The sequence below is a fragment of the Gopherus evgoodei genome, chromosome 13 (genome assembly GCF_007399415.2).
Source record: "Gopherus evgoodei ecotype Sinaloan lineage chromosome 13, rGopEvg1_v1.p, whole genome shotgun sequence".
NCBI classification, from domain to species: domain Eukaryota; kingdom Metazoa; phylum Chordata; order Testudines; family Testudinidae; genus Gopherus; species Gopherus evgoodei.
In genome coordinates this window covers 22,721,591-22,840,172 of record NC_044334.1, presented here as the reverse complement: position 1 = coordinate 22,840,172, position 118,582 = coordinate 22,721,591, and the positions used below count along the sequence as shown (strand labels likewise).

General features: G+C 44.9%; 2 protein-coding genes, 1 non-coding gene and 2 pseudogenes across 3 annotated transcripts; 3 read left to right on the top strand and 2 right to left on the bottom strand.

The window, feature by feature from the left end:
- Positions 1 to 1,736: 1,736 nt before the first annotated feature.
- Positions 1,737 to 62,886, bottom strand: GCN1 (GCN1 activator of EIF2AK4). The gene is made up of 58 exons (XM_030582609.1): positions 62,869 to 62,886; positions 59,282 to 59,384; positions 56,861 to 56,924; positions 56,078 to 56,209; positions 54,309 to 54,417; positions 53,466 to 53,564; positions 53,243 to 53,377; positions 52,666 to 52,734; positions 52,470 to 52,578; positions 51,964 to 52,038; positions 51,198 to 51,326; positions 50,920 to 50,970; positions 50,353 to 50,451; positions 49,554 to 49,727; positions 48,078 to 48,230; positions 47,057 to 47,149; positions 45,098 to 45,173; positions 44,761 to 44,920; positions 43,534 to 43,723; positions 43,282 to 43,406; positions 42,774 to 42,952; positions 42,506 to 42,599; positions 39,376 to 39,489; positions 38,912 to 39,110; positions 37,920 to 38,075; positions 33,877 to 34,055; positions 32,363 to 32,443; positions 31,670 to 31,813; positions 28,858 to 28,985; positions 28,484 to 28,673; positions 28,082 to 28,152; positions 26,232 to 26,397; positions 24,864 to 25,058; positions 24,149 to 24,395; positions 23,309 to 23,430; positions 22,878 to 22,992; positions 22,103 to 22,282; positions 21,472 to 21,692; positions 20,677 to 20,745; positions 20,310 to 20,448; positions 19,993 to 20,189; positions 19,482 to 19,624; positions 18,551 to 18,668; positions 18,194 to 18,409; positions 17,371 to 17,535; positions 16,746 to 16,907; positions 16,166 to 16,258; positions 15,787 to 15,930; positions 14,506 to 14,775; positions 14,103 to 14,216; positions 13,390 to 13,620; positions 12,805 to 12,998; positions 12,152 to 12,266; positions 10,736 to 10,832; positions 9,672 to 9,820; positions 8,846 to 8,953; positions 6,198 to 6,416; positions 1,737 to 2,441 (listed from the first exon to the last, which is right to left on the bottom strand). The coding sequence occupies exons 1-58, from the start codon at positions 62,884 to 62,886 to the stop codon at positions 2,316 to 2,318; spliced, it is 8,013 nt and encodes a 2,670-aa protein (XP_030438469.1). The 3' UTR covers positions 1,737 to 2,315.
- Positions 62,887 to 64,640: 1,754 nt separating this feature from the next.
- On the bottom strand, positions 64,641 to 70,975 carry RPLP0 (ribosomal protein lateral stalk subunit P0). The gene is made up of 8 exons (XM_030582975.1): positions 70,885 to 70,975; positions 70,227 to 70,332; positions 68,211 to 68,386; positions 68,029 to 68,116; positions 67,566 to 67,712; positions 66,520 to 66,705; positions 65,728 to 65,868; positions 64,641 to 64,875 (listed from the first exon to the last, which is right to left on the bottom strand). The coding sequence occupies exons 2-8, from the start codon at positions 70,278 to 70,280 to the stop codon at positions 64,714 to 64,716; spliced, it is 954 nt and encodes a 317-aa protein (XP_030438835.1). The 5' UTR covers positions 70,281 to 70,332; positions 70,885 to 70,975; the 3' UTR covers positions 64,641 to 64,713.
- Positions 70,976 to 72,038: 1,063 nt separating this feature from the next.
- On the top strand, positions 72,039 to 72,251 carry LOC115661234 (annotated as a pseudogene).
- Positions 72,252 to 74,465: 2,214 nt separating this feature from the next.
- Positions 74,466 to 74,656, top strand: LOC115661230. Its single transcript, XR_004003041.1, has one exon. It is a non-coding gene; the product is annotated as a U2 spliceosomal RNA (small nuclear RNA).
- Positions 74,657 to 89,151: 14,495 nt separating this feature from the next.
- On the top strand, positions 89,152 to 89,328 carry LOC115661241 (annotated as a pseudogene).
- Positions 89,329 to 118,582: the final 29,254 nt, after the last annotated feature.

Sequence of the window (118,582 nt, the reverse complement as noted above, 5' to 3'; positions counted from 1 at the left end):
CCATACAAGGTGAAAAGTATGTGTAGTGGCTTTAAAATTTAATATTTAATTCAGCCAATAAAAATTGTATCCCTTAATTTACAAGCTACAACTTAATGAGAATATTCATAGCTTCATTGACCATGTCCAACTTTTACTCACATGGCAAAAGTAATTTTTAAATTGTAAGTATAATTTTCTTTTAGTTGTTTTTGCAAGTGGAGACTAACTTATAAATCATGGAGAGGACATGGTTTGTGTGTAGGACCAGTGCCCTCAATTACTGAATGATCCAACAACCCTTCTTAAGGGAATCTGCTACATTCTCCTCTCTTTTCTGCCTCTCTGCTATGATATAGGTACACTTTCAGAACATCCACTGTTTGTCTGCTGTTTTGTACCTTTTGGATGATATTAACTTTTTTAAGTCTGTTTCAGTGCATGACATCTTCTAACAAAATACAACTCTGCATAACAGGGTGAAATTCACTCTAAAGCAGTGAGCCTGCAAAAGACCTTATCACTTAGGCCCTTCACAGCACTAGGGTGAATTTCACCCTTTTACGACTATGTTAATGTTTAGTCATGTCCATTAATTTCTGTTCATTCGAGAAACACACTATTCACCAACTTTTACCAAAACAAAGTAGAAACATGATATAGAACAAAGTCACCGTAGCTGAGTCAGATAATTAAATTACATAGCACACATCTCATATTATGGACACTTGAGGGGAAGGTAAGATCATTTTGTCAGATTTTGAAGCAATACAATCTTGAACAGAAAAACCCAACCCTCCAAAAAGGCCACCCTAGAGGATATTTCTTTCTATTTGAGTATCTGGTTTTAATTCCTGATTTTCAGTATTGGTATGGTCCAGATCATCCAGCCCTTTCCTACTTACTCCCATCATCATGGCAGCTACAGGAGATCAGTATTAATAACCCCATGGGATTACTCCAGATTGTACGCTCGGATAACTTCAATGTATGGGACTAAACACACTTCTCCCTTCATCCTGACTGGGCTCCAGGAGGAGTCAAAGCAGTCTCTTTTCATATTTAAAAAAAAATTCTTAGTGCTCTGCATTTCTTAGGCTTCACCATTTTTTTAATCTGATAAAATAGATATGGTTTAACTATCTTAGAGAACACAAAAATCTCACTTTATCTTCAAAAAAATACCTCAGCTTCCTGCTACCACAGCTTTCTGATGTCTGTCTGTATATAGGGCCAACATTATTGGTGAACTATAAAACCTTGAAGTGGTCTTGCCAGATAAATAACTCTGAGATCAACAGAGCTCAATGACCAGAAAAATTACCCAAAAAACCCCAATCTTGTTAAGACTAGTATTGATCTTAATTCAGTACCAAGTGTTAGAGGTCACAAAAGTGGAGGCCTGTTATGTTCAACAGTTGGGCAACTGAAGATGGTATGTTCAAGATGCCACTGACCAACAGAATTGTGGGAGTTGGGGAATGTAGTTATTGAGTTGGAATCAATACTTGTCAGGTTTTTTTTTTATTGTGTTAGTCTTGCCTTGGCTGAAAGCCCCTCAGCTTGTTTCAACATTGGAAAGGTCTTTCATTCATTGCTAAGTTATGTACACACAAAAATGAGTACTCCAAATATCTCTTGAAAAAATGGATCAAAAAGTAAACATCATAGGAAAGCTTTCCCCATATACCTGGCATAAGATAGCTCTACAGTCAGACAATATACTTTTGTAGAAAGAAAAGCTTTCATCATCAGGATTAAATTCAAAGCCTTTATTAAACGTTCCATCTTCAAACAATCTGCATTTAATCCCCCTTTTGCATTTGAAATTTCTAAGGCTATTTTAAATAATAGTTTTACAGGGATTTTCAGTCTTCAGAACCATCACAAGCCGCAAGTTAGTACACAAAAACATTACGTTTTAACTTCCACAGATTTCTATTTCCTCTGCACAAGATCTGTGGAAAAGACCAGTGTTAGCTCCTTTCCTGGAGTTTTTACACATTTCTGAGAAGGAAACGGGTTTCACGCACAGGCTGGATGCTCAAGACACACCTCACAATCAGCTACAATTAACTGATACTGACTGGTATGCCTGTCTCTTGCGCATTCAGTTTCAAAAAGGGGACCAAATTTTCAATTTTTAGTGAATGTAGGTCTAATTAAGGCTATTCTGGTATATTTTTGATATTAAAATACTCTCTGGGAGCCCTTTTCATAAGCCCCCATCAGAATTAATATATTTTCAAAAATGAAAACATTTAACATTGTTTTTTGAGTTGAAATGCTGATGCAGCCGTTGGTTCAGTGTTTTCTTTTCTTCGGGATCTTAAATATCACGTCAATATAGTGTCATCGATCTGTTCAACAGAATCAGCCTGGCTGGCCAGCTTCTTCAGAGATCTCCTGCAGCTCTCATTCAGCAGCTCCAGACTGGCAGTATCTAGGATCTTGGAGACAGACTGTGGAAAGAGGAAGAAGATAATACCAATAAAAACATTCACTCCTAATGCTAAATTAGCTCTTATCTATTTTACTCTATGCCAAAAAAAGCATTAAAAAATTCAGTATCTTACAGGGTATGTGTCAGAACATAAAGAGAAACACTGGCTAAATTTATACCCAGATTTACAGCTGTATTGAAGAAAACTCTTGAAATTCTTCTCCCAAACAGATCTAATGAATAAAATTCAGTTATGAGTAAAACATAAAAATCTTGCTTTTCATACATAACTGATCTGTCTAGCTTCTTGCATTCAAGATTCTACCTCTTTATAATTAAACAGGTGTGCATTTTAAATTTTTTTATTTTTAGGACTAGAGTTCAGAATTTAACAATATCCTTGGTATGGAGAGCAAGATTCAGGGTTACAGACTAAATAAAACCTGTTCTGGAAATACTCAGCATTGCCAAAAATTCTTTTGGTTACGTCTAATAGGAACAGATGAGAATACCACTGGACACAAAGTCCTTTGGAATTGTATGTTGTGTAATTTAAAGAAAGAACAAAAACGTGCTCTGAGAAACTACAGGCCCCTTAATTTGACCTCAATAGTATGCAAGGTCTTAGAACAAATCTTGAAAGAGAAACTAGTTAAGGGCATACAGGTACATGGAAATTGGGATAAAATACAACATGGTTTTACAAAAGGTAGATCGTGCCAGACTACCCTGATCTCTTTCTTTGATAAGATAACCATTTTTCTAGACAAAGGAAATACAGATCTAATCTATCTGGATTTCAGTAAGATATCTGATACAGTTCCACATGAAAAATTATTAGTTAAATTGGAGAAGATGGGGTTTAAAAAATAATTAAAAGATAGGTAAGGAACTGGTTAAAGAGAAGACTACAGTGGGTCATACTGAAAGGTGAATTGTCAGACTGGAGGGAGGTTACTAATGGAGATTCTCAGGGATCAGTCTTGGGACCAATCTTATTTCCCATTTTCATTAATGACATTGGCACAAAAAGTGGGAGTCTACTAACAAATTTGCAGATGACAAAACGTTGGGCTGTATTGTCAATACAGAGGATGACTGGAATATTATATACAAAGATTTGGATGACTTTGAAAACTGGAGTATGAGAAATAGGATTAAATTTAATAGTGCAAAGTTATGCATTTAGGGGCCAACAACAAGAATTTTTGCTATAAACTGGAATGCATTGGAAGTGACAGAGGAGGGGGAAGACCTGAGTGTATTGGTTGATCAAAGGATGACTATGTGCTGCCAATGTGATGCAGCCATGAAAAAGGCTAATGCAGTCCTAGGATGCATCAGACGTATTTCCAGGAAGTATCATAATTGGACAAAGGTACTGGTGAGACCTCATCTGAAATACTATGTGCAATTCTGTTCTCCCATGTTTAAGAAAGATGGGAAAAGAAGGGTTGAACAACAAGAGCAGCAACCATAGCACATGATGTGACAGTTGAGAAAACAATAGAGAAACTGAAATAAAACTAAAAGTTATTACACTTTTTTGTTTTGATTCTATCAGGTGGCAACAGTTTGTGTCAAGGACAAGATTTTCTTGACCCGTGTGAATAGGAGCTAATGCACAGGCTTGGAATCCATGGTGTTTTGTTTTTTTGTTAGTAAACATGTTATAGATTGTTAATATATAAATTACATATGAGCTTCCCAGATCAGGGTCAAGGACCCATTTGATTTGACCACATAGCTTGTCCTTTTGACCCTGGTCTTGTTCTCAAATATTAGCTAGTTCTTCAGGGCAACTGATTAACTTGGAGGTCTGAGATTCCTCCACCTACACCTACAAGGAATTCAAACTAGAACAGGTGCAGAGAAGGGCTATTAGTAAGATCAGAGGAAAGGAGAACTTAGCTAACAAGAGGAGACTTAAGGAGCTGGGCCTGTTTAGCTTAACCAAAGGAAGGCTGAGGGGAGGCTCTCTATATCTACAGCAGAGGGATAAACACCAGGGAGGTAGAGGAGTTATTTAAGTTAAGTGCCAATGTTGATGCAAGAACAAATGGATATAAACTGGCAACCAACAATTTAGGCTAGAAATCAGACCAAGTTTCTAACCATCAGAGGAGTGAAGTTTTGGAACAGCCTTCCAAGGCGAGAAGGGATCGCTCAGTGGTTTGAGCATTGGCCTGCTAAACCCAGGGTTGTGAGTTCAATCCCTGAGGGGGGCCATTTGGGGATTGGCCCTGCTTTGAGCAGGAGGTTGGACTAGATGATCTCCTGAGGTTCCTTCCAACACAAATAATCTATGATCAAAGGGACCAAAAAACTCTAATTTGTTTCAAGACTGAGCTTGGTAAGTTTATGGAGGGGATGGTATGATGAAAGTGTCTACAATGGTACATGGTCCGGTCCATCTGTGACTGCTAGAAGCAAATTCCTCAATTGCCAGAGATGGGATGCTAGATGGGGAGGGCTCTGAGTTACTACAGACAATTGTTTCCCAGGTGTCTTTCGCCCATATGCTCCGATCATCATATTTGGGGTCAGGAAGGAATTTTCTCCCAGGTCATACTGGCAGAGACTCTAGGTGTTTTTCGCCTTCCTCTGCAGCATTGGACACAGGTCACTGGCTGGTTTGAATTAGAGTAAATGGTGGATTCTCTGTAACTTGAAATCTTTAAATCAACATTTGAGAACTTCAGTAACTCAGCCAGAGATTATGGGGGTCTATTACAGGAGTGGGTGGGTGAGGTTCTGTGGCCTGTGATGTGCAGGAGTTCAGACTAGATTAGAGGTCCTCAAAGTGTGGGGCATGCCTCCCCTAGCGGAGCATGGACGACCGTCCAGGGGGCCTGACAGGGCCTGGGGCGGGGAGGGAGCACCACCTAGCCACTCCTCACCCTCAGCTCTGCTCTGGTCCCACCCCCAGCTATGGCTCCATTCCTGGCCCCACACCAGCCCCCAGTCTCGGCCACAGCTCCGCTCCAGCCCCAGCCTCAATCCTCTTACCTGTCTGCATCCCCCCACTCCCTGCCCCCAGCTGTGGCCCAGCTCCTGGCCTCTCGATGTGTGTGTGTGTGTGTGTGTGTGTGTGGGAGGGTGACCCTCAAAAGTTTGGGGACCACTGGACTAAATTATGATGATGATCTCTTCTGGCCTTAAAGTCTATGAATTTTAAACAAGAAAAACACACAAAGGAAAATTCTTACACTCTTACAAGCACATCAAAGCATTTCAGCTGGTTCCACAAATTCAGACATAAGCACAAAATAAAAATAGCTTAGAGGTGGAAAAGAATTCTGGACATCGACATGCAAAGGAGTATTTTATCCACCCTACAACAGCCCATAGTGCAACTACTACAGAAATATGTTCATACACTGAGGACCCTTATTATAAGTAACAGCATGGCAGAGGCTCATAGCGTTCCGCAGATATGGCTATTAATTGTTGGCTACAGAGGGGGAGTTAGTTTGATGCATTTTAGTAATACATATTACTGCATTGTAACCATGTATACCCAAGATAGCCAAGTGGAGAAATACGGACGTTTGTATGAGAATATTGATCTAGGATGAAGAATTAGATGCTAACCCACAAAACAGCCCCCATTCCGTCCCCCTGACCCCATCATTTGTAATATTTTATACTGCAAGATACTCACTTATATATTCAAAGATAAAAGGCTCCACCCACAACAATATTTAAGGTTACTCGTATGCAAGACAACATGATATGGCCTTCCACTAGGTAGCAAAGGATTTCTTGTTCATACCTGAAGCACTTCTTCGCCCTCTCTCATCTTCAGGAGGTTAACTATGGCTTGGTCACTGCAGGCCCTCACACTGGTATTTTTGTCTTTTGTATTGTCCAGAAGTGCTTTGAGAATTGGTTTAATTGTCTGCGGATCCATAGAGGGGAGGTGGTTTTTATTTGCCCACCAGATCATCTTTTCTGCAATTAACTTGATGTCACTGGATGGATTCTGGAGACACTGAATGAGACACAAAGACATCCTTAATTTCAGATACAGCACAGGCAAATTTTCAGAGTGCTAATTTACCTTTTTGATAGGGACACTAAACTAAAGAATACAAGCACTGATAGAACTGCAGATGCTCCTCATTCTCACCACAGTATATTTCTATCAACTAGTTTAAGCAAACTGTTAAATGAGAATAAGTCAGGATTGTAACTTGACAATAATACACCTTTTTAAAAGAAAAGCTTTGCAGCTTGCCGTTGTCTGCAGGTCACATGGTTTCCCTGCAGCTATTTCAGGAAACAACAATGACCACTAGCACAGCAACAGTTGAGAGTTTTACTGTTTCCATTAAATGTCCTCTTTTTGGTCATTTTCATTTTCCAATAAAAGTCTGGGACAGGCTGAAACCTGACATGTCAGAGCAGTGGCTATGGGACACCTTTGCCTTTTTTTAATGAGTTTTACAACCTTTAATATGAACTTGGCCCTTCTGTTCTTTTTAACCTTAACCCATTTATGATTTACTGTGCACCACACTGCTTTTATCACAATATTCATGTGTATTAACAGCACATTTATGCCATGGTACACTGTAATATGTCATACAAATTAAATGTAAGGGCTACAAATGTTGGATGTCTAGTACTTTCTGATATGCTTTCACATAACAGGAGGTGCTTTGAAGCCACTTTGCTCTGTACCATGTGTAGGGTCCTACCAAATTCACGGCCATGAAAAACATGTCATGGACCGTGAAATCTGGTCTTCCCCTGAGAAATCTGGTCTTGTGTGCTTTTACCCTATACTATACAGATTTCACAGGAGAGACCAGCATTGCTCAAATTGGGGGTCCCGACCCAAAAGAGTTGCAGGGGGGAGTGTCACAAGGTTATTTTAGGTGGGTTGTGGTATTACCACCCTTACTTCTGCGCTGCCGTCAGGGCTGGGTGGCCGGAGAGCAGTGGCTGTTGGCCGGGCGTCCAGCTCTGAAGGTGGTGCCCTGCCAGCAGCAGTGCAGAAGTAAGGGTAATAGTACAGCAACCCTACTACAATAACCTTGCAACCCCCTGACAACTCTTTCTTGGATCAGGACCACTACAATTACAACACCATGAAATTTCAGATTTAAATAGGGTGATTGGATAGCTCAGTGGTTTGAGCATTGGCCTGCTAAACCCAGGGTTGTGAGTTCAATCCTTGAGGTGGTCATTTAGGGATCTGGGGCAAAAATCTGTCTGGGGATTGGTCCTGCTTTCAGCGGGGGATTGGACTAGATGATCTCCTAAGGTCCCCTCCAGCCCTGATAGTCTATGATTCTATGAAATCATGAAACTTATGATTTTTAATATTCTATGACCATGAAATTGACCAAAATAGACCGGGCAATTGGTAGGGCCCTAATCATGTGCTTCAATGTTTTTAAATTAAAAGAAAAAAATAAACCCTGAAAACAAAAGTAAATGCTTTTATTGCCAATTAAAGGTGACTGGCAAAGAAAACAATTGGCCTTGTGTCTTTTTTTCATTTTTTGCTTCTTTATGTTGTATGAAGAAGTCCTGAGAGGTTTTTTTTCCCAATGAAAAAGGGGCAAGAGGGCTTCTACTTGGTTTTCACATTAGAAAGTCAGCTCCTGTTTATCCTGCTAAAAAGGTGACACGTTAAGAAACTGAAACCAGAGTAACAGAGTGAAAGGGATTTTTAGACTTTTTAAAACTCCGGTTTGCTTGAGTTTTTTTGTTAGTATTTATTTAACTTCAGTGACTAACATTGCAGAGAAAATATATCTTAGTTAGCATCCCAGCCTCTCTAATAAGAATTAGGCGAGAGCTGCAAAACATGGGAAGTGCTGCAGCAAAACCAGGAAAGGAGAGAATTGACATTCTGAATATTTTCAAGGTTTAAAAAAAAAAAAAAAGGCAGAAATATTTAAAGGGGGGAGCACTTTCAAGTCTTCCTCATACAGCAAGAAGCAGCAAAAAATTATAAAAGCTCAATTTTTTTTTTACTTACTCCTTTATAAGCCACTGTTATTGCAACATGTATATTATGTACCTGCTATCTATCTGCACTAGTAAAAGCCTAACCAGGTAGGCTAAGGTTTGAATGTAAAGTCTCTTTCTTTTTTGTGATGTTAACTGTACCTGAACATACAAAGGCTTCTAAAAACTAAAAATATCAAAAAAAAATTTGTTTGTACTTTGTTGCAGACAAATCTAGATGCTCAAGCACCCCAGGGTTCATAGATTCAAAATACAAGATGTCCAAGTTTACTGCTTTCACTTTCTGTTACAACTAGTACTAAGATTTTATTGACCAAGCCATCAACTGGCCAATGACCCTTTGCAGCTTACCCAAATACAGGCCACATTCCGTTGGTAAAGGTCATTGTAGAGTAGTTCAGGTAGCACAAAACTTAAATGGCACATTCCTGGGCTCACCTTAATAAAGAGGCTGGCGAGTTTGGGAGGCAGATTTCCTCCTTCTGTTTCTATGTGGTATTTCATAAGAAAGCCCATTCCTCTGATACCACTAGCCGCAATGGGGATCTGCAGCACAAAGAGAACCAGGGCACTTTTGTTGTTATTGTAATTATTACAGTAGTATGTAGAGGCCTCAGTGTGCCAGGTACTGTACATGCACAGAGTAAGAGAGGGTCCCTGCCTTGACAAGGTTACAATCTAACAGACAAGACAGATAAACGAAAAAGGGGAAACAGAGGCACAGAGATGTCAAATGACTTGCCCAAGGTCACACAGTAGGTCAGTAGAAAAGCAGTAACGCTAGCCCTAACTTGAGCACTTTTATCATAGGAGAATCAGACAGTGGTGTGTTCATGCTGAAAACTGTTTCAGCAATGTAAAAAACTTTCACTAAAGTTCGTTCAGTGGAAAGAGGAATGAGCTTGTATTCGAAGTACTTTCCAAACATGCTCTGGGCTCAGCACATAAACAAACTGCAGAATTTAAACAATCAGGAACGCTTTCTCTCTCTCTCTCTCTCTCTCTCTCTCTCTCTCTCACTCACTCTCACACACACACACACACACACACACACACACAGCGGAAATCAGATGAGAGTCAGAATAATCACAGAGCTCAAGTGCAGAACTGTCTCTCTGTTCATGGTACATTCTTCAGGAGTGTGCTTCAGGGTTGTCCCAGTTTTACTGGGTAGCACTGTGAGTCTGCAAAGCTTTAAACTGTTTACAGTGCAACAGACAGAGCTCTTGGGAAATGCTCTGGATGGCCTTCAGATAGTGCTTACCCTGTCTGCTGTGGCGTTGCTCAGGATCCTCTCCTGAACGCTGTTATAGTATTTGGGGGCACACAGTCTGCTGGGAGCTACCTTTATAGCCACAGACAGTGCAAGGCTCTGTCCATGCCTCACCATCCAATCAATCCCAGAGACATCCGCTGCAAGAGGGAGAGAGCAATATTGAGCCTTGCTACCGAGTATACCTGATATAAATGAGTTTTGTCAGGGTGATGTTCATCTCTGTCTGTCTTCATAAAAACAAACAAACACTTCAGTATTGCCTTGCTTTGAGAGCTGGATGCAAACTAACATTAAACCCAACACCTCTATCATGTGACACCCATTTTGCAGCTAGGGGAACGAACAAAGAAATTATTTATTTTAAGGCTACAAAATGAGTCTGTGGCATAGCTGGGATTAAATTTAGCAGTTCCTGGTTCCCAGCCCCATGCTCACCCCATTGCCTCTGACAATCTCAATCAAGTATTATTCTCTGACACGTAACAATTTAAAAATGTGAAGGATCTTGTCATCATGAGTGAAGCTACGTCTCTTCAATGAAATAAACACATTTGCCAGCAACTCATAGATTCATAGCAACCAATCACTAGATTCCCATTTTAACTCCACAGAGTGGAATGCTATAGTAACGCCCCCAAACCACTAACCGTTCCTGGAGAATTAACATTTTTTTTCCAGAAACCAGGACAATGGAGTTAATTTGCCAAGAGCAGTTAGAAGTCTTATGGCATTAGTAGTCCATGATCTTTCAGTGTTACAGCCAACGACACAAAAAATGGCGGCTGTTTCAAAACTTTCCATAAAAACCTATGTTCACAATACACAGGTTTCTAACCTTTTTGGTCTGCTGCATCAGAAGAATGTGCAATAGAGGCCCTAGAATAGAGGCTCAACATTAAGAATCTAGAACACAAGTCAGGAAAGCCTCTGGGACCAGTGGCTGAAAGTGCTATTCTATAGTTCTCAGGGTCTTCTCCACAGTTGAAGATTTCATAATTAATAAAATGTCCTGTTTATTTCAGAACACATTTATAACTCTCTGCTAGACATACCCAGTAAGTGTTGCTGCAGAACGGTGCTGAGCTCCTCTTCTGACAGAAATGCACACAGCTCTGCTAGACAGCCAGCTGATGCCATGCGGGTAGCATCCTAAAAAGGAAAGGAGGGGGAGAGAGGCAAAAATTAGAAGAGTTTGATACACAGAGACAATTTCCATTGAGAAGGCCAAGTGACAAAAGAAGCTCTGAAACAAAAACACAAAGGAAAATGAAGATTTCACAACCAGCTCCCCACATTTGTTGATTTCAGTCAACTCTAAGTTTTCCTGTATACTGCAGTAGAATTCAAAATAAAGCTCACAGCCAAAATGGCCAGCTCAGGGCAGAGTATAGCACTACAGTACTGACTTGACGTAAGCATTGAGTTATACACATGGAAAACACATTTGCTTTCACCTTTGTGATTTAAGAGGGCCTTTTGTGGACATGGAAAGGTCAAATTCTTGATTTACAGGCTGGGAAATGAAGAAGTGGTGCCTGCTGTCCGCCTGCAAAATACCCTCTTGCTAGTGAAGATGGCCTGCTTCAAAACTTTTAGCACCAGTTGTTACTTTAGCTTGCCAAAATGATGATCTCGCCATTGCAGTTCTCCACACATTGAATGGATTGGTCCTGCTTTGAGCAGGGGATTGGACTAGATGACCTCCTGAGGTCCCTTCCAACCCTGATAGTCTATGATATTTACATTGCAGTGAGAATTTTTCCATCTCTGACATGCCAGCAACCTGTGTTTTACAGATGTAGAATAAGGGGGCAGTCACGACAGAATGTGAATTTTGATCTTGGGTGCAACACTATGTTGGTTCCAGAGTCAGTGTGGCAAACTGACATATGCAGAACATGCCTCTTTAAAACTGGATAATTTCTTTGTCAGGGAGAATGTAACCCCTCCAAAAAAAAAAGAAAAGAAAAGAAAAAGGGAAATGTATTACCACATTGAGGTTATCTATACTGACTGAAATGTTAGGACTTCACATATGCTTTTACAGGGCAGCTGGTATACTTCCTACTTTCGGCTGATGGTAAGCGAATAGTTTTTAGCTGCCTCAACAAATATGTTGAGGAGGAATGGAAGGTCAAACACACAAAGAAGCCAAGGAAACACTAATTTCACAAAATTTAAGAGTTACAATAGATTGACCAGGGAAGTATTTTATTCTTAGATAAAATTTGCTTCTCAATCAACACACTGTAAGGTGTTGAAGTGATTTCAGTTTTACAGATTAAATTCAGTTTAGTGATCAATGCATAGCTTCAGCCTGCTTTTATACTAGCTCTCTTTCCAGTGTATTATTAGTAACTCCTCCAGGAAGTTATTTTAGGAAACAATTCTGTTAGAAAGCTCAGAGTTTAAATTTAAAAACAAACAGTGTGCATAAGATATCCCCCACAGGCCCTTTGCAGCAATACCTCATCATGTCCCAGCATTCCTAGAAGCACTGTGGCGATGGTCTTCCTAATGGTTGCGTCCACTTTAGCACCAGCTCCTTGTGTTACAAATCGCAGAGCTTGCAGCATGGTGTCTCTGGAGTGAACAACCACAAGTTACAATTAAAGACTGCAGTTTTCCCCAAACAGAATGTCAACGAATTACGAAGAGTTGGCTGCCAACAATAGATTCACATACACAATGATTAGCACAAAGGTGGGTGTGCCTATATTTGAAGGCTATGGAGCGTCTCTAATGGCAGGAAACCATCAGCACCAACAAATGCCTGCATTGGTTCACATCTGATTGTCATTCTTACTGCTGGGAAGAGTCTTTGACCATTCACAAAGAGGGAAAACCTTCTCCAGTAGGAGGCTCATTTCTTAGGGAGCTGGATATTTTACTGGTAGGTGGACTTATTCTTGGAACTAGGAAAAAATACCAAGTCCATATGGACTGAAACAAATGCTAACTAGGAAACAAACTATTGGAGTCTTTCATAGCATTTATATAACCTTGGCTTCTGCTCTTCAGTCAACTAATTTCTGATGTTAATTGTTTTAAAAAAGCTAAACTTGCCTTTCTTCCCACTACTGCCAAGTAGTTCATGCCCTGCTCATTTTCCACAGCTTACCTGATGCTAGAATCCCCAGTGGAACGGATTCCATTCAACAGCTCAGTAAAAAGAGGATCCACTTTACTATGGATGGCAATCAATTTACCAAGCGCATCAGCAGCCTTAAGGCGGACAGCACGGTTTGAATCTTGCAGCGCTTTGGTGAAGGTGGTCTGTAGCTGAGGCAGGAATGGTTTCAGGGCAATCCCAACCTGTACAGGCAGAGATTTAGGTGGTGGGTGGGAATCACATATACTCAAATGTGAAACAAAAACTAGAAAGGAAAGATATGAAAAAGTGTGGTGTCTTCTAACAGTACTTAGATATAATGATAAAATCAGCACTTGCCCATCCAGATAAAGAATCTCCCCAACACACAACTGAAAAATGGGAAAACCATGCAAGGACTGAATTCAGTTGTCCGCAAGCAGAGAAGTAAGCACTGAAGGTTTCACACCCATGACATGAGTATTCTTTGTAACTAAACACGGTACACAAAAGCCCAGTGCAACTTGGTTACGCAGAGAAGGTTAACAGATCTGGGGAGTTCAGACTTGACAAAAAGAGAAAACTAAGAAGTTTACCAGTGATTTGGAATCTTACCTTGGCCAACAGAAGGCTTAATGTTTCAAGCAAAGCCACCTTGACATTCCAACTGAAACGATCTCCCAAGATCCGAATAAGTGGTCCAGTAATGCTCACGACAGAGGGTTTCAGGGCTTCAGCAGAGGTCAGTTTAATAACTAGTCCTAAGGCCTTTGCAGCTTCCTCTTTCTGCTCTGGGTTACCAGTTAGAACTCCCTCCCGCAGCACCGGAAGAATAGAAGTCACTCCCTGTCACAGGAATCAAACAAGAAAACTAGAACCAAGAATGCAGACAACACCTAACCTACTTTCCCCACACTTCCCATTGGAAGTGCACGCTTGGAAATATCTTATCAACTTCCTACTGATCTTCATTTCCCTTAGAAGTACTTTTGCGCAGTTATGCCTCACTAAACTGCTTGCTGCTTAGTAAGTTTTAATTCTGAAAGATTTGGCAAAGAAGTCCAGTTTCACACTTTCACCAAAAAGACAACTAATACGTCTCATGTGCATTATAGAGTTGTCAAATATTTATTTACAAGAGAAACCCAAACTGGGGTATAAAGTAACAGCAGTAACCTAAAGAAAAAGTCTCTACACCTAAAAGTTTGGAATACCCCAGTAATACAATATTCTGATAGCTACAAAAATCACATTAACCAGGTTACTGGAAAGACACAACAGTGTTATTGTGGTAAATCCCAGCCCCACACTACACACTTATCGTTTACCTTCTTTGGAATACAGAATCCTGGCACGTGTTCTCCTTTGGCCTCATTCCCTACCATACGAATATCCCTGTGCAGATCCTCAATGAGGGCAAGCTGGTTCCCAGCATCTAATTTCTGCAGGAGTGACAGAAAGGGCAAAGACTGTGTAACAGCATTAATCACCACAATTATTGGATTCCTCTCATGTTTACCAAGAGATAAGCCACTGCTATTTATTCCCAATCTCTCTGAATGTCTGGCATTTCACCCATACTACTACTAGTCTAGTGCAGTCCTTAAAATACCACAATCTTTGCAAAGACCTCATTTCCAGTGAAAATCAAGTGTTTTCTTGTAGCAGTATTTGACCAAGTCCATTCCCTCCCAGTCTGTATTGCTGCAACAACCCTGTCCCATATCTCACCTTGGTGATGGAATTGAGAGCATCCCAGCTTTCATTCAGAACCACAGGATTGGTATCATTAAAAAGTCTGATCAAGCCTGAGACCAAGTTCCTGAGATACGCAGTGCAGTCTGCTTTTGATCTGGAGCAATAAATGTTTAGAATGACAGCTGCTGCCTGCCTCATTCCCACCTCAGGGCTGCGAGTGGCTTCTAATAGATCTTCAATGATAATTCTCTGCCCAACATCATCTTCCACAGACAGGATTACAGCCTGGCAGTTAGCCATTTCCTAAAAAGTCAGAATGAACTTTATGTTAACTTTCAACCAGAATAAAAGTCACAGGTCTCAAGGCCTTACTTAATGCTATTGCCTGACAGACCATTATCCTCCAGGATAAACTGTACAATTATTAATTACCGTTCATGGAAATCAGTCACATCACCTACAGGTCTTCTGTTCTTGTCATTCATCTAGAGCCCACATCAATTTCTTATTGGTTGGTAACTAATATTAACAGCAGTTCCATGGTCTGTGTCACCATAGGGACTGTCAGCTATGGACCACTTCAGATAGTTCCATGGAATCTCTAGGCTAGGAGGCAAAGATCATCTAACAGATATCTAAGGGCATGTTTACTACTACAATCTAGTCTAGATGTGATAAATCAATCCCCAAGCGCTCTCCCATCAACTCCTGTACTCCACCGCTGAGAGAGGCGCAGGCAGAGTCAACGGGGGAGCGGCAGCAGTCGACTCACTGCAGTGAAGACACCACGGTGAGTAGGTCTAAGTATGTTGATTTCAGCTACATTATTCATGTAGCTGAAGTTGCGTAACTTAGATCATTTCCCCCCTCCCCAGTGTAGACCAGGCCTAAGAATGGACAATGAATCCATCACTTTAATTTCTAGTTACACGGGGCTAAACAGACAGACAAAAACAATCAACGCTTGGGGACTTTGCATATTATATATTTTTGAAATCACAAGAAGCAGTGTAGAAACAGAACCACACTCACAGTAAGAACTGTAAGAAAATATATGTAGTTTTAGTCTCTCATCTAATGTCCCAGTTTTCTAATGCCTCAAACAGATCTCGTTAATTGGGAACATTTAGATTCAGGTAGTCTAAATTTCCCAACTCCTGATATACCACCAGCAAAAAGATCCTTGCATCCAGGGGCTAATGGATTGAACTAAAACATACCATCAATATATCTAAAACCCCTGAAACATTGTTTATAACTGAACTTAAAATACTAGTCTTCCTTACTTACCAAAAAATGAACTGCGCCACTTACCAGGTGCTCATCAGCCGTGCCCAGCTTCTCTTTCAGTGCAGACATCATAGCAGGTAGTATTACACCCAGATGCCGTGTCAGAGCATCGCCCGCCACAGATGAGAGGAATGCTAGCACTCTGGTGTTTACAGGAGGAGAAATTAGCTAAAGGAAATAGGAGAAGCAATAGTATTTTACTCCAGAAAGATTTTTCAGAAGGCATCCCACATAATACAATTCTTAAACATAGGTATATCATAATCCAAATTACAATGAGTGCTTCTGGCAAGTAATCTGTGCAGAGTTTGAAATTTTGCTCCCAATTTTTGAATATCAGTGCAGACAATATTTGAAGCAAGAGGAAATAAAACACTCTACAAATAGTTGTTCCAAAACATACCTTTGGCACCAAGTAAGGCAGCACCACACGGCTCTTAACAGCCATAACTTGCTTAAGACCGTCCAGAGCAAAGTCAGATGTCTCTTCAGTGTCCTACAAAGGGAGTACAGGGAGTTAGCCACCTTACCTACAAGATTGTCTCTGCCACAGCAACCCAGACCTTGTTTCAAGTGTGAATTTTGGGATAATCATACAACCAGCACCTATATAAGTCCTTCTACCTGGGGCTCTCAAAGCCTTTTTCACACACTGAATCAAGCCTCCCTACCAGGTTGGGAAGAATCTCCATAGTGAGGCACACAGATTAAGCGACTTCCCAAAGGACAGTGGAGACATGTAGCAGAGCCAGATTACCCAGATGTTCCAACTCTTAGTCCTGTACGTTAGCTACGAGACCATTCCCTTCACCTCTTGCAGAGGAGATGAATCCAGGGAAGAAATGAAATCATTAGACTTGTGACCCTCCCCTAAAGACTAGCATTACAGACCAACTCCTCCTTCAGCCTGTATCGAGAATCTCAAGACTTGTCCTACAGTAAGATTTTTTAAAAGGGTGTTGGGTCACGTCTGAAACGCTTACCAGCTGCTTCAACAAAAATGGCAGGATGTCTTCGAGAGCCTGGTATCCGATTGTTGAGTGCAGCTGTTCAAATGTTTTGGCTGCAGCCTCTCGGACTTCTTCCAGAGGATCGCACAGAGCTTTTCTCACTGTAGGAACTAGGGACTCTGAGAAGAACAGCACCTATGAGATATACAGATACAATTACAGGACATCAGTCCATGGCAGCTGGAACATAGCCACACCTGAACACAGCAGCTGGGAAGTCAGGACTTACACAACAGAAAAAAAAATTCTCTTTACTTGAAATTAATTAATGGAAAATTTAGACGGATTAATTTGTGTGAAAATCTATAACATCCACAATAAGAGAGATTAATTTAAAAAGTTTTCAACTCTTATGCCTCATAACCTGAAGACATTGCGCTGTTTTAAGACTGCCAGTTGCAGACAAATACACACACACACAGACAAAATTTTATCTGGACAGCAGTTCCAGCTAGTTACAAGTCCTGAAATTCAGTTCCTTTTATGGCAGTTCATAAAGCAAGTTTTCTGCATTTTCATCTTTTAACTGCAAGGCACGTATTTTATAATATCACATGGGCTAAGAAGTTTTAAATTTCCCCTCTGGAATTTAACTTACTGCATCCCTGCTAGTAGACTTCATGATCTCACTCAAACCAATGCAGACACCTTGCCTTTCATCACTCTTCTCTGACTTCAAACCCTCTTCCAGGATAGGGATGATTTCTGGAAGGATCTTCTCTCCCAACTTTCGAACAAGATCCCCCAGCGTCCGTGCTGCAACCTGTCCCCAACAATCATACAACAGGGTCACTCCGAACAGTTATCACAAGCAACTAGTTAGAACGTGTCAACCCCAACTGAACTGGAACATTCCATTCTAACTAGTAAGAGATCTAAGGCAGTTAGCATTATGTACCTCAGTCCATCAGAGTGTTTCAGATGAATACAGACGGCATCAAGATACGGCATACATGCTACGTATACATTCATTAAATACAGTCCATACTGCCACTCTAGACAGTATAACCATGTGCATATTTTCACTTCCTTTTAAACTTTTAACAGTACAAACATCTGAAACCCAACACTTACATTTCTTAGTCGCATGAAACTTAATGGCTGAGGTGATTTTTTTTTAAAATCTGTTTGTTGTACTCTTATAAGCCATATTTTATCCATAAGCAAGTGTTCATAGCAGAGTTAATGATCAGTGGAGATGGGTACACAGTTATGAAAAGGGAGGTTTAAAAAAATGTTTATTTCACTGTAGCTGCTCTGAATAAACAGGGATTGTGTAGAGAAGACACACGTGTGTTTAATAAGATTAGGTTAGTGGCAGCTTTGGGGCGGCTTATATAAAGAGTAACCACATTCATCAAACACCAGTTATGAACAGAGTAACCTTTGTTAACAGAGTACCACCCGTGCAGAACCCTTACCGTTCTCTTGTCTGCACAAGTACTGGCCAAGAACCCCAACAGAAGACTAAAGAGGGTTGGCAAAATTTCACGCAGTGTGCGAGGTGTGTTTGAGACCACAATTTTCCAGACGTGCAAGGATGCCTGACGAACTACGAGCTGGGTGTCTGATCGGCCCATGTACAGACCTGCCAGAACTCTGTTCCGTCGTTCCACACCAAGAGCACTAATAATGGCCTGAAATAAATAAAAGGAAACTAGTGAAGCCAACGCTGCACTTTTCACCACATGGAACTTAGAAGAGATACTGCCATCATAAAGGTCACCCCATAGGTTCTCCTCACAAATGGGAACACAGCAACAGACAACAGCATTTACCTTGTTTGACTGGGCTGTTCCAAAGTTGTCATCCTCTGAGGCAGTTTCTGTTGTCATTTTTCCAGTGACTCCTGAGATATGGAACAGAAGATCCCCAAGGAGCTGAACTGAGCTAAACCTGACAAAGGGAGTAAGATCGGTGTTACATGCAGAGAAAAAGAAAACAAGGGGTACCTGTCCGAACTGACTGTTATCCTAGACTTTACCGTGGGAGCAAATGGTGAGGCACAGAACCAGGTCAATGTGAACTGTCAATCTGAGTGAGAAAGAGCACTATAAAGATGATGGGATGGAGAGAATCCAAACTAAAACAGAGATTAGAGAGCCTCTGTATTAGGGCAGCAAAATGGCAAATAAGCCGTGACCTGAACTATAAAGAGGAGCAAAAGAGCCTGTGGGTAAAATCATCTGCACACTGTCTATGTCCACTGGCTTCTGTGTTGATATGAATACACACTTGGGATGCCATATGACTGCACTTATCAGTAGCCATTTTACAGAACTAATTTTTAGACATCATTATTGGCTATGACCAGGGTTCTTTCCACTTCATGTTTCCACATGAGGGGGAATGCTTGTTGAGACAGCACTTTGAAAAAAGAAATGCAGTATGCGTATGTGAGTGCTAAATATTACCAGAGAAACTGCTGTGGAAAAGCATTTTAAAATTGTAACTTGGCTAAGTGATCCAGTAGGAGTGTTTTGCACTATCACCTGGGAGAAACTGCATGTTCCATATTCCACTCCATATTCTGAGTCAGAGAGTACTACTACAAAGACACCACACTTAGTCCACATGGAGAAGGGAGAGCCTCTTGTTTCAAATCAGCTCCTACACTTCCATGAAGAGCAACACTGAGAGGCTCTAAAGCCACCCAATCTTCCACTGATGGAAGGATGTTTACTGCAGGGTTAAAAACTTATTCCCTACCTTATTCTCCAAAGGTCATCAAAGAGGCCTTGCTCAAGCTGAGGCAGGAGAAGAGCAATTGCAGTTTCTGCATACATGCTGATGATTCTCTGTCCAGCACGAAGGGCAGTGTCTCGCACAAATTCATTCTCATCTGCCAGAGCCTAGACCAAGAAACAAATCACAATAAAGTGTGGTTTTCAAAGTGGAGGAAAACACCAAACAGATGGCACTTGATTTCCACACAGTGAGACAGTGCATTCCTCCCCTTCATCCATTAAAAGAATGCGTTACAGAGCAGTGAATGCCCAGTGGAGACCTCTTCCCGTTTCCCACAATCTCCAAAGTCAAGGATTTACTAAGAGCCACACGTAAAACCCAGCAAACAATGCTACCAAGGACCTTGAAAGAGCAAGGAATAGAATCCGCTATGGAAAATGCCATGCAAATATCAATTACTTTATTAGGCATTTAGAAATACCTGAGAACTTTCCTTTCCTATGACATGAATTTCCTGTCATCTGTTTCCTACCTTAAGGATGCATGGTATGATTGGCCCAACATAGGGGGTGAACTTGTCTCCAAAGGTGATGGGCAGGTAGTTGAACATCATGATATAACCATCCCGGACATGGGGTGCGATGTCCACTTTGCTGGCTGTCGCTACAATTTCTGGCATAAGTTTCTCCAGCTTTTCTACCCCCAACCCTGCCATGACTTCAGCCAGACCTGAAAAACAACACTTGATTTCAGAACTGGTATACATACAATGACGACACACGCAAACACTACTATTTCGTCCAAGCTAAGGAACTCCCAACACCATTGCTCAGCTCCTGTTATACTTACCTTGCGCTGCACCAGATCGATCCACTGAACTCTGCTCATATGTCAGCGTCTCCATCAGCCATGGCAGCAAATCCTCAAAGCACGACTCCCCCATGCCCTTCACCATGGCTCCTAATGCCTTCGCAGATACTGTACGCACCTAACCGGCAAGAGAGAAAAGTGCAGAGTTGCAAAATATCCAGTAATAATGAAAGTCATCAAGACAGAGCGATATGGAGGTCTTAATTCCCCTCCCTGATCACTTTTCACAGCTTCTCTCACTATTCTAACCACAAACTAGTTTGTGGAAAGATTAGGATTAATCCTAATTTATCAGGCAGAAAGACTCTTCACACTTGAGTAGAACTGTAGTTTTACCAAGACTTACCTCAGGCACGGGGTCCAATAGAGAGGTTTTTAGTCCAGGGGTCACACTGGGTAGGTAAGGAGACAGATCCTGAAACAAAAAGCCCAGTGTTTAAGTGCTGGGTTCAAAAAGAAAACTGAGCCATCAAAATCTCATCTTTGTCTGGTAACAGTTAGATACAGTTGTACCCTGTGAGCTTAACACACTGCCTCCACAGCACTGATAATACACAAATTGACTCAGTTTTCTCGTGTGGTCCCTTCAGAGCACTATCACAGTAGGCAGGTCATTCAAAACCCTTTCATGCTGATTCATAAATTAAATTTTTGTTTCCTAAATTAAATCCAGCCCTCTTCCACTCAATGCAAGGTTTAATTTTAGAGAGTAACTAGCAATCAAGGAATCAAACACCGATCTTAACTCTACATTATTTCAACTTTTCCTTCTGTGAACCAACACTGAAAATCTCTGTTCATTCAGAAGTAGTGGATTTATGGAGGCATCTCTCTTAGAGCACTGATATTTACCTATTCTTCTACAAGACTTGTTTGGGGAATGTATATGTCACCAGAGTTATACAGTAAATCAAAGGAGAAAGTTTTTATGCTGATGGTCTCAACTATGCTAGGATTTTCATTATCTTTGCAGAAGTCACTTGCTCACATAACATCCATGTTTAGTTAGTGGAACTGCTCAGAGTTCTCTTATTACCCTTACCAAGAACAAAAACCCAGATCAATAAAATATTCCTAGTCTCTTGCTCTGTTACTCTATTTCGCCTCTCCACAGTAAGTGAAGATCTCCCCAGCACTATACCTTCTGATCAGTCAGGGAGTACATGTTTCCAATGATCTGTGCAGCCATTTTCCTGGTGTCTGTGGAACGATCTTGAAAGGCTCTCTGAACAATGGGCATAATGAGGGCCAGAGACGGCGCATCAATGAAATGGACAAACTTGGTATCCAGCAGGGTCTGCAGGCACTCCTGGGTCTTCCTGGATGGGTCAGTGAGTGCATCCAACAGTACTGGAGCAATTGCTACATATTTCAAAATGGGAGAGAAAAATGCTATATTTGTATATGGAACAGACAAGTGAAACAGCTTCAGCCACAGCTGGTGTCCTCGCGCCCACCCAAAGAAGTGCTAATCCTTCTAAAGAATGACAAAGTGAGAAATGGCAAAGGAAGCCCTATTGACATTAGCTGAGAAGGTTCAGAGAACATTTAGAAAGCATAAAAACAGACACTTGTGTTGCAGTTTTCAGGTTATACCTTTCTAAAAATGGATTTTGTTTCAAGTTTATATGATTCAATGTGAACATAAACTAAAAGCGTCCTGCTCTAGGACATGGTTATGAACCAGGGTCTCATATCAGGATGCATCGAGCAGTCAAACAACAGATACAAACACACACACACACACACAAAAACAGGCACAGGGTTCTTACCCAGGATCTCCGGATTCCTGATAACAGAGCCAATTTGCCTAAGAGCCTGCTGTCCTGCCTTTTGCACTTTTACATGGGAGTCTGTGAGCACTTCAGTGAGCTTTGGCACAATATTTGGCAGGCAGGAAGAGAGCTGTTTTGGGGCACAGTATGCCATAGCCCCCAGCAACTCCACGGACCCTGAACACAGAGTAAGAGAAAATTAATGCAACGGAAGAGACTGGCAATGGCAGTGTTCAACTCAAACTCAGCCCTGCACAGAGCAATAGTCCAGAAAACGCACACATTGCTGATTTCAGAGTAGCAGCCGTGTTGGTCTGTATCCGCAAAAAGAACAGGAGTACTTGTGGCACCTTAGAGACTAACAAATTTATTTCAGCATGAGTTTTCGTGAGTTACAGCTCACTTCTTCGGATGCATATGCTGAAATAAATTTGTTAGTCTCTAAGGTGCCACAAGTACTCCTGTTCTTTTTACACATTGCTGAGGTTTTTAAATAATGGGAAGTTTTAAAAAGGGGCGGCAGAGCAAGATTCCTGCTCTTCAGCTACCTCTATAGCTGCAAAGAGAATGTTTCTTAGAATCCAGTCACAAGAAAATGCTGCTTAAATATGTTCTGAGACAGATGATAAATGAAGCATTCATTTCAAAAGCTACGTGCTCCACTGTAGCAGAACCAAGAGAACAAGATCTCACAGCGTTCACTGGGATGAAAGAATAAATCAGTGAACTCCAAGCTCCTCTGAACTATAGGAGAGTCAAACCCAATCCGTACCAGCTTTGGTTCTCCAAGACTCCTCCTCAAGTGCCGCCAGAAGTGATGGTAGCACCAGCTTCACGCCATGAGCGCTGAGGTTGCTCATCACTGCCTTGGCACAGTCGTCCGCAGCCTCGGAGGAGGAAAGAGGACATTTATAATCTGCCTCACTGCTGGTTTCTCCCGCTTCTTTAAAGAGCCAGTGGGAATATGGCCCTGGGGTAAAACAGTGTGGATGTCCAACAGTATAGCTAGTTAAAAGACAGCCCCAACCTAGAGTTAATGCCCAGTGGAATACGATGCTATTGGTTATCAACAAAATCAAGTTCTACTAGCCTGTGGTTTGTACAAGGGTTCGGTTTTTTTTTTAATTTAAATAGTTATTCAGAATAAGAATAGTTTTTGCTACCACCTCTCACATTCCTCGTTCTCAGAAACCTTTTACTCACCTCTCGCACATACTGGTTTCCATCTCCAAAACAAAGCAGCAAATGGGGCAACACATGAACCACATAGGGCTCAAAGAGCTTCCCAAGCATAGTGCAGAGCATCTCAAAGGCAAACAGAGCCCCTAGAAAAAGACAGGATAATCAGGAAATAATACACCACTCTAGATGGGGTCAGAAGTGAAGATCAGATTTGCCTGAGGAGCTAAGAGGTAATTTTTTGTGGGAAACTCAGATCCAGAAACCTGCTGGGCATCTCATTCTCCCTCCTTAAACCAGAGGGGAGTATTGTGTCAGGGACTTTTGCTCCCCAAAGATGGTGCAGAGGCTGATAGCATTAAAAATGAAGCTTGGTAGCCTTCTGAGTCCCAGTGAAAGTTAGGATCAGAGTGAAGGAAACTGAAATAAGGATGGAAAACATACAGCAGCAAATGCAACAAAGAGGTTTTAAAAACCCATTGCCACCTCTGGACCAGCTTACACTCCTATCCTTACCGCCCTGAGTGAAGAAAGAGCCTCCCTAGCAACACCCTTATCTGAGATGAAAGCGAGGACATATTCCAGAGACTAAGACCCCTTCCTCTACTCCATTGTGAGGTGGGTTTTTTTGTTTGTTTTAAAATATACTGTACAAGAGAAATCAAGCTTTCAGGAGACCCACATTCTCCACTTTAACAGTATCAATCGACGGGAAAAAAGTAACCAGATACAGGATTTCCTATGCAAGTCAGTCAGTCCCAAGTAAATGGAGGAACTACAGGTATCAGTATGTCTGGTACAAGTGTCAGCAGATCAAACATAGAAAACTTCAAAAAGCTGGAGAGGAGAGGGTCTGCCACTCACCTTCTCGCCGGCGAAAGTTCTTCTTATCCTGAATGGCATCAGTCAGTGTGGTCATCATCTTCTGCTGTTTGAGAGAGAGGATGCCAAGGCCTTTCACCAACCCTGCCAGTCCATACGCTGCACCTTTGCGCTCAGCATACTTATCGGATTCTAAAAGCAGCTGCATTAGCTTTTGTATCATTCCTCCTGCATCGTCTTTAATTGCAGGCACAAGAGGTGGTAAACAGCTTGCAACAGACTCCTGGACCTATGGAAAAACAAGGTGTATGTCATTAACACTATAACCTGTCCCCACCACTCACCTTGCTGATCCACTGGTACGTGTCCCCCACGACAGGTTTCTGCCTTCTCATGTTACTGAATCTGAACCAATGTTTGACTTCAGAGTGTAACTGCTTAGACTCATGGTTTTCAACCTTTTCTCATTTTTGGATCCCTAAAACATCTCAAATGGAGGTGTGGGCCTCTTTGGAAATCTCAGACATAGTCTGCAGACCCTCAGGGGTCCATGGAGCACAGGCTGAAAGCCACTGGCTTAGAGAATACACATTCCCTTTATACACTCTAATGCCACTGCTCTGTAACTCACTACTCCTGCTGTGCCTGGAGCACATATTTCCAAGCACAGGGATGACAGCAAGTGATGAAATCTCTGAAAGTATTAGAGAATTAACCTGCTTCTGCTTGGCTCCTGAGAACTTCTGAAAGGAGGTACCTGTTGGGATGGAGTAGAAAGGGCTGCTATCAGTTTGGCAACAATTGGTTTCACTTTAGGGTCACTCTTGTCTAGATGTTTTGCCAGGGAGCCCATCAGAATGACCACGCTCTGTCTGACGGCATCGTAGTTGGCATCATTTGGAGCATTTTTCAGGAATTCTTCAAACACCGGCAAGAGCGAGTTAACATTGTCCTGAAAAACAAAATGTAGAAAATGTCACCTGCTACTAAAGTCCACTCTCAGAGCAAGGTTTTCTCTGCTCAGTGAGACCTTGTTATCCTTATCAGAGGCTAAAACTATGCAATTGTGAGAGTCTCAATTTACAGTTCATTTTCCATACAGAGATAGTCTCATACACTGCAGCATTTAGGACCATGTGGTATCCTACAGGCTATGGCTATTTCCTGTGAAAGAGCAGTTAGTTCTTAAATATTAACAAAAAAAAATAATAGATACACAAACCTGCCAGCCCAGTGATCTGATGCAAATGGTGGGCATTACCATGTGGGAGAGCTGCTTTGGATTTCAGCACCCATTCTCTTGTTCCCTGAATTAATAGGAGCTGGGAGCGAAAGAGGAAAGTGCACCTCATATTGCTCAACTGGCGACTAGGAGCACTAGCTAGTGGTGACAATACTCAAGTTCTTTTTGACTACAGGAACGGAGTGATTACAAAGAGACTGCATGAAGCCTGGATGACAGAGTTCCAACTCTCCCCTCCAAAATCCATCCAGGGCGCAGTGCTTTGGGTTTGACAACTCATCTTTTCTTGATAGAGCCATACACCAGCTACATGTGAAATACCATATATTTTTACTATACTAAACATGCATTTTCTTTAATTTTCGGGTTTTTATATTGATTCATTTTTAAAATGCCAAAGGGTCTAAGGTTTGTATGCAAGGCCTCCTACATTATATATATAGGCTGTTATATATACAGTTCTCAGATGACGGCATCATGAGATTAAAGTTATACACGTGACATCTTGTCAGACACAGGCAGCCTCTGATGATGCTCACTGCTACATCTTCACAGCAGTTACTATTACCTACCTTTGTTTAACAGTATAGTCCAATTCTGCTTTTATTGCACCAGTTTTACACCATTTCAATTCCAGTCACTTCAACTAAATTACTCCTGATTTACCATAGTGTAAGTGAGAGGAGAATCTTAGGCTGTTAGTCTGTACTGGTCACTACTGTAATGTATTTTAAAGTGTTTGAGAAAGGAATTTTTATTAGATGAAGGTTTTCAACAGTTACTTTGTACCAATGGCTTTACCTAATCTAGAGGCTTCAACACAGTATCCAAGTCCCACTCATGTTTATTCCCACCTTTAAGGAAAAGAGAATTTGAGCTTACCTTGCCATGGGTATTGAGTGTAGAAAGTGCTGCATCTAGCATGCACTTCCGGACCTCAGTATTCCGGTCATTAAGGGCATCAGGTACAAAGAACTGAAAAAGGGGCTTCACCTGAGAACTATCCAGGTACTGAGAGAGTTTGTTCAAGGCCAAGGCTATGCCACATCTGTATAAAAAAAAAAAAAGTATTACGTATGAATTGGGCTTCCATGATTCAGATTGGTGACTTTCCTAAGCACTTGTTTTTTGCAGCTATCACGCCTCCAATTCCAACGGTTAACAGAGAGAACGTCATGGAACCGTAACTTTTCAGACAGTTCAGCAGCTGTGCCAATTTTCCCAAAGTGATGATCCCAGAGCAGCAACCACCATTTCACTTTCAGCTCTCTGCTGCAAGTTCCCAAAGGAACAATAATCTGGCATTCATACAGCAACTTTCATCTGAAGGATCTCAAGCGCTTTACACAAACCCAAACACAAGGATCACTTCATCTACCACTGACACGCAGTAGCCATATAACAGTGCATATAAGCACTGAAGAACAGATTTGTTTAAAAGAAGCAGTGACCAATACGCTGTCCAATTAAAACCACAGAAAGCATTTAAGTAGGCAGAATGCAATTATCCAAGTTGGAATTTGTCCAGTTCACTGAGGCTAGCAGTGCTATTCTTGACACATATGATTGAGCATGGAACAGAGAATCTGTTGACATAAACCACAAACGAGCCATTTTGACTGGAAAAGATTCTGTTCTTATGAGACTGACAGGGATAAATTTGTGAAGATCAACAGCTTGATGCATGGGCGGCAGGTATCACAGGCTGAGGAAGGCTGTGCCTTCCCAAAAAAGCCAGGTGTGGCTTTGCCCATGTCCCACCCCCAGGCCCCCTCCTACTCCCTGATCTTCCCAGTTCCTCTGTGCAGCGGCCCCAGCTCAGGTTGGTGCTCCAGGGCTGGGGCCGCTAGCCTGAGCCAGGGGTCAGTGGCGGGGGTGGGAGGCTCTGGGCTGCGGCTGGACCTCAGCTGGAAGGGGCAGAGCGGGTGGCTAGCCTCCCCCAGCCAGCAATCCACATGCTACCTATGGTCTGATGGATCTGGAAATGTTCCAGAAGAATATGCAAAGCTTTATTGGTCTGCACCGGTGGCCCCCAACATGATGCCCACCGGGGCATTTATGTGCGCCCGCCTACTGCCCAGCAGGGGACCTGCCGGGGACAGAGAACTCAGGCTATGGGCGCAGTGTTCTCTGTTCCTGGCAGGTGCGGGGCCTGCCTAGTTCCCAGCAGAGGAGAGAAGCTACAGCCCTACACCTGCCAGGGACAGAGAACGCTGGGGCTGCAGGAGCTGGTGTTCTTGGTCTCCTGCAGGTGCAGGGCCCACCTAGCGCCCAGCAGAGAAGAGAATCTGGCGCCCCGCGTCTACTAGGGACAGAGTACTCCAGGGCTGTGGGCACCAGTGTTTTCTGTCCTCGCGGCTTTTCTCCGGCTTTTCTCTGGATTCATATATTATGTAATATTAAATATGTTTTTTTGTATTATTTAATGTACCAATACAAAATAAGCCTTGAAAAATTGTTGGCGCCCGCCACGCTCTTCTGAAAACATGAATGTGCTACTGGTCATAAAAAGGTTGGGGACCACTGGTCTGCACAATGTGCTCTGAGAGGGACAAGTGTCCCATAATAGGGAAGACCACAAAATTACCAGTTGGTACGAATGCAGTTTACTCTTCAGATACTTCCCTGGACCATACACTGCCCTCTCACCTACAATAACATGAGCAAAATCCTGAAGCATCTCATTTAAGAAGCACTGGAAGTGAAGAGCAGGATTTGAAGAGTGACAGTACCTTGCTTCCCACTGGTCAGGTGGAGACTCAGATATCACCCGTCCCAGAGCATCCAAAACTGGAGGTGGCCTCTGTGAGTGGGGAAATGGATACATTTAATCAACATCCATTTCCAAGGAGAGAGAGAGAGAGACACACACACACACACACACACACACAAAGCATCAAGGGAAAAAAACAAAGCTAATAGCAGAAGTTTATTAGCAGCTTGGTCTAGTTTCCTCTCTGTAGCCTACAGAATTTAGAGCCATGATCCCTCTCACATCTGCAATGCCACATTCAACAAAAAATATGACAGTGCCAACAGAAGAATGTGCTAAGTGCACAGATTGAGTAAGAAAAGGACATAACACTCAGCATGTGTGGTTTGTGCCTGTAACTCACACAACAGCAGCTACTTACATAGAGCTTCTCCTGGTAAATCTCCATAAGTTTACTCATGACTTCAGCTGCTTGGTTTCGATACTGCTCTACAGCTTTGGAAAGAGCCTCAGCACCAGCTTGACGCACTGCTTCCTCGTAGTAGATAATATCTTTGATCAGCAGGGAACAGAGATCAGGCTGCAACTCCAGACCCATAGATTCCCATAGCCTGCAAGTAACACAAAGAGGTGATTGATCATTCTTCAGACAACCAGAGATCCCACTAAACCAGATAGATCTAAAGTTGCACCATTTTGGGAGGCAAGACCTACACAAATCCTCTGTGTAAGACCCATGTGGGAAGGCAAATAAGTATCACTGTTACAATCTATTAAACAGAGGACAGTTCTCACCTCTCTGCCAGTTTTCTAATCTCATCTTCCACATCAAACTTTACCACCCAGAGCCGGCGCAGCAGATTCAATCCATTTTTTTCATCACTGTCAGGTGTTGGTAGCACCATCTGCAGCTCCATTAGTCCCTGAATGAAATGACAGGCCATTCAGTGCAAATGTCTGGTCTCTATAGCCATCCTTAGCAGAGGTGACCTTAAATCATAATACAGGAAATCTTACATGTAAAGGAAAACTAGGGACTGATTAAATTAACTTTCTACTGAAGAACGTCTTGACACGTCTTTCATTTTGCCAAAAGCTGCTGCAAATTGCACAAAATGAGTGCCAGAGACAGGGTAATAGATAGGCAAAGGGGCTAGCGGGTGGGAACCTATTTCAATTTTACTGTGTGTGCCATCTCACAGCCATGCAAAGAGACTAACACTTGATTAAAGAACCATTTCAGCACTCACACAAAAGAAGTGTTGCATTCACCTTTCTGAAGAACACATTTTGTAATTTAACAGGGAAGCTATATTGCCATCCAGTTGCTCAATAATCACCAGTAAAATAGTAACTGAGGACTAAGGAGGAGGGGATAGGAGAACATAAAAGAAATGTAATTAGGTACAGCAGCCAAGCAATAGTGCTCAGCTGCTTAGAAGTCCAGGCCTAGCTAATTGCCTAGATCAGGAGCCCAATAAAAGACAGAAATCACACCTACATTGAATGGGACAATATACAGTCATTTGCAATTGTTGCCATGGTGAGAAATACCATAAAAGGGGAAAGAATTATCCGAGTAATGCTTTGAACACTTGGAGGAAGCCGCTTGCCTGAACTTGTTTTTCCACAATAGAGCATCAAGAAGGAAGAGTTCTAGTAGGCATCTAGGCACTGGACAGGACCCCAGGGCTGGGGACAACTCTTATACTATGCTAGGAGGAAATTTATTCTTCAAAGTAAGTCCATGTCAGGATTCAAGGGGAATTCAAGCACCAAGGCAACTAGACTGTTTCTTCCTTCAGAACACTTGTGCTTCTCGAGCTGGATAATGAAACACCAGCATAACATAAACTACACCAAAAAGCTTCATTAAAACAATGTTAGGATTGCAAAGTCAAGCACTCCAAAGTTCAGAAGTGGCAGAATTAAGACTGTGTGCGCAATCGGAGACATACACTTTGCCAGCGAGTTTCACAGATACTTGCTGACAACAAAGAAATATCAAAAACTCAGGAATACTGAGTTACATTTCAAGTTCTGGAGAGGAGTTTTCTCTAGTGCAGCAGTTCTCAAAAAGGGTCGTGACCCCAAAGTGGGTCATGACCCCATTTTAATGGGGTTGCCAGGGCTGGCATTAGACTTGCTGGGGCCCGAGGGCTTCAGCCCTGGGTGATGGGTCTCAGGTTACAGGCCCCCAGCCTGAAGCTGAAGCCTTTGGACTTCGGCTTTGGCCGCTCAGCCTGGGACAGCAGCGCTCAAGCTTCAGTCCTCCCTCCTGGAGTCATGCAGAAATTTTTGTGTCAGAAAGGGACTGCAGTGGAACCAAGTTTCAGAATCCCTGCTCTAGTGACTACAGACCCTTTTGCCCTTTTCATCCTCAAGACTGACCCTGACTCTTTCTGCCCCTCCCTCATCCCAGTCCAAGTCTTCTCTTCCCTCCAAATCCCAGTCTTCCCCCAATCCTGGCTCCTCATTCCAAATTTCCCACTGTCATCTAATCTCAGCCATCTCTTCTCCCAGAGCCTGACTTCTTGACTGACGAATCCCAGTATCCACCCATTCTTTGCACCAGTTCCCAGACCCAGTCCTCTCCCCACTCCTCATGCTCTTCGCCCCAATCTACTCCCTCTGTACCCTTTGCACCCCACACCCAGTCCAGCTCTTGTCCTTTCTGCATTTGAGTCAGGAAGCCTCCTCCGTGCTGCCCAGATGCCAGCAGAGAGAACACTGAGAGCACAAAAGTCTCTCTGCTCTCAGTTCCTGTGTCTGGTGCACAGTGATGAGCAGCAATTGCAGGGAAAGGCTGCTCAGCTCCTGCAGCCCAGAGATGCAGCATGCCCCGTGCAAACAAACTCTTCAGAAAACTAGCTGCCAAAATGCTAACTAGTCTCTACTGAGCATGTGCAAACAGTTTTTTTCAAGGCTTAGAACTTGGTCAAAATTTGGACAGGTTTTATTGGTGTTTTTTTTTAAATGGGAACAGTAAGAGAGACATCCCTGACACTAGAGGGAACCCCTTACTGTCAAATTTCGAGTCCTTGCTCCAAAGCATGGAGGTGCTTGAGCTTCTCAGCAAGTCAGTAGTAAGAATTTTTAACTTGGACAAAACAACTTCTTGTCCCCTTATCCCATTCTCAGAAATGTCTGACCCATTTTTGCTGAAACTTTCTAAAAACATTCAGTCTCAGGCAGACAAGGGAGATTTCAAAGTTTGGCAAAGTTATAAGCAACCAGAAATAAAGTCTTGCAATGTGAAGCATCAGGCAACCTTTACTATTGGCAGAGCTATCAGCTCCTCCTATAATTATTAAGGGCAATCAGAATGTTCAAGTGTTACACAGATGTATAGGGAAGGAGACAGAGATACGCCAAAACTGCTATTTGAACCACAAACCCAGTGCAGACCCTTTAATGCAGTTAAGAACATTGTGACTGTCCATAGTTGGAACACTTAGTAGTCACTGTCTTCTCCTACAGAGCTTAGCCCAGAGACCTGCTTAACAAACGATGGGAACTATCCCAGTCAGGAGGTTGGTACCCTGCACAAAGGACTTAGAGAGCCCCGAGTTTAAGTGGGAAGTCAGAACAAATGTTTCACACCTACCCTGAGAGCTGCATCTCGAACATTCATGCATGGAGACTGCAGGGCCTGGAGTAACACATCAATCTCCTCCTGTTCTGCATAGGCACAGCCATCCTCTCCACTGCTGCTGGCGCACAGAGCTGTCAGTGTATTGGAAGCCAGAACCTGAAATACGATTACAAAGCATTAGAGATCATATTGCTTGCCTTCTGTTCCATTGCACTTATAAATAAAATATAGGTGGATATGACTACATTGCAACAAAGGAGAAAATCTAACAGCCAGTCCAGTGGCAGTGCAACATGCAGCCAGGAAGAGACCTGGTGATTTGTTTTCTAGCTGGGAAAGGCCTTTCTGCCTCTCCTTCCCATCAGCATCCTGGTCAATACAGAATGAGCAGTGTAGCTGGACTCTGAAGGGAGCCACTTCTACACTTCTTTGCTGGAGGGACAAGGACCACCATACAAGGCCTTAGAGAGGAAATAAAAAGGGACAAACTCAGGGGAAAATGGGGAAAGAACTAGTTGGTCCAACAGAGGAAGAACCAAGGCTTGTTATCCTCAGATACTGGCACCATATAAAACAACTGGTGGTACATGAGCATATGTGAACAACCAGCCTCAGAGATTTAGAATTGATGAATATATTTCTTAGGTTCCGCTGCTGATGCAGCTTAGGCTGGGTCTATACTGCTAGATCAAGTGGACAACTCACCTGTAACCATGGAGAACCTGTTCCAATCACCCTGGTCAGCAACAGCAGCATATCTGTGCGAGGCAGTAACTCAGGGCCATTCTAGGAAGGGGGAGAAAAAAATAACATCTTGCCACTCTAATTTGTTCAAATGTAACCCCAAAAGCTAACAGACAGAGAAAATCCAGTGCTAGCAAGTTAGCTGGGCCGGAAGGAAACCCACTCCAATGCCAGCTGCACTATTCCTACACCAGTGAGAAAAAGACCTTGAATCATTACATCTGACACACAGTAGGAATTTGCTTTATCCATTCCAGAATTTAACACTCCTAGGGATTATTTCAAACTAATCCATACACAAAATAGCTAGCTGGCAGATGCTGGGATAGTGACCTTAGCTAGGCAATTCAGTACCAAGAGGATAGGCACCTTCAAAATATCTACGACAGAGACACTGAGGGGCTTCTGAAGGGAAAGTAATGTGACTAAGGTATTTGCAAGTAGTGATGGTTAGGTCCTCTACCATCAAATGAGCAAAGTATATGAACAAGGAGAAATCAGATTATTTGTGTAGCACCAAATTTGTGCTCAAGTCTACCACATAAAGCCTAAGAAGCTGTGAAAAAGAAACAGATACTCCCTATAAACCCTCATCAACTTGGCAGCTTGTGAATTCTGTCAGAGCAACAAGTCTCAGACTGACTGTCTAAGAACAGGGGATACAGAGCAAGTCAGCAGCAGGGAGCTAGGGAAACTGTTTCACCAATACTCAAGACACAAGATGGGCAAGGGAGTATCTTTTACAGGACCAACTTCTGTTGGCGGGGGGGGGAGGAGGGAGGGAGAGAGAGAGCAGCTTTCGAGCTACACAGAGCTCTTCTTCAGATCTGGGAAAGGCACTCAGAGTATCACAGCTAAATACTGATAGATATGTGCTAACTCAGCGATTGGCAACTTTTCAGAAGTGGTGGGCTGAGTCTTCATCTATTCACTCTAATTTAAGGTTTCACGTGCCAGTAATACATTTTAACGTTTTTAGAAGGTCTCTTTGTAGAAGTCTATAATATATAACTAAACTATTGTTGTATGTAAAGTAAATAAGGTTTTTAAAATTTAAAATGAAGCTTCTTAAACATTAAATTAAAATGCAGAGCCCCCCGGACTGGTGGCCAGGACCCGGGCAGTGTGAGTGCCACTGAAAATCAAGTCGCGTGCCACCTTCAGCAACCCTGTGCCTACCCCTGTGCTAACTACTTAAATTACCTCACCCACCTTGTCCCCCCTCTACTATCCTGGGACTGACACAACAACTGCATACAATCACTGATATTTTCACATACAATAAATAACAAGCTCTGCTGAAGGAACAACTTAGTAGCAGCACAGAACTCTTCATCCCAGGGTTTCTCGCTGAAGTTATCAGTGCTCCCATTAACCACTCCTTGTCAACTCTCTAATCTTTAATGCCATTATCTTCACGGTGATCTCTTCACATTCCTCCAGTTCCTAGGCCTGGGGAATGGATGAACACTGACCTCATCCACCAGTGACGTTTGGCCACTTGCTGATCTCAGCTGAGCATGGACTGTAAGAATCTGCAGGATCTTGACCATGAGTGCCTCTTTCTCTTCACTATCATTGGGCGTCTCAGTCAGCACTGTCTTTAAGAGAGGAAAGACTAAGGAAAATGCTGGGGCTGATAACGATGCCGTGCCTGCAATGGGGAGAGAGAGAGAAAGAAGAAATCCTGTGAACACAGTGGAGTCTCTTGGGCCGTCATTTACTCTGTAGGTATGTAAAAGAATAATTTATTATTCTTTAACTTTATATTGTGGTATCGCCTAAGGCCCACAACCGGGCGGGGCCCCATTGTGCTAGGCACTGTACAAACACATACAATAAAAGCTCCAAAGAGCTTACAGCCTAAGAGAGACAAGATGTAACAAGTGGACTTGGGCGACAGGGTAAGCAACGTAGCAAGGTGTGCACAATTCTTAGCTATTCTAAAGCAGCGATCACAGCTCACCACTTGCCTAACCACTGTCACACTGCAGTTTCACTTCAACAGCAGTGGCATTCAGGCCCCAGAATTGGGCCAGTCTGAGATACCTGCTCTCAGTGCCGGTGCATTTTATATTAGTGTGCTAGGCTTTTAATTAAGTGACATTAGGAGCTCAAATGAGTCAGACGCTTAGGACAGTGCAGAAAAAGCACAAAGAGGAAGAGGAATCACTGAAATTCAGAGGCAAAAAGTCGAAAAACAGATGAAATACTGAGCTCAGCATCAATAGCTATACTGCTTTTAGACAGTACCCAGCATCCTAGCCAGACCATCCCCTCAAAGCCGTCACATGGATTCCAGGGGACAAGACTCCTTTAACTCTGGTTTGAGGCTCAACAACAAATAAAGCATTCTGAACTCCAGTTCTTTGGCAGCTGGGTCTTTTTCTCTCATAGTGAATCAGCTTTAGAACAGTGTGAAACACACACTCCTCACAGCCAGTCCAAAAGAGTGAGGTATTAGAAAATAAAGCGTTAGAAAGGCTAGCAAAATAAATAACCCTAATCCCCAGTTTCAGGCTATACTGTCAGGTGTTACTTACTGCAGGGTATAGCACGAATATAGTCACTGGTTAGGTATAGATCAGTATTCATAAGAATCCTCCCATAGGACCATAGTTACAGACCTTTTCCAAATATTTCTAAAAATAGACTGTCATAAACATACAGCTAAGGATAGCATTAAACCCCTTCTTTACCTGTAAAGGGTTAAGAAGCTCAGATAATCTGATTGGCACCTGACCAAAAAGGACCAATAAGAGGAGAAGATACTTTCAAATCTGTGGGAGAAGGTTTTTGTTTGGGCTGTTGCTGTTCTCTCCAGAGACAAAGAGAGAGATCAAGCAAGTAATCCAGCTCCTACTGAATGATACATCTAAGAGTACAGAAATAGTAAGTAATAGCAAGGAAATGCATTAGAGTATCTTTTGTTTTAGCTTGTGAATTTTCCCAGTGCTAAGAGGGAGGTTTATCCCTGTTTTTTTGTAACTTTGAAGTTTTGCCTAGGGGGAAATCCTCAGTGTTTTAAGTCTTATTATCCTGTAAAATTACCTTTCACCCTGATTTTACAGAGGTGCTTTTTTTTTTTCTTTATAATAAGGTTCTGTTTTTTAATAATCTGACTGTTTTTTAGTGTCCTAAAAACCCAAATGTCTGGTCTGTGCTCACCGTGTTTACCTATCTGGTTGGTAGATTATTCTCAAGCCTCCCCAGGAAAGGGGGTGAAGGGACTTGGGGGAATATTTTGGGGAAACAGGAACTCCAAGTGGTCTTTTTCCTGAATCTTTGTCTAACTCAGTGGTGGCAGCAGTACTCATCCAAGGACAAGGAAGGATTTGTGCCTTGGGGAAGTTTTTAACCTAAGCTGGTAGAAATAAGCTTAGAGGGTATTTCATGCGGGTCCCCACATCTGTACCCCAGAGTTCAGAGCAGGGAGGAAACCCTGACATAGATAGCGGTTAGAGAGTGTGAATACCCAGAAGAAACGTTTGCCTTCTACCTGCTCTATCAGTGAATGCAGATTTTAATTTCAAACGGAAGAATGAAGAGCTCTGCAGATACAGCACTGCAGTGTTACAGCCAGTTTCTCTCACGAAGGACACACAAGCTGTCAGAGCATTTCAAGGAAGAATTATTAATGACCCTTTTTCCTTGCGAAGCTGCTAATCATTTAATACTACAACAAAAGGAGCATGGATGACAAAGCCACAGCTGTGGAATTTGCTCCTTCTAGCAACCCTCCAGAGCCAAAATATGGTAACTTTTGGGCATATCTCATCATGGGTCAAGCATTGGCTTGACTGTGGCTTTAAGGGGAGGTTCTTGATCTCTTCACAGTTAGAAGGAAGAGGCTTTATCAGGGAGGAGAGCTATTTTGCATTCATTGCAAACAACAATTACTGTATTTAAGTATGTAAAAATATGCCCAGATGCTTCAGAAACAGATGATTACATCAAATTTTGAAGGGGTAATTTCACAGTAAACCAAGGAATTAATCTTAATTTACAAAATTAAAAATATTTTAGATATTAAGAGACATTAAGCACTGCAGCATTTAAAAATCTTCAATCTAATGGAAAAAGAAGTTAAATACAATTTTCAAACAGAAAAGCTGGGAAAGCATTTATCAATGCAACAGAATTTGCACAACAATCTACTAATGAACAAGTACTCAGACATTCGTTCAAATAACTGCTGAGTGGGAAGAAAAATGCATATCGTGGTTATAACCAGCAATGGCCGCTTTCAGGAAAGAAGCTTTAAAATGGATTGAAACATTAATGAGACAGTACAATTGAAAGAGATGATATATTGCAGAGCCACCATATCACTGAGATGTTAAACAATGTATTGAAATGGAAAGCATCATGATCAATTGCTTACTAAACTGTAAAGAATAAGTGTACTGCAACCACAGAAAAGCTGACCGTGGTGGGTGGAGGACTACAGCACTGTGGTACAAGGTTTTTAAAAATATTAATAAAGCCGTATCCTAGATTTCCTCTAAAGAACTGTAAGGTTGTATCCCAAGGTATTATAGTGATCATAATGGGACAGGAATAGAAAGGTTAAGCTAGATGGTGAACAACCTAGAAGCCAGGATGAACCACAGCTCACATGGCAAGCAAGCTGGGGCAACTCACGCCCTCATATCATGAACACTCATTTTTTTTCCTCTTTTCGCTTAGTCTAATATTTGCCTCGCTTAGTCAACACTTCTGTTAGCAGTGCTGAATACTAAGAATTATTCTTTGTTTGCACATGTCACGGAGTGTGGGGGGGGTCCGGTCCTGCACCCCTCTTCCTGGGACCCACAGTGACTCTCAGCCAGCCAGTAAAACAGAAGGTTTATTGGACAACAGGAATGCAGGTTACAGCAGAGCTTGCAGGCACAGTCAGGACCCCTCCAATCGAGTCCTTCTGGAGTTTCAGGGTGCCTGGGTCCAGCATAGGATCCCCTGAATTCCCCTCATCCAGCCCAAAACCGAAACTGAACTGCTCCTCCTCCAACGGGCTGATTCCTTTGTCCAGCTTCCCAGGCCAAGGTGCTAACCACCTCCCCCCTATGTAGCTCAGGTTACAGGCTTAAAGATCCCGTCCCTCACCTAAAGATATCCCTGGCTCTCCCATCCCCCATGCACACAGCCCCTACTCCATCACAGTACACATTTATGAACCATGCTTACAGACTCCTCTGCAGGATGTGGGCCTTAGTATGAACTCTGGGGTAGCATTATTTGTTCGTATTATGGATTTTTGGTTTTAGTTTTTCTTCTTTAAAAAACACAAAGGAATAATTGATAGCAATTTTATATATGCACTTATTGTACCTGTGACAACATGTGTTACGGCTATTACTGCAACCAGAAAAATCTTAGAAAGTAAGACTGGGGGTTTTGGTAAGTAGAGGAGCTTTTCAATCTAATTTGGGGAAAATAAACGTGAAGTTTTAGCTCACAAAAAGCTGTACAAATATCTAAAAAAAATAACCTGAAAAACCCCTCTAGCATCTCTCACCTGGCTCTCCCTTGCCAGTCCTGCTGGGGATGGTGTGTGCATGCAACAAGCCAACAACTCTGTTAATGGCAGTAGACAACTCTTCCTGGCACCAAGATTCATCTAATTCACACGCTGGTTTCATCAGGCGTAAGGTCACATGACTCACTAAAGTACCTAAATATAAAAAAACAGTCTTTGAGAGGACTAAATACAAACAATAAAAGTCATTCCCAGAGGTAAAACATAAATCCCCAAACATTATCAACCAGTGGCGTTGGAGTAATTTTTATAGTGGGTGTGCTGAAAGCCACTGAACAAAGTTGTAAGCCCTGCATATGATGGAAACCACTTCCAGCCAGGGGGTGCTGCCGCACCCCTGTTACCAAACTTCTAGAGAGAAGGAATTGCTACCCACAGAGCTAAGGTCTCTCACACCAGCTGGACGAGAGTAGAGGGAACAGAGTACAAGCTCTCCAGCTTATATGAGATGTTTCCATCTGTGTGCATTTCAATCAGATTTCAGGTTACGCCAAGAAGATTTAGTTTAATTCTCTGCTCAGAAATGAGCTGCGAGAGCCATCAGGAAATTCAAGAAAAGAAGCCTTGTGCATTCAAAGTTTCTCTCAGAGTTCTCCACATAAGGGCCATAGGTCAGTTGTTATCGCCACCTGATGGCCTGCTATGAGTTGCTAGTTACTGACCATTTCCACATCCAATGAACAAACATCAAGTTTGACATTAGCTGGTACCCTGCTTGGCAAGCTCAACAAGGTAGCCAAGGACTGAACGATGAATGCGTGCGGACAAAGAACTACCCATTCCAGGACAGACTGAGACACATCTATTCTATTGCTAAAACAAAGCAGTGTTTAGAGCCATCTAGCTAACATGTTTCACACACTCTATATTCACTTTAAAATTCCAGAAGAAACATTTACAATCCCATGTAACAGAAGCACTCTCTGAACAGGAAATCTTTATACAACACACAACAAATTGCAGACACTAACCAAAAGTCTTCAGTCGAGGAGGCATGACACAGGAAGCTAAGGAAAGGAAAGCAGTTTTAATTCTGGGAGCAGCCAATGGGGATTTTAACAGTGGCAAGAAGGAGCCTATGAGAACCGGGATGTACTGGGTTAAACCAAGAGGGTTTCTCTTTAGAACAGCATCCAGGAGTCCTAGAGCTGCTTCCAGTTCGCCATCAAGCTGCAAGAGAAATCATTGCAATCGTTACTCCAAAGACTATCTACAAATCAAGGAAGAGGTTTAATCTTTTGTCTCTGATGAAAAAGTGCAAATGGATTATTGTCGATTGTTCTTACATTTTCATTAACTTTTAATTTAAATGATTTGTTCATATCAGTTTGCAGAGGTGACAAAAGTGTGTTGAGTCAAAAGTATCAGAATACCACCCCCTGTCCCCACCCTAGAGCTAGCAGAGGTCCAATTTTAGGCAAATTCAGTAACTTGCCTCCTTCAGCTGCTTTCTGATTTGAGATTCCTTCTCTAGCTGTGCATGCAGCAACTCCTTCTGTTTAGTAGTCAGCTGCACCTCCTCCTTTATTCCTTTCTTCTTCTTCATTTCCTGTAGGAGAGAGTTACTGACATTATTTGGGGACTATCACCCCCATCCTCTCCACACAGGCTGTGGAGCGGGAGGGAAGGAGGTGGAGACAAAGAGAAAATGCAATCAGCTCAAAATTAGCTACTCATAAGGCAACATCAAAACACTGCTCCAAAGACATACAACTCCTACTCTAAGGGCTGGTCTACACTTGAAAATTAGATCAACCCAGCTTCCTCACTCAGGGGTGTGAAAGCTCCACATCCCTAATCCTAACATAATTAAACTGTCCTAAATCCCCAGTGGACAACGCTAGATTAGCGGAAGAATTCTTCCACTGACCTAGCTACCGACTCTCGGGGAGGTGGATTACCTACACCGATGGGAAAACACTTCCCGCTGGCTGCAGCATTTCAATACTAGACAAGCCCTAAAATGCAGAATGAAGCTCAATGAATTCACAACACAGCAGAGTATCCCATCAGCAGCAAGGCACCAGTTTTGCCCCCAGCTTTCGTTCAGCAAGGAATTATTCAATGAACCGCACTTTCAGTGGCAATAGTTGTATGCAGTATTTCCACTGACTATATCAGGGAAATTAAGAGGCCTCCAACTAAATCTGGGGGATTTTTTCCAGCAAATTATGCTTCCACACTTGAATATGGCTACCCAATTTAAACAGGATTTACCACTTGTCTCATACAATAATGGGAATGATTCTCTCATACAGACACAAGAAGTGTTAATTTGCTTGCTACGATGTCAGCTTATCACATTTAGTCCCAACGGCGTTGTTTTATATTACTGAGCTCTGGTCTTAGGTTGCATTTGGACTGGTTCTACACTGATCTTTACTGGAGATGTCCTCTCCCCACCTCAGCCCTGAGCTCAGCGCTACCCGTTGTCACAGTCAGGCCAGATGGCTGCAAGAGGGCTCTGGAAGGCTGATATGTTAACCCTAGTATGTTAAAGGACCTTTTTCCTACAAGCTGATAAGGGGTTACCTAGGGACACCTGAATCCAATTAAGGGCTGCCTGAGACCTTTTAAAACTCCTCCTCAGGTGAGAGAAAAGGGAAGAGAGAGAGAGAGAGACAGAGAGAGAAGCTGCTGCCAGGCTAGTGGCAGCAAGGAAATTAATTTCTCCAGGGTGAGAGGCTGTGCTCCTTCCCATAGGGGAAACAGCCAAACCTGAGTGTCTGCTAGGGGAAGAATTGACACCCTGAGGCAAACAACAGGACAGCACTCTGCCCCAGTGAAGAGGTAGGGAAAGGTATCCCCTTTGGGTTTTTTTGAGTTTGCGAGACTGTTTCCTTTTGTTTTAGTGGAGAAATCACCCTTTAGGCCAACCTTGAGGCCTACTCTGAAAATACGGCCAAAGGAACACAGAAGGGCAAAGGCAAATGCTTCCCAGAGTGGGGTTGATATACCCTAGGCCCACCACCACCAGAGGGGGAAGTGATAAGTCTGGCGGCATGAAGGAGGTGCCTTGCCACACCTTGTTTAACAGCAAAACTACTCATTTACTTCTGGATTCTGCAAAAATGCATTGGCTGTGTCCTTGCCATTCAGATACTGGTGATCCAGTAGGTAGCACCTTCCCTCCCTAATTGTATTACAGTACCACCTAGAGTATCAGAGGGGTAGCCGTGTTAGTCTGGATCCATAAAAGCAGCAAAGAGTCCTGTGGAACCTTATAGACTAACAGACGTATTGGAGCATGAGCTTCCATGGGTGAATACCCACTTCGTCGGATGCATGTCACCACCTAGAGGCTCCAGCTGACATCAGGCACCATTGTGTTGGATGCTGTACATCTCTGTACACACACACACACACACACACAGTAAATAGTTTACAATCTGAACAAAGGATGTAAGGTAAAACAGAGGCATAGAGGGGTGAAATGACTTGCTCAGGATTATATGAAAAGTCAGTAGCAGGGCCGAGAATAGAACCTAGGTTTCCTGAGTCCCAGACTAGCATCCTATCCACTGGACTATGTTGCCTCTCCTAGTTCATACTGAACTACTGTCATGGCACAGAGTTAGAGAGCTTATCTTCCTGTTTTTTAAATGAGAAATCCTGAAAGATACCAGGGCATTTTCATACAGACAGGAGATATTAACCATGGTATACTGGACAGATTCAAACTTAGGTCACTATATTTTTGCCTACTCTAATTCCTCCTAAAGTTTTAACTGGATACAGTATTATTCTTCACTTCCTGTCCTATACAGCTGATTATTGCTGGATGCTATTAAAGCTGACACATTTCAATCCATAAAGTGATCCTTTGATGTACCGTGTACATGAGTCTGGTTTGTAAAGCTCTGTGATGGGAGGCGTTCTCCCAGATATTAATATCACATGTAGACAGAACTGATACTCATCCTGTTCCTATGAGGGTTGGGCAGGTCATTGATAAAGCATATGGCAACCTGTCAAAAAGAGCCCTTTGATTAGTCTGACATAATTCCTTCTACTCTGTTCTTTTCCCCATGAAGCACAATCTGTACATACTGAATGGATCTGCTAGTTGTTACCAAAATGCAAGCTCCTGTTAATGCCTACTGAGAACCTATTAATAGACTGTTATACAAGATGCATGAAATAAGAGATGAGGATAGAAGAGACCTTGCACATGCACTATATGCTGGTTGCAATGTAATCGTGTTCACATCACTAAAACTGTGCAGCATATGAATGCATTTAAATCAGTTGTAACAGCTGGTATTTGGACACCAAAAATTTACATTTCTACCAACACACACACAAAAGCACCCTGCAATGAAACAGATGGGGGAGGAATAGCTCAGTGGTTTGAGCACTGGCCTGCTAAACCCAGGGTTGTGAGTTCAGTCCTTGAGGGGGCCATTTAGGGATTTGGGGCAAAAAACTGCCTGGGGATTGGTCTTGCTTTGAGCAGGGGGTTGGACTAGATGACCTTCTGAGGTCCCTTCCAACCCTGACATTCTATGAGCTAGGCTGGTCAATAAAACCTTCAGCATTAGGTTGTCCTGCTACTATCACCTCACCTCCTTCAGCTCCAGCTCAATGATCTGCTCCTTGAAGGAATAAGCCTTATTCTCCCTCTTCATGTTGGCCTTTTTCATGCTGTCTTGTTGTGCACTGAGAAAAAGGTATTCAGAGGAATCAGCACAATGAAGCAGACTGAGAAGGTTCCTGCTAAAAATCCAGGAACACCATCTATGAACAGCTGCTGAAGCCCTTTACCCCAAGGCTGGAAGCCACTGGAAATTGACCTCTACATTCCAATTTACATAGGGAATTAAAAGCCCTTACCTCTGTATGATGGATTTGTCAAATAGCTCCCCCTCTGGCGTCTGCATGATGGCAAACTCTTCTCGAGTCACATGGCGCAGAGCTGGGTTCTCCATAGAAGCTGAGATAGTGCTGATCAGCTGAGGGAGCACTCTGCGAGGTGAAAGTACAGAGAGCGATCCCACTGCATTCATGGACGACTGCCAAGAAAAAAAACCCACTGTTCAGTAAAATGGTCTCACTATCTTATTCACAAGACTATGCCCCTGCTGAGTTGGCCCAAACTATTTTTCCCCTAGTTCGTTTTCTCCGAGCAAAGAGCTCCTTGTCTAAGGTGTTCCTGATAACCTCACCCAGGCCTGGAGTTCAGCCACTGGCCCATCTTTTCCCTAGCAACTTCCTATGGAAAAGGTTTTTCCATTTCTGCACTCTTTCCCTCCTGATGGGCCACTTTCCCTCTCTCATCACCTCCACCCTTTGCCACTACGATGTCCTTGGAGATAATTCAGGAAAATCAAAAGCTAGTCACCTGGTTTATGGGTGTCTGGGTGGTGATTCTGGGTAGAATTTTATCCAGCTGTTTGGTAATGAAGTCTTCGGGGTCTATCTTCATCTTGATAAGGAGGGCTGGCCAAAGCCCAGACTGCACCTCCACTGGAAAGACATAGGCATAATAAATACAGAGCAGGGACTGCTAAGAAATCTAAGCAACCCCCCCACCCCCCAGACAGCCCTCACCAACACCTAATAGCCAGTAGGATGGTCTTGTCCCTTTACTCACCCAAAGAAGGATGATGGCTCACTAACAGCATCTCCAGTGCTAGATTTTCTGTCTCAGTACGGTCCACCTCCAGCCCTGCTACACCTGAGATCACACACAGTGTCTCCTGAAGCACACGAGGGGGTATGAATGCTTTCCCCAGCTCAGATAGCTCTCCAGTCTCTGTCACCAGAGCCTCAATGGGCAGCACCTGAACAAACAGAACTTGTAATTAATACACCAGAGCACAGTTTTGAAGGCCTTGCCACTTCTTCCCCCAGCACAAAAACAAATTGTATTGGAACAAAAAATAAGCTGCCTTAGATAATATTGTGAACCTGCCGGTGCTGTGGTTGAAACACAGACCTAAGAGCCATGTAAAGGGAAGAGAAACTCTGACAAAGGAAGGTTATTCTGAACTCAACCAGTGGGGAAAGGCAGGATAAAATAAGTCACCTTCCTAGAGGATGGATTTGGGGACGTTCACTCTAACAGGTATATCCAATCTGTATAATGTGTAATTCCCCCCAACGTCCTTACCAAAAAAACTTCTGCTAAGCATCTTGGATCCATCTGACATTGGAAAGGAGTGCCTACGTGACTTAGAAGCACAAATCTCACTGACAGTCATGTAGGTGCTTATGCAAAACCCACCTATGATGGTTGGATACTGCAAATCAACCTACTTTATAATTATGCACAGTCACAGCCTAGCAAATAGTGTGTTTAATTTGGTCTCTTATTTTATTATTTTTTCATTTCTAAATAATTACCAGTAAAATGTGCATATTATACATAATTTTTAAAGACAGCCTAAACAGAGCATCTGAACTATTAGCTAAGGGCAGCTACTAACCAGCACATTGAGAAGGGGAACAGAGTACTCCAGCCTCACAAAGGAGACAGAGAAAATAATCATTAACTTCTTAGACAAAAGAACACAGGCACATAGAAGCTGGAAGTCTTCCTCCCCAAACAGAGGCACAGGAGGGATGGTGAGGACAACTGTGGTCACAAGGAAAGATAAATGACCTGAAAGATCCTGGACACCTGTACAGTTACTTATGGAAGTCTAGTAAGGAAGGAGCGGTATTATGTGGGATCATTAACACAACATCCTTTATAAAGCCAAAATTCTGGTTTTGAAATCGTGTTGTGCAGCAACATTAACAGCAAGGGAATTACAGGGGCTGAATCTGCATGACACCAGGAACTAGTGGCAAGGGAATAGACCTGGTGATCATTCACCTTATGAGACTTGAGAACTGTTTTCAGCTCCTCCAAGATCCCATAGGCCAACTTGTACCCTCCAAGTGAGGACAAGAGTTTCTTAACCGTCTTCTGGGCATGCTTACGAACATGCCAGTTCCGGCTCAACAGTACTGCAACAAGGGCTCGGTGGTACTGTCTGAAAACAGAGAGAAACAAGTTCAGCAAGGGAGCTAGTCAGGCAGAACATTCAGACATGTAGATATCGAAAAGTCCAGCCTCTCTGTGTAAAGTCCCAGGACCTCCCTCTTCACTGCCTACATTAGTACTTCAGCAAGTTAACTGCATCCGATTAAAACAGACCATTTCTACGTACTGAACTTTATTTTCAGGGAGCCGATGCGCATGATCCAACAAGAGGCGCTCTGTCAGCTGCAATACCGTGCACATGGCTGTAGAGAAACAAAAGACATGTAAGACAAACAGCATGACAGTTTATTTGCTGTGGGTTTAAAGAGGTTGGATCTTAACCTATGAGCAGAAAAAGAGTGCACAGGATACTTCAGAACAAAATATCTGAAAAACCAATCCTTCCATAGCTGCCAAGACATATCCTCTACTGATCCTGTCTAAGAGCTAACACTATCACAAGCAACTAAGATTTTGTCCATACTGGAAGTACCAAATGTAACTGAACAAGACTGTTACTAGCAGGTTTCCAGCATGATTCCCCCAAACAATGTGAGTGGGGACAATTTTTGTCTGATAACAGGTTATGGAAACTGGGCTATAGACAAGACCTTGTGTACCTCGAGACATGATGGACCGAAATTCCGCAGCAATGCCCTATTATCTGTGGAATTCTGGCGCAGCTTCATTCAAAAATGAGCATATAATACTATTGCTATAATAGTTTGTGCTACTTAAATTTATGCCATCCTCAGATTCTCTGTTTCCGCATGCCCCTGGTTTTAGTCTCAACAACATATAGCTGCATGATAGAAGATGTTGAGAGAAGCTGGAGGTTTCGTCACTTGGATAGAGGGAACGTGGGGATTTTTGGCAATCAGAAAGTCATCAGAAATGGCTTGCCATTGTTAAGCAACTTAGTTGGCTATTTCTGCTTACATAATCTGTAGTGAAACATTTCACAATTGGTCACTCACATTGTCAGCATTAGGCTCCAGAGTTGAAATGCAATTGCAAATAACAGTGGCTGTTAAGTATCTGAGGAATATTATTTCAGGTTGTCTACAGACTCAGAAGGATCTCTGTTCATGTTTCCAAAGTTTCCTTCACAATATCGAGAGCAGGAAACTACTTATTTTAAACGAAAGCTCAGATTCTGAAGCATAATTCTATAGTAAAGGGTGGATTCTGCAGCAGCACAGAACACACGCGCCCTGGCTATCATCCCATCTCTATAATACTGTTTTGCTATCGTCTTGGGGGGAAAATCCCTGTCCATACTAGTCAGGGAAACAACACTAGCTCCTTGTTCGTGACAGCCATGTTCAAAGAGTGGTTGTGTGCATAGCTCTGCTCTCAACAGGAACAAGATGACAAGTACAGCACCTTTCAGCAATACTAATGTCATCAGGAGAAAAGGAAAATGCTGCCTCCTGAACTGTGATCACAGTGAGTAAAAGAGAAATAATATTACTTCAAATTTAGAAAGATTTACATCTTCAAAGCTCTGCACACAGATAAAATCACTTTGAGAACTAAATTAACCACCTCATTTTCAAATATTTTGATAGAAAAGGTCATGCTCTCTTGGACACGTTCTGTTAATTTTTCCTTTAAATCTTTTTAATTCATTTTAAACATGAGGGGACAAAATGGAGACACCACTCACTATAATTCATAGTGCAACAGATTTTCTGTCTCCTCCATTATTCCTCCTCCACAAATCTCTCTCTATTTCTCCCACAGATTTTCATTCCCAACACACCATTACTTCTCCCCTTTTTCTCTTTCCTCCACCAGACCTCACTCCTTGGGCTTCTCTAGACTAAAACTTGTGACAATCTACTGACTGTAGATACACCACAATTATTTGTGTCATGGAACAACATTTGTGAAGTGTCTAAATTAGCATTTAACAAGGTGTTTGATAACTCAAAGTCATCAACGAATTCACATTAAAAGAGGATCGTGAGTAGACTAGATAGGTCCTTTGAGAGAGCAATCTGTTCACTTTAGTCTGCAATCTGACCCTAGTGTCAGACAATATGGCTAATAAGCATCAGCAGCTCTTGTAAAGTCCCAAATAATAGGATTAAACAGGAACTGGATGTGTATCAATGAACTCTGATCACATTTAACAACTCACCTTCCTCTGATGCAGACTGCAAGAACTTCTCAGAAGTGAATATTTGCTTTTTCTCATCCAGAATCAGCTGCCAGAAGCCACTCAGCTTGGACTCTGAGAAAGAGAGAGAGATTTTTCTGTCAAGGTAATGCAAAATAAGCCAGGATTTACCATGCAATTACTTCTTTCATTGAAACAGCTCAATCCTGTCTCTTAAATTGGGGTTCTCTACCTTCACTGCTCCTCCACAACTTCCCACTATCATATTCAGACTGTATACCATCTACACACCCACCCACAGCCCTGTTACAGCAGCACTTTCTACTACAGACATTTACTTATGAACCAAGAGATTACAATAATTAGAAAGCCCCATTTACATCTGCATCTCTGTCTCATCCAGACTTTCCTAGGACAAGTGGTCCAAACATTGAAGGGGAGGAGGGAACTTGCACGTCATGTTTGGTAGACAGGGAGCAAGCTGTATAGAGGAGTTCTGCCCTAGCAGATACCTGAGTTTGGACAGTTCTTTGAAGGAGGCTTTGGTGGTGGAATTTAATTGGAAGCATACAACCTTTGCTACTCTAGTGGATGGTGGGGTCGTCATCTGCTTCTTTGGAAAATTGGGAAATGACCCTTTAATCTCACCACACTCCAAAGAGGGAGAAAAAGTGTTACAAAAGAAAAAACACATTCTTAATGCTGGTTTAATCAATGCCTCAGTCAATAATTATGGGAATTTAAGCCCTAAGTGAAGATTTTCTGCAATAAGAGAGACCACTAAAAAGGCATGCTGCACCAACCTAAGGCACTGGAGGCCAGGATTTTCACGGCTATGGCACAGTAACAATTCTGTTTAGTCTCATTTACATGAAATCTGCCTGCACTTGCTCCACATGGGATAAATCTTACCATGGTTTACACTTTAAGTGGCTTACAAATGGACAAGGATTCTCTATGAGCAAGCAACAAACAAAGAATATGACAATATCACAAATCCACTGTCAGTGTGCTGGTAACTTGTTCATTTGTGGGCTCTTACCAGTTAGTGCATCAGCCAAAGACATCCTACAGATCAGCAAAGCAGAAGCAACGCCTTCCGTTACCATGGAAACCTGCGTACTTTGAGATGCAGACTTTTCCACTGTCTGGATAAGCACTGGTAATAAGTCCATTGCCTGTAATAACGTGTCACCTGAGGAAAAAGGAAGAGATAAGAGGCAAGAGAAGGTGGACTTCCTGGATCTACACTGAAAAATTCTAACAGCTCTTCTGCTGTCATAAATCCAGTTATGGAAATGGACTACAGAGACCATTGAGAAGGGTCTACATCTCCAGAATAGATAATCTGCCAAAAGGACTCTAGTTCCTCACATCACCACTGTTATTAAATTTTAACTCCACAGCAAACAGAGGCACTTTCCCACTCCTCCATCCTCAGTAACATGCTGCCTTCTCTCTCTGAATTTCTGTTCAGGATGAAAGAAGATTCCAATCCAATGCTACACAATTACTCATCCACCCAGTTTCCTATGTTTCCTGAACAGAGTACATTTTCTGAAACAAGGCAAAGCAGGCTTCGCTGGAAGGTCTGTGAGCACCTCTCTCATCTCAAATAATCAAAAGTCAAAGGATTCAACCTTTGGCTTTCAAATTTAAATATCCTTTAAATTAACATTCAAAACTACCTTTTTTACATTTCCAATACAAGCTGTAACACAAAATACCATAAACAAAAAAAGAAATATGTAACATCACAAAACTCCAAAGTCAGTCAAGAGAGTATTTTAACCATAAAAAAAAAATCCAAGAATTAGATCGAATATCTTTATATTCTTCATATTTATCAGATAGGTCAAACCAATGGCACAATCAGCAAGATGAATGGGTAATTTCCATTTTTGTAATATTGACGCCTTCATCCCTGATCCCATGAGCAGCTGCACACAAGCAGACCCAAGCACCCCGATGAAGCCCCAACAACCTCAGGGGTCTGGCTACAAGGGTCTCATTGCAGGATCCTGGCCCTCGCCACTAATTCACTTCTCAAAGTATTTGCTTCTGCCCTCATAACAATAGACAGATTACTGGCAGACAGAAATGGAGAGTTCACTGAGAAAGTTCAAATTCAGTCACTCACAATGAGAAAACGAAGGCAGTTCCACAGTATGTGTGTAATATTTGCATTAACTGTTCAGCTATACCAACACTAATCATCTCTTCGGTTTATACAGTCTCCGTGGATTTATTTAAGCGTATATTATATATTTTAGACTACAGAGACTGTTACTCTACAGTATGGGGATCAAATTTTGGGTTCGCAATGATTAGAGCCAGTAGAAGCCATTCTCAAAGGAGCACCAAAAGTTTGGGGTTTCTGAAGACCTTTACTTCAGAAACAATTTGCCACACAGAATCTATCTATATCCCTGCAATGATCAGTTTACACCTGGAAGCATGAGATTCAATTACCCTTCTGTTCCCCCGCATAACTAAGAGTTATGATCATAAAGATTACCTTTGAAAGAGGCTAGCATGCATTGCAGGTAGGCATGTCTCACAGCTGAAGTAGAGGTTTTAAGGCTGAAGGCTTTCTTTAACCACTCTACAAACTTCTTGGGAACTTCTGTGGTGAACCGATTACACCAAAGAGCAAGGACAGAGACAGCATGTACCAAAGTGCCTTCATGGACTGGGAAGAAATGCAGAGAAAGTCAACACAGCTATCTCAAACCCATGAATGCATTGACAAGGTAGCAGGTAAATGGGAAGATGCTGAGGACTGATGGAAAGGACATCCATTCAAACTGAACTTACATAGCATATTCTCTCTACAAGGCTGCTTTATCACTATAGAATGAGGGTCTACACCAGCAGTTCTCAAACTGTGGGTTAGGACCCTGTTTTAATGGGGTCGCCAGGGCTGGTATTAGACTTGCTGGGGCATGGGGCCAAAGCCAAAGCCTGAGCTCCACCACCTGGGGCCAAAGCCGAAGTCCAAGGGTTACAGCTCAGGTTACAGGCCCCCACACCTGGGGCAGAAGCTTTGGCTCTGGACCCCAGGCCAGGGCAGTGGGGCTCAGGTGGGCGAGTGCGGGCTTCAGTCCCCGCTCCTGGGAACATGTAATAATTTTTGTTGTCGGAAGGGAGGGTTGCAGTGCAATGAAGTTTGAGAACCCCTGGTGTACACAAAGGACTCCATAACTCAATAGCTGTGTATCAGAGTTATCTTCAGCTAAATATGCTCTGCACCGAAATCCAACTCTGGCTTGAATGAAGCTGGGCAGGATCCAGAACAAAGAAAACTGTGTCCTCACCTTCTTGTTGCAGGAAAGGGATGAAAAGTTCAGCCATGGTTCCACTCAGAGCTTGACTTGAAGATCCAGAAACCACATGATGACTAAAACTACCAATTCCTAAAATGACAAAACACTCCCTGGTTAGTGCCCTACTACAAGAGTTACTGCAAACCAAACAATGTAGGCTACAACCGACACCTCATAGCTCAATCCCATTCATCTCTGCCTGTCCAAATTTCTCTCCATCACTGCACCAATTCTGGATTTAGCCATCCTGCAGCTACAGAACCTGGTGAACCTCTCTCTAAATTTCAATCATTGCTGCACCCACCTAATCCTCCTCCTCCTTTGGCTACACATTTTAAAGCTTTCTGAATTTCCACTGGTCTCTAATGGCCACCAACAGCCATCAACCTACTTAAAGAGCAGAAGGCCATTAGCCTGCAGGCAATAATATGTACCATCACCCAAGATCTTCCAGCCATGGCTGGTTAAGACCACGACACTGACAACTCAAGTACTCATCTTTCCACTAAATCTGTTCCACTGTAGAATAAACCTATCTACTTTCTTCCAGTAGATTACCTGAAAGGACACTTATCTTCTGAGCCACAACCGTCAGTTTCCCCTCAGAACCTGTCAACAAAAAACACGGTGGCGAGAGAGTTGGTAGCAAGCAATCTAACTGGGCCAATTATTAAATCCACGAGAGAGACAGACTATTTTTTACCAGAAAACTGTTCAGCCTTCCATCTGACCCAGGCCATGCTGGCCCTATTCAGCTTTTACAGCAAGCAATGGAACACTCCTCAAAGCAAGCAAACTTCAGCTGATCTGCACTGACCGACTCATAAGTTACTTACCCCCCAGGATAGCAAACAAGTGTCTCCCCAGTGACTCCACAGCCGATGGATCACTGCATTGTCGAGCCAGATTCTTTAATGCCACTACTGCCTCATCCATCAGCTGTGGACTGTTGGATTTCAGTTGACCTAAAAATGCAATGTGCAAGCTATGAGTTACTCAAGAGCTATCCACATCTCCTCAACAGGGTGCGAAATCATCTTTGTGCAAACTATGCGGCCTGCCTTAGCTTCTGGCCAAGTGAGAATTTTCTCCCTTCCATTTTGGCAGGGCATATCATCAGTATTGTTACTATTAATGCCGCAGTTCTACAGCATTTTACAGACATTAACAAATTTACACTCCACTCCTCTGTGAGATTGGAATGATACTTCCCTATTTTACCGATGGAGATACCAAGGCACATGGAATTAAGTGCATTGCCCAGCATCCCAAATTAGTCTGTAGCAAGGCTGGAAACAGAAGCCAAGTCTTTTAATTCCCTGTTCCATGCCTTACCCCAAAAACCACTACTAAACCACTTTCCACAACAGGCCTCAGGCAGCCACAAGATAGCTAGAACTGAAACCTTAATTCTTTTCAGAAGTTTAATGTGCAATATTTCAATTCCATATCACAGTATCACCTCCCACCCACAATGACAAGGACATCTTCATAGTCAAGAATGGCACTAACAATATGGCAATCATAAACACATAGGCACAGTCAGAGCTGTAGGGAGTCCTGCTAAGAATCTGTCAACCCATCCAGAGATGATGCACTTACTGGCCAGTCCTTTCACAATGTCCAGAGCATACTGGCTGAGATCAAGGGTCACGGATGCTAGCAAGCAGGAGATTGCTGGGGACAGAAAAGAAGTTATGGTGTTAAACAACAACTGGCTTTTAGCGTGGCAGTAACCTCACGCAGTCCAAGCTCTCAGAGACCATTAGAGAGGAGTTGCTGCCATGAGAAGTGGAAAGAAAACCAAAGAAACTCCCTCCAATGGACAAATTTACTCAGAATTATTCTACACATTCAGCTCTGAAAGTCTGTTCCCCACAAGCAGTAGATACCACATACCCAGCCACTTGGGATCACATCACCAATGCGACCTCTCCACATCCACCCTATAGGAGCCAGCCAGCCTGCCACCTAGCTCTGTTCACAGGCAAAGAGTCTGCTTAAGCACAGTCCAATGGGTGGCATTCTCCTATTACCCACACCAACTCCTAAACTCCAAGGAACAACTCTTTATGCCTCCATCCCATGTTGCTTTAGAGAAGACTCACTTTCAATCACGTTCTCAGGGCTGCGCAGCAGGGATTTCTGCAGAGTTGGTAGGACCAGGTCCTTGAATTCAGAGTGAGTCACATATCGGAGGAGGGGGGCACAGTTATCCTGCAGAGAGAACATGGTCAGGCACCCAGCACAGCAGCAAACATTATACATGAGACAAAAGTATAAACAGTGCCATGTGTCTCTCACCAGCAAGTGCTTCTGAGGTTTTGTCTTACTCATCACAATGGTCTTCATGTAGAAATCCAGAAGGGCACTCTGAACAAGCAGAACATCTGTTACAGTCATGTCACAATCTGCTCACGCTCCCCGAACGCCAGCAGAGAGCGAAAGATCATGCCCCATCTTGTTTCCCCCAAAACACATAGCCCCATTCAAGTTGAATTTCAGTTCTATTATCACTCCTCCACACACAACTCCACTAGGAAGCATGGTTCTTTGCCCCAGCTGCCAGCCTGAACACAAAAAACCCATGGAGAGCTAGGTGCTCAGCTCTATTCTTGAAATCAGGATACAGAGATAGGGAAAGCAGGCGTCCTGGCTGTCTCCCTAAAAGCAAGAAATACACTGAAGAGCAGGGTGTGCCAATAGTCTCCCTAAATGCAAACTCAGGTCAGGATACCTGAGCTTTAATCAGCGCAATCTCGCTTTACTATCAGACTGACAGATATAAAGCACCAGCCTTGCTGTAACATTTCTGCCCCTTCCCAATGAAAATCATTCTGATTATTCTGGAGGAGAAAGAGGAGTCAGAGCTCTTATTTACCTTGTGTCTGTTAATAACATCCATCTCTTTCTGGCTTGTGCAGAATTGCACCAGAAACCCCAGCATTGCAGCATAGCTCTGGTTTGGTTCTAGACTGAGAATGACAGACAGATACTGATCCACCAGCCCTGGGTTCTGTTGAGAAGAACCATAAGATACATTAACTCAAGTGACACTAGAAAAGTCAGTGAATTAGGTCACACACTGTCAAACCGTATGTCACCTCTTTCCAAAGCCTGTTCAATTTCTTCACAGCTCCAGCCACTGCATGCTTGTGAGAACCTCCCAGAACTTCTAATAGAAGCAAACACTGGACTTCCACCTGCCAAGAGAAATAGGAAGAGATACATTTACACACTTACCACTTGAGAAATAGAAATAGATAACGTTACTCTAACTCTGAGTAAGGCTTCTAGGATCTTCATTAACAACTTCCACATCACAAATGACTTTAAACAGGATTTCAAATATATGTTCATGTGAGCATTGTAAAGAGAACAGCAGTTTCACACCTCCAATTGGTACTGTGTTCCAATAAGAAATAAGGTCTTTGTTGGAACAAGGTCCACAAGACAGACCAACCAATAAAGAGAAAAAGTGAAAAGCTTCTTTACACCACCCCAAATGCGGTATAATTGGCAATATGCTTAGGAGACACCCAGGATGAGACCAACCCAGGATACTGCAGTTTGGGATTCAGCTGCATTACTAACAGATCTGGGGAAATATCCAACAATTTTGTTGCAGTTCCAGACAGAAGTGTACAGAGCCAGCTTGCCTGGCTCTAGTCAAGGCTATTAATATCAATACCTCCTGACTCTTTTACCAGAATAAGGGAGACCAAAAAACTATACAAAGTGTATAGGGTAAACAAAGGGAAGAGAGAGGCCCTATGAAGGTGGGTTTTAATGTACCACCAGCTGTTACAATCACCACTACCAAGCCCACAGTCACATTCAGGATTCCTCACATTGCCACATTAGCCTGGAAATACACGACAATACTTCAAAGCCTCTTCCTTGTCCCTGAGGGGCAAGATACCTTTCCAGAGCACCAAAATACCTACCAGCTTTTTCCATGTTTCTCCTTCTCTCTTGTCACGTGTTGGGAAGACTATGCGCACAAGCAAACAAATCCAGGAGAGAGCCAGCAAAGCTGCAGATCCACTGCTCTTACTGTCACAGAAAGGGGAAAGGGAGTGAGTCTATAGTTCCAGAGATATTGCTCAGCATTAACAACCCAGGACACGTATATTATTATGCCCAAACTGGAATTTGTCACCTTGTTAGTGAAGCATCTTCACTGAAGAAAAACAGCCGAAGTCTCAGATTTTAAATCAATTCTCAGCACCACTAATTAGCACGTTTTAAAGATTCAGAATCCTCTGAACAACACATCAGAAGGCCAAACCTTGCCTTCTGGGGATGTCAAACCACAATTTGAGAAAGATCCGTAAGGCCAGTAGAGAAGGGAGAGGCAAACATTTTGCAAGCTCAATCCCTGGGCTGCAAGTAACCCAGCTCTCTCATCAGCTGCTCTCTTCTATAGGCTGACTGGACTGCATTGTCTCAGATTTCTGAATGACTACTCACTTATCCTTCACCCTCAGCCACTTTGGCACAACACACTTATTTCCGATTTGTGCCAGATCTATTTCCTAGCTCTGTTGTAATCCTCAGCTCTCTCCCAAGATGATGGCAGAAGATGGATCCTTCAAATGCCTGTCAGAGCTCTAATAATCATACCCCCATTTGACCTCTCTCTCCTTCAAGGTACAATGTCATAGCCAACATCCTTACAGACAATAACAGGATCAGAGTCCCTTAAGAACCAGCTGCTACCAGACAATAACTAGAGGAGTAAATACTACATTACATGGATAAATCCAGATTGGACATTTTTTCTAAAGGACATACTCTAATTCAAATCCTTAGTTATTGGGCTTGATGCAGGAATCACCAGGTAAAGTTTTGTGGTCTGTGTTATGCTGGAGGTCATGCTCAATCATAATGGTCACTTCTGGCTTTCTGGACCTATTCCCTAACTGGGATCTCTGGTTGCTACTGGAATAGAACAGCAATAAAGTGTTTTAGAAATGAATCTCAAGAACACACCACAGCAGGGGTAACCATTTTTTTTTTCCCAAGGTCCAAATATCTTGGTCAAGGTCCAGACTCCAGAGAAAAATAACACAAAACCAATAACAATACTAGTAATAATAAGTAAATAAAAAAATGTCGCCGTTTGTTCTAAAGCATCTGGTAGCCCAGATTTGGCCCACAGTCCACCTATTGACTAACCTTGCAGCACAGAATCAACCCAAAGCAGATTAAGTTACCAAAACTAAGAATATCTATAATAATGTTCAGCTGTTTAATTTCAAGACAAGTGTCCCTTTCCTGGTCATTCTTTGATAAAGCAGCTTAAAACAAGTTGTCTTGTATTTGAAGGCTACTGAAAGGAAACTGTAATCCAGCCCAACCCTGCTATCTGAATTTCACTAGAACTAAGCCTCTCCCTTCCCAATGGGCATTCAGTGTGCTGCGTCTGCATAAAGAAGTACTAGCTGCAGTACTCTCCATTCAGCGTCTAAAACAGGCTTCAGCTGAAGTTTCTGAGTCACCCTCTTGGAAATGATGTTGCTTCTATGGCAAGATGGTTGACATGGTAAATGAGAATAAAATACGAACCATCAACTTTCCCTAATTCTGCCTGGAAAAGTAAGAGTTACCCCCTCTCAGTGGTAAAGCTTCCACTCTGGATGCAAGAGCCTGACTGGCAGTATTTCATGAAATGGTTTCATGCACAGCAACAGGAATAGCAGTCAGCCCTCACCTTGGAACTCCAGCCTTGCCACTGATCCCTAAAGACTGCAGGGATTGCAGAAGGCTCTTTGCTGTTGCTTCTGGCTGGGACTCTGCAAGCTGTTGGAGAGCTGACTGCAGGGCTCTGCGGGATGCTGCGTCTCTACAGGGAAAAGGAAACATTTTCTGTTTCTGTTACAAATCATGTCAGTGTTTCAGATATTAAATTCTAGATTCCACAAAGAGGGCTCTGCTTCCTATCATCATCAGTCTGGCCAACAGCCATTATATCTTTCCCTTTCCAACAGGTGAAGAAGGATCTACATCATCTACACGCAGTGCAGAATGATCCATTCCCTACCTCAACAGACAGTCTGACCTGACCAGAGGAACACCACAACAACTGTCATCCTATGACACAAGATTAACAATTAATTCTGACAGGCCCAAAAGGGGGTTTCAACCACTTCTTTACTACAGACCACAGTTTAAATCTAACCCAAAATTGCTCAGTTACAGCCTGATCCTGCAACTCCCAGACTTCTGCAAGGGCAAAGGGATGCACTCATGCACAGTGATTTGCAGGATCAAGATCTTAATTTGTTTTTAATTTGAAAAGATGAATTTTTGTTATTTGAGGTTGTAAAACTTGTTTTTCTACAGATTCTGAACGTTCGGCCTACATTACTGGACAGCACTCTTATGACAAATCTCACTATATACTACACTCCACATCAACGCTATTTCCATATGGAAGATACTACAGTCAAGTTCAGCTACCAGATATGCAGCCTTCCCAGCCCCACATACTCACCTGTAACGATGCAGGGTGAGGCAGAATAGTTTGCAAAGCCCTTTAACCGCACTCTCTGGCAGATCTGCAATAAATTGGTTTCCAAAGTGTTTATTTGGGAATCATCAGTAAGGCCCCAATCTTGCAAACATGCAAATGCTTCCTTTTACTACTGTGAGTAGCCCCACTGATTCTACAGAAACTATTTATGGCACTTAAGTTAAGCATGTGCATTAGTGTTTGCAGGATCAGGGCACAAGGCTGATTGACTGTCATGACAAAATAAATAAATGGGAATCAGAATTTCAATTTTTAGAAGTTGGAAAAAAATCAGAGCACACAATACTTTAGTATTAAATTGTATGTCATAGGAGATTATGAGAAAAGTCAAAGAAATATCTTTTAAAAAAACACAAAACCCTCTCATTTTCAATCATTAAATGCATTTTAAATTATTTAAGAGCATTTGAAAAACCCATACTCTGCTACTCTGGACAGATATAAACCTACATTTGCAGTAATGATTCACGGAGGAGTCTTATTTAGTAAAGACTGGCCAGGATGATAAAAAGCATGATTTTAAACAAAAAACCCTAAAAGCCATGGCTGTGACATACAACCTTGGGACCTGATCTAGAATCCACAGACACAAAGGAAGTCTTTCTACCAACTTCAACGAGCTTTGGATCAGACCCTTAATCATTTGTAGACAGCTAATTAAAAATTCTAGGATTGCTTTGTAATCAAGAAGCATAATATAAGATCCAGCCTCCTACATGAAATATGGTAACACTAGTTTGAGTGAAACCAGCTGGACATCAGCATCAAACACGGCTCCCTCCGCATCTCAGTGTCCACAAATATTTTGAGTACCTGCTGAAGGATTTAACCTTTATATTTTCATTCCTCCTCCCCTTTTCTTATGTCTACGCTGAACAAGATACAAAAATCGTTGCTGCATGTTTCCTCATCACACTCTTAGTTACCTTCTTCCAAATGTAGAGAATAAATTTTCACTATGGTCAGACTCAGTGGGGGAAGTTAGGCCACAAGGCAGACCCAGATGAATAATCAGCTATAGGCTGCTTGCTCTTAGATCAGGAGCATTTTGGAAATTATTTATTCACCTTTCAGAAGAGGCATGCTATCATGCCCAGTAATACTATCATCACATTTACAGAACACCTTTCACCTTGAAGGATCCAGTGAACTTCATGTAAAAAGGAAATATTTCAGTCAACACTGAAAAACAGTCACCTCTGGGGTGGTTCACAGAAGCTGTTTAAAAGTACATACCACCACACAACATGTTAAAACAAAATGGAAAAACTAAATTTAAATGACTCCTGAAATTTCATCTAAGCAAAATTTATTTGATATCACAAAAACTTACCAACACCTCTACAATGGGAATATGTAATAATAATCAGGAATTCCATTTTACATCTTCATTTCTCATCTGAGATACCTGTTTTAGGCTTTGCTGGAGCCCTAGGCATAATTAACAGTGTAAACCAAAGGCTATGAACCAGAGCAGCCTGGCCTTGGCAAAATAGCAGCACACCAAATAAACACATTCCTGACCTAAGAAGATGGTACAGTGTTCTAAAGTAACAGCGTAAAGACATTTCCAGGAGATGGTACAGGAACACAGACCTCTCATAAGAGAAGGATGGGATGACAAGATAATGGATGGGGATGTTTTGTTTGAACTAGCAGGCACAAGGTACAGGACAGTAACAACAAAAAAATGTGTGTGCAATACATAACTTGTTTGTATCCATGCATAAAAAAGGAAGGCATAGGAGGGGCAACTTTGTACTTGCGAGGGGACTGCATTCTGGTGTGCTCACTGAGCGGCTGCCTTGTTACAGGCATACATGTGTTAATGTACCTGTAGCTCCTATGTTAGTTCTGTGCTTTGTCACCAATAAAGCTGGCCAAGTGCCTTTGCCGCTGAACTGAGCCTTTAGTCTTTCCTTATGAATAACATTGAGGTCTGCTGGTGTTTAGAGATGTTTAGGAGGAGAGGGGCAGAACAGAAAAATGGGGCAAAATCTCCAGGACCAGCAAGCCATGCTAAAGGATACACGAACATCACTTGTGTATACATACAGACACAGACATTCAATTGTTAGAACTGCTCATAAGAAAAAGCACATACTCCAATGCCTACAGTCCTATGCTCTCAAAAAAAGGGCCACAAATTTCACAGGTCTTTTAAAATGAAGTGCACTTCAGGGATTCCCAAACTGTGGTAAATGGACCACTGATGGTACATGAGCTTGATGTTTCATCCATTCACTCCATGATTTTTTCAGAAGGTGGTATATGAAGCAATGAAGTTTGAGAGCCACTGCTTTAGCATATACCTAAACCCATTCCACACACACTGTGAAAGAAATAGCATACAAATGCTTTAAATAGATGAAATACAAGTACCTTGCCCAGTAACACATCTTCCCAGTTCATTAAGTATCTCTCTTCGCTCCTTCACACTGGCTGTGGTCACTTTTACAGCAAACCTCTTCAGTGTGTCAGAAACCTAAAACAGCCATTCATATAAAAAAAGTTATCACTCTCTTGTCACCATCAACATATGGATGCCAAACCTAGAACAAACAGAAACACCGGAAAGGGAGAATGTGCCCTTTTGCAGACAGCCAACTCCTCTTACTGACTGACTGTTGTGGTTAGACACAATCATCCAAACCACCATGGTACTTGGCAAGCCAACAACTCCTGCCTGTATCCATGAAAAGAATTATCAGTGTCTCATACAAGGTGAAGGTCCTCTATTTGTTTGATAATTCAAAATCTCTTTCACATATACAGTAGGATGACCTTCCTCTGATTTTCAACCTGCTTATGTGGTACTGTATCCTCACTAATATACAGTACCATTAGACTCCAATTACCCTTTTATAAAGTGGACAGACTATATTTACAATGCAATGTGTCTCATGTGAATCACTCAAGGAACCAGTAAAATCAATTGCCTAGTACTTATGACCTTTAAAGGCTGAAGAATATGCACCAGAATAGAACGCAGACCTTTTGCTTTCCAGTGGTGCACTTTAGCCCCTAGATTGCACTCACTCACCCACTTAAGGGGAGCTTCCACCATGAGACAGTCTATGCTGCAGGCTTAATTTCATATATTGAGTGTTTCACTTATGATTTAATACTGTCAATTGTTATGAAATTATGTAAGAGGAATAACAAGTGAAAGGTTTCTCATTGTACCTTAACAGACACCTGTTACATGTTCATGGAGTTTGTGTGGGTTAGTCTCCTTTTAAACTGAAATGTCTATCACGTTTAAAAAGTCACATCTTATTTATAAAAAACTCTTTCCTATGTTACCACACAAGTGGAAATTAGATTGTTAATTTTTTGTTTCAGTAATTTACTTTTCACCATTTATGCTGTCTGTTTACTTTTTATACCTAACCCAGCTTCAGAAGTGGAACTAGCCCACCTAATTTCACTTTGGTGTATAATCGGTTTAATTTTTCAGTTTTTATGCACTAGCACTGTTTTGTGATGTCTGGACTGAAAACATTGCAGGAGAATGTTTAAATCCCAATCCCAGTAATAATCTTTCCTTAATTTTAATATGTATTAAAACATTATTAAAGCTTTGTAAAACATGTATGAAAAAATAATTTGTTCTAGGCTAACAGTAGGGCTTGGCAGATCTGGTGGCAAGTAGCGACTGATAAAGTGTCAACTTCCTGCATCTGCAGACAGCCTGAAACAGTAGATGTATGAGAACCACCTAAATATAAAATCCCAACCCCAGCACGCAGACTGAACAGTCCTCAGATGCTTCATGTACAGTACTCCAGCTTCAAAGCTGGAACAGCCTCCATACTGCCTGTATCTCCACAACATAGGTGGAGATGCCCTGATCCAATATCCAAAGACCTTCCTATATTGGGGCACACAGGGAGCACAACTGAACTGTGCCCTGCAGTCAAATGAACACATGCATCCCCTCCACGGACTCCCCAAATCCTGATCCATCTCCTCCAAAACAGAGCTTCACTGGGTTTGTAATAAAAGGTCCCTTGCTATGCATGGAAATGGCAGGATTTGCTCTTGAGTAGTATGAACTGCCTCCATTCATCTCAATGAAACTTTTGTCTGTGTGCAAGAAACCCCTCAAAATTGCTGATTGGAATTTCCAGGTAATTCCTACCTCTCCTTTCCTCCAACTCAGCCATCCTAATCCCTGTTCCTCTCTCCAAGGACGGGCAAAAAGTAGGGTAAATCTGGCTAGCTAGCTGCAGAATTTGTTGAGAGATGGTAGTCATCAATATTAACTGTTCATCAGCCTACCAATTAAGGTACGAACATGTGAGAAATTATTTTAAAGAAAACTTTCCATTGTTAAAGACAAATCCAAGATATCTAGTAGGTACTGATGCTGAAGGGCCCTATATAAGTGTGACAGCCATTTACAAGGAATACACCTCAGTTTTCAGACACTTGGGATAATTTTAAATCTGCATTATATTCCAGTGGTTCCCAATTGATCCACTAACTTATGGAATGGGCAGTTTTTACCATTCATGCAACTTCAGTGATGAGGAGTCATTGTGCAAAGGTTTCATGCGTCACTGTTTATCCTTTTTATTAATATTTATATAGACATACATGTGTTAGTAAATTATATAATGACAAAAGTTCCATGAATCACTCAAGTCCAAACATATACATATCAAGCCAGATAAGACCTGACTTTGGAGGGGCTCTCTGAAGCAACCTCCATAAAACAGTGGAAAGTGTATCACAAGCATATAGAAAAGAGAGGAAAATATTGTAACAAATCAGCTAAGAACTGCATGGTTGTCACTCTTCTGTACATCACAGCTATTTATAATTTCACTGCAATATGAGGGACAGAACTCACTTTCCTGCTCCTAAAGCCTAACCCATACTACTTGATAAATCTTCATCTGCTGTTAGACATAATAGGATCAATTCTAACACATAACGGAGCAGTTCCAATTCCACCTAAAAAATAACTCAGCATGCAAGTTTTATTGCAATATCCTATGTGATTAAATTGGAATACATTTTTATTACGTACATAATTGTTTTCAATGTATTAGGAGCAGCCTTTTTTTGCCATTAAATGGACATTTACTGATTTTTTTTAAAACCTACTCATATTCCAAGTAGCACTCTCAAGACCAGATAAACTGGAAAGCCAGAGAAAATATTTATCAATATTTTTCACTTTATATTTTTGATAGGTCTTTCCATATAGTCAGTTTCACTGGCTTCCTTACAGAAGCAGTCAACTTCCTCTACTGTTCCTGCGCAGGTTTTAGAAGACAGCAAAAAGATTTGTTTAAAAGATACAACAACGTGACTGCAGAACCACAAAAACTGACAAAGGATCTCAGGGGCTGGGATGGTGCCCAGAGCTGATTGTTTCAGCTTGGTAGGGACCTTTTTAACGCTGATGTTAAACCCTGGGCCAGCCCCGACCTCCGCCTGAGCCTGGCCCAGCAGGAGAGAAAGGCTCATCCCGCCGGCTCAGACAGCTCCCATCCCCCACGAACACAGAGGACGCGACAGTCACGCTCTACGAACGCCTCCCGTCCCGTGCCCCGCGCAGGGCGAGGCGCCGCGGCTGCTCCGATCTCCTGCGCGGCCAGGCCGGACTCCGCGGCAGGGCCGGTCTCGCACCACGACACGAGGCTGCCGAGAGCTTGGCGCGGCCTGTCACGGGCCGGAAAGGGGACAGGGCCGCGCTCGGCCGGGCTGGCTACTCGGGAGGAGCCGGGGGGCAAGTTAGGTGTCGCCGCCCGGCGAGGGACGGGACTGACGCGACTGCCACGTCCCTTCTCCCCGGGACAGAGGCCGGATCCCGGGAGGAGCCGCCGCCGCCTCCCCGTGACGCGGCCGCCTGAGAGGGGCCAAACTAAGGAGCCGGGCCGCGGAGCCCCCCCCGCGGGAGCGGCTCCCGCTGAGCCGCCTGCACCCCACTGCAGGGCCCAGCCCCCCGCACTCACCTGCGTGTCGGCCGCCATCGCGCCGGTCTGACCCCGGAAGCACTACGAGGTTCAGTTCCGGGTCACGCGCAGACCCGGCCAGGAGGTGGGGCTCGTGGCTATAGTGATACCTGGAGGTCGGGGCCTGAGCGAGACTGGGTCCTGTGGCGGCCACGGGGAGACCTCAGGAGCTGGTCATTTCCCTGAGACAGCCCCCCCCAGCTGCAGCGCCGGGCACACAGAGCAGCCGGCCTGGGAGGGGTTTGACCAGGGCAGCCACTCCCTGCCCTTGATGTTTCCTCCACTATCCACGGGGATGCTGCTAGTCACTTGTCTCGGAAACCGGGCACCGCTCTTCACGGCCTGACAAAGGCAGATGTTGACTTTGTAGCAATACGAGCCCTGTTCAATTGCTGGGGTAGAGTTGCACCTAGTGATAGATCCGGGTCCGTCGTGCGAGGTGCCCTCAGTGCTAACATAAAAGGCAGTCCAGTGCTGCAAGTTTAATCCCATTTTCGCAGCGCCTGGGTGGTCAGGTCTTTTTGCAGAAGGGTGCAATGTCTTGCATAGAATCACCGAGGGAGGCAGATTTTTGGATTAGGAAGCAGCTTATTTTAACAGCACAGGGAACACGCTGGAAATTGCTTGTCCTAAAATGACACAACACTTGGAAAATGGAGTTTCCCAAATAGCAAGTGTAGGTTAGGCCAGTAAGGAACAATTACTTTAACCTAGTATCAAAACTCAAGTGCATAAAAGTTATGCTCCTAAATTCACATTCAGACCCATATGTGGATCATTTTTCAGAAGTGATCACCCATAATTCTCATTGAATTAAAAGGAGTGTTCTACCACCCTGAAAATCAGATCTGTTTGTTTTGGCTTAACATTTTGGCTTGGGTCTTACATGAAAACTCAGCTGGTCCACAGCAGCAACCACAGCAGCTCATTTTTCATAAAACACGGGACACAACTGGCCTAACTTGGCAGCAAATCAAAAACACTGTTGAATTGCTAAATCTTACAGCATAATCTGAAGCTCTCCAGAGCAATCAAGTTCCAGAAGATGGGGTGACACCTGCAGTAACATTTCCAAAGTGGCAACAGGCAGCCTAGTAAACCTCATAAGACCTGGTCTCTAAACTGATCCACTCATCACTTGCTTATCTAACTTAACCATGCACTTAGTTTTCATTGTGTATTCAGTAATGTACAGCTCCTCAGGGCAAGGACCCTGTTTATTTGCCTGTAGTTATCAGTGATTCATTGAGCACATTTGCTGTGCCTCATGGCTCCAGCAGAGACTCAGGCTAGCCCCTTAAACTCAGACCCAGGGGGTTTTGTTAGATTGAGAGCCTGAGCTGCCACCTGAGACACAGCGTCCACACTGCTATTTTCAGTACATTAGCTCAAGTCCTGCTAGCCTAAGGGCTTGTATACACAACTGAATATAGCATCCATAGGTGGAGTGATTCTGGAATATCTCTTGCACTTTAAATTCACACCTTATTTTAATTCACATTAACAGTCCAGTATAGCCAAGGCAGAAGTGCATTAAGTGACATGACTAGTATTTGACATGTGTGGAGCCTCTTGCTCTCAGCTGCAGGGGAAGTTATTTCAAGGTTTCTCAAAATTATTTTATGGCTGTTTTAGTAAGTGTTTATGACCGAAGGCAAGATCAAAAAAACTACATCTTTAGGATCAAAATCCATATATTAAGTTTCACACCAGTGGAAAGTTCATGCATGATGATTCCTCCTCTCCCACCTCCCCAAGATAAACACACAACAGAGGGTGTAAAATAGCACTTTATTTCTCTAATTAAACCAGTTGAAGAAGTGGTTAGTCAGTGTGTGGCAGGGGTTAGTCAAAAAGACCGAATCCCATGTCCTCGTCAGACTCCTCTGATTCCTCCTTTACTTCCTCTTTGGCTGGAGCAGCAGCAGCGGTGGCGGCAGCAGGAGCTGCAGCTGCCACAGGGGCAGCAGCCACAAAGGCTGAGGGATCAGCTAGGAAGGCCTTTACCTGTAAGAGGAGAAAAGCATATAGTAATTTCAGGGAACAAACAGGTCACAATTTACATCTATCCTATTGCCAGACTGAAAACAGATGGCATAATTAGTAGGTCTCCACAGGAATTAAGAGCAGGGAGCACACCCTTTGCAACCCCCAAAGGCCATGCGAGCAACTTGCCAGCAACCTAAGGGATGGATTATACCAACAAACTGAAGACAACCAGCAGAGCACAGCAACGTTGCCTTATCATATGAGAAGAGGACTGGGATGCTCGCAGAAGGCACACTCTCCACCCTCCTTGCCAGTAAGCTGCTCCCAGGATTGAGGGGTAAAGAGGAAGAACTGCACCTCCACAAAGCAAGGAATTCCCCTTGGCTGCAATGCAGTTATATGCACTTCACACTGTTCAAGGCCTCTTTTCAGTGCAGCTCTCTAACATACAACCTTCTAGATCTTTAAGGGCTCATGCTCAAAGACTAGTTTGTGAACCTTAAGTCAGCGCACAATCTATTTCAGTCTGTCTAGCTCAGGGGTCAGCAACCTTTGAGAAGTGGTGTGCCAAGTCTTCATTTATTCATTCTAATTTAAGGTTTCGCGTGCCAGTAATACATTTTAACATTTATAGAAGTTCTTTTTCTGCAAGTCTATAATACATAACTAAACTATTGTTGTATGTAAAGTAAATAAGGCTTTTAAAATGTTTAAGAAGCTTCATTTAAAATTAAATTAAATTAAAACGCAGAGCCCCCTGGACGGGTGGTCAGGACCCGAGCAGTGTGAGTGCCACTAAAAATCAGCTTGCGTGCCGCCTTCGGCACCCATTCCATAGGTTGCCTAACCCTGGTCTAGCTCATACCCTACCTTTTCAGCAAATGGGAAGGTGTACTCAGTCTCCACAGCCACAGCTAGGACTCGCTTATACCCATTGATGATGGAGTGAGGCACAGAAGCGATGGTTGGGTAGCCAATTTGCAGACAAACACTAGCTACATTACGAACGCCCTGGGGAAGAGGGAAAGAAAAACTCATGTTCCAAGCATTCAGCTCTGAGAATTACATTGCAAGTAAACACAACCATCCATAACAATATGTGCAAACATAATAAAGGGTATTACAGGTGAGAGAATTGCCTGGTTCTGGCAAAGGAGACAAACAAGAGGCAGCCTTAACCACATACCTTTAACACTTGTTACAAGGTGTTTCCAGATTTTGTATTCTCTGCATTTCACACATAACTGATAGCCAACATAATGGAACATCGCTCCCAGTAGAAAACACATCCATGTTGCAAATCAAAATTTCCAGCATTCAGGGATGCATGATACAACCCACCAAGACAACTACTGTCTGGCAAAGCCATGATTCGCACTACCCCTATTTTCCAAAGGTGATAGGGAACATCAAAACACCTTGGGAAAATTGGGGTGCTGTAGCAGGCTGACACACACTTGCATCTGGATCTCCCAACTCTGGAGTACAATGAAATACCACAGACCAGTTTTTAAAGCACCATGCCAGGCCAATAACCTTGTTATTCAGGACTAGAGCTGTAAAAATCACTTTTAGAATTCAGTGCTAGTCTCATTCACAGTTCAAAAATAACTACATGGAATACAGTACACATGGCATACAGCACAGGCAAGCATCTCTTACTTCCAGAAAGCGTCTGTGCAGAGTCTCCTCGGTGATGTCCAGCACTTCAGGATTGTAAATGCTGCCGTTGTCAAACACTTGCTGGATAATCAGCCCAAAGGAGAATGGGGAAATATTCAACATGTTCAGCAAGGTCGCTTCGCTGGCTCCCACTTTATCTCCAGTCTTGATCAGCTGCACATCACTCTGAGTCAAAGAGGGAAAAGTGAGCAACAAACTGCTACAGGGAAACTCAGGCACAGAGTCGCAACAAGGTTCAACTTCATATTACAAACATAGATGAGACTGAAGGAGTTAGACCCACAAATGATTCTGTATCAAAACATGTCCAAAGTTTAGCTGAGCAATCTGTGTGAAGTATGAGAAGCAGCCCACCCAGCATATAGCACATTTCAAAGCAAGGTCCATAATTATGACACGTGCAAATGGAATCAGCTACACGTAACACATATATCATCTAGACCTAGGCTGTCCCATTAGACACTCAAACCAGAGTTTCTCATACCCAGAGTACTGTGCCCAGCTAGAAGGAACTAAACCCTTCTCCACAGGAGTCAAACTAGACATCTGGCTTTGAAGATTACTTAAGGTAGAGCAGTAACACCACTGCAATTAACATTATGTCATTAATATTTATACTTTCCATTCCTCACAGAGCACCAGGAAATATTAAAATAATCTTTTTTCAAAAAGAGGACTCCCTGAACAGTTTCAAGGAAGGTGGGATTTTGAAAGGCTTATCAGTGAGTATCGATCCATTTTTGACAAAACTGCCCGCACAGATTCATTACTCTGCTATTTTGCTCTTAAGATGCTTTAGAAACATGCCTCCAAAGTCCTCAATAGAAGGTGGGATTGATCTTGTGCCATGGAAAGCAGCACAAGACATGGGGATGTAGGGATGAACCAGCTACAGATCTGTAGTCCTAACTTCAGTGGAATTGCCAAACTGTCCAACCAGGGCCATCCAGTATATAGGAGTAGCTAGAAAGCTGTGAATGACCTTTCACTTGCTAGTAGCACACTGAACTTTGCTCTGCACTCACCAGGATTTCAATGGTACCCCTGGAGATCTTCGTGGTGATGCCCAAAGCCTGGAAGAAGGAGGTCTTCTCGGGACCCAAACCAGTGTTCTGGGCTGGCACAGTGACATCACAAGGGGCAATGGCACCAGCTCGAGCAGCAGCTGGCACCTAACATGACAGTGCAAGAAGAGAAAGCAAAATAATGCTTGGCTTTCAGACAGTACTGAATAGACACTAATTCATCCTCACAGCACTTCTGCGAAATCGGCATCTCCCAATTATTCACATGGGGAAACTCAGGTCACAGCAAGTCAGTGGCAGCGCTTGGAGTACAACACTGTAAATGCCTGGTTCCCAGTTCTTGCTCCCTTCTAAAATCATACATCTAGAGAATGTTCAGGGTTACATTGTCTCCTTCCTTCAGATCAGGCCCCAAGACCTCCCTGAGTAGACAAGCTATAACAATAATGTCCTCCTCCCTTACCTTGTTTGCCAACAGCATGTCCCTGATCTCAGTCAGATCCTCCTTGGTGAACACAAAGCCTACATTCCCACGGATATGAGGCAACAGCCTGCAGGAAAGACAGCACCATTCAGTTTCACTCCTCCAGAGAACATACAGTCTTCCTCAGGAAGCAGAGTGTGGAATCACAGTATTTTACTCACTTTTCCAAAGCAGGGTTATTCTCCAGATGACCACGGATAGCCTTGCGCATCATGGTGTTCTTCCCCATCAGCACAACAGCCTTCCCACGCAGGGACATGCGGATCTGCTGCATCTGTTTGGATCCTACATTGTCTGCTCCCACGATGAAGCATTTTGGATAATCATCCAGCAGTTGCTATGGAAAGAACAAATGAGTTTTACAAAGAAACCTAGACCAGGGTATAGAGTAACATTAGGTCCCATTTAGGCACCTTAACTAAATGGCCAGATTCCATAAGTCCTTAGCACCCAGTAACTCTGTTTAGGTGCATAAATGGGAGCTACTGTGTGCTAAGCTGAGAAATCTGACCCAATGTTACCAACCAGAACCTCTCCAAAAGCAACAAAAAAACTCTGTCACCTGACATTGGTACACATTCCAGTTAGCAACAGTATGTGCACTAATCGAACTGCCCCACTATCTGCCACTCTGGGGGTACTTCCCCCTTTCCCCCTCAAGTCTCCAAACCAACCCTGACATGGACAATTTTCAGTCTCTTTAGGTTGCCAGGGAGCCATTGCTTAAAACATATGGTTATAAGGCTGCCAATCCGATGCTACAGAAAATGCAGAGCACAATTCTTTCTGAAAAAAATTACATACCAGCAGCTCTCTGATGACCCTCAGAGAGGAAATAAAGAAGTCTCAAAGCACATTTAAGGGAGATAAACATGCTAAATGAGTTGCATTTAAACCCTCCAAATAAAGCACAGTCAGGACATACCAGGAGCTTAGCTGAGATGTGATGTTTATGCCTGTAAAAATGTTAATGCAATCTCTCTGAAAGGATCCCTCTTAAAGAGTCAACAACTTGGTAATGCTCTCCATTAAGGAGCTTGGATGTGTGGCTCTTCTGCAGATGCTACTTTTGCTTACTCGGTTACCGTGAACAGTATCTCACTGCTACGCAACACATTGAGGCATTAAAAACACAAATTATATTCAACTAGGAAGCAGCACTAACATTTACAAGGCTCTTCTGAATGATTTATTTGTGATTGCAGTGGACTCTGTTCTTAGTAACATGGTTTAGTTCTTTCCAGATCCAGGTGTTCTGGGTATCTTACTCAGGCTTCCCAATTGTTTTTAAAATGTTCAAAAACCTGCCAATGGCTGGTATATTCATTGTAAGAGAGACAACAGCTGTGCAAGTGTCCATGTAAAAGCTCACTTGAAGGAGCTTACTGAAAACCCTTCTGATAAAATTTGGATATAACATCTAGAAGAGTCTTCAGAGTCTCGTAACAGCAGCCACTAGTGGGAAATGTGGCACACCAGGCTCTAGATAAAAAGTACCCAAACTGGGGAGGGGGGGGAGGATATGGGACACACACAGGTTTAGGGGAGCGCAGCTGTTGCCTGGGCCAGCTCCCAGAGGGGGTGAGGAGGTAGCACTACCCAGATCCACACCTAGCCTGGTCCTGTCTGCCGGAGCTCCACTCCTGCCCTCAAATGAGGCCCTCCTGCCCCTGTCCGTGTTCCCCCACCCCCAGTCCTGCTCTGGCAGGGGGAGAAGCAGACAGGGTAAGAGGGGTTGCATGACCATGAAAAGTTTGGGGACCACTGTTCTAAATCCTGCTGTAATTGGGCAAAAACTGAGTAGCACAATCAGCAACTTCACAGGAGCCAGAGGGCTTCACCTCATTGATATACAATGGAGCAAATTGCTACAACAGCCATTAATCACAGCACTGTAGTCCCAGCATAGCTTGCTCCTGCTTGATCAGGTAACCTCTGCAAACTGCAGCTCTGTATTAACCATGAGGCTGGCTCCTGCCTTACTGCCTAACACCCCCCGCCCCCCCATTAAGTCTGTGGCTCCAAATGTGCCACCACGGATTTCTAGTGCATTAGGATTAACCTAGGGGTGCGCTGGCAGGTGTAGTAGAGAATGGCCAGGGCAGGCTGAACCATGTGTGACAAGAGTCCATCCCGGCCGCAGCCCATCTAAAAGACAGCCCAAGGGAGACACTTACAATGATTTTCAGGAAATAGTTGGACTTCCACGTAGCCCTGTCTTCCCTGGGCATCTCGACGGTGCTTCCAAGGATTGCCACAAAGGGTTTAAAGACCAGCTGTTCCCTACAAGAGACACGGTTGGGAAACCAGGGTTCAGCCAGAGCACGGCAACCCCATCCTCTCCCCTGGCCTCCCACCCCCGCCTGAAAAGGGGACGCCGCATCCTGGCCCGGCCTCCCAAACGATATAGCGGGGCTTAAAGTGGAGAGTTTCCGGGTTGTATCAAATGGAACCAGCCTGGGACTCCCGCGGGGCACTGAGGAATCTACAGTCTGTGTGTCCCCGGCATCCGAGGCCCCTGTTCCCGCCAACCCCGCGCTGAGGGGAGGGGGCGGGTGTCCCTCATGGGTTCCCGTAGAGGAGACGAAGAGGCCCCTCGGGCACTGGGATCCCGGAGCGATGAGCACAGCGCAGCCCCGTGTCCCTGCCGCGGTGCTGAGCCGGCCCCGCGTGGCCAGGCTCCAGGCCTAGCGACACCCAGAGCCGCGGCGGGGCCCAGCCAGCCGGGAAGCCCCGGGGTAAGGCCGACCCGCCCGGATCCCCATAATCTCCTCCCCGGCCGGGGGCTGAGTGCGGTCGAGTCCCCCGCCGGCCGCCATCACTCTGGACACCCACCTCCCACGAGAGCTCCGGGGAAAAAAAGGGAGCGCGCCCGCCTTCTCGCTGTTCTTATACTCCGAGCCACAGCCAATCAGCGACTGGTAACCTCCGGCCCTGCTCAATCTATTGGATAGTGGTGGACGTCAATCCAAGTGACTAGACGAGTCCCTCCCTCCTATTGGACAGAAATCCTGTCATTCACAAGGCTGACGACTGAAGGTGCTGTCGTTTAGAGGAGCAGTAGCAGCACAAAGAAAGCTGACTCCTGCTAGGGCTCCTCCTGCTGGATGATAGCTATTCGCGCCCTCCCACGGCATACTGGGAGACTGGGCTGGAGCCGCAGGGTCACCTGCAACCTCCCCCGCCATGGAGCCAGTGTTGTGACATCATCTCTGACATCCTTCTGATGCCTGGCAGGCCTGAGGCCAGAAAGGGGAGTTCATTCCATCTGCCAAACATAACCCTGCTGTGCCTCAGGGCTGCTCTAACTTACACTCTGCCACCTGAGCTGCTCAGATCACAACAGCATCGGGGCCACTGTGGACACACTCCCTATTTCCCTGCAGAGGGACAATGAAGATGGGGCTGACCTCGGACTGATATCACCAGCTCTCATGAGTTTTTCACAAGTGAAAGGATTTCAGACAGGCCAGGAGCTTGTCTGGAGCTGACCCAAGATGCTCCAACTGCCTTGCGAAGGTCAGCCCTGCCAAAAGCTGGCAGAGTCTCCCCACCATACCCAGATCTCACAAGAAGGGAGGGTGAAGAAACGAGTAAAGAGCCCAGCTGTGCTGGCCTGGGGGGTGGGGGGAGTGTGAAAACCCCGAGGAAGAGCTAAGGTGAGGCTAGGTGCAGCTGAATTGAGGGTGGTGGGGGCACTGAACTGAGGAGCGGGCTGGGGGGACAGAATTAATTGCTGGTCAGAGAAGAGGCATCTGTGGCGGTGAGCGCACCTAAAGCAGATGCCAAACTCACAAAACCTAGTTAAATCTCGGAAAGTAAGTAGGCAACTTTTAATTCTCCCAGACACCTAGTGGGGCTGGGCAGAGGGAGTTCAACAGTCAGAGACAGAGTGGAAAAACAGCATAATCTTTAAAAAAAAACAACATGTATTGCAGATTATGGATTATAGCATTTTATTACTTTTTAAACCAAACTTGCTATTTTGCATAATTGAAGCATTATACCTCAATGATTAGAAACTTTTTTTATTATCCTGTGTTTTCGATAATTTGAACATTAGCTTTTATAAAAATGTTTCCTCTATGTGAGGACTATATATTAAATGCAGTTTTTTAACAGGGAGAAGGAATAGGAGCTTGCTCCAGCCACTCCATGCTTCAGCCTGGTATTGCAGTATCACCAGGAACGGTTTAATGTCGTAGTTGAAAAACAGCAAAGAAATCTGTTGTGCTGTCTATGTTAACAGGGGTTCTCAAACTAGGGGTTGCAAAGTTTTTACAGGGGGGGGTCATGCACTGTCAGCCTCCACCACAAACCCCACTTTGCCTCCAGCATTTATAATGGTGTTAAATATATTAAATAACTTTTTAATTTATGAGAGTGGGGCCGACGTGTTCAGATTGGGGGAGGCGGCTCAGGGCTTGGGCAGAGGGTTGTGGGGGTGAGAGCTCTGGGGTGGAGCTGAGGGGCTTGGGGTGCAGGAGGGGGCTCTAGGGCTACAGCAGGGAGAAAGGACTTCCCCCAGCTGTCTCCCTGCAGCAGTACCTGGGCAGGGCCTGTCCCAATCACAGCAGCTCTGGAGCTGAGGCTGCAGAATATGCGCCTGGCCCCTGCAGGTCCAGGCTGTGGCCTGGGTTCCCTGAGTGCTTTTGTGGCCCTAAATAGGCTGCTCCGTGGCCATGCAGCTTCCAGGAAACTTAGCCCGTGGGTGGTGTGTGTGTTTGTGGTGTGCTTACTCCTTGACTGAAGTATATAGTGAGCTCTGTTTGTTTGAGGGACCCTGTGCTGAGCCTGCTATGCAAGGCTGACACCATGTTGATGAGGCTTTCATCCCCAAGCCTTTTAGGACCTGCCAACCCTTAACCAGGGGTTGGGGCTAATCACAGAGAACAAGGCTTTAAAAAGCCCCCTCTTAAGCAACCCGAGGAGCTAGCAAACAGGAGAGTTTTGTGCGGGAGCTCTCCTGGTGAAGGATGAGCGACTACATGACCCTTGAGGTGAGTTTGTTGCCTGCAGCAGAGGTGCTGACTTTTGTTTTTGCCGGTGGGTGCATTTGAAGAGGGAGAGGATGTGTGTAGGTGGAGAGTGCACTTTGCCAGCGTTGGTAGGAGGTAATTGTCAGCACTTCTACTGCACACTTCTTTCATGTTCCAGTTACTGAATGTATCTATTGTTATTTTTGCTGTTTTAAGAATTAAATTGTTTTGAATAAAATCATTGCAATTACTTAAAAGCTGGTTCACTAGCATCTGTTTAAAGACATTATGTGTCACTGTAGCTTTCTGGATGAAACTGTCAGCAATTTTCTTTACATCTAGGGGGGTGTTTTTTTTCACATCCCTGAGCAAGAAAGTTGCAGCGGTGTAAAGCGCCAGTGTAGCCAAGGCCTCTGTACCTTAGGCAAGCCTGATTGTATGTTTGAGATAGTTTATGTGAGAGCAGAAAAGCTCACTGGGGCTACAGTAGAGCCCCGGGGGTCAGGGCCAGTTTAAGGCATAGGCAGAGTGCTGAGGAAAGGATAGACGGTTTTGAGAGAAGCGAAGGAAGAGCTATATTGATCTACCTCTCAAAATATTCTGAGAACATAGTTTGAAGTCACTTGCTCACCATGTGCATATGATTTTATAGGCTATTAAAGCCTAGAATAGTTATTATATTTGCTTGAATACAAGCTAGCTTTTCTCACTCTCGCAATGCCTGTCAAACTATTACCATTCTCTCTTTCGCATATCTAGCTTATTGCGCGTGTCTGCGGTGTCTTCCTCGAGATTAATTAATTACTGGTCCTGGGTGAGACAAGATAGAGAAGCGAACAGTAAGAGAGATGTCAGCTTTTCTTGCAGCATTTTCTAGGCAATCTACCCTAAGCATTCTGTGCATCAAAAGTGGCAGGCACCAGTCTCCTCCAGCAGAAGCCCCTATCCCCACTACCCTGCCGCAGGGCAGAAGCCCTGAGCTTCCCCCCCCCCCAGTCTGGTACGTGGAGAATGGGGGCAGTGGGGGGGAAATGGGGAGCTCCAGGAGCTCTCTGGATAGCACTTGCACATTTTTCTTTTATCTGTTTTGCTGCAAGAGTTAACAGTGACGGAGTACGTCACAGGAAGTGGGTGGGTTTATGTAACTTAGAAGAATGCAACAGCAGCCAGGGAAAGCAGCGAGATGAACCCAAGTAATCAGACTGAAAGAATTCTCGGGTTTTTGGGCCTTTTTTTTTTTTTTTTTGAGCAGAATGGTGTGTTGAGTTCCTGCTTCGAATTATTACGTAGGAGTAATTTAGGGGGAGGGATTGTCACTTAAGAGTTTCATAGTTGTCAAAGTCTCATTGACGGCCTTTGGTCCCTGTCCGGGAGCTCCTCGGGGTGATGTAGAAAGCTGTGGCAGAGGTAGGGCTGCCTCGTTTTGCAGCAATCGTTATCGCTTCTCGGCCTTTTGGCTAAGATCAAGTGTAGTATCTGTTCTTATCAGTTTAATATCTGATACGTCCTCTATCTGAGGACTATATATTAAATGGATTTTTGGAACAGGGAGATGGAATAGGAGCTTGCTCCATCCACTCCACGCATCGACCTGGTATTGCAGTACCTCCAGGAACGGTGCACCTCCCCTCGGGGAGACTATTGTGGTGAAAAAAATAGATTGTTAAAGTTGTTATGAAAAGCCTCATTCCCCCAGGCAGCAGTGGTGCGATGGTGTTGTGGCACAGCTGCCAGGCTCTGCAGAGTGGGGGTTGCAGCTACACAGGACAGTAGCCACACTTCCTGCAGTGCTTGTGTGGGGTTTGCAGCTACACAAGACAGTAGCCACACTTCCTGCAGCGCTTGTCTCTGATTTCATGGCCGGGCATGGTGGATGAACCGCCAGTCGATGAAACGGGTGAAGCTGCCCCTGGCGAGGAAGTGGTTGCTGGCGTCCCGCTTGCTAGTCAACTCTAAGGCTTTACCCTGGTCCAGTTTACGCTTCAGGGTTTCCACGTACAGCGAGTGGATGGCAGCCTTCAGGGTCCTCTCCAGCAAGCCCCTGGAACTCGGGGGTGACGTCAGACCTGATATATGGCACCAGGACTCCCAGCCCCTGGCGCTCCGGTCCCCTCAGCCCCATCATCTTTAACCTCACCATGGAACCGTTGCTGCGAGCGATCTCCAACAGCACAGATGGCTTCAACCTTCACGGTGAGAGGGTGAGTGTCCTGGCTTATGCGGACGACCTGGTCCTGACTGCGGATGACTGTGGCATTTAATTTCAAAAGGGGGAACTACGCAAAAATGAGGTTAGTTAAACAAGAGTTAAAAGGTACAGTGACTGAAGTGAAATCCCTGCAAGCTGCATGGGTGCTTTTTAAAGACACCATAATAGAGGCCCAACTTCAATGTATACCCCAAATTAAAAAACACAGTAAAAGAACTAAAAAAGAGCCACTGTGGCTTAACCACCATGTAAAAGAAGCAGTGAGAGATGAAAAGACTTCCTTTAAGAAGTGGAAGTCAAATCCTAGTGAGGCAAATAGAAAGGAGCGTAAACATTGCCAAATTAAGTGCAAGAGTTTAATAAGAAAAGCCAAAGAGGATGAAGAACGGCTAGCCAAAAACTCCAAAAGATGGTAATAAAATTTTTTTTAAGTACATCAGAAGCAGGAAGCCTGCTAAACAACCAGTGGGGCCCCTTGATGATCGAGATACAAAAGGAGCGCTTAAAGACGATAAAGTCATTGCGGAGAAACTAAATGGATTCTTTGCTTCAGTCTTCACGGCTGAGGATGTTAGGGACATTCCCAAACCTGAGCCGGCTTTTGTAGCTGACAAATGTGAGGAACTGTCACAGACTGAAGAGTCACTAGAGGTGGTTTTGGAATTAATTGATAAACTCAACATAAACCAGTCACCGAGACCACATTTGAGATGAATGCCATCTGAAGTTGCGGAACTATTAACTAAGGATTGTAACCTGTCCTTTAAATCGGCTTCTGTACCCAAAGACTGGAAGTTAGCTAATGTAACGCCAATATTTAAAATGGGCTGTAGAGGCGATCCCGGCAATTACAGACCGGTAAGTGTAACGTCAGTACCGGAGAAATTAGTTGAAACAATAGTTAAGAATAAAAATTGTCAGACAGACACGTAGAAAAAGATAAACTGTTGAGCAATAGTCAACATGGTTTCTGTAAAGGGAAATCGTGTCTTACTAATCTGTTAGAGTTCTTTGAAGGGGTCAACAAACATGTGGACAAGGGGGATCCAGTGGATGTAGTGTACTTAGATTTCCAGAAAGCCTTTGACAAGGTCTCTCACCAAAGGCTCTTACATAAATTAAGCTGTCATGGGATAAAAGGGAAGGTCCTTTCATGGATTGAGAAATGGTTAAAAGACAGGGAACAAAGGGTAGGAATTAATGGTAAATTCTCAGAATGGAGAAGGGTAACTAATGGTGTTCCCCAAGGGTCAGTTCTCGGACCAGTCCTATTCAACTTATTCATAAATGATCTGGAGAAAGGGGTAAACAGTGAGGTGGCAGACGATGAAGTGGGTATTCACCCACGAAAGCTCATGCTCCAAAAACATGTTAGTCTATAAGGTGCCCACAGGATTCTTTGCTGCTTTTACAGATCCAGACTAACACGGCTACCCCTCTGATACTTAAAATGATTAGCGGTTTGGAGAGGTTCCCATATGAGGAAAGATTAAAGAGGCTAGGCCTCTTCAGCTTGGAAAAGAGGAGATTAAGGGGGGATATGATAGAGGTATATAAAATCATGAGTGATGTGGAGAAAGTAGATAACTTTCCTTATTTACTTATTCCCATAATACAAGAACTAGAGGTCACCAAATGAAATTAATAGGCAGCAGCTTTAAAACAAATAAAAGGAAGTTCTTCTTCACACAGCGCAGAGTCAACCTATAGAACTCCTTACCTGAGGAGGTTGCGAAGGCTAGCACTATAACAGCGTTTAAAAGGGAACTGGATAAATTCATGGAGGTTAAGTCCATAAATGGCTATTAGCCAGGATGGGTAAGGAATGGTGTCCCTAGCCTCTGTCAGAGGATGGAGATGGATGGCAGGAGAGAGATCACTTGATCATTGCCTGTTAGGTTCACTCCCTCTGGGGCACCTGGCTTTAGCCACTGTCGGCAGACAGGATACTGGGCTAGATGGACCTTTGGTCTGACCCGGTATGGGCGTTCTTATGACTCAGAGCCTCCAAGGTATGTTAGACGCCACCAGTCAAGCTGCCGACTGGATGCGAAGAAGTGCGCAACTCTCCATGTTGACGCCAGCAAAAGGAACTCCGTGCAGGCGACAGGGTTCCAGATCCAGGGTGAGCCCATCATCCCCCTGGCATAGGGGCAGGCATACCAGATCTTGCAGGATACTGCCAAGATTGACACCTCCCTGTTGGCACCATGGCAGAAGATAAACGCCCTGAACACCTTCCCAATCCCCCACATTTCGCTCCTCCTAAGGAGATCCGCCATGGCAAAGGTGCCCCTCAACAAGGCAGACAAGATCATCTGGCAGCTGGGGAAGAATTGGCTGTTCCTTCCCCAGAGAGCCAGCAATGAACTGGTCTACATCAGCCACAGGCACGGTGGGGCCAACATCCCCCCACATGGGTGACCTGTGCGACGTCAGAGTGATCACCCGCGCCTTCCACCTGCTGACATGTCCCCACGCCATGCTAAGGAACATCGCGGCTAACGCCCTGCATGACATGACAGAGAAGTGGATCGGCAGAGCCCCCTCCAACCAAGACATCACCACCTTCCTGAGCGGCTCCCTAGATGGGAAATTCGGACGGGACAGGCGCAACATTGCTTCACTCTGGTCCCACACTCGCAATGCCATGTGTCGCCTGGGGAAGTGCATCAGCTGCCGCTGGGTGTGGTGCGAGGAGCACCAGGAGCTGGGAGTCCTGGTAGCACAGATCAGGTCCGATGATACCACCACCGTCACCCCTGAGTGCCAGGGGCTTGCTGGAGAGGACCCTGAAGGCCACCATCCACTCGCTGTACGTGGAAACCCTGAAGCATAAACCGGACCAGGGTAAAGCCTTTGAGTTGACCAGATGTGACGAACCGGGAATGTTCTTAAATGTTTGCTCTGAATACTGTGTTGGTGCCTCAGTGTCCCCTATCCAGTTCTTAAGTATCTAGGTGGTGGAATAAGGGTGTGTGTGTGAGATTGCTACAGAGCAAAGGGCCAGTGAACATAAATGCCTGGCACTCTGTCTCCTAGGAACTGATGGCCGGGGCCCCTCCTCTGCAAAGGTGCCAACTGAAGATGTTGGAGACAAAGAGAGGTCAGGTGACCTCCTGGCCTGGGAAAGCAGCTGAGCAAAGGAGGGTCTGGAGGGGGTTGTTAGTCTGGAGCTAGCTGGGGACGAGGAGTGAGGGCAGACGTGGGGGGTCTGGCTCACTGGGCCCCAGAATGGACCCGGTTCTCTGTACCTACAAGCTCGGTTTTAGGCCGTGTTCCCGTCATCGAATAAACCTCTGTTTTACTGGCTGGCTGAGAGTGGCGTCTGACTGCAAAGTGGGGGTGCAGGACCCGGTGGCTTCCCTAGGACCCCACTGGGGCGGGCTCGCTGTGGGAAGCACAAGGAGGGGCAGAGGATACTGAATGCTCCAAGGAGAGACCCAGGAGGTGAAGCTGTGTGAGCTTCTTGCCCTGAAGACAGTCTGCTCCAAGGGAAAGGAGGCTCCCCAAAGTCCTGACTGGCTTTGTGGGGAGCAGTTCCAGAGCGTTGCCCGGGGACTCCATGACACCAGCAAGTGGGATGCCAGCAACCACTTCCTCGCCAGGGGCAGCTTCACCCATTTCACTGACTGGCGGTTCATCCACTGTGCCTGGCTCAACTGCATCCCGCTCAACAGAGCCGTCTGCCACAGAAAACGAGACAAGCGCTGCAGGAAGTGTGGCTACTCCAATGAGACCCTGCCCCATGTCCTGTGCAGCTACAAACCCCACTCCAGAGCCTGGCAGCTGCGCCACAGTGCCATCCAGAACCTCCCCGTGAATGCCATCGCACCATGCGATCAGAGTGAACGGTGCCATCCCCGGTACCAACAGCCAGCCATGACCTGACATTGTCATCACCGACAAGGCCCAGAAAAAGATCATCCTCGTCGACATCACGGTCTCCTTTTGAAAACAGGACCCCGGCCTTTCGCAGAGCCCGAGCTCGTAAGCTGGAAAAGTATGCCCCCCCCCCAGCCAACATCCTGAGAGCGAAGGGCTATGAAGTGCAGATGGGTGCCCTGATCGTCGAAGCCCTGGGCACCTGAGACCCCTGCAAGGAGCGTGTGCTGCGGACCCATGGGATCGGTCGATGCTACACACAGCTCATGCGGCGCCTTCTGGTCTCAGACACCATCTGATGGTCCAGGGACATCTACATTGATCACATCACCGGCCACGGACAGTACCAGGAGGCGTGAGCCGGAGTGACATCGTTCTTCGACTTCGAGAAAGGGACCAAAAGCCTTTCTCCGTTGGATCATATGAAGTGGAACCCTAAACTCCCTGAATGCTAAATCTCACCAAATGAGGGTCAATCCATCCTCATCATCATATCCCCTCATTATACTCCACACCAGAACATAACCATTGTATGAACATCACACACTCATATCTCAATGTCTGTACTTTCACCCAATCAGGGATACTGCAGCTGATGTATTCCTTACGACACCCAATCTTAAACTGAACTTCGCACCCTCGATAATGTGAAAGTAGATTAAATTATATTGTAAAAATAAGAATGGATTAAAGAAGTGTATGTACCTTTAAGCAGAAATAAGAAATGTTGAAATACAGGTGCCAGGAAAAGAAACATTAGGCATAAACAAGGGTGCTAATGACAAAACATTAACAGAAGATCGGTAATAGTTAGTAAGGAAATAAGATATGCATGCCTAGCCCAGGTGTGATTGGTGTGTGAAGTCCTCCTGTATGGGTAACCAGATGCCTAAGTCAGGACAGTTCCCTAAACGAACGCTGGCTCATTTTATGTATTTTAGGATGGGTCCAGACTCCTGTAAAAAGGGTCTGGACTCTTGTAAATTTCTGGGAAAATGGTCTAGGCTAACTCAAGGGGATCCCAAAACTCAGTGGCCACTGTTAAAATCTTGGAACAAAGACCGAGTGGACGTCTTAAAGGACAAACTCGGCCAACCTAAAACTAAATTGGCTAAAGGAGAGGTTAATTGTTTCATGCAGTGGTGGGAAGAGGCGAATCGTAGGTGGACAAAATCAAAACTCGCCTCTCTCAAATACTCAAATAATAAGTTAAAAGCTTTATGAAAAGCCTCCTCTCCCACCACCAGACCGAGCGCTCCCCTTTACCCCGTTCTCCAAACCCCGGATTGATCCAACCCCCTTCATACTCCCATCTCATTGTAAAAAGGACAACAAGACCCTTGTTCTGTTCCCCTTTGTTGTCTGCCTCAGAAACTGATTCTTTAGTGTTCCACTATCAATTCAGCAGGGGGGGGGCTCCTCAAATAGCCCCCACCCTTCCTGGTCCCTTTCCTTGAACATTTCTTTCAAAATTATGAAGTGACGACAATAATACTCAAACGGTTCATTGGAAAAAAGCAGGATCAGGCCCAGAAAAGCAGGCAAGTAACAGATAAAGAAACTGAAACAGGTTGGAAGCCCTAAAGGCATAGTGTCAGGAGTAAGAAAAGCAGTAAGTGCAGGCGTGAACCCCTGGAACAACACTTAAAATGGTGAAATCTGAGGTGATAAAGGTGTCATTTTGGGAGATAAACAAGTGATTTAAGGAAAAAAAGAGTGAAAAGTTAATTCTACAGAGGCTAGAGAGAATTAAGCAGTTAAACTTTGTGAAAATGTTAAAAAGGACCATGTTAAAGAGAGAATTCTTGGTTTCTTTGCAGCCGTTCTGAAGGGAAAATGGGCCCTTTTCCAGAAGAATGCCTGTAAATAATCCAAATATATATACAGCTATGTACAAACAAAACAGTGTAAAGGAATGTTAAGGAAAAGAAAATGTGTATGTATCAATTTGTCTGTGAAAATATGTAAAGTTCTAAGACTCTAAACCAGCACGTCTGGTTTGTAAAAAACTCCTGTTTTCTAGGTGTGAGATAAATTGGTTTTGTTTTTGTTTTTAATGCCGCTAAAAAATCATTTGACTCTTTAATTCAAAGTTGCAAAACTGACAGACCTTTTTGCAAGACACAGGTAATTCGTGTTGTTTGGCTTTGGGATTTAGCATTTAACCCTTAAGGGGTAACTTGATTCTTTACAAAATTTAAAATGTTTTTAAATAAAGACCAAAGTCATGGCTGCAATAGGGCAGTCAAAATCAGGAGACTAGGGAGAGATTCTGAAGTCTTTTTGTTTGTTTGTTTGGTTTGTTTTGTAACAATAGCAGATAAGAGCTGTAGTGAAAGAATAAGAAATTAACAGTGACCCTCTGAAGCAACAGCAGAGGAGAGGTGCACAAAACAAAAAGAAGCAATGTTAAAAACACTGAGCCTTAAAATGGCTATGTGTATCAGACTGTCACTTTGATAAAGAGTACATGAAAACTCTGTAAGAACAAAACAAACAGTTACACCTTATGTAAAATTGATATGGCTAATGTTTAAAAAAAAGTTGTAGTATAAAAGAAATGTACATTTTCCCTAGGACATGTGCAGTGTATATTGTAGAAAGGGGTAAAAGAAATGCAAATGAAACGTGCTACTGAATTAAAATCCTATCAGGGCTCCAAAAAAAGCCGCAATAGACTGTTTTCTTTTTCAGATCTCTGTGTGTTTTTTAAGCAGGAGTTGAAAATGGAAAGAAATCAAAACTCTGGTGGAAGCTGATTGTGTCCCTTTTAAGACAGAGTCTCTGAGCTCTGCTGATGGCTTTGAATCCAAAAGCCAAGCCTGGGTTGATGCAAATTACCTAACTGATAAAGAGAACTGCCAGCACAAAAGAAATTGCCTAAATAAAAGACATGGTATAACAAGATCCCTTTAAGAAATTTGATGCTAAATGTTATTGTTAATATTAAACACTGAAATAAATGTAATGTTAGTCAGTACCCCTGTAACAATGTATAGTGTGTATGATTTTTGGAAAAATCCTTGAAGGTAATATGGTAATGATGCTTCTCAGCTGTTACCTGTGAATAAACTTAAAGCTTAACACAGCAGGAAAAACATTACAAACTTGGTCTGCTATATAAGAAAAAAATACTTGAAGTACACCACCTCATGAATTTAATAACTAAACAGTGGAATAATTTCCCCATAACCCTTAAAAAGTAGAACCCATTAAAACCTGGCCTGCCTATAGAACAAAAAATACAGGAAAATATGGGGGTAATTCCTCCATTTTGCCTGCAATCAGCAGGATATTTGTAAAAGAAAGGAATCTTTTAAGTGATAATCAATGCCACCCTGAAAGGGGTAGAAAAATGTTATTTTTGTCTTTCAGAAAAAGCTAATACCAGCTGCAGAACAACTTATTACAAAAACAAATGAAAGTAAAACAACAGAAACTAGGAATTTGGGGGAGATGGTTGGGAGATGTTCGGGAGATCTCCACGCCGGAATTTAACCTTGAGAGGGAAGTAAACAAAGTAAGAGGGGATACAGCCATGGACAGAAGAATTGGCATAAGGAGGAAGGGTAGTGTAGATAACAGACTAACAGGTGATGTTGGTGGTAGAATGTCCGTGCCTAAGAGGGTACAGAATGTGAGTGAAGCCAAACGGCAAAAATTAAGATGTCTGTACACTAATGCGAGGAGCCTAGGGAACAAAACGGAGGAACTAGAGCTACTGGTGCAGGAAGTGAAACCAGATATTATAGGGATAACAGAAACGTGGTGGAATAGTAGTCATGACTGGAGTACAGGTATTGAAGGCTATGTGCTGTTTAGGAAAGATAGAAATAAAGGCAAAGGTGGTGGAGTAGCATTGTACATCAATGAGGAGGTTAACTGTAAAGAAATAAGAAGTGATGGAATGGACAAGATAAAGTCTGTCTGGGCAAAAATCACACTGGGAAAGAAAGCTACTAGAGCCTCCCCTGAGATAGTGCTTGGGGTGTGCTACAGACCGCCGGGATCTGATTTGGATATGGATAGAGATCTCTTTAATGTTTTTAAGGAAGTAAACACTAATGGGAAATGTGTGATCATGGGAGACTAACTTCCCAGATATAGACTGGAGTACAAGTGCTAGCAAGAATAGTAGGGATCAGATTTTTCTGGATGTGATAGCTGATGGATTCCTTCACCAAGTAGTTGAAGAACCGACAAGAGGGGATGCCATTTTAGATTTGGTTTTGGTGAGCAGTGAGGACCTCATAGAAGAAATGGTTGTAGGGGACAGTCTTGGTTCAAGTGATCATGAGCTAATTCAGTTCAAACTAGATGGATGGATAAACAAAAATAGATCTGGGACCAGGGTTTTTTATTTCAAAAGGGCTAACTTTAAAGAATTAAGGAAATTAGTTAGGGAAGTGGATTGGACTGAAGAACTTGTGGATCTAAATGCGGAAGAGGCCTGAAATTACTTTAAGTCGCAGCTGCAGAAACTATCGGAAGCCTGCATCCCAAGAAAGGGGAAAAAAAAACATAGGCAGGAGTTGTAGACCAAGCTGGATGAGCAAGCATCTCAGAGAGGTGATTAAGAAAAAGCAGAAAGCCTACAAGGAGTGGAAGAAGGGTGGGATTAGCAAGGAAAGCTATCTTAGTGAGGTCAGAACATGTAGGGATAAAGTGAGAAAGGCTAAAAGCCAGGTAGTTGAACCTTGCAAAGGGAATTAAAACCAATAGTAAAAGGTTCTATAGCCATGTAAATAAGAAGAAAACAAAGAAAGAAGAAGTGGGACCGCTACACACTGAGGATGGAAAGGAGGTTAAGGATAACCTAGGCATGGCCCAATATCTAAATAAGTACTTTGCCTCAGTCTTTAATAAGGCTAATGGGGAGCTTAGGGGTAATGGAACGATGACAAACAGGAATGAGGATATGGAGGTGGATATTACCACATCTGAGGTAGAAGCCATACTTGAATAGATTAATGGGACAAAATCGGAGGGCCCGGACAATCTTCATCCGAGAATATTAAAGGAACTGGCGCACGAAATTACAAGCCCGTTAGCGAGAATTTTTAATGAATCAGTAAACTCAGGGGTTGTACCGTATGACTGGAGAATTGCTAACGTAGTTCCTATCTTTAAGAAAGGGAGAAAGAGTGATCCAAGTAACTATAGGCCTGTTAGTTTGACATCTGTAGTATGTAAGGTCTTGGAAAAAATTTTGAAGGAGAAAGTAGTTAAGGACATTGAGGTCAATGGTAATTGGGACAAAGTACAACATGGTTTTACTAAAGGTAGATCGTGCCAAACCAACCTGATCTCCTTCTTTGAGAAGGTGACAGACTATTTAGACAAAGGAAATGCGGTAGACCTAATTTACCTTGATTTCAGTAAGGCATTTGACATGGTTCCACATGGAATTATTAGTCAAATTGGAAAAGATGGGGATCAATATGAGAACTGAAAGGTGGATAAGGAACTGGTTAAAGGGGAGACTACAATGGGTCATACTGAAGGGTGAACTGTCAGGCTGGAAGGAGGTTACTAGTGGAGTTCCTCAAGGATCGGTTCTGGGACCAATCTTATTTAACCTTTTTATTACCGACCTTGGCACAAAAAGCGGGAATGTGCTAATAAAGTTCGCGGATGACACAAAGCTGGGGGGTATTGCTAACATGGAGAAGGACCGGGATATCATACAGGAAGATCTGGACGACCTTGTGAACTGGAGTAATAGTAATAGGATGAAATTTAATAGTGAAAAAGTGCACGGTCATGCACTTAGGGATTAATAATAAGAACTTTAGATATAGATTGAGGACGCATCAGTTGGAAGCGACAGAGGAGAAGGACCTTGGGGTATTGGTAGATCACAGGATGACTATGAGCCGCCAATGTGATATGGCCATTAAAAAAGCTAATGTGGTTTTAGGATGCATTAGGCGAGGTATTTCCAGCAAAGATAAGGAGGTGTTAGTACCGTTATATAAGGCACTGGTGAGACCCCACCTGGAATACTGTGTGCAGTTCTGGTCTCCCACGTTTAAGAAGGATGAATTCAAACTGGAACAGGTTCAGAGACGGGCTACTAGGATGATCCGAGGAATGGAAAACCTGTCATATAAAAGGAGACTCAGAGCTTGGCTTGTTTAGTCTAGTCAAAAGAAGGCTATGGGGGGATATGCTTGCTCTTTATAAATATATCAGAGGGATTAATATTAGGGAGGGAGAGGAATTATTTAAGCTTAGTATCAATGTAGACACAAGAGCGAATGGGTATAAACTGGACACTAGGAAGTTTAGACTTGAAATTAGACGAAGGTTTCTAACCATTAGAGGAGTGAAGTTCTGGAACAGCCTTCCAAGGGGAGTAGTGGGGGCAAAAGACGTATCTGGCTTTAAGATTAAGCTTGATAAGTTTATGGAAGGGATGGTATGATGGGAGAGCCTAACTTTGGCAATTGATCTTTGATTATCACCAGATAAGTATGCCCAGTGGTTGGTGATGGGATGGGATCTGAGTTACTGCAGAGAATTATTTCCTGAGTGCTGGCTGGTGAGTCTTGCCCACATGCTCAGGGTTTAGCTGATCGCCATATTTGGGGTCGGGAAGGAATTTTCCTCCAGGGCAGATTGGCAGAGGCCCTGGAGGTTTTTCGCCTTCCCCTGCAGCATGGGGCATGGGTCACTTGCTGGTGGATTCTCTGCAGCTTGAGGTCTTCAGACCACAATTTGAAGACTTCAATAACTCAGGCATAGGTTAGGGGTTTGTTACAGAAGTGGATGGGTAGGGTTCTGTGGCCTGCTTTGTGCAGGGGGTCGGACTAGATGATCACATTGGTGGTCCCTTCTGACCCTAGTATCTATGAATCTACTGCAATAGCTATGGAATGTACTGAAATGCAGATATTTAAAACATAAGCTGTTTTGGGTAATATCAGAAAATATTAAGGTTTTGATGCATCTGTTAAAGCAAAGGAAAAATCATTGATACCTATCAATATAAATAAATGCAGTATGTCTCCAGTACGGTGAGACAAAATTTGTTAAGTAAAGAAATTGTTATTAAAATCGCACACCAACGGGCTCTGGAAGCAAAGATATGGAAGGTTAGCCCACTTCCCAGATTGCACCTGGGATCTTTCTGTCCTGGACCTCAAGCCAGTGGGCTGTGGAGAAAGGGAAACTACTGGACACCAGAGGTTGTACCAAGTGGACTCCTCAAAAGTGGGTATGCTTATCCATGCCTGTTGCTCCAAAGCAGTAAAGTAGTAAAGACATCTCACTAGAATCCTGGATGTAAAATAAAATTAATAATGAGACCCAAGTACTGTATAATGGGCTAAGTGTGTGTGTTAATTCTTGAGAAAATTGTTTTAAAAAAGTGTTAATAACCCACCAGAAGACAAATGTAAATGTAATGTAAGTACTGTGTTTACCAATAATCACATTTACTATTTGCCACAATAACAACAAAAAGTCTCAGCTTACTGTAAGCACTGATTTAGCTAAGTTCTCTATCAGTCTTGGCACTGAATGGCAAAAAGTTACCAATCATCTGTTAAAAGGTAAAAAGGTAACATAGTTCCTAGGGAAAAAAAAAAAAAAAACACCAGTGTGGGAAACAGAACCATTCATATTATACACGCAAATGGGGACATGTTAAGAATTGCCACTGCAGAAAAACATAACAGCTTACCATTGGTATAACATATTTTCTGTATGGTCTCCCACAACTACTGGTATACTAATGTTACTACCCCTAATTGTTTTTGGTTTTAAATTGTATGTGTTTAATTGAAATGTTTAAAATGTGTTGGTGGATAAAACAAATGTGTGCAAAGCTAAAGCCACAGGCCCAAATCGCCTCCCAGTATTTTCTATTACGTGGACTAAATAAAAAGTGACACTGGCGATTAATAATCTTAGTGTCAAAAGGAGGATATGTAGGAGCAGGATTTTATAATGTCCATAAGAATTAAAGTATAATTTGATTTCAGCCTGCTAGCCATCCTTTTTAAATAGCAGAAAGAAATGACCCTCTGGAACTGTAGGATTCTGTTTTCTCATATGCATTACAAATTGGGCCCTCTCTAACTCTTTGTTTTAAGATTTAGGTAGTAAGAGACAGGATTCTCTATTGTGTCTGTTAAGTAAATCAGAGAAACATTGAAGGCCTGGGTCTCAATGTAAATTGTCTTGGTTATTAATTGTAAAACTTAGCAAGGTTTAATTTGCAATGCTTTTTTGCTCGATATAAAATACTACTGTTTGTATTCTCAATCTGTTTGTGTGAATGAGGAATGTATGCATCAGGAAAAGATAAGGTGTGAAGGCCATTGTTATAGCCAGAGTCAAGGAAGAAGTCGTAAAGGACTTAAAGAACATCAAAGAATCATCAGGCACTGCTTACTACCCAGACGACTGTTAAACTGTCTGGCATCTCAGAGTGGATACATGTTTCGCAGTGTAAGAATCCACCACCCCCAGCGAACCAATCACCACCTCAGAACCACGCAGAGTCAATTGTGACTCCAGAAGATGATGTAGAGGAACAGCCTGCAATACCTTACAATCTACACTCTCATAAGGGTTGCCAGAAGCAGATGACAACCTAAAGCAAGGCCCAAGAAGAAGCAGTAGAGAGCCTAGCGCCTGCTGGACATAAAAACGTGACTGCGGTTTCCTCAGTTGAGGTTGTCAGAGCCAGAAGGGCCCTGCCTCCAACATGCGCCTCCGGTGGCGCCTGTTCCTCGGCTGCTGGTGTCCTAAGGTCTGGGGAGTCTACAATGACAATTCTGTTATCCAGCAGCAAGCGTGGATAGCTCAGACCCTTATTATTTCTAAATGCTGGGTCTGCAGCCACATCCTAGCCCACTCTCACACTGGTGTTCCTGTCCTGGTTATCCCACTTAATTCCCCAGACCTCACTGGAGGACCGTGTCTGTTTAACACAATATGGAACAGTAATGACACCTGGGAAGAGGCTATTGGCAGTTCCTTTATCCCACTTGGGGGAGTAATACACCAGGCAAAAAGGCTCCTGAGGTTACACGCAGTAGTTAAAATAATGGCAAATAAAACTGGAGAAAGTTTAAGAGCCCTGGCCAAAGTAACAGGGGTGATCCGACAGGTGGCCCTCCAAAACCGTCAGGCATTGGACATAGTGCTGGTGGCCAAAGGAGGGACCTGTGCTCTCACTGGAAAACAATGTTGTGTGTTTATACCTGACAATACCAATGAGGTAGTAGATCGCTCTAGCCACTTAGAACAAATCTCATATCTTCCCCATTAAGAGCCGAGTTCTTTGTGGAAGTGGCTAAGTAACCTGTTCAATTTCTCTGGCATAGGAAACTGGTTGTTTCAGGGAGCCCTGACGATCCTGTTTGGAATCCTAATAATTTTTGTATGTTTTCAGTTAGTCTCCTGTTGTATCCAAAATCGTGTAAGGCATGCCACCCAGGTGACTGCCCCAAAACAGAGTGCTAATATGATGATTTTGAATATTGCTGATAAACAAAGAGATAAAGAACATTTAATATGTGGAACCCAGTAAAATGTCGGTCATGGCGTGAGCTTGACCAAAAGGAGGGATTGTGAAAGTAGAATAAATTATATTGTAAAAATAAGAATGGATTAAAGAATTGTATGCACCTTTAAGCAGAAGTAAGAAATGTTGAAATGCAGGTGCCAGGAAAAGAAACATTAGGCATAAACAAGGGTCTAATGGCGAAACATTAACAGAAGATTAGTAATAGTTAGTAAGGAAATAAGATATACATGCCTAGCTCAGGTAAACTTATCAGATTCCGATTCTTTTGTTATCTTGCTAAGTGCTCGCCCTTTTATCTGTATAAATGAGATTGTTTGTGTCTTACATGGTGCTCACATTATCTGGATATTATTAGCAGAGCGCTGTGCTAATAAAACAGAGTGGTCTGACAAACTGTGAGTCCTGAGTCTAACTTTGACAATTATCTGTATGTTATTCCCTGATAACCAGAACCTTCTATGCTTAACTTAAAATGTTCACTTGTTTAAACATCTTAATAAAACTTTTTTAAATCTGTTCTTATCAGTTTTATATGCGATATGTCTTCCATCTGAGGACCATACATAAAATGGATTTTTGGAACAGGGAGATGGAATAGGATCTTGCTCCATCCACTCCACGCATCGACCTGGTATTGCAGTACCTCCAGGAACGGTGCCCCTCCCCTCGGGGAGACTGTTGTGAAAAAATAGAATCTGTTGAACGTTACACCAATAGTGACTTGGACTCTAAATATATTCTATGGGTGGCATACCCGAGATCACTTATTCACTGACGCTTTAAAAAGGCCCACACCCCAATCTGGGTCTAGGCCAGTTATGTACTCTATGTATCTTGTGAACTGTGTAACTGATACTTGTAATCTCTCGTAACTCAAACCTGATCCAGATGTATAGTACCTTCCTTCTTAACTTGTGTAAGCTTGATTCCAATGCCCCTCTGCCATGTATGTTGGCCAAACCGGATAGTCTCTACACAAAAGAAGAAAAGAACACAAATCAAATAAAGAACTGTAACATTCAAAAAACAGCAGCAGAGCACTTCAATCTTCCTAGACACTCAGACTTAAAAGTGGCCATTTTTCAACCAAAAAACCTTCAAAAACAGACCTCAACGAGAAACTGCAGAACTGGAATTAATTTGCAAACTTGACACCATCGCATTAGGCCTGAATAAAGACTGTAAATTCTAAATCATTATGCTTAACGTCTTGTTTTTAGGATGTGGCTTGGGATAGGCCACTTAATGAGGGTGGGTGCCTGCAGATTGAAGATTAAGCTCATTCACAGGAGCTCTGTGATGAGCATGCATTATCTAGTGTTTGTGACAGGCTTTACCACTGTGAAGCACTCCTCATTACTCTGCTATTAAACTGTTTCTGTGGGGACGATTTACCCCTGTCAGGCACTCAGTGAGAGAGTTGCTTCTCCCGCCCTTGCAGTTATTTATTTTGCCACCAAGTTTTGAAATCAGAACCAGCAGGTGGTGCCATAGCTCCACAGCCAACCCTAGAGAGAGGAAACTGAAGGCCTGCTCTGCAGACTGAGCAGAGCTGGCTGTTGGGACCCACAGGATGTGCAGTTGATGGGCTCGTCTGACTGGCATCATAGCTATAAGCATAGGACCTATTCCAGCATAGCTCCCCCATGGAGACTCTATTCTAAATAAAAGCAACTTGGTTCCCCAAAGTTACTACTACGCTTTGATGAAAAGCGTCATCTTCCATCTCGGGTTTCCCATGTACCACCCATGGATGGCATCCTCCAGGGTCCTCTCCAGCATAGTTCTTGCTCCCGGAGTGATGATGGTGCACTCAGTGTTCTTGACCTGTGGCAACAGGCAGGGCTGGCTCCCCTAGGCAGCAAAACAAACATAAACAAAAAAACAAAGCTGATCGGCAGCAGCTGAATTGATTCGCTTCAGTCTTCGGTGGCAATTCAGCTGCGGGTCCTTCACTCCCTCTCCTCTTCGGTGGCAGCTCAAAGAGGAGGAGAGGGACTGAGGGACCCGCCGCCGAACTCAGACGTGCCACCCCTTTCTACTGGCCGCCTCTTACAGCCCTTAGCTGGTGCCTGGAGGCGGCCCTGGCAGCAGGACTCCCAGCTACTGATGTTCCAGAGTCATTGAAGGATTCTGTCCCCCATCCCCCTCAACTCCCTCAGAGCTACACCAGGGGGAGATGATCCAGCAACTTACTGCATGGCTTGCCATGTTGTAGCAGTCTGCCACCTGCCCATAGGCCAGGTAATCAGACATAACTTCGATAATTTTTTTTCACATCTTAGCTCATGCAATAAACTGGATAGCCCACATCCTGTTTCTGGACTTCTGTCTGTGTTCTCTTTTGACTCCCGCAGCTCTTTCCTTTCTTGTTGTTTTGTTTTTATCAGGGGGGTTTTGCTGCCTTAAGTTTAAAGAATGTTACTGAAATTTAGAGGGGGGAGTGGGAGGATAATCTCCCACAAAAAACTCTCCTGTTCCCTAGCTCCTCTGGTCGCTTAGGAGCCTTGTTCTCCCTTGAGGAGCCCCACCCCTTGGTTTGGGGTTGATAGGTGCTAAAGGGCTTGCCCAGCAAAGCCACCTTCAGAAGTGCTCCACTTTCCTAGCAGGCCTCTAGGCTCACCACAGGGTCCCTCAAAGGAGCAGACCACACTACATCCTTCTCTCAAGCTGCAAGCACATAACAGACACAAGCTACAGCCGATAAGTGCTGACTCCCTGGGGCCAGTCCTAATCAACATATTCGTAAGAGATCTGGAAAAAAGGGGTAAACAGTGAGGTGGCAAAATTTGCAGATGATAACTATCTTGAGCAGTTTTTTAAGTCCCAGGCAGACTGCAAAGAGCTGCAAGAGATCTCACAAAACTGGGTGACCTGGCAACAAAATGGCAGATGAAAGTCAATGTTAAATGCAAAGTAATGCACGTGGCAAAATATAATCCCCACGGTATACACACAAAATGAGGGTGCCTAAATTAGCTGTTACCCATCAAGAAAGAGCTTGGAGTCATTTGCAGTACTCTGGAAGCACTATGTTTCCAGCATATTGCAAATGTATAAGAAGCCTTCTCACCATGCCTGTATCATCCTGAACTCATTCTTCAGCTGCAGAAGACTTCAAAATTATAGCCTGTCATCAGTGGGACAGACGCAACTGAATAACGTAACAATACCAAGGGACCTAGATGTAAAGAAGATTGCTGACAGTTTCATCCAGAAAGCTACAGTGACACAATGTCTAAACTGGGATGCTAGTGAAGCCAGCTTTTAAAAAATTGCAATGATTTTATTCAAAACAATTTAATTCTTAAAACAGCAAAAATAACAACGATAGACACATTCAGTAACTAGACCATGAAAGAAGTGTGCAGTAGAAATGCTGACAATTACCTCCCCCAAAAACTGGCAGAGTGCCCCCTTCACTCCCCCTTCCCAAACATACACACACACCTACCTCTTCAAAAGCACCCACCGGCAAAAACAAAAGTCAGCACCTCTGCTGCAGGCAACAAACTCACCTCAAGGGTCATGTAGTCACTCCTCCTTCACCAGGAGAGCTCCCTCACAAAACTCTCCTGTTTGCTAGCTCCTCGGGTTGCTTAAGAGGGGGCTTTTTAAAGCCTTGTTCTCCGCGATTAGCCCCAACCCCTGGTTAAGGGTTGGCAGGTCCTAAAAGGCTTGGGGATGAAAGCCTCATCAACATGCTCAGCCTTGCATAGCAGACTCAGCACAGGGTCCCTCAAACAAACAGAGCTCACTATATACTTCAGTCAAGGAGTAAGCACACCACAAACACACAATACCACCCACGGGCTAAGTTTCCTGGAAGCTGCGGGGCCATGGAGCAAACACAGGCACTCAGGGAACCCAGGCCACAGCCTGGACCTGCAGGGGCCGGGCGCATATCCTGCAGCCTCAGCCCCAAAGCTGCTGTGATGTGGACAGGCAACTCCCCCACAAACACACCCCAACCCAGGTATTGCTGCAGGGAGAGAGCTGGGGGAGTCCTTTCTCCCTACCGTAGCTCCAGAACCCCCTCCTGCACCCCAAGCCCCTCATCCCCAGCCCCACCCCCAAGCCCCTCAACAACCCCCCGACCATCTGCCTAAGCCCTGAGCCCCCTCCGCCACTCCAAACCCCGGCCTCAGCCCCACCACATGAATTCTTATGTGCAATGATATGAAGGTGATGTGTCACACATCACCTTCATATCGGTGCATATAAAATTGATTCCACCCATGGGTGAGAAATTAGAGGGAACATTGCCCACGGGTCACATAGTTGCTCTTCCTTCACCTGGAGCACTCCCTCACAAAACTGAGGTTAGCAGTTCCTGTTCCCTAGCATCTTCTGTCCCTTAGGAGCCTGCTTTTTAAAGCCTTGTGCTCCCTAAGGACCCCAACCCCTGCTAAAGGGCTTGGCCACCAAAGCCTCATTATAAAGCTCTCAACTTGCCTGGCAGGCCACTAGCTCAGCACAAGTTCCTTCGAACGAACAGACCACACTGTATAATTCAGTCAAGCAGCAACCACACTACACCACACACAACAAACTCAGCCCAAGAGTAACGGAGTTGCTCCTTCACCTGGTTAACTGCCTCCTAAAACTCACATTAGCCACTCCTGTACCCTAGTTTCTCTCTGTCCCTTAGGACAGTGGTCTCCAAACTTTTTTGATTGCGCACCCCTATCAGTAAAAAAAAAATTTGAGCAAAAAAAAATTCCTCCTCTGGGCCCCTGCCTTCAGCTGCAGAACTCCGCCAGCTAACTGCAACAGTCTCCTTAATCACTGGACAACACCTCTCCTGGCCCTGAGGGCATATTGCTTTCTGCTGGAAAGGAGCTAGTCTCAGCCCCACCCATACTTGGAAACGCCCAGCTTCCCTGTGCTATGGAGTCACAGGAATCCTCACCTACCTCAGTGGTTTGAGATTCCCTGCCCCTTCTCTGGGCTCTCCTCTGGGACACATTTATCTCTGTTCCCTAGAGTTAGGTTCCTCTCTGGTTCAGCTGCAATCTGGACAGTTCTCTCCCTGGCAGGCATTACACCCCCATCCCTTCCTGATGTGACATTGCCTCCAGCTGCAGCCTAGGAGTTGGTCTCAAGCCCCTCCTGCCGTGCCACAGGGCCGGCTCTACCATTTGTCACCCCACCAGAGGGCCACCCGGCAGAGGGAGGGGGGGCGAGAAGGGGGACAATTTGCTCTAGGCCCCCATGAGAATATAGTCTTCTATAGTATTGCAACTTTTTTTTATGTAAGGGGACCCTGAAATTGCTTTGCCCCAGCCCCCCTGAATCCCCTGGGCAGCCCTGGAAGCAAAAACGGGGCACTAGGACTCCCGCCCAAACTGTCCAAGACCACTGCCTTAGGAGAGGGCTTTTTAATGCCCCACCTCCTGGTTAGGGGTTGACGTGTGGTAAAGGGCTTGGGGATGAAAGCCTCTTTATATGCAGCTCTTCACTTGCATAGCAGGCCCCATCCATGCCCTGACAAGGTGTGAACTGCCTCTCTGTTCTTGCAGAGTTGTTGCATAGGCTTGCTTTAAGCCATAAGGATACATTTTCAGCCTCATAACTATGTACACAAAATTATAACATCACTGTAACAATTACAGTAACATCACTATAACAACCATGCTCAGTGGAACATAAGCCTTCCGAAGACACCCAACATGACAAACTTTGCATTGGATACCACGCAATCTATATTATAAAGATGAACATGGTGTGTAGGGTGTTCCCCCAAGATATAGAGCATCACACCTCCCCTCTTAGTTTACTGCAAGAGAGTTAGTCACGGACTATCTCAAAGGGAGTTTGTTGTTATAGTTCTCTTGACATCCAACCATTAAGGCCATGAGGCAGCGTGCCTCAGTTTCCCCATTCACACACAGCAAACCTGGGGTTTTTTTTAATGGTTTCTCTGCTGTGATAAGATTTAAACCTCTTTATAGGTATTAACTGAAAAGTAGCATTTTCATAAGGTTTAACATCTGTGTCAAAATTCTTATACCAAATCTTATCATTCATACCAAAATTTGTATCACAGATGGGTGTTTACAAATATCTTTACCACGCCCTCTGTTCAGTTATTGTAGTTTGAGGTTAGTTTGTTCATTACCCATGGTGTCCTTTGACTTTCTCTCATGTAATCAGTCACTGGCTCTTCTTTCCCTCCAGTGTTTCCCTTTGTGTGGGCCTTAATCTAATCATATTCTGGCATTTTGATAGGGTCTGTCAAGATAAGGGTCCAGGGGAATCCTGCACATTGGCTGGCCCTTTGGGGAGCAGTCTCCCAACCCCAGGACTGTACATATGTAGGAAATCCTGCTCCCCTTCTGGGCTTACCCTGTGTTTCCCCCTCACCGCAGTGAGTCCTTCCTTGCCCCCTACGGGGCTGTGATCTGTGCTCTCTGAGCTAGGTGTGTTTACCTTTTGATCAGCTGCACCTCTTCTCAGCAGCTTTCCCATAACTGCTCCCTGTCTCTCACCAGCCTGGGGAAAAACACTCCCCTTCTCTGCCAGTTGGGTTTTTGGATTCTGGCAAACTCCCACCTGGCAATTTCCTGGTCTCAAATCCCCTGGTGTTACAGGCATAGGAGCTGCACCTTGATGTAAAGAGAGACAGTTACTTTCCAAAAAAATTATCAGAAAGAGCATCCTGAAAAATTGGGACCTGGATTGGGGTACTCCTTGCCACCCCCTTCTCTGTCCCTGAGAAGTCAGCTGTGTGACTGCTCCACTCCAGGAGGAGAGTTACACAGTTCCTTCTCAAAACCTGGGTCACAGACTGAGTGCCTGGGTGCACAGATGCTGACGCAGCCATCCTCCCGGTATCCTGGGCATCCTGCCCCAAGTGACTAGTGAGGAGACATTCCTATACTCCCTCTATTTCTTCCCCAGTTTCCTCCTCTGGGCCCCTGCCTTCAGCTGCAGAACTCCGCCAGCTAACTGCAACAGTCTCCTTAATCACTGGACAACACCTCTCCTGGCCCTGAGGGCATATTGCTTTCTGCTGGAAAGGAGATAGTCTCAGCCCCACCCATACTTGGAAACACCCAGCTTCCCTGTGCTATGGAGTCACAGGAATCCTCACCTACCTCAGTGGTTTGAGATTCCCTGCCCCTTCTCTGGGCTCTCCTCTGGGACACATTTATCTCTGTTCCCTAGAGTTAGGTTCCTCTCTGGTTCAGCTGCAATCTGGACAGTTCTCTCCCTGGCAGGCATTACACTCCCATCCCTTCCTGATGTGAAATTGCCTCCAGCTGCAGCCTAGGAGTTGGTCTCAACCACCCTCCCACCCAGAAGCAAGTGGCTTCCCCCAGCTGCAGAAGAATCAAGGAGACTCTCCCCCATTCTCTCAGCAGTTCCTGAGACCTCCCCCTTCCCCTCAGGGGGTCCCAGCATCAAATTTCCTCCTGCTGCAGGCAAATGCTTTAACCTGAGCTAGACAGAAAAAATCATTACTCAGGAGCAGGTCAAATAGGACGTGTTCCATTACACTTCCCCCACCCCCCCCCCGGTAAAAAACACTTTCCAAACCTTCCCAAAGCACATGGATTTTAGCTAGTGGTATGAGGAATCTGCTTTTGCACACCCCCACAACCTCTGCCATTTGGCCACATACTGGCCTTTGGGACACTCTGCTTAGCCAGAGAAATCTGGGCCCCTGTATCTCTCTGCCCCAGGTATTACCTACCATCAGTTTAGACAGCCTGAACATGCTCCATATCTGATTCTGCAGAGGCTACCTTCACAGAACCAATGTGATAGGTTTCAATTGCTTTGGGGGGTTCTGTGTTGAGGACAGCAGAACTAACATGAGCTATTGTTTGCCTGCTTCCTCTTAGCACAGGGCATTTATTCCTCAGTGACCTGTGGAATTACAGTGATAGCACCTTCTGGGCTCTAGGGTCCCAGCCCCCTTCTCTCTTCCCAAGGACAAAATGGGATCCTCCCTTCCCACCAGTTTTAAACCCCTCTTTCTGTGGCCTGCCCTCAATAGATGCCTGATTCTGTTTGAAGGCATCAGCTAAAAAAAGTCATCTCCTCCAGACTTTACATCTTTGTCCCATAGACACTGCCTCACATGAGCCTTACTTAGTCTTATACTGCACCACAAACACACACTACAGACACACTCACCCCAGGGGTCATGTAGTTGCTCTTCCTTCACCTGGAGCACCTCCTCACTGAACTCAGGTTAGCTGCTCCTGTTCTCTAGCTCATCTGATTGCTTAGGAGCAGGCTTTTTAAAGCTTTGTTCTCACTGAGGAGCCCCACCCCCTGGTTAGGGGTTGATAGGTGCTAAAAGGTTTGCCCATCAAAGCCTGGTTAAGAAGCTCTCAACTTTCCTAGCAGGCTCTAGGCTTAGCACAGAGTCCCTCAAAAGGAGCAGAGAACACTGTATACTCCAGTCAAGCAGCAAGCACATAACAGACACAGCCCATAGGTGCTGACTCTGTGGAGGAGCTAGAGAACAGGAGTGGCTAATGTGAGTTTTGCAAGGGTGTCTCCAGATGGAGGAGGAGCAACTGGGGTCAGTTTGGTTTCTGTAGTGTGTGTTTGTGGTTTTCTTACTGCTTGACTGAAGTATAGAGTGTGGTCTGTGCTAAGTCTAGGGGCCTGCTATGTTTGGCTCAGAGCTTCTTAAGGAGGCTTTGATCCCCAGGTCCTTTAGCACTTAATCAGGGGGTGGGGGCTACTCAGGGAGAACCACTATTTAAAACCCTGTTCGTAAGCCACCAGAGGAGCTAGGGAACAGGGGAATTTTGAGTGAGATGCAGGGGTAGGAGATAAACTTCATTAATGGTCTTTAAACTTAAGGCAATAACATCGCCCCCCTCCCCCCAATAAAAACGAAACAAGAAGAAAAGGAAGAGCTGCAGGAGTAGAAAGAGAATGCAGGCAGAAGTCCAGCAACAGAGTGGGGGCTAGCCATCTTATTGCACTGAATGCAGCATGTATCTTCAGCTGGCTTATGGGCAGGTGGCATGTGTGTGAATTCGGTGCAAGGAGCTCCTGGCTCTCAGAGACCATGTAAGGGCTTTGGAGACTAGAGTGGCTGAACTGCAGGAGCTGAGGGAGACAGAGAGCTATGTTGATGCAACTTTCTGGGGCACAGTTGAATGGGCCTACTCCCATTCTGACAGCCTATGAACTCTTGAGGAGTTATGAATAAGTTCTGAAGGCAAGGTCAGAATTTTACTAGTAGCAGCTAGCCAACAAAATGCTGCCTTAGGAGACTGATAGCAGACTCACTCATAGAAATACTAATTTAACAAGTGCAATTCTCTTTTTTGTTCTCAGCCCTGGCCTCCTGCCTGTCAATAATGAACAATTAGTGAAGGGCAGAAGTAGGGTAAGGTTATTTGTGTAGCCAGGTGTATATATTTGTCATATTTGAATGAAAATGTCTGTAGTTAGAGAGAATCTTCTTTTTCCTGTATCTCCTTTATTTATCAACCAATTTGGATAATATTTGAAATGGACGGCTGGGTGGGTGGGTTGGTTGGTTGTTTAAAAGAGATTCCTCATGGTGTGAGGCCCCAACATGTAGCTTAGTTAGTTTATGCCTTAATCCCCAGTGGTGCTCAAAGATTTGTACTGGTGACCCCTTTCACACAGCCAGCCTCTGAGCGCGACCCCCCTTAGAAATTAAAAACACTTTTAAAATATATTTAACACCATTATAAATGCTGGAGGCAAAGCGGGGTTTGCAGTGGAGACTGACAGCGCATGACCCCCCCATGTAATTACCTCACGACCCCCAGTCTGAGGACCCTGACCTTAATCCGACCCTCACCCCTGCGCCATACGTAGCCCCAATGCTCTTTTCTACTCTCACATAACTATCTCAAACATACGATCAGTCATACATAAGGTACTTACAGTTTCTTACAATACCAGTCCAGTTCCTTGTGTAACCACTGCACATACACCCTACCCAGAGCTGATTCCCTACTCTAGCGCCCAACTCAGGCAAATAAGAATTAAGAGGTAAGCTGTTCGGGTAAATCATATTGAGGGTAGTTTTCTGGTGGAGTGCCTGGGTGGCACGACTCATTCCAAAGTTTTAGATATAAAATAAAGCTTGATAAATGTGAGTGGGGTTGTACTATGTGATTAATGCCTATGAGAGAGACTTGGATCGGTGGCCACGAGTTCCCTTTCGGTCCTAAATCTTATGCTTCAGGGATTCAGACATACCCCTCCCCAGATGTATTCTAGGTTTTATTTTTGGTCTTTGCCCCTGAAGTATCAGAGATTGGCCATGGCTGTAGATGGGACATCAACTGGGATGGCTGAAAAAATTCTCTCTCAGATGCTTGGCTGGTGTGTCTTGCTCACACGCTCAGGGTCAAACTGAACACTGTGTTTTAGGTCAGGAAGAAAGTTTACTGTAGGGACTTAAGTGGAAAAAAAAGCCAATCTCTGCCGCATGGGGTTTGGGTCACTTGCTAGAATCGTCTGGGTGTATCTCACCAAATCAATTCCCTACCTTTGCAGGGGCCTCAAGCATTGGTGCACCTCAGTCCATCCTATTCTCGGCCTGTGGCAGCCAATAGTTTCGTTTCCGGATCGCTGTAATACTTGAATCCAGGGGATGGAAACCATCAGTGCGCTGAGTCTTAATTTATTCACTCTAATATAAGGTTTTGTGTGCCAGTCATACATTTTAACGTTTTTAGAAGGTCTCTCTCTACGTCTATATTTATATACAACTACAGTTTTGTTATATAAGTAAATGAAGCTTCTGAAACATTTTTAAAACCTTCATTTAAAATTAAATTAAAATGCAGAACCCCCGGACTGGTGGCCAGGACCCGGGCAGCATGAGTGCCACTGACAATCAGCTCGTGTGCCGCCTTTAGCGCGCGTGCCATAGGTTGCCTACCCCTGCTTTAGTCAAACCTAGCTGGGAGAGGTTTAGTGGCGTGGGACATGCAGGAGATCAGATTAAGGCCAGAAGAAACCACCAGATCATGTGATTCACAGGGCCACAGCCTGGTTCTTCTGCTCCTACAAAATATCCCCAATCTGGGCACATAGTTTACAGAGACTTTCCTAAAATTAAAATAGTGATGTTTCCTCCAGTGGAAAGGGATGGAAAAATTCTCTCCTGGTGGGAGATGGAAGAGAGAGAGAGAGAGAGAGAGAGAGAGAATGATCCAAACCACACAATCAATTTTGGAAGATGTGTTTACTAATGAGAGTGATTTAAGTAACTATATAGAATAGAATAAGAAAACATCAGCTTAACTGACCTACGAACAATAAAGTAAATCTGCAAGAGCAGCCTTTCAACTCAGAGACCAAATAAGAATAAGCTACAACTAGCCAACCAAAGGGAAGAGTTACAAATGAATGAAAACCAAAGGGTTACAAATGAAAACAAACAAAAGGTTAACATAGACAACGCAACAAAAACTGGCAGAGTGCCTTCTTCACCCCCCCCCAACACACACCTCTTTAAAAGCACCCACCAGCAAAACCAAAAGTCAGCACCTATGCTACAGGCAAGAAACTCAGCCCAAGGGTCATGTAGTCGCTCCTCCTTCACCTGGTTAACTCCCTCAAAAAACTCACATTAGCAGCTCCTGTTCCCTATCATCTCCCGTCCCTTAGGAGCCTGCTTTTTAAAGCCTTGTTCTCCTTGAGTAACCTCACTCCCTAGGGCCAGCTTTAGGCCTATTCCACCAATTCCCCCGAATCGGGCCCGGTGCCTAAGAGGGCCCCGCACCCAGTGAGAATCCCTTCCCTGGCTAGAGGCGCCTTTTTAATTATTACTCACCCGGCGGTGCTCTGGGTCTTGGGCAGCACTTTGGTGGCACTGAAACACCCGCTGCCGAAGACCTGGAGTGAGTGAAGGATCTGCTGCCGAAGACTCGGAGCACCGCTCGGTGAGTACAAGCCCCACGTGTTTTTTTTTTCAGTCATCCCTGCTGGGGCCCTGTTGAAACTGTTCATATTGGGCCCCGCACTTCCTAAAGCCAGCCCTAGGTGCTAAAGGGCTTGGGAATGAAAGCATCATGAACATGCTCTCAGCCTTGCATAGCAGACCGCTAGGCTCAGCATACTATATACTTCAGTCAAGGAGTTAGCACATCACAAACACATCCTATGGGCTAAGTGCCCTGTAAGCAGCACAGCTGCGTGGCCATTCAGCAGCCTATTTAGGGTCGCACAGGCACTCAGGGAACCCAGCTCCAGAGCTGCCGTGATGGGGAAATGCACCTCTCCCCCTCAGCCCAGGTGCTGCTGGAGGGAGTCCTCTCTCCCTACCGTAGCCCTGGAGCACCCTCCTGCACCCCAAACCCCTAGGGCCTACATCCCCAGCTAGAGCCCACACCTCCACCGTCTGCCCCATCCTGAGCCCCCTCCCCCACTCCAAACCCCTTGGCCCCACCCCCACCACATGAATTTTATTATGGGCACTGATATGAAGGTGACGTGTCACATGTCACCTCCATGTTGGTGCCCATAACAAAATTCATTCCGCACATGGGTGAGAAAAAATTAGAGGGGACACTGCCCACAGGTCACATAGTTGGTCCTGCTTCACTTGGAGCACTCCCTCACAAAACTCACATTAGCAGCTCCTGTTCCCTAGTTTCTCTCTGTCCCTTAGGACAGGGGTCTCCAAACTTTTTTGATTGCGTACCCCTATCAGTAAAAAAAAAATTTGAGCACGCCCCCCCCGCCACGTCGCCGGGCCGACTCTACCATTTTTGCTGCCCCACCAGAGGGCTGCCCGACGGAGGAGAAAGGGGGACAGTTAGCCCTAGGCCCCCAAGAAAATATAGTCTTCTATAGTATTGCAACTTTTTTTATGGAAGGGACCCCTGAAATTGCTTTGTCCCAGCCCCCCTGAATCCTCTAGGCAGCCCTGGAAGCAAAAAAGGGGCGCTAGGACTCCCACCCAAACTGCCCAAGACCACTGCCTTAGGAGAGGGCTTTTTAATGCTTTGTTCTCCCTGAATAGCCCCACCTCCTGGTTAGGGGTTGATGGGTGGTATAGGGCTTGGGGATGAAAGCCTCTTTATATGCAGCTCTCCACTTGCATAGCAGACCCCATCCATGCCCTGACGAGGTGTGAACTGCCTCTCTGTTCTTGCAGAGTTTTTGCATGGCCTTGCTTTAAGCCATGAGGATACATTTTCAGTCTCATAACTATGTATACAAAATAATAACCTATAACATCACTGTAACAATTACAGTAACATCACTATAACAACCATGCTCAGTGGATCATAAGTCTTCCGAAGACACCCAACATGACAAACTTTGCATTGGATACCACGCAATCTATATTATAAAGATGAACATGGTGTGTAGGGTGTTCCCCCAAGATACAGAGCATCACACCTCCCCTCTTAGGCCATGTCTACATCTAAAATTTTGCAGCGCTGGTTGTTACAGCTGTATTAGTACAGCTGTATAGGGCCAGCGCTGCAGAGTGGCCACACTTACAGCAACCAGCGCTGCAAGTGGTGTTAGATGTGGCCACACTGCAGCGCTGTTGGGCGGCTTCAAGGGGGGTTCCGGGACCGAGAGAGCAAACCGGGAAAGGAAACCAGCTTCGCCGCGGTTTGCTCTCTCGGTCCCGGAGCCAGCCAGCAAACCGCAGGGAAGGAGACCTGCTTGCTAGGGGTTCCGGGACCGAGAGAGCAAACCGGGAACGCCACGGTTTGCTCTCTCGGTCCCGGAGCCAGCCAGCAAACCGCGGGGAAGGAGACCTGCTTGCTCGGGGTTCCGGGACCGAGAGAGCAAACCGGGAACGCCGCGGTTTGCTCTCTCGGTCCCGGAGCCAGCCAGCAAACCGCGGGGAAGGAGACCTGCTTGCTCGGGGTTCCGGGACCGAGAGAGCAAACCGCGGCGAAGCTGGTTTCCTTTCCCGGTTTGCTCTCTCGGTCCCGGAACCCCGAGCAAGCAGGTCTCCTTCCCCGCGGTTTGCTGGCTGGCTCCGGGACCGAGAGAGCAAACCGCGGCGTTCCCGGTTTGCTCTCTCGGTCCCGGAACCCCGAGCAAGCAGGTCTCCTTCCCCGCGGTTTGCTGGCTGGCTCCGGGACCGAGAGAGCAAACCGCGGCGTTCCCGGTTTGCTCTCTCGGTCCCGGAACCCCGAGCAAGCAGGTCTCCTTCCCTGCGGTTTGCTGGCTGGCTCCGGGACCGAGAGGGCAAACCGGGAAAGGAAACCAGCTTGATTACCAGAGGCTTCCTCCTTCCACGGAGGTCAAGAAAAGCGCTGGTGAGTGTCTACATTGCATTACCAGCGCTGGATCACCAGCGCTGGATCCTCTACACCCGAGACAAAACGGGAGTACGGCCAGCGCTGCAAAGAGGGAGTTGCAGCGCTGGTGATGCCCTGCAGATGTGGACACCTTCAAAGTTGCAGCGCTGTAACTCCCTCACCAGCGCTGCAACTTTCTGATGTAGACAAGCCCTCAGTTTACTGCAAGAGAGTTAGGCCATGTCTACATCTAAAATTTTGCAGCGCTGGTTGTTACAGCTGTATTAGTACAGCTGTATAGGGCCAGCGCTGCAGAGTGGCCACACTTACAGCAACCAGCGCTGCAAGTGGTGTTAGATGTGGCCACACTGCAGCGCTGTTGGGCGGCTTCAAGGGGGGTTCCGGGAACGAGAGAGCAAACCGGGAAAGGAGACCAGCTTCGCCGCGGTTTGCTCTCGCGTTCCCGGAGCCACCCAGCAAACCGCAGGGAAGGAGACCTGCTTGCTCGGGGTTCCGGGAACGAGAGAGCAAACCGGGAAAGGAGACCAGCTTCGCCGCGGTTTGCTCTCGCGTTCCCCGAACCACCCTGCAAACCGCAGGGAAGGAGACCTGCTTGCTCGGGGTTCCGGGAACGAGAGAGCAAACCGGGAAAGGAGACCAGCTTCGCCGCGGTTTGCTCTCGCGTTCCCCGAACCACCCTGCAAACCGCAGGGAAGGAGACCTGCTTGCTCGGGGTTCCGGGAACGCGAGAGCAAGCCGGGGAAGGAGACCAGCTTGATTACCAGAGGCTTCCTCCTTCCACGGAGGTCAAGAAAAGCGCTGGTAAGTGTCTACATTGGATTACCAGCGCTGGATCACCAGCGCTGGATCCTCTACACCCGAGACAAAACGGGAGTACGGCCAGCGCTGCAAACAGGGAGTTGCAGCGCTGGTGATGCCCTGCAGATGTGTACACCTTCAAAGTTGCAGCGCTGTAACTCCCTCACCAGCGCTGCAACTTTCTGATGTAGACGAGCCCTTAGTCACGGACTATCTCAAAGGCAGTTTGTTGTTATAGTTCTCTTGGCATCCAGCCATTAAGGCCATGAGGCAGCGTGCCTCAGTTTCCCCATTCACACACAGCAAACCTGGGTTGTTTTTTTAATGGTTTCTCTGCTGTGATAAGATTTAAACCTCTTTACAGGTATTAACTCAAAAGTAGCATTATCATAAGGTTTAACATCTGTGTCAAAATTCTTATCCCAAATCTTATCATTCATACCAAAATTTATATCACAGATGAGTGTTTACAAATATCTTTACCATGCCCTCTGTTCAGTAAGTGTAGTTTGAGGTTAGTTTGTTCATTACCCATGGTGTCCTTTGACCTTCTCCCATGTAATCAGTCACTGGCTCTTCTTTCCCTCCAGTGTTTCCCTTTGTGTGGGCCTTAATCTAATCATATTCTGGCATTTTGATAGGGTCTGTCAAGATAAGAGTCCAGGGGAATCCTGCACATTGGCTGGCCCTTTGGGGAGCCATCTCCCAACCCCAGGACTGTACATATGTAGGAAATCCTGCTCCCCTTCTGGGGTTACCCTGTGTTTCCCCCTCACCGCAGTGAGTCCTTCCTTGCCCCCTACGGGGCTGTGATCTGTGCTCTCTGGGCTAGATGTGTTTACCTTTTGATCAGCTGCACCTCTTCTCAGCAGCTTTCCCATAACTGCTCCCTGTCTCTCACCAGCCTGGGGAAAAACACACCCCTTCTCTGCCAGTTGGGTTATTTGGATTCTGGCAAACTCCCACCTGGCAATTTCCTGGTCTCAACTCCCCTCCTGTTACAGGCATTGGAGCTGCACCTTGATGTAAAGAGAGACAGTTACTTTCCAAAAAAATTATCAGAAATAGCATCCTGAAAAATTGGGACCTGGATTGGGGTACCCTTTGCCACCCCCTTCTCTGTCCCTGAGAAGTCAGCTGTGTGACTGCTCCCCTCCAGGAGGAGAGTTACACAGTTCCTTCTCAAAACCTGGGTCACAGACTGAGTGCCTGGGTGCACAGATGCTGACCCAGCCATTCTCCCGGTGTCCTGGGCATCCTGCCCCAAGTGACTAGTGAGGAGACATTCCTATACTCCCTCTATTTCTTCCCAAGGGCTTGTCTACATCAGAAAGTTGCAGCGCTGGTGAGGGAGTTACAGCGCTGCAACTTTGAAGGTGTACACATCTGCAGGGCACCACCAGCGCTGCAACTCCCTGTTTGCAGCGCTGGCCGTACTCCCGTTTTGTCTCGGGTGTAGAGGATCCAGCGCTGGTGATCCAGCGCTGGTAATCCAATGTAGACAGTTACCAGCGCTTTTCTTGACCTCCGTGGAAGGAGGAAGCCTCTGGTAATCAAGCTGGTTTCCTTTCCCGGTTTGCTCTCTCGGTCCCGGAGCCACCCAGCAAACCGCAGGGAAGGAGACCTGCTTGCTCGGGGTTCCGGGACCGAGAGAGCAAACCGGGAACGCCGCGGTTTGCTCTCTCGGTCCCGGAGCCAGCCAGCAAACCGCGGGGAAGGAGACCTGCTTGCTCGGGGTTCCGGGACCGAGAGAGCAAACCGGGAACGCCGCGGTTTGCTCTCTCGGTCCCGGAGCCAGCCAGCAAACCGCGGGGAAGGAGACCTGCTTGCTCGGGGTTCCGGGACCGAGAGAGCAAACCGGGAACGCCGCGGTTTGCTCTCTCGGTCCCGGAGCCAGCCAGCAAACCGCGGGGAAGGAGACCTGCTTGCTCGGGGTTCCGGGACCGAGAGAGCAAACCGGGAACGCCGCGGTTTGCTCTCTCGGTCCCGGAACCCCGAGCAAGCAGGTCTCCTTCCCCGCGGTTTGCTGGCTGGCTCCGGGACCGAGAGAGCAAACCGCGGCGTTCCCGGTTTGCTCTCTCGGTCCCGGAACCCCGAGCAAGCAGGTCTCCTTCCCCGCGGTTTGCTGGCTGGCTCCGGGACCGAGAGAGCAAACCGCGGCGTTCCCGGTTTGCTCTCTCGGTCCCGGAACCCCGAGCAAGCAGGTCTCCTTCCCCGCGGTTTGCTGGCTGGCTCCGGGACCGAGAGAGCAAACCGCGGCGAAGCTGGTTTCCTTTCCCGGTTTGCTCTCTCGGTCCCGGAACCCCCCTTGAAGCCGCCCAACAGCGCTGCAGTGTGGCCACATCTAACACCACTTGCAGCGCTGGTTGCTGTAAGTGTGGCCACTCTGCAGCGCTGGCCCTATACAGCTGTACTAATACAGCTGTAACAACCAGCGCTGCAAAATTTTAGATGTAGACATGGCCCCAGTTTCCTCCTCTGGGCCCCTGCCTTCAGCTGCAGAACTCTGCCAGCTAACAACTGCAACAGTCTCCTTAATCACTGGACAACACCTCTCCTGGCCCTGAGGGCATATTGCTTTCTGTTGGAAAGGAGCTAGTCTCAGCCCCACCCATACTTGGAAACGCCCAGCTTCCCTGTGCTATGGAGTCACAGGAATCCTCACCTACCTCAGTGCTTTGAGATTCCCTGCCCCTTCTCTGGGCTCTCCTCTGGGACACATTTATCTCTGTTCCCTAGAGTCAGGTTCCTCTCTGGTTCAGCTGCAATCTGGACAGTTCTCTCCCTGGCAGGCATTACACCCCATCCCTTCCTGATGTGACATTGCCTCCAGCTGCAGCCTAGGAGTTTGTCTCAACCACCCTCCCACCCAGAAGCAAGTGGCTTCCCCCAGCTGCAGAAGAATTAAGGAGACTCTCCCCCATTCTCTCAGCAGCTCCTGAGACCTTACCCTTTCCCTCAGGGGGTCCCAGCATCAAATTCTCTCCTGCTGCAGGCAAATGCTTTAACCTGAGCTAGACAGAAAAAATCATTACTCAGGAGCAGGTCAAATAGGAGGTGTTCCATTACCCCCTCCCCCCCAGTAAAAAACACTTTCCAAACCTTCCCAAAGCACATGGATTTTAGCTAGTGGTATGAGGAATCTGCTTTTGCCCACCCCCACAACCTCTGCCATTTGGCCACATACTGGCCTTTGGGACACTCTGCTTAGCCAGAGAAATCTGGGCCCCTGTATCTCTCTGCCCCAGGTATTACCTACCATCAGTTTAGACAGCCTGAACATGCTCCATATCTGATTCTGCAGAGGCTACCTTCACAGAAACAATGCGATAGGTTTCAATTGCCTTGGGGGGTTCTGTGTTGAGGACAGCAGAACTAACATGAGCTATTGTTTGCCTGCTTCCTCTTAGCACAGGGCATTTATTCCTCAGTGACCAGTGGAATTACAGTGATAGCACCTTCTGGGCTCTAGGGTCCCAGCCCCTGTCTCTCTTCCCAAGGACAAAATGGGATCCTCCCTTCCCACCAGTTTTAAACCCCTCTTTCTGTGGCCTGCCCTCAATAGATGCCTCATTCTGTTTGAAGGCATCAGCTAAAAAACGTCATCTCCTCCAGACTTTACAACTGTGTCCCACAGACACTGCCTCACATGAGCCTTACTTAGGCTTATACTGCACCACAAACACACACTACAGACACACTCACCCCAGGGGTCATGTAGTTGCTCTTCCTTCACCTGGAGCACCTCCTCACTGAACTCAGGTTAGCTGCTCCTGTTCTCTAGCTCATCTGGTTGCTTAGGAGCAGGCTTTTTAAAGCTTTGTTCTCACTGAGGAGCCCCACCCCCTGGTTAAGGGTTGATATGTGCTAAAAGGTTTGCCCATCAAAGCCTGGTTAAGAAGCTCTCAACTTTCCTAGCAGGCTCTAGGCTTAGCACAGAGTCCCTCAAAAGGAGCAGAGAACACTGTATACTCCAGTCAAGCAGCAAGCACATAACAGACACAAGCTACAGCCCGTAGGTGCTGACTCTGTGGAGGAGCTAGAGAACAGGAGTGGCTAATGTGAGTTTTGCAAGGGTGTCTCCAGATGGAAGAGGAGCAACTGGGGTCAGTTTGGTTTCTGTAGTGTGTGTTTGTGCTTACTGCTTGACTGAAGTATAGAGTGTGGTCTGTGCTAAGTCTAGGGGCCTGCTATGTATGGCTCAGAGCTTCTTAAGGAGGCTTTGATCCCAAAGTCCTTTAGCACTTAATCAGGGGGTGGGGACTACTCAGGGAGAACCAGTATTTAAAACCCTGCTCGTAAGCCACCAGAGGAGCTAGGGAACAGGGGAATTTTGAGTGAGATGCGGGGGTAGGAGATAAACTTCATTAATGGTCTTTAAACTTAAGGCAATAACATCGCCCCCCTCCTCCCAATAAAAACGAAACAAGAAGAAAAGGAAGAGCTGCAGGAGTAGAAAGAGAATGCAGGCAGAAGTCCAGCAACAGAGTGGGGGCTAGCCATCTTATTGCACTGAATGCAGCATGTATCTTCAGCTGGCTTATGGGCAGGTGGCATGTGTGTGAATTCGGTGCAAGGAGCTCCTGGCTCTCAGAGACCATGTAAGGGCTTTGGAGACTAGAGTGGCTGAACTGCAGGAGCTGAGGGAGACAGAGAGCTATGTTGATGCAACTTTCTGGGGCACAGTTGAATGGGCCTACTCCCATTCTGACAGCCTATGAACTCTTGAGGAGTTATGAATAAGTTCTGAAGGCAAGGTCAGAATTTTACTAGTAGCAGCTAGCCAACAAAATGCTGCCTTAGGAGACTGATAGCAGACTCACTCATAGAAATACTAATTTAACAAGTGCAATTCTCTTTTTTGTTCTCAGCCCTGGCCTCCTGCCTGTCAATAATGAACAATTAGTGAAGGGCAGAAGTAGGGTAAGGTTATTTGTGTAGCCAGGTGTATATATTTGTCATATTTGAATGAAAATGTCTGTAGTTAGAGAGAATCTTCTTTTTCCTGTATCTCCTTTATTTATCAACCAATTTGGATAATATTTGAAATGGACGGCTGGGTGGGTGGGTTGGTTGGTTGTTTAAAAGAGATTCCTCATGGTGTGAGGCCCCAACATGTAGCTTAGTTAGTTTATGCCTTAATCCCCAGTGGTGCTCAAAGATTTGTACTGGTGACCCCTTTCACACAGCCAGCCTCTGAGCGCGACCCCCCTTAGAAATTAAAAACACTTTTAAAATATATTTAACACCATTATAAATGCTGGAGGCAAAGCGGGGTTTGCAGTGGAGACTGACAGCGCATGACCCCCCCATGTAATTACCTCACGACCCCCAGTTTGAGGACCCCGGCCTTAATCCGACCCTCACCCCTGCGCCATACATAGCCCCAATGCTCTTTTCTACTCTCACATAACTATCTCAAACATACGATCAGTCATACATAAGGTACTTACAGTTTCTTACAATACCAGTCCAGTTCCTTGTGTAACCACTGCACATACACCCTACCCAGAGCTGATTCCCTACTCTAGCGCCCAACTCAGGCAAATAAGAATTAAGAGGTAAGCTGTTCGGGTAAATCATGTTGAGGGTAGTTTTCTGGTGGAGTGCCTGGGTGGCACGACTCATTCCAAAGTTTTAGATATAAAATAAAGCTTGATAAATGTGAGTGGGGTTGTACTATGTGATTAATGCCTATGAGAGAGACTTGGATCGGTGGCCACGAGTTCCCTTTCGGTCCTAAATCTTATGCTTCAGGGATTCAGACATACCCCTCCCCAGATGTATTCTAAGTTTTACTTTTGGTCTTTGCCCCTGAAGTATCAGAGATTGGCCATGGCTGTAGATGGGACATCAACTGGGATGGCTGAAAAAATTCTCTCTCAGATGCTTGGCTGGTGTGTCTTGCTCACACGCTCAGGGTCAAACTGAACACTGTGTTTTAGGTCAGGAAGAAAGTTTACTGTAGGGACTTAAGTGGAAAAAAAAGCCAATCTCTGCCGCATGGGGTTTGGGTCACTTGCTAGAATCGTCTGGGTGTATCTCACCAAATCAATTCCCTACCTTTGCAGGGGCCTCAAGCATTGGTGCACCTCAGTCCATCCTATTCTCGGCCTGTGGCAGCCAATAGTTTCGTTTCCGGATCGCTGTAATACTTGAATCCAGGGGATGGAAACCATCAGTGCGCTGAGTCTTAATTTATTCACTCTAATATAAGGTTTTGTGTGCCAGTCATACATTTTAACGTTTTTAGAAGGTCTCTCTCTACGTCTATATTTATATACAACTACAGTTTTGTTATATAAGTAAATGAAGCTTCTGAAACATTTTTAAAACCTTCATTTAAAATTAAATTAAAATGCAGAACCCCCGGACTGGTGGCCAGGACCCGGGCAGCGTGAGTGCCACTGACAATCAGCTCGTGTTCCGCCTTTGGCGCGCGTGCCATAGGTTGCCTACCCCTGCTTTAGTCAAACCTAGCTGGGAGAGGTTTAGTGGCGTGGGACATGCAGGAGATCAGATTAAGACCAGAAGAAACCACCAGATCATGTGATTCACAGGGCCACAACCTGGTTCTTCTGCTCCTACAAAATATCCCCAATCTGGGCACATAGTTTACAGAGACTTTCCTAAAATTAAAATAGTGATGTTTCCTCCAGTGGAAAGGGATGGAAAAATTCTCTCCTGGTGGGAGATGGAAGAGAGAGAGAGAATGATCCAAACCACACAATCAATTTTGGAAGATGTGTTTACTAATGAGAGTGATTTAAGTAACTATATAGAATAGAATAAGAAAACATCAGCTTAACTGACCTACGAACAATAAAGTAAATCTGCAAGAGCAGCCTTTCAACTCAGAGACCAAATAAGAATAAGCTACAACTAGCCAACCAAAGGGAAGAGTTACAAATGAATGAAAACCAAAGGGTTACAAATGAAAACAAACAAAAGGTTAACATAGACAACGCAACAAAAACTGGCAGAGTGCCTCCTTCACCCCCCCAACACACACCTCTTTAAAAGCACCCACCAGCAAAACCAAAAGTCAGCACCTATGCTACAGGCAAGAAACTCAGCCCAAGGGTCATGTAGTCGCTCCTCCTTCACCTGGTTAACTCCCTCAAAAAACTCACATTAGCAGCCCCTGTTCCCTATCATCTCCCGTCCCTTCGGAGCCTGCTTTTCAAAGCCTTGTTCTCCTTGAGTAACCTCACTCCCTAGGGCCGGCTTTAGGCCTATTCCACCAATTCCCCCGAATCGGGCCCGGTGCCTAAGATGGCTCCGCACCCAGTGAGAATCCCTTCCCTGGCTAGAGGCGCCTTTTTAATTATTACTCACCCGGCGGTGCTCTGGGTCTTGGGCAGCACTTTGGTGGCACTGAAACACCCGCCGCCAAAGACCTGGAGTGAGTGAAGGACCTGCTGCCGAAGACTCGGAGCACCGCCCAGTGAGTACAAGCCCCACGTGTGTTTTTTTTTTTCAGTCATCCCTGCTGGGGCCCTGTCGAAACTGTTCAAATTGGGCCCCGCACTTCCTAAAGCCAGCCCTAGGTGCTAAAGGGCTTGGGAATGAAAGCATCATGAACATGCTCTCAGCCTTGCATAGCAGACCGCTAGGCTCAGCATACTATATATTTCAGTCAAGGAGTTAGCACATCACAAACACATCCTATGGGCTAAGTGCCCTGTAAGCAGCACAGCTGTGTGGCCATGCAGCAGCCTATTTAGGGCCGCACAGGCACTCAGGGAACCCAGCTCCAGAGCTGCTGTGATGGGGAAATGCACCTCTCCCCCTCAGCCCAGGTGCTGCTGGAGGGAGTCCTCTCTCCCTACCGTAGCCCTGGAGCACCCTCCTGCACCCCAAACCCCTAGGGCCTACATCCCCAGCTAGAGCCCACACCTCCACCGTCTGCCCCATCCTGAGCCCCCTCCCCCACTCCAAACCCCTTGGCCCCACCCCCACCACATGAATTTTATTATGGGCACTGATATGAAGGTGACGCGTCACATGTCACCTCCATGTTGGTGCCCATAACAAAATTCATTCCGCACATGGGTGAGAAAAAATTAGAGGGGACACTGCCCACAGGTCACATAGTTGGTCCTCCTTCACCTGGAGCACTCCCTTACAAAACTCACATTAGCAGCTCCTGTTCCCTAGTTTCTCTCTGTCCCTTAGGACAGGGGTCTCCAAACTTTTTTGACTGCGTACCCCTATCAGTAAAAAAAAAAAAAATTGAGCACGCCCCCCCTGCCACGTCACCGGGCCGACTCTACCATTTTTGCTGCCCCACCAGAGGGCTGCCCGACGGAGGAGAAAGGGGGACAGTTAGCCCTAGGCCCCCAAGAAAATATAGTCTTCTATAGTATTGCAACTTTTTTTATGGAAGGGACCCCTGAAATTGCTTTGTCCCACCCTCCTGAATCCTCTAGGCAGCCCTGGAAGGAAAAAAGGGGCGCTAGGACTCCCACCCAAACTGCCCAAGACCACTGCCTTAGGAGAGGGCTTTTTAATGCTTTGTTCTCCCTGAATAGCCCCACCTCCTGGTTAGGGGTTGATGGGTGGTATAGGGCTTGGGGATGAAAGCCTCTTTATATGCAGCTCTCCACTTGCATAGCAGACCCCATCCATGCCCTGACGAGGTGTGAACTGCCTCTCTGTTCTTGCAGAGTTTTTGCATGGCCTTGCTTTAAGCCATGAGGATACATTTTCAGTCTCATAACTATGTACACAAAATTATAACCTATAACATCACTGTAACAATTACAGTAACATCACTATAACAACCATGCTCAGTGGATCATAAGCCTTCCGAAGACACCCAACATGACAATCTTTGCATTGGATACCACGCAATCTATATTATAAAGATGAACATGTTGTGTAGGGTGTTCCCCCAAGGTACAGAGCATCACACCTCCCCTCTTAGTTTACTGCAAGAGAGTTAGTCACGGACTATCTCAAAGGCAGTTTGTTGTTATAGTTCTCTTGGCATCCAGCCATTAAGGCCATGAGGCAGCGTGCCTCAGTTTCCCCATTCACACATAGCAAACCTGGGGTTTTTTTTAATGGTTTCTCTGCTGTGATAAGGTTGAAACCTCTTTACAGGTATTAACTCAAAAGTAGCATTTTCATAAGGTTTAACATCTGTGTCAAAATTCTTATCCCAAATCTTATCATTCATACCAAAATTTATATCACAGATGAGTGTTTACAAATATCTTTACCAAACCCTCTGTTCAGTTAGTGTAGTTTGAGGTTACTTTGTTCATTACCCATGGTGTCCTTTGACCTTCTCCCATGTAATCAGTCACTGGCTCTTCTTTCCCTCCAGTGTTTCCCTTTGTGTGGGCCTTAATCTAATCATATTCTGGCATTTTGATAGGGTCTGTCAAGATAAGAGTCCAGGGGAATCCTGCACATTGGCTGGCCCTTTGGGGAGCCGTCTCCCAACCCCAGGACTGTACATATGTAGGAAATCCTGCTCCCCTTCTGGGGTTACCCTGTGTTTCCCCCTCACCGCAGTGAGTCCTTCCTTGCCCCCTACGGGGCTGTGATCTGTGCTCTCTGGGCTAGATGTGTTTACCTTTTGATCAGCTGCACCTCTTCTCAGCAGCTTTCCCATAACTGCTCCCTGTCTCTCACCAGCCTGGGGAAAAACACACCCCTTCTCTGCCAGTTGGGTTATTTGGATTCTGGCAAACTCCCACCTGGCAATTTCCTGGTCTCAACTCCCCTGCTGTTACAGGCATTGGAGCTGCACCTTGATGTAAAGAGAGACAATTACTTTCCAAAAAAATTATCAGAAATAGCATCCTGAAAAATTGGGACCTGGATTGGGGTACCCTTTGCCACCCCCTTCTCTGTCCCTGAGAAGTCAGCTGTGTGACTGCTCCCCTCCAGGAGGAGAGTTACACAGTTCCTTCTCAAAACCTGGGTCACAGACTGAGTGCCTGGGTGCACAGATGCTGACCCAGCCATCCTCCCGGTGTCCTGGGCATCCTGCCCCAAGTGACTAGTGAGGAGACATTCCTATACTCCCTCTATTTCTTCCCCAGTTTCCTCCTCTGAGCCCCTGCCTTCAGCTGCAGAACTCTGCCAGCTAACAACTGCAACAGTCTCCTTAATCACTGGACAACACCTCTCCTGGCCCTGAGGGCATATTGCTTTCTGTTGGAAAGGAGCTAGTCTCAGCCCCACCCATACTTGGAAACGCCCAGCTTCCCTGTGCTATGGAGTCACAGGAATCCTCACCTACCTCAGTGCTTTGAGATTCCCTGCCCCTTCTCTGGGCTCTCCTCTGGGACACATTTATCTCTGTTCCCTAGAGTCAGGTTCCTCTCTGGTTCAGCTGCAATCTGGACAGTTCTCTCCCTGGCAGGCATTACACCCCATCCCTTCCTGATGTGACATTGCCTCCAGCTGCAGCCTAGGAGTTTGTCTCAACCACCCTCCCACCCAGAAGCAAGTGGCTTCCCCCAGCTGCAGAAGAATTAAGGAGACTCTCCCCCATTCTCTCAGCAGTTCTTGAGACCTCCCCCTTCCTCTCAGGGGGTCCCAGCATCAAATTTCCTCCTGCTGCAGGCAAATGCTTTAACCTGAGCTAGACAGAAAAAATCATTACTCAGGAGCAGGTCAAATAGGAGGTGTTCCATTACCCCCCCGCCCCAGTAAAAAACACTTTCCAAACCTTCCCAAAGCACATGGATTTTAGCTAGTGGTATGAGGAATCTGCTTTTGCCCACCCCCACAACCTCTGCCATTTGGCCACATACTGGCCTTTGGGACACTCTGCTTAGCCAGAGAAATCTGGGCCCCTGTATCTCTCTGCCCCAGGTATTACCTACCATCAGTTTAGACAGCCTGAACATGCTCCATATCTGATTCTGCAGAGGCTACCCTCACAGAACCAATGTGATAGGTTTCAATTGCTTTGGGGGGGTTCTGTGTTGAGGACAGCAGAACTAACATGAGCTATTGTTTGCCTGCTTCCTCTTAGCACAGGACATTTATTCCTCAGTGACCAGTGGAATTACAGTGATAGCACCTTCTGGGCTCTAGGGTCCCAGCCCCCTTCTCTCTTCCCAAGGACAAAATGGGATCCTCCCTTCCCACCAGTTTTAAACTCCTCTTTCTGTGGCCTGCCCTCAATAGATGCCTGATTCTGTTTGAAGGCATCAGCTAAAAAAAGTCATCTCCTCCAGACTTTACATCTTTGTCCCATAGACACTGCCTCACATGAGCCTTACACTGCACCACAAACACACACTACAGACACACTCACCCCAGGGGTCATGTAGTTGCTCTTCCTTCACCTGGTGAACCTCCTCACTGAACTCAGGTTAGCTGCTCCTGTTCTCTAGCTCATCTGGTTGCTTAGGAGCAGGCTTTTTAGAGCTTTGTTCTCACTGAGGAGCCCCACCCCCTGGTTAGGGGTTGATAGGTGCTAAAGGGCTTGCCCATCAAAGCCTGGTTAAGAAGCTCTCAACTTTCCTAGCAGGCTCTAGGCTTAGCACAGGGTCCCTCAAAAGGAGCAGAGAACACTGTATACTCCAGTCAAGCAGCAAGCACATAACAGACACAAGCTACAGCCCATAGGTGCTGACTCTGTGGAGGAGCTAGAGAACAGGAGTGGCTAATGTGAGTTTTGCAAGAGTTTCTCCAGATGGAGGAGGAGCAACTGGGGTCAGTTTGGTTTCTGTAGTGTGTGTTTGTGGTTTGCTTACTGCTTGACTGAAGTATAGAGTGTGGTCTGTGCTAAGTCTAGGGGCCTGCTAGGTATAGCTCAGAGCTTCTTAAGGAGGCTTTGATCCCCAAGTCCTTTAGCACTTAATCAGGGGGTGAGGGCTACTCAGGGAGAACCACTATTTAAAACCCTGCTCGTAAACCACCAAAGGAGCTAGGGAAGAGGGGAATTTTGAGTGAGATGCAGGGGTGGGAGATAAACTTCATTAATGGTCTTTAAACTTAAGGCAATAACATCGCCCCCCTCCTCCCAATAAAAACAAAACAACAAGAAAAGAAGGAGCTGCAGGAGTAGAAAGAGAATGCAGGCAGAAGTCCAGCAACAGAGTGGGGGCTAGCCATCTTATTGCACTGAATGCAGCATGTATCATTAGCTGGCCTATGGGCAGGTGGCATGTGTGTGAATTCGGTGCAAGGAGCTCCTGGCTCTCAGAGACCATGTAAGGGCTTTGGAGACTAGAGTGGCTGAACTGCAGGAGCTGAGGGAGACAGAGAGCTATGTTGATGCAACTTTCTGGGGCACAGTTGAATGGGCCTACTCCCATTCTGACAGCCTATGAACTCTTGAGGAGTTATGAATAAGTTCTGAAGGCAAGGTCAGAATTTTACTAGTAGCAGCTAGCCAACAAAATGCTGCCTTAGGAGACTGATAGCAGACTCACTCATAGAAATACTAATTTTACAAGTGCAATTCTCTTTTTTGTTCTCAGCCCTGGCCTCCTGCCTGTCAATAATGAACAATTAGTGAAGGGCAGAAGTAGGGTAAGGTTATTTGTGTTATTTGAATGAAAATGTCTGTAGAGGAAATGTAACTCCCTCACAAAACTCACATTAGCAGCTCCTGTTCCCTATCATCTCCTGTCCCTTATGAGCTTGCTTTTTAAAGCCTTGTTCTCCCTGAGTAACCCCACGCCCTAGGGCTGGCTTTAGGCCTACTCCACCAATTCCCCTGAATCAGGCCCCGCACCCAGTGAGAATCCCTTCCCTGGCTAGAGGTGCCTTTTTAATTTTTACTCACCTGGCGGCGCTCTGGGTCTTTGGCAGCACTTTGACGGTGGGTACTTCGCACGCTCCTGGTCTTCAGCCTGCTTTTTAAAGCCTTGTGCTCCCTGAGGAGCCCCAACCCTACTAAGGGTTGTTGAGTGCTAAAGGGCTTGGCCACCAAAGCCTCATTATAAAGCTCTCAACTTGCCTGGCAGGCCACTAGGCTCAGCACAAGTCCCCTCGAAGGAACAGACCACACTGTGTAATTAAGTCAAGCAGCCACCACACACAACAAACTCACCCCAAGAGTCATGGAGTTGCTCCTTCTCCTGGTTAACTGCCTTGTAAAACTCACATTAACCACTCCTGTTCCCTAGCTTCTCTCCTCCCTTAGGAGCAGGCTTTTTGAAGCCTTGTTCTCCCTGAGTAGCCCCAATCCCTGGTTAGGGGTTGATGGGTGGTAAAGGGCTTGGGGATGAAAGCCTCCTTAAGCAGCTCTCCACGTGCATAGCAGGCTGCTAGCCTCAGCACAAGATCCCTCCAACAGACCACACTATATACTTAAATCGAGTAGTAAGCACACCACAAACACACTACAGACAACAGGCTCACCCCAAAAGTCACCTAGTTGTTTTTTCCTTCACCTGGAGAATTCCCTCATCAAACTCTCCTGTTCCCTAGCTCCTCTGGTCTCTTAGGAGTGGGCTTTTTAAAGCTTTGTTCTCCCTGAGGAGCCCCACCCTGTTAAAGGATTGATAGGTGCTAAAGAGCTTGGCCATCAATGCCTCCTTAACCAGCTCTCCACTTGAATACTGCTAGCCTCAGCATAAGGTCCCTAAGACAAACAGACCACACTATATACTTCACTCAAGCAGCAAGCACACCACAAACGCAAACACACACAGCAGACAAGCAGCTCACCCCAGGCTCTTCCTTCACAGGGGGAACTCACTCGCAAAACTCACACTAGCTGCTCCTGCTCCCTAGCTCCTCTGGTCCCTTAGGAGCAGGCTTTTTAAAGCCTTGTTCTCCCTGAGTAGCCCCACCCTAGGGTTGCCAACTTTCTACCTGCATAAAACTGAACAGCTACGTCTGACCCAGTATGGCCAATCTGCTGGTCTTATGAAAAGTTATACTAAGAGTAGCTTGTGAAAAGTAAATGTAATGAGTGCAAATTATCCCCCAGTAATCAAGAATTTAGTCCCTGAATAAATATGGTCCATTGAAGAAGTAGACTCATAGACTTTAAGGTCAGAAGGGACCAATGTGATCATCTAGTCTGACCTCCTGCACAAAGCAGGCCACAGAACCCTACCCATCCACTTCTATAACAAACCCCTAACCTATGTCCGTGTTATTGAAGTCTTCAAATTGTGGTTTGAAGACCTCAAGCTGCAGAGAATCCACCAGCAAGTGACCCGTGCCCCACGCTGCAGGGGAAGGTGAAAAACTTCCAGGGCCTCTGCCAATCTGCCCTGGAGGAAAATTCCTTCCCGACCCCAAATACGGCGATCAGCTAAACCCTGAGCATGTGGGCAAGACTCACTAGCCAGCAGGAAAGAATTCTCTGCAGTAACTCAGATCCCATCCCATCCAACATCCCATCACTGCCCACATGGCATACTTATCTGGCGATAATCAAAGATCAATTGCCAAAATTAAGCTATCCCAGCATACCATCCCTTCCATAAACTTATCAAGCTTAGTCTTAAAGCCAGATATGTCTTTTGCCACCACTACTCCCCTTGGAAGGCTGTTCCAGAACTTCACTCCTCTAATGGTTAGAAACTTTCGCCTAATTTCAAGTCTAAACTTCCTAGTGTCCAATTTATACCCATTTGTTCTTGTGTCTACATTGGTACTAAGCTTAAATAATTCGTACTAAGCTTAAATAATTCCTCTCCATCCCTAATGTTAATCCCTCTGATATATTTATAAAGAGCAAGCATATCCCCCCTCAGCCTTCTTTTGGTTAGGCTAAACAAGCCAAGCTCTTTGAGTCTCCTTTCATATGACAGGTTTTCCATTCCTCGGATCATCCTAGTAGCCCGTTTCTGAACCTGTTCCAGTTTGAATTCATCCTTCTTAAACATGGGAGACCAAAACTGTACACAGTATTCCAGATGAGGTCTCACCAGTG

What these genes read in the sequence shown, in the direction of transcription:
- GCN1 (XM_030582609.1), bottom strand. An exon ending in CCCTGAGAACGTGATTGAAA is followed by an intron (nt 52,039 to 52,469) that starts GTGAGTCTTCTC and finishes TTCTGTCCCCAG; the next exon opens with CAATCTCCTGCTTGCTAGCA. An exon ending in TTTCTACTCCATCCCAACAG is followed by an intron (nt 24,396 to 24,863) that starts GTACCTCCTTTC and finishes GTTTTTCCATAG; the next exon opens with GTCCAGGAGTCTGTTGCAAG.
- RPLP0 (XM_030582975.1), bottom strand. Translation starts at nt 70,280, where the DNA reads ATGCCCAGGGAAGACAGGGCTACGTGGAAGTCCAACTATTTCCTGAAA. An exon ending in ACTATTTCCTGAAAATCATT is followed by an intron (nt 68,387 to 70,226) that starts GTAAGTGTCTCC and finishes TTCTTTCCATAG; the next exon opens with CAACTGCTGGATGATTATCC. An exon ending in TGCACAGACGCTTTCTGGAA is followed by an intron (nt 65,869 to 66,519) that starts GTAAGAGATGCT and finishes CCTCTTCCCCAG; the next exon opens with GGCGTTCGTAATGTAGCTAG.